Consider the following 128,978-nt stretch of genomic DNA (forward strand, 5'->3'; position numbering starts at 1 on the left):
AGCAAGTGTTTGGATGCTGCGAATATGATTTCGTTTGATGTTCTTATTGTTTTGAGTTTTACACTTGGGGCTTTTGACAGATATTTTGCTTGTCTCCCACTAGTTTAGGTGTGTGAAGAGAAAGGAACTTATTCAATGAACTCAACCTTTGCGGATTTCTTTGGTAATCTTCGCAAGTCACGGAGCTGTTGTTGCTTTCAATGAAACCCAAGTTTTCTCTACCAAGCTACTGTATGGTTTGCATGTATTGCAGTGACAGGAATGTGCTCTTTAGATTATGCTGTTATGTCCCCAGGCCCTCTAGTCTCTCTCCTAGATCAATTGCTTTTTTTAATCTAGGAATCAAGCTGTCTCTATGCTTTTGTCCCTAATTTTCCTTTCCTTTGTTTCTTTTGTTGGCGTTTCTTGGTTTTTTTTTTTAATAGGATAGTATTTCTTGGTTTTTTGGACTTGGCAATGTTGCTTTGTTTGAGCATTTCCTTTAATTTTATGATATTTCTTTTCTGAAAAAAAAATTACCCATACACATCATTAAAATTAATGACATAATTTGATAATAAAAACCTAGCGAAATGATAAAGCACTGTACAGAAATTAAATGTACACCACCAACAAATAGCTTGAAGACATGCCTTGATTTTGATGAACCTCAAAATCCAACTTACCTAAACTTTTTGTTATTAAAAAAAGAAGGAATTAAATTTATGCTAACAACTTGTTGCAAGTAGGAGTAAGGTTGTAAAAAAATGACTACCACTACTTTATCCCATATATATAAATATGATCGAATAAAAACGTTGTCTCATAACTAGACATGGATATCAGTCACATGTCTATATTTGACACTCCGACAAAGCCATAAACGTAGTACAAACACAATTACTCATCAAGAACAACCAGAGACACCCACTGCAAGGCCGATCCAAAACTCATCATCCAATTAAATGGGGTGCTGTATATTTAAGCCACATGATTATTTAAAATACATAATGAGTTCTATATATATGTACATACTCTCTTTATTTAAAAATATAAAGTATTTTTAATTAAATTTTACCCCCAATAAATTAGTTAATTATTTTCAAACTAATACCATTTTTTATATTTACTCTTGTGTGTGTGTGTATCTTAGATTGCTTGCTTGTTTAGAACGTTTGTTTCTTTATCTTGCTCGTACATATTCATTTAGATACATATGTTTGAACCACCTCATAACTCAGAAATTAATACGAATCTTTTTTTAAATTAATAATTAATAACTAATAATGTTTTTTCATTGTGTGAAATGGACCGCTGATCGATCTGAACTAATTCGGCCGAGGCACTTTAGATGTCCTTCTCAAAGTAGATGAGACAACTTTGTTTGTGTGAGACCCCAATCAACAAAAGGTAAAGGGGAAAAGGGCAAAAATAATCTTGACTCATAATCACCATAACTTTGAAAATAACATAGGATCTATTTAATTTGACAACACGTAATTAACTAAAAGCAAAAGGAAAACAAAAATCCTTTTGGATTGTACCCGAGAGAAAGTAATTAATAATAAGCTGCCCTTTATTTTCACTAAGCTTTTACTCCCCTTCAATTATTGTTATCCAAGACACATGTATGGCTACTTTCATCATTTTATTTTGGCTTTGATGCTCCAAGATTCTCTAATTTAAGGACGTGTTTGGCATCTGTTGTATTTTAACTACAAAACTTCAAGTAGAAGGAAAGAGACCAAGCTGGGACAAAAGGACGCATTGGCAGCAATCGATTCGTGGGGTAAGGAAAATTTTGAAATATGGGTTATACCTTTTGCTCAAGGTGAGGAGTGATTGATGATTGTGTTTGAGATTCGTGGCCATCCAGTCGATCATACACGTATATAATATACTCATTCCATTTCATTACACAGCTCTTTTATTGTATAAATATTTAAAAATGTAACATACTATATCAAATTTAATTTTCTCCTCATCTGATCGTGTTTGAAATAGGTGTAGGATGACAGAAGTTTTGAACTGTGTGTTAAATAAATTATTTAAAAATTGTTGGATTAAATAAAGATTAAACAATAAAAATTACTCACTCCGCTTAAAAATATATGTTATTTTTTTTAGAGGTTAGACATTTCAAAGTGTAATTGATATTTTTTTTTCAAAGCTATCCTTAACAATTAAACCATTTTATATTTATTTTTAAGTAAATCATGCTATTAAATAAAGATAAAGATAGAAAGATGATATTAGTTTAAACTAATTTATTGAACAGTGAAATTCGATTAAAAATAATACCTTATATTTTTTTAATGGACGGAGTACAAAACATTGTTTTGAAATTCTAAAAAGATTTATAATATACAATAAAAAAGTTTAAAAAAACTAATTAAGTAATATAATGAAAATGATGGAGTATAATCACTTTATATACTTTGTGAGTACTTAGCTAGGCTGAGACATGAGATGCATGCAACGAATAAGGTAGGTGTTGGTGTGGCTGAAGATTCTATTATATATATATATATATATATATAGAGAGAGAGAGAGAGAGAGAGAGAGAGAGAGAGGTGGGGAAAGCCGCAGGCAAGGGCACTCATGAGTGATGAGTCATATGCAAGCAAATCCACACGAATAACCTTTGAAAAGTACTTCCATTTACTCAAAAAGCATGTCAAAGATCTCATGTAGTTCAGCTTTGCAGGCACAAAATCATTAGCAACAACTATATAAATCTATATGTTTTTATATTCCTCTGTTCAACTTAAATCAAACAATTGAAAAAAGTTAATTAAACCAACACTATCCTTACTGAATCTCTCTCTGGCTATTGTTAACTCACCAAAATTAATATTGCAATTATCTGTCTCTGTCTGTCTTCCTCATGACCTTATTATTACTAATCCTGCGCCCTGCAGATTCTCCCGGGCAATGCCTTTCGTGTATTTTCCTGTTCCATTATGACTGCCCACAAATTTTACTTTTATTATTCGTAATCACAGTAAGTTTATTTTTTTAAAGAGAAGAATAGTATCTTTATTTATTTATATTTAATTTGATCAGCATGATTCATCAACTGAGGCTGCAACGTCTGACCTACGGTCGTCGAGTAGAGTACTTCAATTTTCAACACGCATAATTGATTTTGAAATTATGGGCGTTGAAACTTGAAAAATTCACAGCACCACGACGATACTCATGCGAAATAAATAATTAAAAAATGACAACCTATAATTTTTATTTCGATGTAATAGTTACCGAGAGCAAATATTTAGAGGAGAATTTTGTGTGAAGGAGTTAAGATGTGTGAACCCAAAAGGAAGCAATGATTGTAAATTTGAATAAACATGCAGGTTCGATCATATCGTCAAGGTTTGACTGACTTATGAAAGGGCATATTAATTCGCTGAAAGAATGATTTGGTGTGGGATAACTACGTACCTAGCACGCAGTGCTTAGGGCCCCTCCATTTCTAGTACTAACTCTGCCCCGCTTATAGGATTTTTTTTTTAGAGTAATTCGATGTGCCGATGTTTAAAAAACAAAATATATTTCATTGATGAAGTTTCCAAAACAATTTCTTACATATATTTCATTTTTAAATATATTCCTTTCTCTCATTAAATGAATGATATTTTTAAAAGTTTATGATGTAATTAAAATCTTTAACTGTATATAATTAATTTTATTGACATTCGCAATTTTGTTCCCAAAATATATATATATATATATATTTTACAATGCGGGGCAGAGGGAGTATTTGATGATTCCCATGATCATCACGTACATAATATATTTCCCAGAAAATATACCTCATTGAAGTTCAAAGAGCAAATCTTTTCCTTTCAAAAAGAGCACTTTCACCTTCTTCCTAGAAGGATCACATCCCTGCATGTTTTACCGTAAAACAAAAACAAAAAAGCAGAATTGAAAGTTCAAAAGCAAAATAAAGTAACGTTGCGCACTAACCCGCCAAAATAAAAGTCACTTTTCTTTCCATTTTTTACGTTGGGAAATATTCCAACTATACCTATGGTTTTGGACTATACGTTGGGAATAACATGTATAAAGAAACATGTCAAATCACAGAAATATTGGCAAAAGATCTTGTTAGTTTTGACGAATTCTCATATAAAGATGATTTTATTCCCGTATGTTAGCATGCTATATATAAGTGAAAATGTATACAGACTGATGAACTTTTAGGCTTACTCTCTTAATTTGATGTTCGTTAGGAGAGAATTTCACAAGCGTACGTCCAAACGAAATTCTTTTGGAGCACTAATTCCTTGAATTATTCAACGCCTGTTGATGTAAACCTTTTAAAAAAAAATTGGCATATTCAAGTATAATGCTACCTTTTGGCCCAAAAAAAAAAAGTATAATGCTATCTTAATGAACCTGCAAACCAAATCAAGTGATGCCGCCTTTGAAGAAATCGAGTGCGAGATGGCTGAAACTGAATGTCAATTGCTTAATGAAGGTGGCGGTTTTTAGTGATTCTGTTGAAGCTAGTTTAGACTTCTGTGCCTTATCATACATATGGAAATTTTAGAGATTATCTCATGAGAGATGAGCAAAAATTTTTTATGCATGACATGACATAGTTACGTAATGCTTAGTTGTGAGAGAAGCGAATGATTGTATTAATTAGCCAGTAAAGTCATCCAGCTCATTCAGTAAATACAGTGATTTATTAGTTATTGTTATAATTAATGAATCCCCATCAGGTTGTATAAGGTTGGGTGAGGCTCTCTCTGAACGTTTCCATGATAGCTTTGATTTTGAACTGTTGATAGTTTGGATGCAAGTTTTATGTGTTTCCAGTCTATCTTGCGGTTTTAATTAATTTAAATTATTTTGAGCAATCTTTGAACCGCGTTCTTCAGTTACAAGGAGAGAAATATAAATGAAATAATCAGACAAAGACTCTGCAGTCTGCTCTCTCTTTTGAAGAAACATAGACCCATCGTTGATAAGATGCCAAGACTAGACTGAGGGGTAACTGGTAAAAGGTGCGAAGACATAGAAATTCAAGGTTTAATCCCTCGTAATATTTAAAATAAATAAATAAAATTATTTCATTTAAAAATATTACTTAAAATAATATAAATGATGCGAAAATTTTCAAAAATAATAAAAAAATTACAGTATATCAACAAAGTTTGTACCACGTATAATACTAAGACGAGATATTGTAGTTCCTGATATAAAGCAATCGACAGTATGCCTTTTTCTTTTTACTGCGAACCCAATTCCTGTATGTCCTCTTCATTTCATTCCTCAGTCTCCTCTCAGTTGGCTAGCTGGCTTTCAGTGAAATCTCTGAATATTTCGATCTCACGGACAACAACTGCAGAACACGTGCTTAATATTGAAGTACAGATCCTAATTTTGGTTATTGGGTAACATCACATGAGGATCCAATCAAGATAGTACGTAAAACGCATCTTAATGTTAGGGTGTGCTTTAGGTAGAAGGAGTCATTTCGTCAGAATCTGGTGCCGTACGAAGAACCACATATTGTATTGAATGGGAGAGGCAAAGAAGAACGGATATATATACATATATATGGCATTTTCCCCTCAGGAGGGACCCTTGATTTAAGTGACTTCCACACACACCCACTCTTATTTACTGCAACCACAAAATCTTGTGTGTTGTGATCCTGACTTTCATTCATTCGTTCGTTCATTCTTTGAAAATCATGACGCCAATTAATTGCTACCTCAGATCGATCTACCTCTTTCAATCACTGGTTTTCAGTGCGTGCGTGCGTGACATGTCTGGGGAATTAACGTCCCCCACAATGAATGCAGATTCGGGAATTGTGGGATTTCTTTCCTCGTCGGGCCTGGCATTCTCGCTCTGGTTCCGTTTTGCTGTTTGTCTTTGCTCATCAAATCACACCCATTCCTTTCCTTCCCGTCTTCAAAACTTTGCCCCTCCATTTCTAGTTTTTGTACTTCTAGCTAATGTACTCGCTCCGATTCACAGCCAGAGAGAGAGGGAGATATTGCGATTTTTTTTTTATCTTATTAATAAGGCACATTATTAATTTTTATAGTAATTTTCTCTTTTTACCCTCTATTAAATATTAAGAGAGAGAATATGTTATTAAAGTATTTTTCCCAATTCTTTTCTTAAATCACATTTCAGAAGTTTTTTTGGTCAAATGTATAAGTCACTTTTCCTTGTCTTCGGTTACCTTTGATACACAATTCCAAAAATATCTTTTAACAGATTCTAAAAAGAAGTATAATATTTCAATTTTAAAAAAAACTCTTCTCACATACTCCCTTTATTAAAAGATGTAAGATATTTTTTGAGAGATTGAATGTTAAAAAATGTAAAAAAATTTTAGTATTTTAAAGTTTAATCATTGTCATTTTTCAAAAATATTGCTCCTAATGAATAAATCATTTCATATTTATTTTAGAGTGAAACATCCTATTAAATAGGCATTTTGTATTTATTTTATATAAGTAACTACTTTATTGGGAGGTGAGATTCGATTAAAAATATCTTCTATTTTCAAATGGAGGAAGTATCAAATCACCCTTTTTTTTTAATTTAGGGGTAAAATTGGAAAGTGAATAATTTTTTAAAAATTTTATTACTCTAACTCACTTATCTTGGTTTTGGTAAGTTAATTAGAAGTTACTTATGAAAAAGATTGAAGAAATATGTATGTTTAGACATGATTAACGGTAATTAGAGATAACTTATAAATAAACCTAGAAAGTATATATATCCTAAAAGAAGATATGTGAAAGTGGGTGAGGATATTTTTTATGAAAATTATCACTCATTTAATTTATATAAGCCATTTTTTAAAACAATATAGATAATTGCAGTGTCATTAATCATTTTTAATGGCCGAGGCTTTTAATTTTCCTGTTTTTATTGTTTTTTTAATTGATCTCTATGTCAAAGAAGTTATTGTAGTGGCATTAATTGATTGGCATGTTTGAAACACGCTGGTCGTAGCCAACCCATAGAAGAGTGTAAAGCTGCTGGGATTTGGGATTATATATTTTCTGACCACAAAAGATACATCTCATCTTGTTGAAAGATAACTAATAGTATTTTATCTCCCGCGAATTGATAAGAAGATAACCGCATCGTCATGACAAAACATTATCCAATGGCTTTAAAGATTAACGTATTAATTAGATTAAAGTTACTGATAATTAAAACGACTCCAACTGAGAGAGTCTTTTATCCAAAGTGTTGAAAAGAGGACATGTCAAAAATTAGAAGTCCTTGCATTTCCTAACAGGAGGGAGAAGGTTAATAATCGGAACATCAAAATTAGTGGGCCATTCATATTCGCCGTTGAGAGGACCAGTTCCCACTGATATGGTCTGAGATCACACCACTTGCATGTGCAATTTAATTGGGTCGAAAGAAGCTGTTCTGGGCCTTAGAAATTGGGCTACGTGGGCCCATCAACAAACATCAATGAGTGCTGCCCATGGTTCTATCACAGAATTGTATACAAAGCAAAACTTTAAATTTTTGTTAAAAAGAATGCTTACATTTAATATCTGATTGTATTTTAAATAAAATTATTTTTAACATAAGAACACATATAAGAAATAAAAAGGAAAGAATTGTATCGTTAATAATTTGTAAATAGTTGATTGGATTATAAATTGCATATTTAAGATTTATATTTTTTATATTAATATAAAAGGTAACAAGAATTGCCGTTGACTCCTATTAAAGTCTCATGCATTCTTTTTTTTTTTTTTCTCACAACACTCGTGTATTCTTATATATATACATATATATGAAGTTTAGATAAATTAGGTTACTCACCAATAAGATATTTATACTAGTAGCGAGATATGACTATAAAATTTTATAAATTATGAGTTAAATTCTTAAATTTGTGTGAAAATGAATTAACAATCAAAAAGCATATATTTAATTTCAGTAAAAAAGAGATGTATGGAGAGAAATTGAAGATGGCAATGGGCAAGGGAGTCGACGTCAGAAACCATTGATTGGTTTGGGGTGAAGAGCAAGAACAGTGCCTTTGCACACAAATAATTGAGTATGCCTTTACACACAAATAATTGAGTAGCCCTTAAACGTAGCAAAACCAAACACATTGGAACATTTCGTAAAAAACAACTCTCAATTGCCCACCCTTAAAACCACAGGCAACGTCTCCATTCTAAATTGGTCGAGTAACGAGACTGGGGAAAGAAAAGGTTCAGTTTTCTTCGTCACCAAAGAAGCGGGTTTCAGTCGCCATGAACATGAAGGTTTCTTGCGCCATTCTCATTGCTGCCGCCTCCTTGAGCACTGTGTTGTCCGATATTGTAGTTACTACTCCGGTCGCCGCCCCTGGCCTAAGCAGCTCAGCCCACGACAACTTGTCATTTGTAGGGTCCTTGCTTAGTGCCTCGGTCTTGTCTTTCCTTACCTTGTGTTTCCAGTAACCTCATCAAACATGGCAGACTCAAGTTGGGAACAAAAGTGCATGGCGAGGAGGACCGCATTCTATGGATTAAAGGAGAGATAAGAAAAACCATATAACTTTATTTCAGTGGTTACCATTGTCGGGTTTATTATATTTTGTTCTCATATTATTTGAATTTAATTCTCTTTCCTTTTCTATTATTTCATTGTATCTCTATTTCCTTCACCTTGTTTTAATTCTAAAAGTTAGCCTACTTGAAGAAAATTTAATTCATTGTTTTAGGGGAATCATAGTTTAAATATAACCTATGAGGCAGAAAAATAATCAATAAAATCTTATTTCCCCCCCCCCCTCCAATCATGCAACAATTTCAATAGAAAAAGCTCGCATTACTTCCGAAAATACACATCTCTTACATTGATGTATAAATTAATTAATGAAGATAAGGCCCTTTTGTTTTATCCTTTGAGTTGACTATAGGATACACTGGAAGAACGTTTGTTGACACATTACGACAGTAGAGAACATATAATCCCGAATACACCATTTAAAATGAAAGGCTTGTGATTACTCACTACAGACATACCATATAGAGAAAAAAAGAAAGATCACCCAAGCTAATATATTTAGAGAGAGAAAAAGAGACAACCAACATGGCTTTATTTGATCAATAAACAATAAAATACTAAATTAAATGATTAGTAAAGAATACATGCAAATCGATCTCATCATTTACTTGTTCGGCATGGTCACAGTAACACTAAAACTGAAGGTTGAAATTGTGTTTTTCTTCCTTGACAAACTCCTACAGTTAGGGGTGAATATCGGTCGGTTCGATTCGGTTCAGTCTCAAAATATGCAGAACCGATCGATCGAATAATACTGAAAATAAAAACTGAATCGAACCGAATAAGCCAATCGAATCGAACAAGGACCGAACCGAAATTTGATAATTCGGTTCAGTCAGTTAATTCGGTTTTTCAGTTTCATATTTGACTATTAAAATTGGGCCCATTTTTTAAATATTAAAACAAACAACACTATAAAATTAGGCTTTTTTTTCTATTCATTTTTTTCAATATGAGCTCATTCTAATTACACTCATATGATATAAAGTCCAAATATTATAAAGGCATGGATAATCAAATAAACAACCACAAATAAACACCGATGATCAAATAATGGCCCCATAATCCAGTCACAACACCTACTGATGAGGGTGATTGATTGAAAAAGTTTTTCAAGTGATGTTATTATTTTTTATTCTTTATTAAAATAAAAATAAAAATAAAAATAAAATAATTTATAAATTAAATATAATTTATAAATTAATAAATTATATGTAATTCGGTCGGTTCGGTCTATTCAATTTTAAATTTTACTAACCGAATCGAACCGATCAACCAAAATATGTAAAATAAAAAAACTGAATCGAACCGAAAAATCAAATAGACCGAATCAAATAGATAAAATTCGGTTCGGTTCGATTTTCAGTTTCGATTCGGTTTTGCTCACCCCTACCTACAGTCATAAACACTGAACACACTTAGAAGATTGAAGATGCAGCAATACAAGATGAGAGGATAACAATGAGTTCGCATTTTAGCTACAAAATGATCCTATCTAACTTACTTTTTCGAAGATGATCACAAGAACTCAACTCGTTGCCTCAATTGTGCAAAATTGGTTTCTCTTTTTTCATTCTTTCCTTTTGATTTAGCAAGGGCAAATGAATAACTTAATTTATTGAATTGTTCACGTCAAAGAATCAAGGGACTGTAGAATATTTTTTTCACTTGGTGGGACTTGGTTGTCTTTATATTTGCTTTATGAAACTTAGGTGTGATTTTTTTTTTTTGGGTTAGTCCTGGCTATTATTCCAAATCATTGACATTCTTTAAATTTCATTCAATACATAAAACACGCATTTAATTGTTTTAAAATGATTAAAAAGATACTGCTTCTGCCAATAAGAATTTTTATTTTTATTTTTTAATTTTGGACAAAAAAAAGACGGGTTTACTTGAAAACGAAAGCAGAAGACAGCAAGTTCACCCTTAAAAAAAAAAACAAAACAAAACAAAGGAAGAGAGGCGGCAAACCGGTAATTAAGAGGAATTAGAGGGGTGTTTTATCAATAATCACCGACTATGCACCTGCGGATAAGAGTTGATTCAAAACCCGACCCTTCTACTTTTCTCGCTCCGGCGCCTCTGCCTCTGCTCTGCTGCTGCGTTTCACCGGGGTTCTGGTGTTTCTGGTGTTCGATTTCTACAAGTATTACCATTCCCCTTAAAGGTATTTTGTGGTGTTTATCAAATTTCCCTTCTTATTCATCTGCTAGTTGTTGGAGACTTGATTACCTTGTCTGATTGTTTGGATCGTTAAAGCCTAGCAAATTGGTGAGAGTATCAGTTTCCATTTAATTTTTTCCCTTTCCCGATTTGCTGGTCTCTACCTCTCGGTAGTTTATATCAATTTTTGTTTACTGATTAAGTGGATTACTGGTGGAGGCTCTGAGTTGTTATTTCGGATTTCTTAATTCTGTTTTGGGCCTGGGTTAATTTTATGGAACTTCGGTTCTCGGGTATGCTCTGTAACGACAGAAAATCGATGTTATGGACGGCTTTTTCTTACTTCCCTTATTCGGTGGGAAATTTCTGCCGACCTGGTCGTATGCGTCGCTTGTGGAACTGAGGCTTGCTTATATTGCTTGTGGGTTAATAGGTTTAGTTGGCCCGTTTAAATTAAAAGCAAATATTTCTTGCTTGTTGAGTTCATAAGCAAATAGTGTGTCTCTGTGTGTGTATTTAACTGGACATTACTGCAACAACAACAAAAACAAAAACGTCTATTGTCTATATCCATCCATGTGAGATTCAACAAAGTTTTATATTGATTGCTGAGAGGCTAACACAACCTTCCTCCTTTACCCAGGCTTGGGACTGGCTATAAAATATAGGCAGAGTTTAACTTGACATTACTGCAATTCTCAAAATCGAATTTTATTTTGTGACAACGATTAGCAATTTAGCATTGAGCAAAGTGACAAATTGAGATGGAATTCTGCCAGTTTTTTCGCAGAATTTTTTTTTGGGGTTTTATTTTGTCGTTGCCCCCCCACCCCAAAAAAAAAAGTCCATGTTAAGTATGATAATATATTGAATATTAGTTTTTGTTGGGATGTTTATGTTAGCTTTATGCTGCTATCTTATTATTTGCAAGTGTATTTTGCTGTGTTCGTGTAAACCCTTGATGTGGAGTGCCAGTGCAAAGTTCTTTTTAATTGTTAATATCTTGTGAGGGAATACCTTTCTTTTCTTTTTGTCTGTCTTCTTTAAAGATCAGGTGCTTTGGTTGCAGGTGGTCATAAATAATGGAGTCTCACGATGAGACAGGATGCCAGGCACCAGATCGCACCATTCTTTGTGTCAACAATTGTGGCTTTTTTGGCAGAGCTGCTACCATGAATATGTGTTCCAAATGTTACAAGGACATGCTGTTGAAGCAGGATCAGGCCAAACTTGCAGCATCATCAGTTGAAAACATTGTGAATGGCAGCTCTAGCAGCAGCAGTGGGAAAGAGGCTATGATTGCATGTTCTACTGATGCGCAAATTGGGACTGTGGAGATAAAGACAATACATGCAGAAATTTGTCAGGATTCATCCTCTAGTGAGAATTTAGAGATGAAAGTCAAGACTGGTCCCAGTAGATGCACCGCTTGCCGGAAGCGTGTTGGATTAACTGGTTTTAGCTGCAAATGTGGGAACATTTTCTGTGCAGCGCATCGCTATTCTGACAAACACAACTGCCCTTTTGATTATCGGACAATTGGTCAGGATGCTATAGCTAAAGCCAATCCTGTAATTAAGGCAGAAAAGCTTGACAAAATCTAGGCATGCCCTAAACTGAAGTCGAATGGACGAGGATTGATGCTTCACTTTTTATCAACATGTCTTCATATATGTTTGCTTCATGACTTTTCAGGTGTCCTATAGTGTTTTCAATGATCTATGTCACAACAATAAGGACCTCATTAGGGAACATCTGCGTTATGTGTCAATTGGCAAAGATTCACTTGTTAGCTGCTGCTTGAATGTTTGTGCTAGTTGAAGGACACCTATCGGTCATTCTGTAAATGGTTTCCTTGTTTGTCTTGCATTATTTTGGTGCATGAATGCTATTTATTACGTATCTATGTATGTGTTTTTAACTTTGAGACTGTTTAAATGATACTTATTTTACCTTATTACGCACTATTATGTGTTCTTCCAAAGTTGGAGGCTATTGGTTGGACTCGTTTTTCTTTTTTATTAAATTAATATTTCTCACTTTATATTACGGTTGACATTTCTGGCATTCAAATTGTGTAGTTTTGGTTTAGCACGGGATCTTTGTCTGTAGTCTACCTTATATGAGCCTTAGGAATTCTTATATATATTTAACGATATGCGTCTTATTTAATCTGATTGCATGTTGCTGATATAGTTTTTGAGTGTTATTTCTTCATTGGCAAGGGATGTTCCCTTGCACTCATAACTATTTTCCCTGTATTTGGTATATGTTAGGGTTCTGAGTTCAGATACAAAATCCATTGAGTTGGCTGTCGGAGAAGATGCGTTTGTTTAATTTGATAGTTTTGGCCTTATAACGATATACGATATCATGGGTTTAATGCTGGTGGCTTTTTAAAAGGAGCCGAGGAGGGTGTTTTAAGTTAAATACATGAGGAAAACCTGGCTGAAGGAGGGCCTATCGCCAGCATTTTATTTTGTAATCTTGTCATGGATTTTGGTCGGTTAACGCCCTGCTGACAGGTAGTTGGCTACTGCTCTATTCTTTTCCTCCTTGGGGGTGAACTGTATCTGTTTCAGTCCAAGCAATTGAATTGCCACAGAGCATTATGTGACTTTGGTTTTAAGACTGATGCTATGTATTGGTGTTCAATGCGTGAAATTCTAAAATTTTAATGGGTTCCGATTTGAGAAGTCCGTAATAGGATGTCTATGTATAAGATCAGTGATCTGAATAGTTGGAGATGCGTGCACAGAGATATTGATTTAACAAATGATACCAGAGAGGCTGTTATCATTGTTCAATTTATACTTCAGGCTGCATCTGAAAACTAATTCGTTGATCATCTCCAAGCAGTTGCTTCAAAGTTGCTATTGGCATCTGGCCGTATATTTATCGAGTTTTCTTTTCGGTAGCAATCTCACCTGGAGGGACTGTTATTACCTGTCGTGTGTGAGCAAGAAGACGAAACGCGGCACACGCAGTTGAATGTTTCTTGTGGTGCGCTTAAGCGACGGTCGAAATTGTTATGCAGTAAGACGTATACGTCTTTTTCCAACGACCAAACCCGTGGTCTGAGCTCTCTTCGCGCCTGAACAACTGCATATCTCATTACTCGTTTCTTGATGAGAGAATAGCATACTCATAAAACTCATGTGCTCCAATCTTTACTCTGCCTGGTCGTCAAACTCCACGCTCTCCAATAAAATTGTGATTGCCGACTACATGTGCGGTTCTATTCTTAACATATGTCCGTCAAAACCTCCAATATCTGCATGTGTAATTCGACATCCTTTTATGTCGTAATTCTCTGCTACGCTTTATCCACGAGTTCTAAAGGGCTTTCTAATTAATTGTTTCAGTCTGCTCGTTTGTATCCCAATCCCACTGCTTTTTTAAAGTTACAGTCCTTGGCCCCGTGGCTGGCTTTGTTCCCGGGTTAGAGAGGCAAACTATAGCAGATTTTTCTCGTTTTTACTCTACAAATTCAAAGGTTGGATACATGTAATGTAATGCACTTTGCACAATTTCTATAAATATGGGCCAGATTAGAAAACATGAAGCCTAGACGACCCCACCCCTCCACCGTCCCCAGAAAGCGATGTTGGTATAACCAGAGATGATGAAGCAAAGCTATAGAATGAGTGATACAATTATTATTATTATGCACCCTGGTCCTCATGTCTTTCTTCAGAGTAATGAGTAATGTTTGATAATAAGCTTGCCCTTTGCTCACACCCATGACCTTATGTCCCGTTTCTGTATTAAAAGACAAAACACGTCGCCCTCATTACGTGGCTTCTCATCTCTCTTGTGTGATTTGGGGTCTAGAGAATATTTTTGCTAACAAAGAGAGCAGCACAGACACCCATGCTCTCTTTGTTTACAGAGTATCACAGCTCACAACGCATTGATACGCTCCTTCATAAATTACTAATTATTTTCGTGACATAAAATAATGCTGCGACTTTGTCCTTGGTATCTCTGTTCCTCTTGGATGCTCCAAAATTTGACCTTTTTGCTCATTACAAAGTTGACTCTTGAAAGTATTGGAATATGCTTTCTTCAGGTTTCCCCAATGGACAGTGTGAGATGTGCCAAAACCGCATATGCCCACACCGTTTCTTCAAAATTTTAATCACTCAGGAAATATACCCTATCTTTAACGGCATTTTACTCGGATTTTTCTCCGAAAAATTTCCATTCCTATCTAACTTTACGTAGATTATTCGTGAAGAGCTAACACTAACTACATAGATAGATTAGTGAGGCATTATTTAAAAAGAAAAAAAGAAAAAGAAAAGAAAAAAGATGGAAGCATAATCTAAGTGATAAAGGCACCTTTACTAGTCGGTGGCATTGAAAATCATGATTCTCCAAAGCGCACGCATCGCTTGATGCCTTTGACCGCCATGATCGATGAGCCATCAAGCTTTGTCTCATTGCATACAGCTAACCAATATATATTATTTTCCTCCTTGTACTTTCTCTACCTATTCTTCTGCACTCTTGATCAATCTTCATTAATATCTAAAACATGTTAATTTATTTACAAGATAAAACAAATAAATAAGGGTGTGACTTTCTTGAGTGGCCCTGACTGATCATGCCTCGCAAATTAGTAGTGATTATGCAGCAGCATCCCGTATCTTCCAGCTGATTACTCCTCGTTCCTTCGTGACGAGTACGTTTCAAGGCAAAGTCAAAGATGTTGATTAAATCTGCCAAACCCACCTATTATTGTTGATATATACAACCACTTGCCGTTAATCATACTTGACTCGCTTCACCGTCTCTCTTATTCATTCCTGTTTCGGGGTGCTCCAGAGCTCTTGTTCTCCACCAGAAGAATCTAAAAGATCTGACAGCGCAGGTCTCCAGATTTTTTTTCCCTTCTCTCTCTCTCTCTCTCTGTTTTTTTTTTTTTTTTTGCCTTTTTCATTTTCACCCTTTTTCCAGTGCCAGCAATAATAACTGTGGTCCTTCGCAACTTTTTACATCTTTACAGCTAAAGGTCAAAGATCACGTAAATAAAGTCAACTTTGTAGAAAATCCTCCCTTAATCACACTCAACAACCCTCTCATCTACGGTAATTAATAATTATTCCTGGGAGGCGTTGTTTTTTAGGTACGTGTTTGGATGGGAAAGTTCTGAAAAGGGAAACCAGCCTCGTGGCGTTGTACAGTTTGAAGTTGCTGGAAATCCTTGCAAAAAGGTTGTAATTTGAATCTAGTTGCACTTTGATGCATTTCCAGAAATTTTTTTACTCTCTCACGTCTTCTTTCGCTAAAGGAAGTTAAACCTAATTGATCCGATAACATGACAAAAGTCACACATTTAAATATTAAAAAATAAATTATAAATATATAAATTTAAAAGTATTAATTAAGTGGTTTAAATCATTTTAGTAGAATATACTATCTTTAAACATATTTAATATAAAAAATTTAATATAATATTATGAGCCATTCGATTAAAACAAAACAAAATGAAAGATAAAAAAAATAAAAATTAAAAAAAGCAAGGAGAAGGAGAAAAGAAAAAATTAAATAGACCTGAGACTTTTGAGATTGAAAAATATATATATTAAAACAAAAAACAATCACATCTAAAAATTAAAATATAAATTATAAATATATAAATTTAAAAATATCTAATTAAATAATTTAAACTATTTTGATGGAATATATTATTACTTAGACATCACTCTCTTCCTTCCTTCTTCTTTTTTTTGGTGATATTTTGGATATTTCATCATGAGGTGTTATTGATGATTATGGGCACACGCTAGTTGTCTTAGAAAAAGTTTTCACTAATGGCAACGTGGCTTTGTCGAACTTTCAATTGGAAAGAGATATGATCAAGATCAACTGCATAATTCCGTGTATTATGACAAAACAGACCACGCAAGTGAACTTAGGTGGTGAAAATTTTGGAGCTGAAAGAGGAAATAAAATGTGATCCGAAAAGACAGTGAATAAAATAATGTACGAGTCCGTGACGGCTGTATGTGTAAGGCACATTTCCAAATTTCCATTACTGTCGGTGTTGCTTTGCAGATGCTGATCCTGAACCGTAGCAATGCACAGCAGAGACGCCTCTCACTTCACTTGTGACCAAAGCCATTGACCTTTTGGTCTTTTGGTGCTAATAAATGAGGAAGATATCAGTATTATTATTATTATTATTATTATTATTATTATTATTATTATATTAATAATTGATGATTATAGTATTTTAGTATTATTCATAGTGATGTGTGTCGAGGCCATGGCTCGAGCGAAGGGGAGTTTTGTCGTGTAATACGATTGTCGTTTATGAAACTGCTCACGAGATGCTAAGCTTGCCTTTCACACCTTCCCATTCAATTTTCCACTGACTCTCCTTCCTTTTACAATCTCCATGCGCCTTTTCAATTCAGATTCCTTAAATTTCATGTCGTTTCGCATCACTGGTAAGAAAACGATACACACATTAACATTATGAATGCATATTTCTTTCTTTCTTTCTTTCTTCTCGGGGCCACTGATTACAATATATTTCAATTCTTCTATTTTATAAACAATTTTTTGGTCAAGTATTTTATAAAAAAGTCACGAATTTTTATTTCTCATGTTTAGTGTGAGAGGCTCAGGACTGTGGTTCACAAAACTTATTAGTGATTTATTGTCCAAAATCATATTATTGATGAAGACCTTTTTTTTTATACGTTAAAAGGATTTGAACCCTTGATCTATGCCCACATCCTTGACCAATTGATGATGTTCTCCTTAAAATATATTTTAAAAATTTCCATCAAAGTCCATTTCAATCCTTTTTTCAATCAGTTTGACAAAAATGGAAGAAATTATTACCACATCTTAAAAATTAAACAAATTAACCCGTACAATTTAATTTTTTAAAAAATAGGCGTCAAATATAAAACTATTTGCAAATTACTTTTTATACATTTCAATTTTTGTCTTTTATAATTGTTCTCGGACGAGATTTAGTCGGATAGAATTTTATAATCTAGTAAACGAGACTCAGAGGTGGAAACAAAAAGAAAGGAATCAATCGTGAAAAGAAATGGAGCAGGTAAAACATACCCATTGATTTATTTTTATATACACTTCGGACTATAATTTTCAAAGTGGGTAGATTTGTGTCTCCGGATTCTTAAACATTAAAAAATGTCATCTTGTTTAATATTTTAATGCCAAACAAAGGGGAGGTAAAGACATTCGATCCCATCCCTTACGTGGCTCTCGTTATGCCCAACTGATTAACAGATTAAACTGTTGATAAGAACAATATAAAATCAATTATTTAACCGGGTCTGGGTATCGGAGTTCGACAAGTTGAGTTCTTCGAGTATAACATCATGGGGCATCTGATGAGCGAGAAACTCCGCTCTCCAAATTTTAATCCACATATTCTTCCCTTGGATATTTATATTAATTATAATTTTTAATCCTTAACGGGAAATTCTTGGGGATGCAAGCCGTCTGATTTCTGACAGTCAATAAGGAGGACCCCACCTCAGGACAGAAGTTGACAAAATAACCATGTGACCTTAGCCATGGATTTTGCATTTTGGGGTCTCACCACCAAGCCAAGCACAATACATTACATGCCAAACATCATCAATCTTCAATTTAATGCTGAGGTACATTGAATTTATTTCCCTCCTCAATAAGGTTTCTGTTTGGATGGTGGAGTGTCAAATCCTGGACGAACCCTAGACTTTGTTTTTATCTTCTTAGGATTCTACTTTTAGCGTTGAAAAACTCACACACTCGATCTTCTTCTCTTCTGGGGTCAATGGGTAGATGGATTCTGTGCTGCTCATGCTGTGTTGGCTCTCTTTTGGAGAGATTTGGGAGAGGTAATTATTCATAAATTAAAGTGAAAACCAGAGCCAAAATCAATAAAGCAGTGGTGGGTAGTAAACTAGAAATGCAGAGAAGAAACTCAGCAGGAGCATCAATGCTTGTACTGAATTGCAGAAAGGTGAAAACACGAAGCAATATTATAGATAAAAAAAAAAAAAACGGCTTTCGATATTTTTACATGACAAAATTCCCAATGGCTATAATGGGCTATTGCACGTAAATCCTTTTCCTCTGGGTCCACCATCGACGTTAATTAATATCAACTCAATCACTCACGACTCACACTGATATATAGGAAGAAAAGCATTGAAAACAACACAAAGCAAGCTCTCTTGCTTCCAGACACCTAGCTAATGGCTGCATTCTGTATATACCTGTTCCTTCTCTCTGTGTCCTTCACAACGTTCAGTCTTGGTTCATCGTCTTCGTCAGAGGTAGATATCCTTCTCTCCTTCAAGGCCTCCATTGAAGACTCTAGGAAGGTTCTGTTAAGCTGGTCCAATACTTCGTCCACTCACTACTGTAACTGGACTGGAATCGCCTGCTCCGCCACTTCTCCTTCTCCCTCTGTCACTTCCATTAATCTTCAAAACCTAAACCTTTCTGGGGACCTCTCATCTTCCATATGCGATCTTCCAAATCTGTCGTACCTCAATCTGGCTGATAATACATTCAACCAGTCCATCCCTCTCCATCTTTCTCAGTGTAGTTCGTTGGAGACTTTGAATCTCAGTAATAATCTCATATGGGGAACCATCCCAATGCAGATTTCTCAGTTTGGTTCACTGAGAGTGCTTGATTTCAGCAGAAATCACATAGAAGGAAATATCCCAGAAAGCTTGGGCTTCCTCAAGAACCTCGAAGTCCTTAACATGGGAAGTAACCTACTATCAGGTGGTGTACCCGCAATCTTCACTAATTTAACTAAGCTTGCTGTTCTTGACTTGTCTGCAAATCCATACTTGGAAAGTGAGATTCCTGAGGGCATAGGCGGACTAGGAAGTCTCAGGCAACTTCTGTTGCAAAGTTCTGGTTTTCACGGTGAAATTCCGGATTCTTTTGCGAACCTGCGTAGTTTGACTCATTTAGACCTCTCTCAGAACAATCTAACCGGTGAGATTTCTCAGGGTCTGGTGTCTTCTCTCAAGAACCTGGTGTCTTTTGATGTTTCACAGAACAAGCTTTTGGGGTCATTTCCAAATGGCATTTGTAATGCGAAAGGTCTAATAAATCTCAGTCTCCATACAAATATTTTCAGTGGTTCAGTACCCAACAACATTGGCGAATGCAAGAATCTTGAGAGATTTCAAGTTCAGAATAACCAGTTAACTGGAGACTTCCCTGATTCATTATGGTCCTTACCTAAAGTTAAGCTCATTAGAGCTGAAAACAACAAGCTCTCAGGACAAATCCCTGAATCCATATCGGGCGCTGTTCAGTTGGAGCAAGTTCAGCTTGACAATAACAACTTTGCCGGTAAAATTCCTCAGAGTCTTGGGTCGGTCAAGAGCTTATACAGATTCTCTGCATCTCTCAATCGTTTCTACGGAGAACTTCCTGTAAATTTTTGTGATTCCCCTGTTATGAGCATTGTGAATCTCTCTCACAATTCCCTTTCTGGTCAAATCCCAGAGCTGAAAAAATGCAGGAAACTAGTTTCGTTGTCTTTAGCAGACAACAGTCTTACCGGACAAATCCCTCCTTCCCTTGCTGAGTTGCCAGTGCTAACTTATCTTGATCTTTCAGCTAACAATCTCACTGGTTCAATCCCGCTAGGACTTCAAAATTTAAAGCTTGCTCTTTTCAATGTGTCCTTCAATCAGCTATCTGGTAAGGTACCTTACTCCTTGATTTCTGGTCTCCCTGCCTCATTTTTGGAAGGAAACCCTGAACTTTGTGGCCCTGGATTACCCACTTCCTGTTCTGATGACCCTCCAAGACACCATTCTGGGAGTCTCACTGCCCTAGCATGTGCCCTTATCTCTGTAGCCTTCGTTGTAGGAACCGCGATGTTCGTTGGTGGATTTATTTTGTATAGGAAGTTTAGCAAAAGGAATCAAATAGGAGTTTGGCGTTCAGTGTTCTTCTATCCTCTTAGAATTACTGAGCATGATCTGCTTATAGTAATGGATGAGAAAAGCTTGATTGGGAATGGCGGGGTTTTTGGCAAAGTTTATGTTGTGAGTTTACCCAGCGGTGAACAAGTGGCTGTGAAGAAGCTAGTCAATTTTGGGAACCAGACATCAAAAAGTTTGAAAGCTGAGGTCAAGACATTGGCCAAGATTAGGCATAAGAATGTTGTTAAAATCCTGGGCTTTTGCCACTCCGATGAGTCAATCTTTCTTATTTATGAGTACTTGCAAGAAGGAAGCTTAGGGGACTTGATTTCCCATGAGGATTTTGAGTTGCAGTGGGAGGCAAGATTAAGGATTGCCATCAGGGTCGCTCAAGCACTAGCTTATCTTCACAATGACTATGTTCCTCACTTGCTTCACAGAAACGTCAAGTCCAAGAACATTCTGCTGGATGCAAACCTTGAGCCAAAACTCACAGATTTTGCTCTTGATCGAATTGTGGGAGAAGCCGCATTTCAGTCAACTGTTGCTTCTGAAGCAGCATCTTCCTGCTATAATGCTCCAGGTATGACAACTTACTCTTAAACCCTTATTAATTTCTTACAAAATTGGTTAGTTTTGGAAGGTAACCTCAAGGTTGTCTATTGCAGAATGTGGGTACAGTAAGAAAGCAACTGAAGAATTGGACATATACAGCTATGGTGTTGTATTGCTAGAGCTTGTGACTGGGAAGCAAGCGGAGCAAACAATATCAACGGAGTCTCTTGACATAGTGAAGTGGGTTCGAAGGAGAGTGAACATCACTGATGGGGTGTATCAAGTACTTGATCCCAAAATATCACATTCCAATCAGCAAGAAATGATTGGAGCTCTGGAAATTGCTCTTCGTTGCACTTCCGTGGTGCCTGAAAAAAGACCATCGATGGTAGAAGTTGTAAGAGCTCTTCAGTCGCTTGAGTGGCGAACCATCGTTGCAAATTCTCAGGATCCAAATGAGGAACCCTCGATTCCCGTGTGAACTCGTGACCCCGAGTGGCGATTTTTCGCTGAATCATTTGTATGTAAATGCTGTTTTATATTTGCAATCTGTTTTTGATATCTGATGTTGATTTGCAGTAACTGTATGTTAAGGTTGTTCCTGTTTGGCATCGGGTTCTGTTTTAAGGTTTTGACCGCAGATATATACACGACATCTTTCCGACGTCGAATGTAAATGATTGTCAGGCATCACCGACTTACCTGGCAGGCATTCACGATGATGTTGTTGCAGGCGAAGGTTGAGGGAGCCGAGGACTAGCTCTAGTTGTGAGTGTAGGGTGTTTGAAAAACAGAGCATCAACGCAAATCTCGTCCATTTCATGACACTGAAAAAAATTAAATTTAATAGATGAGTGAGAATTTGTAGCAGCATTACCGTCTCCAGGTTTTGATTATGATGATTCCTTCAAAATAAGATATTTTTTCATAGAACATTTCAAAGTAGCGTAGATTCCATGTGTTCTTTTATATTTGATATATTCTTTGAAATATGGAACCCAGCCTGTCGATTCAACTCGGTCGAATTTCGAATAGACTATTCCTTGAAGAAAAAGAAACCATTTTGAGTAATTGCTATGATTAAAATGGTATAACCAAGTTATCATTGCCATTGATATTTCTTTGGACGCAAATGAAAATTAGCATAGATAATTTGAGACATCATTGAAGTATCATAATGATGTTCATTTGATGTCTAATCAACTTGGATTACACTTCACCTACAGATCGCACAACAGCTAATCTGCCCAACGGTTGACGGAGTTGATCATGATACTCGATTAAAGTCATAATTACACTCCACATAAATGAACAATGAAGGTCTTTTAAAGATCTCTTCAAAAATTTTAATATAGTTTAAATATCATAAAAATGAAAGTACTTTCAAGAAACTTGCTATTTCATGATTTCATCCATTTATGACATTCTGGTTTAAAAAAAAAAAAAAACTGCATTACATGAAAATTTTCAATATATCTAATAATGCGCGGGATTTTTTTCTTCAAACCGACGCGAGCTAAATCCACAGGCCCCAACTAAAAAGCCAAGAAACAGTAACCCGAAAAGATTTCTGTGTACTGTTTTTCCAAAACAGACTTTTCAGAAACAGTAAAAATGATTCAATGCTACTCTACCAAGGACTTGATCTTCTGTACAGGGCTTGAGTCGGATTTTATTATTACTCGAGATCTTTCAATCATCTTGATTCTTTCTACTCCTTATCGTTTCTTTTTTCCCTATATCCTTTCCTCCACATTCATTTATGCTCTAATAAAAGAGCTCAGGTACACGTATAGAACTCTCAAAGTTCACAAGGACCAGACTTGACGAAGAAGCTGATATCTAGCATTGGTGCTGGCATGAGTGTACCGTTCTTTGGGCATGTCTTCTCCATGAGATGCTGGAAGTGAAGGCCGCTTATCAATGATGGATGTAAGAGGAGATTCCAGTTCCTCCAATTCCTCATCACTCGTATATCCTCTCCTCTGAACAGCTGAGGCATTTCTGGCCAAGTGAGACTTGCCTCCTGCGTCGCCAATTTTCTCTGCCACATTAGCCGAGGAAGGAGGGTTATACACAACCGGAGCAGCTGCATATGGGAAGCTTCTGGTTGAGTCTCCCGATAATCTTCTCTCCACAATCCACTAACACCAAATTAAACAACATTCAATAACTTAGTTTTTACAGTTTAACGGTGCGAGATAAATGCAGTGCTCTTACAAAAGTTACACGGGGCATTTGATTAAACTGCCATCAGTTATACAAATAAAAGTACATAACAAAATTCTCATAACATTGATTGTTCTTATGGATAAGTCATTGCTTATATGAACGTGTCCTTCTGTAAAAAAATACAGCCTAAACAGGAAATAAGTGCTGATCATACCTCAGCATTCAGTGCCTCTAACACAGCACCGGGAACAGGGTCTGGACAGAACTCATCCGGAGTGAAGTTGCAGAGTATCCGTTTAACCAATGGAAGGGTGATAGATGGACACACCTGCGAAGCATAAATATGAAATGAGGGAAGTGAGCTAGCAAGCAAAAGAAAAAGCTTAAGGCAATGTCCATGAATGGAAAGTAGAATTAGTTCATTAGAGATTAACCTCTTGTCTGACATGCCTATCCATAAGCATGTCTTTTGGGAGCATGAGGAGGTCACTCAGGTCGTTCAGGAGAGGAAAAGATTGAGGTTCACCATCTCCACCCCGCCGGTCATCCTTACAGTTCTCATCTTCAGGAGCACAGTCTTCAGCATCCATCCCAAACATGTCAGTAAGCCATCTAGACCAATTTCCTACCTGCATTTCAATTAGCTTTTCTTCAAACCTGAACTCTTATAAGTATAAATTCCGGATAAGAAATCCACTTAATACAAAACTAGATACATTTTTCCGTGCATTAAGCAATTTGAGGTGATTTGCATTGTTCATATTTTCATGACTTGTGAATAAATTTTATAGTTTATGTTAAGATTAATAATAGTTATATACATCAACTTGACGGTAGTACTATGACCCCAAATTTTGTTCTTTCACATAATTTCCCACTATGATTCAAGACAATGTTTAAATAATGTATGGAAAAATAAGTTGCAAGAAAAAGGAACGTACAGAATTTTTAAGCTGTGCACCAGACCCAAAGCTTAAATCTCCTGCTGGAATTGGCAGAACCTTTGAATCCACGATAGGGTCTGATACAGGATCAGTTGGAATCTCGTGGACAGACTCCCGCAGTAGAGCATTGAAAATTGCAACATCTAGTCTGCCTATGCACTGTTCCATTACCTGATAAAAGAATTTAAATTTAAATATTAATAAACCTTTCGAGCCAGACAAATGGAAATTTACATTATTTCTAAGAAATGATAAAGATAAAGTGATATTGAAAACACACCATTCTAGCCAGTACAGGCAAACACCCACACTCATGCCCTGCTGCTCGAACAGGACAAAGTAGTTGAAAAGCATCTTGAAAAGCGTTTCTCCAGAGATTGATGGAAAAGCTTCCTTGCTTTTGGTCACCCAAGGTAGGACCCAACAACCAACCAACGGATCTATTTGCAGAGGAAACCCCAACTGGAGGCTGCATGTATGGAGTCAAAGCCTGAAAATATACATGTTTCTCAGCTTAAAGAGACTAATAAGACCGCAAATCAACTTTGCATGGATTTCCATGAGACATAAAATGACTGTTTTATATTTGGGAGAACAGGATTCAACCAAGATCTCAGCATGTAACTTAACCATTGATAGATTATAAGATGGTTGAAGTAGAAAATATACTCATCCCATTTCACAGGCATTAAGAATAACTTAAAGAGAATAGACTAGAGTCATACCTGCCACCATACTGACTCCACTATCCGAGAGAACACCCAAGATTCAAATTTTTCTAATGCAGAAGTGAAGGTTCCCGTATCCTGCCAATATTCAGCAAACTGCAGAAGGCCATTCACGTGTTTACTATTGGAGCTACCTTTCCATTTTGGTGCAGTATGGTTCCCATTTGACTCAGCTAGCCGCCAAGGGGACTAGACTGACATGAATTCCCAAATGCTTGTGAAATTATTTCTCTCAGTACAATGGCATTTGACAACCAGAAGCTTAACCTAAATAAGACATCAAGAGCAGAAAAGTCATTGTTTATTGTTTCAAGTCAATAGAGGCATATGAGTATTTTAATGAACTATGTACCTTGAAACATCATTACCACAAGATTTGGCAACCAAAACAAGGCCAGAAACAGTATTTCTAGCAATTGTGGCCCGCCTGTCTTGGGTCCAATGCTTACAAGCATTAATATAGAGTCTAGAAAGGCGTCGGGCAGGTGTGTGCACCTTGTGTGCTGAGCTCCCGTGCTCTGGTACAACAGCATAAAGTGATATTTCAAGAGCAGCAACTTCTCTCAGCTCCTCCTCAAGTTTTTCAATTCTGGATTCCATTTCCTCAATTTTTGATTCCAAAGCTGCCACCTCCTCATGTTCATAATTTTCTTGAGCTTCGGTTTTTTCATCACTTTCATCTTCACTTGCTAAACTCTGCGTCCCATTTGAGGTTCCATCTAGGACATCAAGTTCCTTGATCCCATGGACAGTTTTTTCATCTACTCCATCAGAAGATTCTGACGAAGGTTTTGCAGGGAATTTTGCAGTCTTATTGTTCAAGGAGTTATTTTTGTTAGTAACTCCAGAAGGTCGTCTATTTGAGTTTCCAGGTTTCTTCTGATTGTTATTATTTGATGCTTTCATCTGCACTGTATTTGTCCTTCTATTAGTTCTCTCCCTTGATCCACGATTACCTTCTGAGGAAATCACTTTTGCCTTACTTTTAGGACCTCTTGAAATTCTTTCTATTTTTTCATCCTCAACTATGATACAGTCTCCTTGGGAAGATACCGAATCCTTTACCGTCTCAGTATCTGAAACCTCTTCATTTCCTTCCTTTTGCCCTTTCTCCATATCACTAGAATGATCATCAAGCACGTCATTCTTGTTTTCTTTTGGAACCATTTCGTTTACTTTCATCTCCACAGGTGCCTCGTCAGACCTGTTGACATCATCTACATAATGTATAACCAAGCTTTCATAAGTTTCAGAGGTCTCTGAAGTCGCGTTTGAATCACTTACAAAATTATGTACTGTTGGCTTAGTCTTTGATTCAGTTTCTTTTACATTCTCAGTTTTGGATGAATTATCTTGGTGCACTTTATTCTCTCTCCTTTCAGTTCTTCTAGAACTCTTTGCCTGACTATTCCTTGAAGCCTTTCTCTTATCAACTTCTTTCATGCCTTCAGATCACTTCAAAAATCAATTAATGAAGAAGCTGCGTGGAGGAAAAAAACATAGCATTAACTAATCTTAGCAAAGCCCTTGGAGCAGAAGGAAATTCTCAATTCCTGAAATATTTAAGTTCACTTACTTCCCAATTCTTACGAGGGTACTAGCACGTCCATTAAAGAACAGAAGAGAGAGAACCCCTTTCAGCTGCTTTTCCGGACATTGAAGAACCAGTAAGGTCTACCTGAACATAGAATGCCCTTGCCAATTGTTCAAGAGTTAAAGGCTAAGGGAAACAATTATATGTTAGAGAATTTGCTAAAAACATTAATGCAGTGACAAATAAATGGCAGAAATTGTAAAAGGGAAAACAATAAAGAGGAAGGTTGAAGTGAAAAAAAGACATAGGCAGGTTAAAGAATGAGACAACCATAGAGAACAATGCAATGGCTTCCAAAATAATGACTATATAAGCATGCTTTCTTAATGAATTGCAGGATCCAGTGCAAAGCAATACAAGAAATGAGAACAAGTGCTGGAAGTTCGAGTAGCATACAATTTAAAGCAGTTGAAGGAACATCGGATTGAATTCCGGGGGAAATTGTGCAATAAAATGAGACCTCATATAAAATTTACGAGAATAAAACAACAATACGTAAAAGACGAACTTGTAAGTAAATTACAGAAAAGGGAAAATGTTCCGCACAGATTGTTGAGACGCGTTGTTCTCCATCACAAGGAGGAACAAAAGGTGTCGGCAAAAGAATCATGCATTGGTGGATTCATTTATCAGTGGAAATCTGAATGTTCTCAACGAGATAAAGGAGAAAGAATGGCGTAGGTCGGGAAAACCATTTCTGTAAAAAACAAAAACCAAAAAAAAAAAAAAAACCCTCTAATCCAGATTCTACTAACCAGAGATTACAATAATGTAAGAACCAACTAATCATTAACACCAGTGGGTCAGCAATTTTGTCCTCTAGCTCGTGCCTTCGACTGAGGCAATAATGTTTGATAAACAAATCGGCGAACCAGGTATCAGGACTTGCTTAACATCCATTCCAAATTCGCGGATAAAAACAAACAGGGCTTGCGTGACAATAAGTAAAACAGGGTATGATGTCCATATGCAAACCCGAGGGAGCAACGCGTGCTTAAGAAGTTCAGAACAGAGAATGGATACTTCTTATAAACTAAGACTCAATGGAAAGCAAACACGACATTTTAAATTTCAGTCACAATGACTTGGAGTGGCATATCTTGCCGGAATTCAACTAGACCCGCTAGACAATGTTTTTTGAATCTTAAGTCTACCACCAAAACAAAAACCAGAGAGTTGTTGAGCGCTAATTGAATCTATATCAATACACAAGAGTAAGACGCTAACTGAATCCGAAGCGAAGCATTCCTTACCCAGAAGAAAAACGAACACGACCTTAGAAACAGCCGATTCCAGGATGAAGACACCACCGTATCGAACGCGAACAAATAGCATTCAAAGAATCATCAATCATGGATGGTGAAAAAGAGTGGAAGTAACTGGATCTAGATACCACGTAGGCAAGTACTTCCTCGAATCAAGACAGAAATTTCGACGGCAAGTGAACAACTGGAAGTTTGGAAGAGGGTTGTAGTCAAATCTAAATCTGAGTTTCTTGCCGTATCACGTGAAATGGACAGAAAAAGGACAAAGACAACCCGAGAACGCGAGAGCACACTTAGAAAGCCGTAATATACAAAGAACGGGAAAAGGTTAAAGTATATGGAACTTACAAACAGCTTTTATCTCTGCTTCCGCCTCTATACACAGTCTTCAAGAACTGCTAATAATGGCAGAAGGCCCTCGGGATTCACACATTTGCTTTTCTTTGAAGAATTACTTTCGCGGACATTGGGCTTCGTGCTTTTCCCCTGCCGGCATCTGTCTGGTCGTAGTTGAGAGAAGCGGATGAACGTGGCTGCATCAATGGCATGTAAGGAAGAAGAAGAGTGCGGGAACGTGACATTTAAAACGGAAGAGTGGTGAGTAAGTGAGTGGGATGGCGGGGACATGGTGGCTGTACGGAAGGGTGGGAAGGTGGAGAGATTTACCGGGAAAGGCTGTCGGTGGCGGAGAGCAACCGGGTATTGCCGGTGATTCTACGCGTTATGTGTAAGCTTATTTCCTTCTTTTTTTTTTTTAACCTGACTACAAAAAAGCTGTACCAAGTGATGAGATGAGTCATATCAATATATAAAAAAAATTTATAACTAAAAAGTGGGGCAGCAAAAATATGAATAAAATGATCATGAGTCAATCAATTCACATATTTATTAATTTTTTTCAATTCACGTATTTATTAATTTTTTTAAAGATGTGATTAAAAATGATGGTTTAATTTTTTATAAAAAAATTCTCTTATATTCTATTGAAAGTTGTGATTAGAGGGTTATTTATAAAAAAACTCACTGCCCATTAACGTGAGGTTTCAGTGGAGACGTGTGAGCTTATTTCGGCAAACCTAAACTGCCATCATGGTATTATTGAATTTACGGTCTCTTCTTTGACCATATCCTTGTCTCTTCTTTGACGTGTAAACTCACTTCTTGGAATTTGATACGTTTTTGTTTTCGCCCGTGCCTTAAATCAATTATCCTATCCATGGCACCGCTGACAAAGCTAGGATCCTGAATTGAGTGAGTGGGGAGAATCATTTACATGTTTATAATTTACAAAAAATAATAACAAAAATAATTTAATAATTATATATCTTATAAATTTTTTCCACATAATTTTATGTTTTGAAATAGTTAAATAATTAATTTATTATTAATATTTTTAAATACATCATTTTTTAATATAAATTATGAGACAATTATTTATTTATAAATTTCTGAGTGAGTGGAGAGAATCATTTACATATTTATAATTTTAAAAAATAATAATAACAAAAATTATTTAATAATCATATATCTTATAAATTTTTTCCACATAATTTCATGTTTTGAAATAGTTAAATAATCAATTTATTGTTAATATTTTTAAATACATCATTTTTTTAATATAAATTATGAGACAGTTATTTATTTATAAATTTCTCATTTAATTATATAATTAATTTTTCACAAACTTCATGACAGAAAATGTTCTTTCAATTATTGCTGTGATAACAGGTAATATAATTATTAATTTTAAGAGAAGGTAAATCAATAGATAAATAATATATCTTTTAATTTCAACTAATTTTTTTGCAAATCTCATTTGAGATTTCAAATGATGCGAGCAGATTATTTTTTTATTTTCTTAAAAGTTTAGCACATGTAAATTTTTTATAAAATAATATTAATATTTGAATATATTGAAATTATGGGTTAAAATTTATTGAACTTTTGAGTTAAGAAATTAATTTTAAATCTGAGTTAAAAAAAATATGAAGAGTTTAAAATGTAAAATATAAAAAAAAGGAATATAAAATATTAAAAAGAAAGGATACAAAATATAAATATTTATACTCTTATCTCATGTAAGCAATTTTTTTTTAAATATATGTGGCTCCGCCACTGCATGCCACTTTCACTGTGTCTGCTTTTTGTAAGATTCTAGCATTCTCACCGTGATCAATGAGAATAGTTATCTCACTATTTAAAAAAAAAATGAAACCCTTTCAAATTATATATATTGAGGGTTTGTTATTTGCTTTCTTTGGGAACGGATCCTCTAGTTTTAGCATGTATTCAAGAAATAATAAACCCGGAAGCTTCTGCAGAGATTTGAGAGATGATTAGCCAATGAAGCCCCAAAATTAAATACACGGGCACGGAGAAACTTGCTATATGACGAGCTAGAACGCATTTGGAAGATAAGCACTAAACCAAATCAAAAATCATCGTTCTTGCAACATTGTTCGGAACGACAGCGTTTTATCACCCTAACATCGGGATTGTGTTATGCATTCCGGATCCCGGGGGAATTGTGGGCTATAATTAAACAACAAACTTGTGCTCTAAATTTGGTGGATGCTTTCAACGGAAGGCCTAAACCTGCAACGAAAACGGCTTGATAATAATTAAGACAAGAGTTGGTTAATGTGTGGAATGTGGATTATCAAAGCCTTGTGGTTGCGTCGTCTTTGTCACAGGATGCGTCATGATCCACTTGCTATTGGTTCTTTACTCCTACACAACGATTTCTTGGGATGGAGTTTGGCCATGTTAGGTTGTAATTGTGAAAATGAAAATAAAATTGAGATAAAAATTTAAATAAAGTGATGTTTGGTAGATATGAATTATAATTTTGATAATCCTGATTTCATAAAAAGAGGTTGAATTAAATTATTTATTTAAAGCTATGGAATTGGGAGTAATTCTATAGAATTATAACATTTAAGATACTTTTACCCTCATACAAATTCTAGAAAGATAAATCTGCCCTCAAAAAAAATAAAACCCTCACCCCACTCCTAGTTCCTGATATTTTTGCTCATTATATATAAAACGTTATAATATATATAAGATAGTATTATATATAATATTTGTATATAATTTATATATTTATAATATTTTTGTAAAATATTTTACTGGATTTTTTATTATTTAAAAAGGAAAACTTTTGATTTTCTTGTATTTCCTTGCTACCTTTATTAAATTTTTTATTGGTATACAATTAAATTTTTATTATGTTTTATTTTAATTTTTGTATAGGAATATTTTTATCTTTTAAGTATAGTTTCCATTTTCATATCTTGCATACCAAAAAAAATAATGCAAGAATTTCATCTAATTTTTTTACATACCAAATATGTTTTTATAATTTAACTCTATTTTAATTTTATTAAAAATTATTAATCATACCAAACGAGCCTTAACGTTTCCAATTCTGGCGTTCTCCGTTGGATTTCCGGTTATTTTTCACTCGTCCTTCTTGGCTGGACAAAAGGATCCGTTTCAGAAAAATAAAAGTTAGATTTAAATCCAGATGTTGACCCGGATCCTTCTTGGTTTTGGTGTCTCCACCGTGCGCAAGAGCGCGTCGTAGCATCACATCCAATCTAAAAGCACTTCTATTACTTTTTGGAGTACTAATAATGGTTTTTTTTTTTTTTTTTAAGGAAGGAACAGCTAAGTGATGTTCACTTAGATGATTATTTTTCGCGCACTCGCTTGATCCTGCGAGTAGGATAGCATTGATTCATATGGGGATACGATAAAATGGAGAAGCCAAGCTTTCAAAGTGTACTGTCATGGTGCAAAACATTTTGGGCAGTTGAAAAATGAGAAACATGAAGTCATCTTTTTCGGTGGGCAATTGAAAGTAACTTTGATCCGTCCGCTGCAATGCTTATAACCAGAGTAGTCACCTGTACATTACATGTAAAATTTAATCTGTTTCTTATATAGAACAACTAAATGGTGACACCGTATGACCATAATATAACGTGCGAGCATATATAATGACCACGTCAACCGCCAGCTCAATTACATTAATCAAGAATCAGTTATTTTTATCAAGCACTCCCTTCAATTTCATTTTATAAGACACATTTTATAAAGTTCATTTAATTTATTTATAAATCACGAGTGCAGTTTTTTAAATAATATTTTAAAAATATTTTTTAAATTGTTCTTCATAAAATAAAAAAGGTAACATAATATTATTTTTTAAATTTGTTATATAAGAATATATTTAAAATTTTATATACTTTTATTTTATTTTTATTTTTTTGTACTGATTCGACGAGGCTGGTAAAAATAATTGAAAAAAAAAAAACCGGAGTATATGCATATGATGTCCTTTAACAAGAAAAAACAGAAAAAGAAAAAGACAAATCTGAAGGTTCATCAAAAGGGGAGGAGGAGGGGGAGGATCATATATATACATATATTTGCTTGGAAATATGCTGGGAATGTTCAATAAAAGGTGGAGTTCGAAACAGGGGGCTCACTGGACTTCTAGAAGGATTCATGTACGGTAAAATTATTCCCGAAAGTTAAATTCAAAAATTATTTATTCTTCAAAATTATTGATGATAAATACTCATAAGCTTGGCTTGTAATTTTTTACTGCTTAAGTGGACTTGTAAATCTAGTTGTCTCAACAGTAAAAACTTGTAATATGATTGATGAAATTGTTAGGCAATGATTTTGGACCTTGGGGAACATGAAACTTCTGTATGCAGTGTATGTACCATGCACTATATTGTGAATAATTTTCGCTTCATCCATTTGGCTGGGGCGACGGAATGATGCGGATCCCACCACTGAAAAAACAAGCACCTCAGGTGGGCCCTTAATAATAGCCTAACGACGGATAAGTGATGCCGACGGTCGGTGGGACTGATTGCAGCAGATTACAGATCTCATAAAAACCTTTTTTTTAATATTATTTATATTACAAGGTTATCACCCATCCGGAGAAAATGCATTGATGGGAGCCTCTATTGGGTTTCCGGTGCTAATGGATATGCCTCAATTGCCAGCCATGATAGTCCTGTCAATTTCTTTGTTTTATTTTTTGGGCCAAATAGTCTCGTCTATTCTCAAGTTTCATTGTTTTTTTTATTTGTCCTTATCATTTATGTGACATAAAATTTATATTCGATTTTTATATGTATTATTTTATTAGTGTTGGGATTGACCGATTAATTAAACAAAAGAAAAAGGGAAGGCTTCATCATTCATGCACACTGCACACACATTAATTTGGAATTGAAAAAACGTCCGAAAATTAAAAAAATAAAAAATTATACGAAACATCTGTTCAAATGTTCGTGTTCTTGTCATCCGAGGGACATGTCATGAACTGTTGGGTGTAAAGACATTTAAATATAACAATAATAAGACAGAGGAGGGACGCTGACGGATAAATAGTACTCCCTCCGGTCCATTAATAATTTCAATTTTAAAAGGTGTATTTGATCCCATTTATAAGTCATGGTGCGTCTTTTTAGGTAATATTTGAGAGATATTTTTAAAATTAGTCTTTATGAGAGAGAAAAAGTAACAGGACATTACTTTTTAGATTTATTATATAGGGACATATTTAAAATTTTACTTACTTTTATTCCTTATATTTTTATTGTATTAGTATTGATGAGTTGATAAAAATAATTTATAAATAGAATAGGAGGGAGTAGGATGTAAGAAGTCCCAAGTATGGTGAGGGTGGGAGCACCGACATGTGAGATTGATGGGACGTCGGGTGGGAGATGAGGCGCCACCGGCTGGTTTGCACAAGTGTGTGGGCGCGCGTGTTAGGGAGCCGTAGATTCCACAACGAAGGACTCAGCATAAGCCTTTTGTGGTGTGGGGCCATGGGTCGTAGCCAGTGTTTTTAAAACTGAACTGGATTGGTTTGATTATCAATCAATTTGAATTTTAATTTGATTTATATGAAAAAATTATTTTAAAAGTTGAGTCTTTTAAACTGATGATCGGATTGGGAACTTGATTCAATTTTTAAAAACCGAATGTTCAATTTTTTTTTAATTTTTATCAAATTTTTTAAACAAATAATTAATTTTTTTAATCATTTAATATTATATTATATCATATAACTTGTTAAGTCATGATAAACTTAAAATATTTGGCTTTTTAAGTTAAGTAGTAATTTCATATATATTTTTTATATTTAAATTATTATATACATATATAATTTTTTTAATTTAATTATTACGTTTGATCATTGATCCAATTTAATTAAATTATTTGAATCATGAATTGCTGTCTTTTTCAATTTAATATTCACTCTAGTTATGAAAACATTGGTCTTGGCTTCATCTTCTGATCTACCAGACTACCACAGCTCTACACGTCTCTGCATCTTCCCTATCATTCTTCCAAAGTGATCAAGCAGTTCAACTTTTTTATCCTATTCTGCTTCAGCGGTTCCGCCACCCAATTACCACAGCAATCTATTTTTTTAAAATGAAAATAGAGCTAACATCATAAAAAATTACAGCTTAAGCAAGATTATTAAACAATCTCCTTCCATCGTTCATCACTTTCAGTGGCAAAGCAACATGGTAGTGAAGGGGACAAATGTACTCTCTCATCTTGAAAAATATTACAAATATGATATATAAATTTTGCATCTTTTGCACCTTTTAGGCTGCATTTCAAATATTTAGGTTCAAAATTTTAGTAGAGACAAAATAGTTTAATGATTTACATAAAATATAAAGAGTATATTTACACAAAGAATTATATCAATTTGTTTAATATAATTCTAAGAAAAAAATGATAATCAATCCATTTTTTATGTTACTATGATCTTAGTCCTATAGATATAAAATCTTTATTTTGTTAATAAATTATCTCACACCCCCTAGCTTGGGTCTTGATTCTGCCACTAACCACCTTCATACAAAAAGTGAGAGTTGATCAAAAGTAACAAAATAAACAGCATCATTCAAAGCATGAGTAGCAATTAGCAAACATAACATGTATGCCTTTCTATACATAAGGTTTAAACTAACATTCCAATCTCTATACATCTAAGACCTAGCAACAACAATCTATTCTTCATAAAAGCTCCCCAGCTTTTTTTGCTGGCCTCATAAATTTTCTTAAAATATAGTATGATTTCAAATTAATACTGCAAAAAATAAAAAGAAAGAATGGCAACGAGAGCCTTCATTTTGAAGGTAAAAAAAACAGTAAAGGCCTTGAATAGTCGAAAGTACATCTATATATAACTAAAGTTTCGTCAACCGACTTGTGTGTAGACGAACTTTAAATTATTCAGAACATTCACTGTTTTTTTTCTCTCTCTTCTGGAAACTCACTAATATTCTCCCAAAAAAAAAAATCATTTGAAACTCTTAAATAAACCCGAGGAAGAAACACGTAACAAAGGATATTCTGCAAGGCAAGTGTCAAGCCATGTGGTTCTGGGTTTGCATCCCCTGCCTGAGATGGATGGTTTTCTTCATTTCGGGAGACAGCAAAAGATTTGGTTGGATTAATTAATAGTTTATGAGATTAATTGATGACAGGTTGTCGTTTTAGCAGCTGTATACCAACGCCAAGAAACGCATTTTCGTAGAAACAATGACGCATCTTCCTTTCACACTGCACATCCAACCCGACAAGGCAACAACTCGGATCTAGCTCAACATCTCTCTCTCTCTCTCTATAGACATGCTCCTTTATATAGAGAGATGCTCAAAGTGCTGCTTATTTTTTTTTGCAACTTCATCCATCCTGATTCACAGTCTTTCCGACTGCCAGTGGGCCACGATTTTACGCAAAATGTTGAGTCTTAACCTCGTTTGATTTTGGGCCGGGCAATGTGGAGGTAATCAGTCGTTGACCTAAAAAAAACAGGAAACGTCCCAACCCGTTGAGGTTCCTCGTCCACGCTGTATTTTCTCAGTTACATACAAGGGGTTCCATGGTCCGTAATTTTATTGATTAGTCGTCTTTCTTAATTATTAAATGCTTTTCATTTATTTATTTTTTTGCTACAAGGAAGAAGGACTGGCTCAAAATTACAATAAGTAAATAACTAAAAATGCTGGGATTGAGATCCCAGTCTCTCTCTGCGCACCTGGACCCTCAAAGAAATGAGGAGTCATGTCACGTCCTGCTGAATAGTTGAAACCTTCCTTGGCCATACCATCCGCCACTTTGTTTAGCTCACGTGGTATGTGCTGAACACGAACTCTCCATTGAGCACAGTCAAAACGTCTTTTATTTGAAGAAACACAAGACTGTAAATCTGCATGTTTGTATCCTTGTAACGTTTTCGACTAGAGTCTTTGAGTCAGACTCCAAAACTATGATCTGAAACCAAGCCACCAAGGTCCCAAGCAAGTGTGAGCCCCCTAAAGACCGGCCATTCTTCTGCTGCATAGGCACTGCATCTTCCTATGAAAAAAACCAGCTATCCAATCACCCTTATCATTCCTCAGAAATCCTCCAGAACTTGCTTCTTCATTTGTCATAAAAACCGCACCATCGCATCCATATCCATCCATGCAAAGGCGGCTTCCAAGTATCAGTACCTTGTTTAGCTATCTCAGTATGCTCAACCGTAGCATAAGTGAAATTTTTCTTCGAACCGATCATGGCCAAAGCGGAATCACAAGGCTTTTGAATAATTCATGCTTGAAGCTATAATTGTTTCTCCACAGCCATATTCCAAATTGCATCTTCCCACGTTTGACTCCAATCTGAGTTAGGAATATTATCCATGTTCCTTTTCAAGTTCAATGCAGCCCATTCCATCAAAGAGGCGTTAAAAAATCCAGGAAGGTACCTTTGTTTTACAAGTTGACTCCACATATCTCTAGCAGCAGTCTCTTAGGATGTGCATTATATCTTCCATGCCAGAATGGCATCACTCACGTTCCGCTGAACACTGAGACCATCTACTTCTCCATAAAATTGTTGGTAATCTATTATGGAAAACTAACCACATGAAAAATGGTATCCGTTCAGCTCCATTCCATTTCCAAATGGACTTATAAACAGCATTATATAGGAAAGCGGGTTCTGTTCCAACAAATAATAAGCACTTTCAATACTAAACATACCATTAGCATTTTCAGACCAGGGCATAACATCTTCGCCTGCCCTCCTGCTGTATAGGTTGGAGAGTTGTATTTAGTCTCTGAATGATTTCAATAGGAAGCAAACCATTCATTCTAGCTACTGAAATCCCACATTCCATGAGAAGCCCGCTGTGCAACCTTGCTATGTTGTTCATCTACCGTTAGAGGCCTGAGAATACATACTTTATCTTTTTACCGGGAGAAGCCAATGATCTTGAAAGTAAGTTAACACTCCTTCCTTTACGGACTAGCCACTTCACGCCTCCTTTAATAATTTCGCCTCGCTCACACATAAAATGCCAAAGTCGTGAATCTCTAGGTCTTGCCATCAAGAGATATTCTTCATTATGTAACATATACTTTTGTTGAAGAACCTGTCGATCGGCCTTTTGATCCAGTCATCCAGACAATAGCTTCCGTGCAAGCTTTACCCCGCAGGCGCTGTTGACTGAAGTTAGTCCTTTGAAGACCAATCCTGCATAGGCTTTAAGCCTTCCTTGTTATTTTGTGCTCCCCATATGAAATTTCTCTGAATTTTTTCAATTTCATTACAAATTTTGTACTTTTGCAACTTGCAAAGAATACAACGGGATGGTGCTCAAAAGAGACTTAGAGAAAGCTACTCTTCCTGTCGCAGTAAGGCAATTAGCTTTCCAATTGGCAAGGTTTGATTTAACACTATCCGGTGTATATTGAAACTTCTCCGTTGGCTTTCTCTTCTTTGAAAGTGGAAAACCCAGGTAGCTTCAAATATCATCTGAAACCTGCATACCCACAATATCCTTGATTCTCCCTCTCAGAGTAGCAGTCACATTTCTAGAGAAGAATATAGAAGAATTCTCCTTGTTAACTTTTTCCCCGGAAGCATGGCAGAAACTAGTCAAATAATCCATCATAGTGGCAGCTTGTAATTCTGAAGCTTCTCAAAAATAAAAGATCATCCGCAATTCAAGTTATTGAACTTGCTGCAAACTCTGAGGAAACTACACTACGTGTTGGATGAATGGCAAGGGATGAGATATGAAAAGGAAGGGAATAATAAATGAAGCTAAACATTGAATTATAAAGAAAGGATTCCACGAATCCTTCTCGTCATCAAAACTTGATTTGGGTGTTTTGAAAGGAATACACTGATCAACGGTGAGCAGTTACTGTTATATTTTCGTTAACCAGGAGGAAAAAGTTACTAGAATAAAAAATTTCTAGTTGCAAGAGTCAAAAAATAGTAATATCTTCGTTAATGACTATTTCTCTTCCCTTTTAAACTTCCGGACAATAAAAGTGTAGATGACTAGTCATTCTACTCCAGTACTTATCTTTCCATTCCATCCATTTTATTCCTTCATAAATTCCCAAATATAGCTTAAATACTATGTTCAATAAGTAATAGCTCTCAAATTAACGCCATCAGCCACCTAAACTACCTAAAGACGTAGAAGAACCGCTATGTACCAGACAGCAGAAACGCTTAAAAGCCATTTCCACAAACCTCTAGGTCATGTTATCTGAGTCAAGCTGAAGCTTTCCAAAGAAAGCAACAAAAACAGCAAATTGAACTCTCCCCAAAACTAGACATGAAAGATCTCATTTCCATGGTCCGTAACCTTCAAAAGGGGAAGCAAATGTTCTCTATAACCCACAGAATTTTACTCATCTTTTGGCTAAATGAAAATATAAGCGGCATGAAATTGCCATATCCTGTGGTAAATATTGTCACATCTCTAAGGCTAACTGTCCAAATGTGCTGGCAGATTTTATAGACATGTATCAGAAATTTGAGATAAATACTTGGTTCGATGAGTTTCTCGAAGAACAATAAGAAACAAAGATCATAGCAACTAAAAATATAATATCACTCGAGCCAAGAAAGCAGCGAGAATCTATAATGTTTTATCCACATTCAAAACATAAATGTTGAATTAACATGCCTATAAGCAGCTTCAAAAATAAACATGTTAAGCGTCAGAATTAACTAGGTATGCAGTAATCAGACTACACCAGGAGCCCAAATTCCACATTTATAGCCTTATTCAACTACAGATCAAACCCTAGAAGGGAACCGATCAAACCCGGAGGGCCATCAACCAAACACAAGAAACTCAACAAAAGGAGTGAATCCAAATATTGTCGTGCAGGCGGAGTTTCAATCCGATTCACTGGAGCCAGAATCAGAGAGGCCAAGGTTCTCCATCTTGAGGCGTTCGAGGGCCTTCTCATGTGCCCAACTTTCGATGGTCAAATCAGGCTTGGCGTTAAGGCCAACACCGAGGATCACGATGGTTATGAAACTGGTAATGTAGCAAGGAAGCTCCCAATCTTCCCATCTGCGGGACTGACCAGGGGGTGGAGGGGTTCGATTGAAGAGGTAACCCTTGGGGCGCTCCTCGTGGCCGGGGGCGGTCCAACGGCTCGGACCGGAGGCTCCGCCTCCACGAGTTCGGAGGGCGGGGAGGATCCGGTGACGGAGCATAGCAGAGGCGCTGCTTAGGGGTGCAGGGGCAGGCATGGCTAGCGTCTTGCCTTCTTCTCCTGACGTACTACGCTCCCTCACTGCCTTTGTGCTGCTTCTCTAGTTGACCCTCTCCCCGGGCTTGGTATGCGAACGGGCAACATAGTTGGATCAGGCCCAATAATTCCAAATTTAAAAACAACTGGCATGGGCGTTGAGTTTGTTTAACGCTTTCAAATTTTAACAAACAAAAGTGAAAGTTTAAATCTTCTACACTCCGAGGTTAAAAAAAAAAAAAAAAAGGTCATCTACACTCATTAAAAACCGTACATGGTGCAACTAGCGCTGTCTGTTTGAACTTTTTTTTTTGCATAAAAAATCAAATTTTTGGAAAAAAAATCTATTTTGTTAAATTTTATGATATTTGATTAAATCTTTAAAAATAATTATAATCTTAAAAGATAGATTTGTTATTATTTTGATAAGCTACTTTAATTAATTTTTGAAAATAATTTGATACAATATGGGAGATAATACCATAAAATGCGAACATACATGAAAATTGTAACATCCTCAAAATTTAAACTTAATTTATTAAACTTGATTAGAATAATTGAGTTTATTATGTGAGGTGTACAGCTAGAGAGGTTTAATGAGCGTGTTTGGTTGTAATTTCAATCTTAAATAAGGGTGCGAAGTAAAGTCGGGTCACCTGAATATAAAAGAAAAAGAAAAACCTGAAAGAGGTGGTTCTGTACCACAAGCCACAGCTTGTGATTTATTAGCCACAGTACAGTGAGATAAATAGTCGAGACAAGCCTCTCTATGTCATGCACTGCGGGGCATGATGTGTCCACCATGGCACATGGCCACTTTTTTGCAAAAAATAAGAGTATATCAAACATAAAAAAATTGAGAAGAAACGAAGGAGAAACGAAGGAAAAACGAAGAGTTTTACTAAGAATCAAGAGATTTGAGCATTTGAAGTGTTTTAGAGTTTCAAAACACTAAAGGTAAGTTCTTAAAGCTTGAATCTATTTTCCTCTTCCATTTTCTTAATGTTGGAAGTTAGGGTTTGATTGAGAATGATAATTTTTAGTACATAAAAGCTATGGGTCTAAATTTATTGATTTAAATAGAGTTAATGGGAGTTGATTAAGCTAATGAAACCTAGCAATTATGGCTCTATGCATTTTTTATTGTTGGAGGTCATAAATGAACAAAAATTCCACTATAAATATGGTAGCTAGGATAATGTGACTTCATTAATGATTATTTAAGAGTTCAATGAAATTAATGTAAGTTAGGGAAAACTAAGAGACTCTACAGGTACCCTTATATAGAAAGAGATTGAATCTTAAGAGTAAAAAACTGTTTAAGTTAATAGTAAAAATCATCCAAAAAGGAGTATTGATGAATCATATTATGATTAATTATAAAGTGAGCATATTGGCACCATTCAAGCTTTATGAAAATTTTAGGAGTGAATATTTAATGGGTGAAACCTTTAACCTCTCAAATGTTTAAGCTAATTGGGAGAATTCTTTCTCATGCTTTTATATATTAATTGATTTATTGAGTTATATTTGATAATTAAATTGTGCGAAATTGAATAAAATGCAAGTGTGGCATGATTTGCTTGAGAATACACTTTAATGGTCTTATAAAGTTCAATGACATGTTTCCCTTAAAGTTCAATGATGTGCTTTGTTAATAAAGTTCAATAATTTTGTGTTAAGTGGAGTTCAATAACTTGATATGTGAAAAGTTCTATGAAAATAGTGTTTTATAAAGTTCTATGATGTGATGGTTGAGAGATTCAATGAATGTATGCATGCAATGGTGGAGCCATGTCCATGTGGGGGGGCAAATGCACCCTCTCACATGGAAAAAATTGCATATGTAGTATGAGAAATTAACAATCTTGCACTCTATATTTTTAGCTTTTTGAACTCTTTAGACTCAATAAAAAATATTTGAAGGTCTAAATTTAAATTTCATATCAACCTTCTCAACATATTTTTGGTAAAAAAATCTTAATATAGTTTGCCCAAATAAAAATATGTATAACTTTACTTATGTTAATATATGTTTTGCCTAATGTCATAATTTTAATAAAATTAAAATATTATTTTTTTAATTATTTATTTTTAAATTGTATTGTCTTGCACCCCCTGACTCAAGGTCTTGGCTTTGCCACTGTGTGTATGATGAGAAGTTTAACAATTATGTGATATGTGAAGTTCAATGATTACTTGTAAATGGAGTTCAATGATTGTGTGTTTTAAAAAGTTTAATGATTATGCTTAATAAGAGTACAGTGAGATGATTGAACGTGTTTGAGTAGTGAATACTTGCATGCTATGAGCTATTGCATGTTTTATGCTTTGCATGATCTTGAGAGGTAGGAGTTTGCCTAGGAAGAGGAGTAGAGAATTTAAAATTCACATGGTAAGGCTTCTATTTGAGCTTGATGGCTTGCCTGCATTGTTTATATTATTGCCTTACTTGTTCAACAAGGGCCTAGAACATAGCTAGTTATTCACTTGTTCAATGAGGAAATTAATTTAGGAAAAATGACACCTCATAGTGTAAAAATGAGGAAAATCATGATTCACAAGTGAGTTCAAAAACTTTAATTGGGTAATCTCTTACTTGTGTTTGGCTAAGGTAATCTTAGTTCATAGACGATTTCAACGTGTTATAGCCTATGACTTCATGTCAAAGAAATAAGGTAAATATAAGGCTCGTGCAATCTCGCATATATTGATAAAAAGGTATATGATTGTCTGTATTGTGGCCCTAATAATGAATTAGTATTACATCCGTGTGAAAATATGATAATAGATCTTATGATTGGATATTGTTTCCATGCAAGCAATAATATTACTAAATCATTAACTCTTAAATATGTGCTTCTACGAATGAGAATTTATGAATTGCATACTTAAACATGTTTATTGTTTAGAAAATGTTATTCTTGCCACTTGTATTTAAATTAATTAACATGCATTAGCATGGATTAGATGGACCTTAATTACTGAGTAATTATAATCATCTCACTATCTTTAATATTACAAGAACTAGCTCAAGGAGACAAAACAGAGAAAAATAGTTAGAGGCATACGATTGTCATTCTATTAGTAGGCTTCCTTTATTTTTTAAGTATTTATATGTATAACTTGCATGATATTTTTGTAACAGCCCTCCGCTCACCCCGCCTCACTGAGGTCTTTTGCAGTGCTGGACACTCTCCCCTTAGGCCCCACAACAGGGCGACCCCACCCCTTACAGTGAGCATCAGGAGACACAGGCTTCCCCGCAGTAGTATGCAGATTATTCCCCTTGCGGAGAGCCTCCCCAAGTTCGATCCTCCAACCTCTCCTACATAACAAAGTTGAGGCTGAACCTGATACCAATGAGTCAGTTGACTCAATGGTACCAGGTTCGAGAGGTTGGAGGATCGAACCTGGGGAGGCTCTCCACAAGGGGAATAATCCGCATACTACTGCGGGGAAGCCTGTGTCTCTTGATGCTTACCGTAAGGGGTGGGGTCGCCCTGTTGTGGGGCCTGGGGGGAGAGTGTCCAGCGCCGCAAAAGACCTCGATGAGGCGGGGTGAGCGGAGGGCTGTTACATTAAAAAGGCGTCTTTTATGTAACAGCACGGCCTCACCACTGCCTCCCTAGGGTCTTTTGGCGGTGCTGGGACCCCTCCCCTTACGGGGCCCAGATCCAGCATTTCCTACTGGTGGTACAGTGGGTATTCCTCACCCCACCCTCACGGGGGTCTTTTGGAACCTCCCCAGACTCGATCCCGCAACCACTACGTCCTTAACATAGTTCAAGCTGAATCTGGTACCATTGAGTAAATTGTAACACACCAAATTTTTTTTAAATAATTTAACTCAACCATAGTTGGGTTACAGCCACCCAACATATTTTTATATCAATAATTTCAATATAAAATATTTTATAATTGGCTTCAACTTACACAATATAATATTTCAGATAAATTTTTACCTCCACATGCCACTAGGCTAAATCACATCTGTCCATCCTTACACTCTTAACAAGTAAAGTAAATCACATTTGTCCATCCTTATACTCCCAACAAGTAAAATAAACAATTTAGTCAATTTTCAACACAAGCCAATTATTTGGCCTCATAATCATGCCATTTTAACCAATCCAAAGTAAATCAAATATTAAAATTACAGTCATCCAAAGTATACCAAAAATAAAATAGTTTGAAAGGCATGATTACATTTATATATTCATATAATTGTCAATAAACAAAAAGCTCTAATATTGGCAATATAACACATTATAAATCATAAATCAAATACCCAAAAGAGACAGTGGATCTATGCCACTAAGCCTCTGGGACTCCTCCACGTGTCACTCGTGGCTCTTCTCCTGAAAATTGTTAACCACATAATGAGACTCAAAAGTCTCAGTAACCAAAGCCAATTTATGATGGTGTATACAAACAGTTAAGTGTGTGCTTACTAAGTGAGAATTAAAAATAATATAATTCCAACAAAATATAAAAAATATTACAATATACATAAACAATCATCCTTATATCCCTCCATTAACCTCGAGCCGTAGCCCTCACTCGGTGCTAAATTACCCGGTCAAAGGTAGATTAGCCCGAGCCCTTACAAACCACCTATTGAGCTCCAATAGGGGCGTACCACGTGGCACATAAAATACAACAACAATAGCAAGTCTCCCAACACGTCCCACAATAATCAAACAAATTCATAATAATATTGCACAATTATACAATATGACAAAATTTATAATTTTCTCAATAATCACCCAATTAACATGAAATAACACTAATCACAAATTAAAAGCATGGTTACCTTGTGGCTTTTTCAATAAATTATTCCTTACAATTTCTCTCCCACCACAATCTTCACCAATAATACAATCTACAAATAACATATTATTTATAAATATTAGTTTCAATTTTTGAAACTAATAAAATAATTCTAATAATAGAATTAAAAATATAACATAATTTCCTAATCTCAATCTTAATACAAATCTAGAGTTAATACTATTAAGTAAAATTTTTAACTCCTCTTTTAATTATCAATAAACATTAATAATCTAAAAATCAACTTCTAAACTAATTTCTATTATCAAAATTTTATTTTTATTTCATAAATTCGCACCTAAAATATCCAAAAATTAAAAATTGAGTCTCTAGCTTAGAATCATAATCCTATAGCCATAATTTCTCATCCCAAATAATCATCTAAACCTTAATAAATCAACATATATTTTCAGATAAAAAAAATCTAGTCTATGATTTGATCCATAAGCCATAAATTCAAAGATCATCAACAAATTTATACTCTAGAACATTTATTATACTACTAACAACCTCAAAAACTATATTTATTCAACATAAATTCATCCCTCTTTCAAATTTTAAATTTTTCACCATCACAAAATCAGAAACTAAAGGAGCTAGATGAATAAGAAAAATTTTCAAAACACTTATTTAATCTTGAAAAGCTTGAAATCTCACCCTAATTATCCTATTAGGAAGTCTCACCTTTAAAACTTAAACACGCTGCGTCGATGAACTCGCTCACAGTCGCTTGCTCTGTTTGTGCGCGAAGAGAAGTGAGAAGAGAAGGAAAATGAAAGGGAAGAGGACATTTGTTGTTTTTTTTTAAAAAACATGTGGGCCCCACATTTTTTTTTGCTTTCCTTTCCTTCTTTTTATATATCTATGTACATCGCACTTACGCCGAAAGCTCCATTCCTCCTCCTCTCTTTTTTATTATTATTATTTTATATGTATGATCATTGCATGCGGACGCACCGAAAGCTGGTCTCTTTTTCTTCTTTCTTTCCTTCCTCTTTCTCATACCTTTTCTTTTTTTTAATAATAATAATAATATAATTAATTTTTTTAATTAATTAATTATATTTTTTTATTTTAGAATTATATCCTAAGTTAGATTTATTAATCATCTCCTACTAATTTGCTTACCTCTAAACATATTTTTTATAAATTTCTATTAACCCAAATTAACTATTAAAATTTAAATTGGGATGTTACAATTCTCCCCTCCTTTTAAAAATTTTGTCCTCAAAATTTAAAGTTAGTAACTATTAACTACTTACTTAATCAAAAAGATGAGGATAATCACGTCGCATACTGTCCTCGGTCTCCCACGTAGCATCACCTGGAGCCGTGCCCTTCCAAATTACTTTAACCAATCTAATGGTCTTGTTTCTTAATTGCTTGTCCTTGTAATCCACAATCCTTTCTGGTTCAGCTTTGAATGTCAAATTCTCCCTGAGTTCAATTTCCTCGAGTTCAATTATATGGGAAGGATCTGGTTGATACTTTTTCAGTTATGACACATGGAATACGTTGTGTATTCCAGCAATTTAGGGTAGTAATGCTACTTGGTACGCTACTAGTCCAACTCATTTTAAGATCTCAAAAGGCCCCATAAACTTTGGTGCCAACTTCTTAGCCTTAATAGCTTTTCCAACACCAGTTACCGGAGAGATTTTTAAAAATACATGGTCACCTACTTCAAACTCAAGCGGTCTTCTCCTCTTATCCGCATAACTCTTTTGTCTACTTTGAGCTGTGAGTAATTTTTGCTTGATTAAAGCAATCTTTTAGGTAGTCTCATCAATAATGTTGGGCCCCAAAATAGTTCTCTCACTTAATTTTGTCCAACACATTAGCGATCTACATTTTCTTCCATACAATGCCTTATAAGGTGCCATCTGAATGCTAGAATAAAAACTATTATTGTAGGCAAATTCAGCTAATGGCAAGTGACTATCCCAATTACCTCTAAGCTCAATGGCACAAGCCCTTAACATTTCTTCAAGAGTCTATATGGTTCGTTCTGTCTGCCCATTAGTCTGGGGGTGGTAAGCGGTACTAAAACTCAGTCAAGTACCTATGGCTTCCTGTAATGACTTCCAAAAGTTTGATGTGAACCTCGGATCACGATCAGATACAATATTTATCGGCACTCCATGCAATCTCACCACTTCTCTTATGTAGATTTCAGTTAATTTTTTAAGAGAATACGTGATATTGGTAGCAAGAAAATGAGCTGATTTGGTGAGTCGATCTACGATTACCCATATAGTGTCACGACCAAAAGATATTCTAGGCAATCCTGTAATGAAGTGCATAGAAATGCTGTCCCATTTCATTCTGGAATATCAAGAGACTGTAGCATTCCGGCTGGTTTTTGATGCTCAATTTTGACTTTCTGGCAAGTCAAACAATGAGTTACATGTTCAATTACATCTCTCTTCATCCTTGGCCACCACCAACCACGTCTTAAGTCATGATACATCTTAGTTGCTCCTAGGTGAATGGTATATCTACTCTGATGAGCCTCCTCAAGTAGGATATTTTTCAATCGAGCATCATTAGGCACACACACTCTACCTTTATATCTTACGACATCATCATCAGTCACATTAAAATGTTTAGCCTTTCCAGCCCCAATCTCTACCCTAATCTTATTCAAATGATCGTCCTTCTGCTGCGCAATTCTAATTTCTTCCCAAAAATTACTCTCAAATTCAGTAATGTGTAGAGCAGCTAAACGATTCTCGACTACTTCTACATTTACTGCATGGAAACTACTCCATAATTCATGTTCTCTGACCATCATGTGAGCAGTATGTATAAGCTTCCTGCTCAGAGCGTCGGCAACTACATTAGCTTTCCCTGAATGATACTTCAACTCAAAATCATAATCCTTTAAAAACTCAATCCATCTGCGCTGTCTCATGTTGAGTTCCTTTTGATCAAACAAATATTTTAAACTTTTATGATCACTGAAAACTTCAAAGGAAGAACCATAAAGATAGTGCCTCCAAATCTTCAAGGCAAACACCATAGCAGCAAGCTCCAAGTCATGAGTAGGGTAATTTTCCTCATGAGGCTTCAACTGTGGAGAGGCATAAGCCACTACTCGATCCTCCTGCATTAATACACAACCTAAACCTTTCTTAGAAACATCAGTATACAAGGTATAAGAAGCAGTTGGAACAGGTAAGGTGAGCACCGGTGTGGTGGTCAACTTCTTTTTTAGCTCCTGGAAGGCAACTTCACACTTGTTCGTCCTAAAAAAATGGAGCATCTTTCCTGGTCAACTTAGTCAAGGGCATTGCAATTTGTGAAAAACCCTTAATGAAACGACGATAGTAGCCTGCAAGACCCAAGAAACTCCTAATCTCTGTCACACTTTGAGGTTGTTCCCATTTCATCACTGCATCTATCTTACTAGGGTCCACCGCTACCCCTTCTTCTGAAATAACATGGCCTAAGAATTTAACTTCTTTAAGCCAAAAATCACATTTGCTCAGCTTGGCATAGAGCTTGTGCTCTCTCAATATCTCCAAAACAATTTTAAGATGTCTAGCATGGTCCACCTCATCCTGAGAATAACTAAGTATGTCATCAATAAAGACTACAACAAATTTATCGAGATAAGGCCTGAAGATTCGATTCATATAATCCATGAAGACAGCTGGTGTAACATCCCAATTTAAATTTTAAATAGTTAATTTGGGTTAATAGAAATTTTGAAAAAATATTTAGAGGTAAGCAAATTAGTAGAAAATGATTATTAAATCTAATTTAGGATATAATTATAAATTAAAAAAAATTAAAAAAATTAATTAATTAAAAAAATAATAATAAAAAATATTATTAAATTATTATTATTATTATTATAAAAAAAGAAAAGAAAACGTGTAAAAACAAAAAGGAGAAGAACAAGGAAACTTTTGGCCGCCGCACATTAATAATGTATATAAAATAATAAAAAAATAAGAAGAAAAAGAAAGAAAAGGAAAGAAGAGAGAGGAAAGGGAAAAATAAAAAAAATTGTGGGACCTACATTCATTTTTAAAAACCACCGTTCTCTTCTCATTTTCCTTCATTTCCTTCTTCTTTCATGTGCGATTAGAGAGAGCATCTGTAAGCGTGAGTTGCCGGTGCGGAAGATCTGAATTTTTAAGGTAAGAGTTTTTAATAGAATATTTAGGGTGTGATTTTAAGCTTTTCAAGACTAAGTAAGTATTCTAAAAATTTTTCTTAGTCTTCCTTCTTCTTTGGTTTCTGAGTTTGTAGTGGTAGAAAATTTAAGATCTGGAAGAGGGATGAATTTATGTTGAATAAATATGGTTTTTGAGGTTGTCAGTAGTATAATAAATGTTCTAGAGTATAAATTTGTTGATGATCTTTGAATTTGTGGCTTATGGATCAAATTCTAAACTAGATCTGAAAATATATATTGATTTATTGAGGTTTAGATGATTATTTGGGATGAGAAATGAATTATTATGATTATAGGATTATGATTCTAAGCTAGAGACTTAATTTTTAATTTTTGAATATTTTAGGTACGAATTTATGAAATAAAAAGAAAATTTTGATAATAGAAATTAGTTTAGAAGTTGATTTTTAGATTATTAATATTTATTGATAATTAAAAGAGGAGTTAAAAATTTTACTTAATAGTATTAACTATAGATTTGTATTAAGATTGAGATTAGGAATTGTGTTATATTTTTAATTCTATTATTAGAATTATTTTATTAGTTTCAAAAATTGAAACTAATATTTATAAATAATATGTTATTTGTAGATTGTATTATTGGTGAAGATTGTGGTGAGAGAGAAATTTTAAGAAATAATTTATTGAAAAAGCCACAAGGTAACCATGCTTTTAATTTGTGATTAGTGTTACTTCATGTTAATTGGGTGATTATTGAAAAAATTATAAATTTTGTAATATTGTATAATTGTGCAATATTATTATGAATTTGTTTGATTATTGTGGGAGGTGTTGGGAGACTTGCTATTGTTGTTGTATTTATGTGCCACGTGGTACGCCCCTATTGAAGCTCAATAGGTGGTTTGTAAGGGCTCAGGCTAATCTACCTTTAGCCGGGTAATTTAGCACCGAGTGAGGGCTATGGCTTGAGGTTAATGGAGGGATATAGGGATGGTTGTTTGTGTTTATTGTAATATTTCTTATATTTGTTGGAATTATATTACTTTTTAATTCTCACTCAGTAAGCACACACTTAACTGTTTGTATACATTACCATAAATTGGCTTTGGTTACTGGGACTTTTGAGTCTCATTATGTGGTTAACAATTTTCAGGAGAAGAGCCACGAGTGACACGTGGAGGAGTCCCAGAGGTTTAGTGGTATAAATCCACTGTCTCTTTTGGGTATTTAATTTATGATTTATAATGTGTTATATTGCCAATATTAGGGCTTTTGTTTATTATCAATTATATGAATATATAAATGTAATCATGTCTTTCAAACTATTTCTATTTTTGGTACAATTTGGATGACTGTAATTTTAATATTTGGTTTACTTTAGATTGGTTAAAATGGCATGATTATAAGGCCAAATAACTGGCTTGTGTTGAAAATTGACTAAATTGCTTATTTTACTTGTTGGGAGTATAAGGATGGACAAATGTGATTTAGCCTAATGGCATGTGGGAGGTAAAAATTTATCTGAAATGTTATAGTGTGTGAGTTGAAGCCAATTATAAAATATTTTATATTGAAATTATTGATATAAAAATGTGTTGGGTGGCTGTAATCCAACTATGGTTGAGTTAAATTATTAAAAAAAAATTTGGTGTGTTACAGCTGGGGCATTTGTTAACCCAAACGGCATTACCAGGAACTCGTAGTGCCCATATCTAGTCCTAAAAGCAGTTTTAGGGATATCCTCTGCTCTAACCCTCAATTGATGATACTCTGATCTTAGATCAATCTTAAAAAAACACTGCTGAATTGACTAATTGGTCTAACAAATCATCAATTCAAGGTAAGGGGTACTTGTTCTTGATGGTTACCTTATTCAATTGTCTATAATCAATACACAATCTAAGGCTTCCATCTTTCTTTTTCACAAACAGTACTGGTGACCCCCATGGTGATACACTCGGTCTGATAAACCCCTTCTCTAATAACTCTTCAATTTGTCTCTTCAACTCAGCTAACTCTGATGGAGACATCCTATAGGGTGCCTTAGAAATAGGCCCCATACCAGGTACGAGCTCAATCGAGAACTCAACCTTTCGTTCTGGAGGCAAACCAATCACTTCAGTAGGAAAGACGTCAGGGAATTCTCTCACTACTTGAATATGATCTATACCTTCTTCAATCTCTGCCTTGATTGAGAAGAAAATCATAAAAGCTTGACACCCCTTTCTTATACACTGTTCTACTTGAGTAGTAGACAACAACATAGGACTTTGGGACTCTACAGGGGTTATAGTAAGAGCTGAGAGTGACACACTCTTTTTTTGACAATTAAGTACAGCTCCATTTGCAGACAACCAATCTATCCCCACAATAACATCAATTCCAGACAAAGACAAACAAATGAGGTCTATGGTGGTCTTTCGACCCTCATACTCAACCTCTATATTTAGACATGCCTTAGCAGTCTTTACAGTCAAACCAGCAGGAGTAGAAATCTTCACATCAAAAGGTAAGGTACACACAGACAATTTACATCTTTTCATACATTCATCAGACACAAAAGAGTGTGTAGCACCCGAATTAAACAAAGCACAAACATCATTATCAAGGATTCGAATTATACCTCGAATAGCATTAGGGTTATTAGCAGCCTCCGGCCCAGAGAGGGCATACACTCGTGCTGGCACTGTAGGTCTCTGATCATTACCCCTATTCTAATTTTGATAGCAAAATTGAGCAATATGACCAGGCTTCTGGCAGATGTAATAAACCCAACAATCACCAGAATGAAACTTCCCACACTTACTGCATGCTTGATTACTAGCAGCACCAGAAGTAGGAGTAGAGGTTGCTGGGCTCCTGTAAGACCCCTGACTCCCACTCTAATTCCCTCTGTAGCTTTGGCCCTTATGGTAGTAACCCTTCTTCTTCTGATTTCTAAAGCCTCCAAAGACTTGACTGCTCCTCTTCTCTACTCTACCAATGGGTCTGGTGTGGATAAGGGGCTTCCCATGAGGTTCTTTCCTCCTCTCTCTATCAGCTTCTAATCTAGCCTCTCTCTTCCTCCGAGAGACTATTCGAAGCTTATTGCACATCTCACTGAATGTCTTGATCTCAAAAGGGGCTAATTGTTCCCTTAGATCAGGCCTCGCCTTCTCTAGTAATCGTTCAGCCATCCACTCCGTGTCTTCATGTTTCTGAAGGTAAGTCGAGTATTTAGATAATTCTGAGAATTGTTCAATAAATTCATCCTCATCTAGATCACCCTGGCGGAATGCATGAAACTCGGCCTCCTTTTTTGCTCTTAGTGCAGTAGGAAAATAATTCTCGAACAATATGGCTTTAAAATCTTCCCAAGTAAGAGAGGAATCATCTTTCGGTCCTGATGTTTCCCACCACTTCTTAGCACTCTTCTGTAATAGGAATATTGCCAGTTGTACCTTCTAATTAGAAGTGCACACAACTATACGAAAAATACTTTCCAATTGATTTATCCATTCTTCAACCACCGCTGGCTTAAGATTTCCATCGAAAGTAGGAGGATTAAACTTGTAAAAAGTACTCCAGATCTTTGTGATCGTGGATGTCTGTTGCTCAGAGTGGAGACTCACATTCTTCGAACTAGTCTCATGGTGAGAATAGGAAGGTGAGCCTTCATCATCAGATTGGCTCGCATTGAATACCTTGGTATGGCTTCCTTCTTGTTGGCCATTTCCCTCTCGGTTGGCATTCTCCTTATATTGTCTTAAAGTGGCCAACTCTTCTTCTTGCCTCTTCATGCGATCATTAAGATTTTGCAGTAGATTCATCATTTGCCTCATGGTTGGCTCATCTTGCCTTAGTTGTGATTGTATGGGCTCGCCCTGCCCCATTTGTTACTGTGTGGGCTCTGGTTGTGACAGTGAAGGTATGTCATTTCCTATTGGCTCTATAGAATCACCGACAATTTCGTCACCTCTCCTAGTTTCGGACACCATCTCTCCCCTCCTAAAGGATGAAAGTCACATAATTAAGTGAACACTAATCTCAAGACAAGAAAAATAATGGAGAAGCATTATGATTTAATAATGTATATTGACAATAAATTAGGTTAATGTATAACGACTTCATAATTTATAAGAATCTGAAACATGTAGCTCTGATACCAAAATTGTAACACACCAAATTTTTTTTTAAATAATTTAACTCAACCATAGTTGGGTTACAGCCACCCAACATATTTTTATATCAATAATTTCAATATAAAATATTTTATAATTGGCTTCAACTTACATAATATAATATTTCAGATAAATTTTTACCTTCCCACATGCCACTAGGCTAAATCACATCTGTCCATCCTTACACTCTTAACAAGTAAACTAAATCACATTTGTCCATCCTTATACTCCCAACAAGTAAAATAAACAATTTAGTCAATTTTCAACACAAGCCAATTATTTGGCCTCATAATCATGCCATTTTAACCAATCCAAAGTAAATCAAATATTAAAATTACAGTCATCCAAAGTATACCAAAAATAAAAATAGTTTGAAAGGCATGATTACATTTATATATTCATATAATTGTCAATAAACAAAAAGCTCTAATATTGGCAATATAACACATTATAAATCATAAATCAAATACCCAAAAGAGACAGTGGATCTATGCCACTAAGCCTCTGGGACTCCTCCACGTGTCACTCGTGGCTCTTCTCCTGAAAATTGTTAACCACATAATGAGACTCAAAAGTCTCAGTAACCAAAGCCAATTTATGATGGTGTATACAAACAGTTAAGTGTGTGCTTACTAAGTGAGAATTAAAAATAATATAATTCCAACAAAATATAAAAAATATTACAATATACATAAACAATCATCCTTATATCCCTCCATTAACCTCGAGCCGTAGCCCTCACTCGGTGCTAAATTACCCGGTCAAAGGTAGATTAGCCCGAGCCCTTACAAACCACCTATTGAGCTCCAATAGGGGCGTACCACGTGGCACATAAAATACAACAACAATAGCAAGTCTCCCAACACGTCCCACAATAATCAAACAAATTCATAATAATATTGCACAATTATACAATATGACAAAATTTATAATTTTCTCAATAATCACCCAATTAACATGAAATAACACTAATCACAAATTAAAAGCATGGTTACCTTGTGGCTTTTTCAATAAATTATTCCTTACAATTTCTCTCCCACACAATCTTCACCAATAATACAATCTACAAATAACATATTATTTATAAATATTAGTTTCAATTTTTGAAACTAATAAAATAATTCTAATAATAGAATTAAAAATATAACATAATTCCTAATCTCAATCTTAATACAAATCTAGAGTTAATACTATTAAGTAAAATTTTTAACTCCTCTTTTAATTATCAATAAACATTAATAATCTAAAAATCAACTTCTAAACTAATTTCTATTATCAAAATTTTATTTTTATTTCATAAATTCGCACCTAAAATATCCAAAAATTAAAAATTGAGTCTCTAGCTTAGAATCATAATCCTATAGCCATAATTTCTCATCCCAAATAATCATCTAAACCTTAATAAATCAACATATATTTTCAGATAAAAAAAATCTAGTCTATGATTTGATCCATAAGCCATAAATTCAAAGATCATCAACAAATTTATACTCTAGAACATTTATTATACTACTAACAACCTCAAAAACTATATTTATTCAACATAAATTCATCCCTCTTTCAAATTTTAAATTTTTCACCATCACAAAATCAGAAACTAAAGGAGCTAGATGAATAAGAAAAATTTTCAAAACACTTATTTAATCTTGAAAAGCTTGAAATCTCACCCTAATTATCCTATTAGGAAGTCTCACCTTTAAAACTTAAACACGCTGCGTCGATGAACTCGCTCACAGTCGCTTGCTCTGTTTGTGCGCGGAAGAGAAGTGAGAAGAGAAGGAAAATGAAAGGGAAGAGGACATTTGTTGTTTTTTTTTTTAAAAAACATGTGGGCCCTACATTTTTTTTTTGCTTTCCTTTCCTTCTTTTTATATATCTATGTACATCGCACTTACGCCGAAAGCTCCATTCCTCCTCCTCTCTTTTTTTATTATTATTATTTTATATGTATGATCATTGCATGCGGACGCACCGAAAGCTGGTCTCTTTTTCTTCTTTCTTTCCTTCCTCTTTCTCATACCTTTTCTTTTTTTTTAATAATAATAATAATAATTTAATTAATTTTTTTAATTAATTAATTATATTTTTTTATTTTAGAATTATATCCTAAGTTAGATTTAATAATCATCTCCTACTAATTTGCTTACCTCTAAACATATTTTTTGTAAATTTTATTAACCCAAATTAACTATTAAAATTTAAATTGGGATGTTATAATTTTCAATTAGGAATAATTCAATTGTTACTTACTTGCATTACACATTTTGTTAAATTGTATAGTGTATTTTAGGCCTTACGGTGTATGTGTATGGATTATAAGATCTATAACAAGACCAAAATATTAGTGTAAGTAAGAGTCATGTATGACAGGTAAATTGTGTTGATTATTTGATGACATGTAAGATTAAAGCTCCTTCTTTTATTTTTGAGATCAAGGAATTGAGCAATAAAAATGTATTTTGTAAGTATTGTTAGTGATGTGGTGCGTTGCAATGGTCCTTTTAATCTATTGATTATAAGCTGAGTGTTGTTTTTGGCTTTTGGCTTTTTGTATGAGTTTTGAATACTTAAGTATTGTGTAAATGGTGAAAAAGATGAAAATTTAAAATGAGTGTTCAACTTTCTATTGAGAGATAATTTTATTGTGAAATCAAAGCCAATAGCTGAGTCAAAAGAAAACTCTCTGTAAACACTTAAATTATGTCAATCGATCATCAAAGGAGAAATGAAACATGTTAGAAGTTGCCTTGAGTGTTGTCAAATGACAGCAAATTTTGCCATTAAAAAGTGTGCAATGTGCTGTTACGTATGACATAAAAGCTCACAAGCTATGATACATGCCTTATATTCTGCACTATTTCACTATTTTTATATTTTAAGCAAATGTGTTGATTCTTTTTATGATCCCATGCTTCCACACATAAAATAAACTTTGATATTCAGTTTTAAAAATCCTTCAGGATGTTTTAAATTATTAAAAACATGAAATTCCATTTATAAATTTGACAAACTTAGTAATTGTTATCGGGTTTAGACCCTTGATTACCTTGTCTTTGGAATTAATGATAATTAGAGTAGGGAGATTACGAAAATATAATAAAAATTTTAAAAAAATCAATTTTGCAAATAAAAATCAATAAAAATAGTATAAATATAAAAAATAAATTGAAAAATATAAATAATTCCTGCTTTTTAAAAAATCTATACAAAATAAAACTTTTTCATAAAATTTTTAAAATATAGAAAAATTACTTATTTTTAATCTTAATTTTTTCTCACAAAAATCACTTATTTTTTTTAAAAAATACGTTTTTAAATTTTATGATATTTATTTAAAATTTTAAAGATAATAGTTTTCAAAAAATAAATTTGTGATTATTTTGATTAGTTTTTGAAAATAATTTGTTTTAGTCGATGGAAGAGAATCCTATAAAATGTGAATGTAAACCAAAATATCATAAAAATTTAAAAATTATTTTGTAAAAAAAATATACAAAAATATTATAAAATCTAAAGAATAACTAAATAATAAATTTTAAAAATACAAAATAATGCATTCTTTTTATAAAATATTTAGAAAATAAAACTCTTTTTTATAATATCTCTAAAATATATAAAAATTATTTATTTTTAATCTTAGGATTTTGTTCACGATAAAACACTTATCTTTTTTAAAAAATTATTTTTAAATTTTATACTATTTTTTTAAAATTTTAAAAATAATAGGAGTTTTCAAAAAAATAATTTTTTGATTATTTTGATAAAATATTTTGAAAATAATTTGACAATAAAAATGAGAAAAAACGCAAAAAATATTATAAAATTTAAAAATAATTAAATAATAAATTATTTTTTTTACAAAAAGAGAACCATGAAGATATCACAAATTTTAAAAATAGATAAATAATAATCAAATTTTATTATTGTAACCAAATATAAAATAATTTTTTTTTGTAAAATTTCTACAAAATAAATACTAAAAATCTTAACTTGTCCTATGTGAAACTAAGAAATATCTCCTAATTAATTTATTTACTTTTAAATAGTCTTTCAAATTTTTATTAACTCTAATTGGTTCTAAAAATTTAAATTAGGATGTTATAAGAGGCCAACCACAGAACTTTTTTTTTTTTTTTTGCGTCACTCTGTGAATATAAAATGAACAGACAAAGAGATACTCTCATTCACTTACATAATTAGTTGCAAGGATGGTGTTGATGATCTTCTGTTTAATTTGACAGTTTTTAACCCTTTGATGCTGTCATGCAAGAAGGATGTCGTGTCAATATTGTGAAAGAAAAATGACACAATAATTTGGAGGTAGCATTGTCAGAGAAATGAACTGCAGACAAATTGGCTTGAGTTCGAGATTATGATAACGAAGACAGTTGCTTATTGTGACAAGCTGCTTAAGCATTGCACTTTGTATCACTAGAAAATTGCAGGTGAAACTTGAAAGCACATCTCTGGTGAAAGTTTATGAAAAATCATGGCATACGTTTTAAAATATGCATGCATTATCATTTTGCATCAATGTGAACAAATTAAAAAGGGTAAATGTGCAATTTTGTTTCTTAAGTATTTTTCAAAAAGTACTCAACATTTTAAACCATTTAGTGTAACATTTTTATCTCTAAAATAATTAAAATATAACATTTTTCATCGTAACATTAAATATTCATAAACATCCATTGGACAGTCAAATTACTTTTTTTCAGATCATATTAACAATCATCACCCCAAAACTCAACTGAAGTCTCGGACTCGAAAAACACCACCAAACCAATCATTGCTCAAATGATGTTCAAATTTGATCTATAAAGGCGCCTGACGAACAATATTGCAAATATAAAGAGGTTGAATGTATTTGCCATACCGATCTTTCAACTTTTATATATCCAGAGCCTCAGAATGAAGCATACATCCACACGCGGTTCTAAAAATTTGAATGCATGCCTCATCAGAATCAAAGGCACTTGAATCTCACTTCTGTATGTAGTACGCAGGTCAAGTGTGTCCATAATAGTTCATACTCTTAAGGAGATACGTATCAAATAACATATATTATTTACACATAAGGAGTTGCAGTTGCCAAACTATTCAACGTTTCATAAATATCCTCTGTTTTAGGATGTGATATATCCCCAGAAATGAACCCTTGCATAACCCCTTTTACTTCAATGCAGCTCCAGCCTGGTTTCCTCTTCAGATTTTTTTCACTCATAACTCTCCTCAGTCCTTCAACTTCATCCCATCTTCCAGCGCTTGCTTTGACATTACTCAACAGAGTATAATAACCAGCGTTGTCAGGTTCTAATTCCAGAAGTTTCTGTGCTGCATATTCCCCAACTTTTTCGTTTCCATAAACTCTGGAGGCCGCTAGAAGGGCACCCCAAATCCTGCTATCAGGTAGGATAATCATTTTCAGTATGATGGATAAGGCTTCTTTAAGCAAACCATGTCGACCCAAAAGATCCACGAAGCAAGTGTGGTGATCTAAAGCTGGTTCAATACCGAAATCCCATTTCATGGAACCATAAATTTTGCAGCCTTCTCTCACAAGACCAGAGTGGCTGCAAGCAGATAATAAGCTTAAGAAGGTGACAGAGTTCGGCCGAACTCTTTGTTCGATCATTAATATGAAACAGTTGAGGGCTTCATAGCCAAAACCATGGGACCCAAATCCCTCAATCATAGTTGTCCATGCTACAACATCTTTGCTCGATAACCTATCAAAGTATGCTCTAGCTGAAGAAATGCTACCGCTTTTTACATACATGTTTAAAATGGAGTTTTCCAGTTGTGCAATGTCTTCCTCAATTCCATTAAACAAGTTCTTTAAAAGGTAACCATGAATTCCTTTGCCTAATTTCAGAGCACCAAGATTGGCGTATGCATCAACTAGATTTCTCCAAATTACAGGATCAGGATCAGGATCTGTAGCTTGCAAGTGCTGGAATAGAGTTATGGTCTCCATAAAATGACCGTTTTGAATAAAACCTGACATCATGGCACTCCAAGCAACGTTACTCTTATATTGAATTGCTCTAAACAATTCAACAGATCTTTTCAGTTTCCCGCATTTTGCGTAAAAATCGAGCAAAGAAGTTAGCAAAATATCATCAGATAGTCCTGTTTTAATAACTAAGCAATGGACGCTTTCACCCTCAGAAAGACTACAAGACTTTGCAATTGCTGACAAAACTAGGGTTAAAGTCTGAATGTTCCATGAAAACTCTTCACTGTGCATCTGTTTGAAAATGCAAGCTACTTCCGTGATATCTCCTTGCATTTCATGAAAGGAAATTAAAATGTTCGAGGAAACAACGTCTTTTCTGTGAATTTCACAGAAAACGATTTCCACGCAGTCAGTATTCCCTATGTTAGCATACATGCCCAAAACAGCATTTTGCACTGAAGAATCCACTGACAATCCGCTCTTTATGGCATACCCATGAATTTGACTTCCATCCTTCAGAGTTCTAGAGGTACAGCATGCTCGCAACATGACAAGTAGAGTCACAGAATTCGGTTCCAATTCCGTCCGCATTTTGTTGAACAAATCAGACGCGACACTAACATGTCTCTCGGAAATATATCCAGAAATCAGAGATGTCCAGGAAACCAAATCTCTATGAGACATAACATCAAACAAGTTACGTGCAGAAGCGACGCACCCGCATTTCACGTAAACTTCAATCATGGTATTGCAAAAATATAAATCCATATCCAGACCAAATTGAATTGCTTGACAGTGGATCATTTTTGCAAACACGACATCAATTCGGGTGGCAGATAAAGCCAGGTTTATTGTAGGAAAAGTAAACGCATCATGGAGAACCTCCGCTGCTCTCATCTTTTTGTACGATAAAAAAGCCGCATGGAAGAGTCCCAAATTAACCTGGGACTTAATGACCAAATTCCACATCTTTGTGCTTGGTTCTTCCCTTAGTGTTCCGAAAATCCCAAGGACACTGCCCAGATCATGGAACCGAGCATACAAGTTTACGAGCTGCGAAGCAACGGATTTAGATACCAATGCATCTGAGACAATAAGATAGGCGTGGACTTTCTTCACAGAGCAAAGATCCTCGCATGAATGAAATAGCAGATGAGGAAGACAGGCTGAAGCAGAGAAATAGTGATACCGGAGTTTCAGATTATGGATGGGAAGTAGAAGAGGAAATGCAGAGGAAACAGGAAAAAAGTGGAAACGCTGGAGGACATTAGGAAGGAGAGGAATATTGAAAGGAGTTAAAGCAGAGTGATTTGTTGTGAACTCTGGGGCAATTAAGTTGATTTGAACCTGAGACTTCGAAAGTAATGCAAGATATAGATTTGCCTGGCTCTAGTCAAATTCACCGAACGTGCCTCTGTGTCTTCCTCGTCTGGACTCGCATGCATGTTACTGTTACTTAAACAGTTAAACCGGTGGTGGACAAATCCCCGTCCCCTTGCCGAAATTCACAAATATTTTGAATATTTGCTCCTATCGCTTCTAGGAACTGGTTTCCTACTCTGTTTAAGAATGAGCACTTGGGATGAAGTCTACCCAGATTTTAATTCGAAGAGTGTAGATTTAAAATATTATTATATATTATTATATTATATTTATTACAATAAAAATTATAAAATAATTTTAATAAATTTTTTATTTTTAATCTAATTTATATTTAATTTAGACGATTCAATTTAACATTAAAATTTTTATAATTAATATATATTAATTATTCAGATGTACTTTGCACATAAAAATGGAGTCAAAAATTTTTATTAAAGGAGGCCGAGATGATAAAGTATACATGATAATTAAAAAAATTTAAAAAAAAATATATATATATATATAACACCAATATAATATAAATATTTTAACACGTGTATTTATATTCAATTACACTTATATATAACAAAATATATAAATTTTAAGTTTTGATATCAATTTTTTATGATATAAAAATAATTAGTTATTATGCTTATGATAAATGTTTTAACAATTTTTTTTTCAATATAAATTATCATTAAATTGATAAAAATTTTATCATCCCTATTAGCATTAAGTGGTTTAAATATATTATTAAAATTTAAAGTTTTATTCAATGTAATAAGCTTTGTTACTTGCTTATTAAATTTACTATTTAATTTTTTTAATTGATAATCATAGTAAATAAATATATTAACACATTAATAATGTTTAATTTTTATAAAATTTTTATATCAATGAGATCAAATTATATCAGAGTAAAAATCATTCGTATCATACATTTCAATAGCTTGATTATTTTTGAAAAAGTAATTTTTGTCTAGAAAAATATTTTCACCAAATCTCTTAACTTTTGGATAAGTGATTTTATGATAAAGATCAAGCACATAGCATTTAAGATAACTTAAAATTTTTGTTGCAATGTTAACAAAGTTTGTTAATAATAATTCTTATAATTTCTTTCATTAAATTAAAATGAAAACAAAATAAAATGATGTCAATGTTTTAAGAGCACGTGTAGCATTATTTTGTTAAAAATAAGTAAATCCTATAATAATCGTATCTTTAAATTAAAAAAATAGTTGATCTATACATATGTAAAAGATTATATATAGAATTAAAATAAAAATTTCATTTAGTGTTTCATAACTTCTATAATATACCAATTCATGAAAGCTGAAAATATATAACCTCTATATTTTACTAAAAAAAAATTAAAAAGTTAGGAGAACTATGGCCCTTGCTGGTCTCCCCTCTCTCCACTCCTGATTGCACAGTCCAAATAAAATACACATCAATTATAAAAATCTAGACAGTGTAGAATACATTGGGATAATTAATATACATCAATTATATAAATTTTAATATTAAATTGAAATCTCTAAATTTAAATCTAGATCAAATTAAAAATAAAAAATTTATTATGACTATTTTATAATTTTTATTTTAATAAATCTGAATTGTTTAGATCAAAATATGGATGGTCCAAATTTCATTTCAAATAATGAATGAGCGGAAACCGATCCCCGGCTTCTATAATTTTGAGTCCTCTTGAATCATTTTCAAATTTTTCCTATAATTTTTACACTTCATACATTTTATGTCCCACTGGCCTGGGATCTTGCGTCCGGCGACTGTGCATGTATATGAATTAAATTATTTATTAGTAAAAGATCTGGACGCAAAAGCTACGTGGTATTCAAATACTATCCTGTGGAGTTTATTTCAGCATTGGAAGAATTTATATGGAAATATAAAAGATGAGATGGTGTGGAAGGGCAGTTTCTTCCCACTTCCGAGTGAAACCAAAACGAAGGAATTTAAAATTGTCCTTTTTTTTATATTATTGAAACTGCATCAGCTGCTTGAATTTATCATCATAAATGTTTGCACAAGATTAACATTGTATTTGTGTTAGAGTATTTGAATTTAAATTTTAAGTAAAATTCATTATTTTAGATAAATAAAATTCATGGATTCAAATTAAATTTAAATCCAAGTAAATTTTATAACCACAAGTCTTTAGAATTTTAAATATATACTCTAACTTAATTTTTTCAAATGTAAGCAAACTCATGAAATTCACAGTCAATCTTTCTCATTACTTTCAGCTTGTGTTGTCCCAAGCTATTAAAAATTAAATTAATCATTAAACTGGTTAAAATTAGGGGTTAGGGTTAAAGGTTTAATCAAAGTTGAATCAGGAGTCAAACCAAATATAATCAAATAAAATGATTTAAATGAAAACATATTAATTTTTAAAATATCATTCAAGACTTTTTTTGGCCAAAGGAATATTATTCAAGACTTAATTTATTATATAAGGCACCGTCAATATTTATATGAAAGTTAAATATTTTAAAAAGTAATATATATAATTATATTTATATGAAAATTAAATATTTATTTAAACATCAGCTACCTATCACTGACATTAAATAGAGTGAGTGACTGTTGCTTATATGCTCACAGTGCTTGGGGTACGTTAATATTTGTGCAAAAGAAGGAATCAAATCATCACCCACACAACACAAATGTATCCATTGGGTTTTGCAACTTCAAATCATTACTCGACCTTCTTGAGTTCTTTTCTCGTTACATCTTCTTCATGAAGGCATTTTACAGGCAAATAGAGGTCACTTTTCAAAGCGAGACCCATGATGCTCGAAAACAGCTTGCTGGTCAGGGACGACGGACGAGAAGTGGTGCGATGGTCACTTGTTAAGGATGAGTGGATGATGGATGACGAATTGAGAGGCAAGAACGCCGCACAAGAAGAGGAAGATCAAATAACTGGAGAGGAACATCGAAGCAAAATTGAAAAGGTTTAAAAAGTATGCATTTCAATTTTTTTTTTTTTATTCAGCCCGTCCAACCCGCTTTAGTCTTGAATTTGGGCAGATTAATTCAGGTTAATCTCGAGTCATTTAAGTATGCTGGGTCAAACACGCAGCTGGGTCGTCGATTCACCGGTCCAACCACTAGTCCTGTTTGGTTTTAAAATCAATAGTTGCCCCCATCCCTGTCTTTAAAATATTATAATTAGAAAAATTAAGTTCAAATTAAATATATAAATTTAAAATTTAAAATTTAAATTCAAATCTATCTAAAACCATTCTAATGTATTTGGCTTTTGGAATAATTGTATCAGTTAAAAAGTCAAACGCCATGTATGAAACAAGGATCAATCCCAGCGCAATAGAAGCACAGAAGAGCAATTCAAAATTAAATGCGGTGCAGCAAGCCCTGCCCAACAAATAGCGACATTTGATCTTCACTGGGATAGAAACAGGAAAAATGGGAAAGACAATATTCAACACGTTATTCAAAATTAAAGTAGTTTGTTTCACGCACCTCTACAGCAAGGACAATCATCTAAATAACAGTCAAAAGACAAAGCAACAATCTCCCATGAAAGTTCAGTAACAGTTCACTCTATGGTCTTACAATCTGAATCAATCAATCACCTCATAGATGAAGCATTGGATTGAATGACCCCTATAGTTAGTATAAATAGTAGTAATAATATTAATATTTCTTTTAATAAGAATAGCTTGCCAATTCTTCTTCCTGGTTGAGGAAATTCCCAGTTTCCGACTGACAAATAGAAGACACGGAAACCCTCCTGAATGTGGATGCTTCTCAAATCACCGCTAACTGCTAATTCTATACTTTGTATATACACTACTTTTTCTACCAGCTACTAGTACAACTTCTATGCGGCCTTCAGAGCTCCATCTTCAACTGATTTGAGTGTAGAGATGCTGTATCACAATATAAATTTTCTGTTTAAAAGATGTCCTTCTCAATATGTTTCTGACATGTTTAGTTAAAATTAAATTGCTCTTGTATTGTTCATGATTACAAAATAAGTCCTTCCCAGCAATTTATAGCTTCATACAATAATTTAAGTGAAGACAGCAAATGGTTCCAATTTCTGTAGATTTGTATTAGCTCAATGCCAATGGCAATAAGAAAGATGAAGTTAGAACTAGAAAAGCTTCTGTGGATTGTCTTTAAGACGGCCGCATATGCAGTAAAAGCTTCAACCAAGAACTTAAGACATACCTGAATTTGCTGATGAGTCATAACTCAGAAAAGAGTTATCCGGAGTGATAAAATTATGGTTTGCTTCCTCTCTTCCCCATAGTGGTTGGTGGAATGCATCAACTTGCCACTGTTGTTGATATTGCTGCCTGTTTCCATTGACTGGGATTTCTGGCCACATCAGAGGTGCAACCGTGCTGGGGAAGTTACAGTCCATGAGAGATGCACCCTATTACGAAGGAGAATTGTCAACCAGTGTAAAATTAATTAAATTTCAGGATCAACTGACCCTATTTAAAGGTACAGGCACAATGACTTTAGTCAGAGTTACGAAGGATTTGTAAACAGGTCAGATTCAGGAAATGGAGAGCAACCTCTCTGTGTGTGTGACTGCAGAGCAAGCTTTAATCTGCTCGGTTGACACTTACATTTATGAAACACTCAATTTCTTTGTAGGTCTAGCACATCTTACAGAGTGAATAGAATCACAATATTTAACTACAAACATTTTCTTTCATTTACACCACAGCACGTCACCATTCGAAAATTTTGAACAAGAAAGCATATAAAACATAAATACAATTAGATAGGACAATCATCACATAAAAGTTAATTTTTTTGCTTTGGTTAAAATCACATTTTGATTTCTCTTTCCAGGGGAGGGGAAGAAAATCAGCTAAGAATGCAAGATCTTCTGATTCCATTCCACTTACTTCATATTCCTTCCGTTTTTTATTGTTAGAAAAACTATTATTTTTTACTTGTATTTTTTTATAAGCAAAATCACCGATTTGAATAAACATTTATTACACATTTCCTAAATCACCCCTCATAAATTACATTTATGAAAAATGATTAATGTATACTTATGTTGATTAATACAGGGCATTTTAGTCTAACTATTTTATTTTCAAATATAATTAGTATAGTTAATCAATTTCTTAAACTATATGATACAATTTTTTTCCCTTATATATAGAAATGGAGGGAGTAAAGCGAAAAAGATAAATTAAAAATAGCACCACATGACTTCACTAAACAAAAACAATTTAACGTAATTCCTAAAATCGAAAAGGTCGTAGAGGAAATGAGGTAAATTATTACTTACTTCTGTAGCCAATATGCTGTCAAGGTTGAAGTCAATTCTTGGATTAACCGCAGCCAATTTCATTGATAAGAACTGAAATCAGAGAGCGACTCAATCAGCAGGAGATCACGTTGATATTAGAAAACTTAAATTTCACTAAATTGCATCATCAACACCAACATCCTCATTCTTCCCAATCTTCTACTATTTATTACACGTTCGGTATCAGTTCAGTTTCCATGCAAATTCAGCCTGACAAAATGATGTTTCAAGAAAACATTTTCGGCAATTTTTCTGCCATTTTATATCTTCATGTATCAACACTGAACTGAGCAATGCACAATTCTAGGAGTCTGCCATTTCAAGCCACAAGTCCACAATGCAGGACTTGCTATTGAATGAAACTCACTTTCATTTCCTTTGAAGAAAATAATTCAAGGCAGATGGTAAATCATTAAGTCAAAGAAGAATAAAACCGGGACTGCTTAAAGATTTAGGGCTTATAGGTAAGTAATATTTCCGTGTGTTTTCATTGAGTGGGTCAGGACCACCAAAATATTCCAAAGCCTCATAGAAGCTACACAAACTGTCGATTTTGAGAGCTCAGAAGAAAAGGACACGACGTAACCCTTATCCACTGCTATATTCAGTACCAACTAATGACAACCTTAGCCTTCGGAAGCTTTCTTAAACAATTTTAGAAAAGGTCGAGGGTGTCTAACCTCCACTTGCCGTTGCAGAGACTGCACGTGGTTGATGATTTCATCCAGAACCAATGCAGTTCCTGATATCTGCAAAGCAAATTTTTTTCAAGTAAGATATTTAGTTACTTACTAGATTAACTACTATAGGAAAACATTAACACAATTGAAATGATGCTCCGCAGATCTCTGTCATGTAATTAAAGACTTTATAATCCAATGTAAACAATGTGAAAGTTATGACTTCACGGAAAAAAGTGCGAGTTATAAAACCAGGCAACTAGCCAATTAAAATAAATGTGATAGAACGTAGGGACACAGTCATTAGGCCACAATGAAGACGTTTCAAGCTATGAAAAAAGGCCCCATGCGGATTACTGTTTCCCTTTTATTCTGAAACGTCTACAGACTTAGCTGCTCAAATAGCAGTTAATATCTTCAGAAAAAAGTGTGCGCCAAATTTATGCTGTAAAGTCACCATTGTCCATTAATGTATCCCATTTTTACAACTCCCTAAAACCAGATCCCTTTTCATTTCAAAATATTATGGAGGATGAAAACTGGAAACCTAAATTCAGGAGATATTCTTGTAGACTCGTGGATTAAATCAAAGACCGACATTAATTCAAGTCAATTTGGTGTCTTGAAGTTGAAGTCTGTGTTGCGTACAACACTTGAATTATCATGAATTATCATCCCCCCTGGATAAACTCCAGGAGTAATTCTTAAAAGCATGTACGAAGCAACAACAAATATCAGAGGCTGGACGCTGATAAATCATGTAGCACCCAAGCACCAAGTCAACCTCATACCCCAACAGGATGCCCCCCCCCCCCCCAACCCCACCACCTAGATGACATTCATTTAACATGTTCAATGTTCAAGCCAGTTGGGTCAGCCGTTAGGTAGATGCACCAAAACAATACACTGTTTTCTCATATTCTTTTTCGTCATCTCATAATGATGCATACCGAACTCGGGGATAATGGCACCATCGCAAGATGAGATTAAAACCTCAATTATAAGGGGGACCCACGGATACGAGTTTCAAGTTTCAACATGCCAACAATATGCGTCTCCCAAACGTTAAAGCCAGAATAACTCCAAGGAAAAGCCCCTCCACCATCCCACACGCCCACCTTCCTGTCTCTTCAAAATGCCAAGAAGACGGAGAAAGGCAAGAAAGGGATTGCCTCTTCCAGCATATCACATGACGTTTTTTTTTTTTTGGTCATATTGGAAGAATAATCACAAGTTCGTTTAAAAAATTGACTGACATTCGCGATATTCTTGATGTCAATTATGATACAAGTTTATCCAAAAAATGACAAACATGCAATATTCCTTCCTTATGTAAATTTTTCTACAGGCTATGAACAGCTAGTTTCAGATTCACGTCCAAACTTGGAACCTCAAAGTTAGAGAAACCTGTCAATGGAGACACTTTACTACCTCCTACAGCAATACCACCCGGTGAGACCTTGGATAAAATGACCACGGGCCCAACACTTGAGGACCTCAAAAATAAAAAGGCTATTAAAACTATTTTTATTTTATTGTTTTGAAAACTAATATTTTATAAAACATATTTTGAAAACAAAAAAATTAAAAATAAGTATTTTTTCATTCTCCGTTATTTTTCAGAACAATAATCCAACACCTAAAAGTTATTTTCATTTTTTTTTTTTTTCAAAAAATAATATTTTGTTTTTTTTTTTAAAATATATTTTGAATTGTTACCAAACAAAGTTTTTTTTTTTTTTGTCTTGAAGAACAGAAAATTGTTTCCAAGTTGTCAAGTAAGCCCAAAATGACTACTTTAACCTCAGAAAGGACTTGTAACCAATCTCCCAAAATGCAATCCCAGGGAGTACGCGAAATTACATAAATGCCATGTTCAGACCCACTAGCAAGAAGTGGGCACTTTTCTTAATGTAAAAGCAAGCATTTTTTTTGGGTGAAAAGGTGACAATGACAAGAACCGTTGTTTAAGACATAATTGCACTTTTGGGAGACAAATTAGTCAGATAATAATGGGCATTACGGAAAATTAATAAAGCTTAATTAATTATTCCTGGGAACCGAGGATTAGTGATACTGAAGGGACCGACCTTATTGCAGCCAGGGACCAGCTCTTGCAAAAGCTTCATCCGAGCATTTATCTTCTCTCTCCTAGCCTACATAATTTGATAATAAAATTAGTTCATTAAGGAAATTTACTTTGGTGAAAATAAATTTTGACAAAAAAAAAAATAATGAATGTGATTAAATTATTGATTAGTGGTTAATGAAGAGATTAGTCAGATTACCCTTTCTGCTAAGCTATGGTTGTCTGTAGCTTGACCTCGACGAGCTCGGACATGAACGTAGGGAAGCTTTTCAGCTTCCCCGGAAGCCTCGTCGGCGGCTCCCTTACTCTTCTTTGAGGAACCTTTAACCTGTTTTTACAGACTCCAAAATTACTCCATGTTTTCAGCACTAAACTCACTCAAATTACCAAAAACAGAAACCCTAACTCTCGATTTATAGCAATTAAGGTACCTTCTTCTCCCGTTCCTTCCTCTTTGCGGCCCTCTGGTTCTGGTTCTCAACGGTGGGATCAGAAACACAGCCCTGCATTGAACAAGGATTCGAATCGGTTTCTGGGGGCTCATTCTTCACTTTATCCAAATTGGCACCCGAATTAGGTCCAACCAAGCTGGAATCCTCAGGGTGGGAGTTTTCCCCGGCAAATACAGAGAATTTAGCAGCGCGCTCGATCAAAGTGGCGTTAGCAGGAAAAGTTAAATTGCCACTGAACGAGTGGAAAAGATAGGGTTTCTGATTGTTGATTTGGCACAGGGACTTCGCAGACGCGCTGCCGGGAGCGGCGGTTCCACAGTCCGGCGAGTGAAGGAGCTCCACAGCTTGCGGTGGCGGGAGTTCGAGAAGTGCAGTGAAGGAGCTCGCGTTTTCAGGGGGCGGGGCCATGATTCTCTGAATTTCTTGGTTAAATTGGATGGATTCGAGCGCGGTCTTATTGTGCTCACGAACAGCAAGACCGGATCCGGGCAGGCCTCCTGTAGTTTGCTCCATTATTGCTCGCTAATGATCCAAATTGTAAGGAACAGAAGTTAATTCACCTCGAAATCTTCAGAAAGTCAAACAGCCGGATGATTAATTTGACTAACTATCAAATCTTATAATGTCAAACCAAAACATTCACTCCACGCATTGAGGGAATGGCGGCATTGAGCAGTGAGCGGGAGTGATGAAAGAGAGGAGGGGAAGGAGAAATGTGGAGGGAGATATAAAAAGAAGAGCTTCAATGGCAGGCCAATGTGGTGGTGGTGGTGCAGCGGGTGTGTCCCAGATTCTGTCTCGGAGATTGCTTCTGAGGCATTTGAAGTATTGGCTACGCTACGGTGGAGTATGGTGTGTTGAATTATACGGGACGGGGTATCTCCAATTCATACAAGTGGACGAGTATGCGAGTGATGGCAACTCTCCCCGTACGGTTCTGACGATACAATTCGTCGAGCAAAATCAAAAAAAAATTATCGGGGGACCACAAATTCACTGCCCTGCTCTGGTTTTCAACTTTCACGTTCAACGCCTCCGTTTTCATTTCTTTATATTATTCCGCTGCTTCGATCCCGTAAGATCCAGCCCCTTGCATGTCTCCATTAAATAATCCCCTTTGCCCTCTTTGACCTCATCATTAACCATTAATTAATTATTAATCCTGTTACTTCCTTCCATGCAATCGTAACCTCGCCATGAATTATTTATATGAAGAATCTAAATTTATAAAATTATAAACCTTTCTTCTGTGATCTCCCGCGCTTGATTTTAATTTAATCCCGGATGCCATTATCAAAATTAAGTTTATTGAAAATAAAATCTCAGAAGTAATCTAATGAGTCGAATGTTAAGTGAATAACAGGCGATGCTGAATGGGTAAATAGATAATGAGAACAATTATGAGATGACCGTCCGTGGATAAATGACTGCTAGAGAGGCCAGGAAAAAAAGAAACATAGTATTTGAACCGATGTTGTTAAAACACATAATTAAAAAAAAAAAAAGAAAGTGTAAGTAAGAGAAGTGGATTGGACTGTGTGAGAGCGAAGATTGGGCCGTAAAACAGTGGTTCGGTCCCATAGGTTGGGGACCGGACGCAAACGAAGGCCCGACAGAGTTGTTAATCGTAGGAGATGACCCGTCCTTTTCTCGCATTTATACGCATTCCCTTCTTCCTCTTCTACTGCTATTATTGTTCTTTCTCTTCATTTATTTTCCTTTTTTTAATTTATTTTTTAAAGTTTGCTCGATTGCTCTGTCAACGTCCAAGTGACCCCCAACTTGAATTACTTATTTGCCCCTTGTACATTTTGGATTAAGAAAAGAAAAGATGGCACGGCAGGAACGGGGTTCGAAAAAAAAAAAAAATGGTTTTTCCCAAAATGGGATGTTCTCAGCTTTTGCCTCAATTGGTATATTTCATCGACCACCCTTGGCAGCCCGGTCGCCATCTCTGCTTCGCATTTTCCTCTTCTTTTGATTTTTTTTTTTTTTTTGCTTTTCACCCTCCTATGTCCGTAGAATTGGGCAGGGGATTATGTGATAAACTGATAGTAGCAATTGTGCTGACAACTATTAGGACCACGAATTGCTAGTTTCACTTGTTATTCCTTCCGCACATCTTAGGTTTCCTTCTTTTATTCCGAACTATGTTCCCCAGCATTTTGGAATATCCCTCCTTATTAGAAAAACACCTCTGCTCTTACAATGCCTTGCATAATTGATGGCTCAATTATACTCTCCTGGAGTTATGTCATACCACTTTCATTTCTTTTCCCCCTATTGTTCTAAACATGTTCGCTTGCACTTTTGACGTTTAGACTTATAATTTCTCCATCTTTGACTTTTTTTTCTTTTACAATTTCAGCTGACTTTTTTCTTTTTTTCTTTTTTTAAGAGAATGTAATTGGTCGGAAAATAGAATTATAACCAAGTCATGCACTGATGGTATTGTTGTGATTACATACATATCTTGTATGGTGGAGTTAGAAAGAAAGCGCGGGGAGTGACTTTGAATTCTGCTCACTACTGCCTCTCCTCTTTTTCTTCTCATTATGGGCATTTTATATTATTAAGGCGAGGTTCGGACAGTTCTCCAATTGAATAAAAGCATTATTGAATCTGGTGCTTCCTCTGATGACCAATTCATCCTGCTCTGAAGTCTACACTACACACTACACCCCTCCTTCCATTTTGTACCTTCCCTACTCATTCACTTTCATTCATTTCTCTTTACCTAATTGCTTCCTCTTTTATCCTCCACTTACCTCTTCACTCTCATCCATCCCCTACTTCATATACACTTCCAATCAAACCACTCACAATTATACATACATACATATTGTGGTGTGAGCGCAATACAGCGTGAGCATCTGAATCAGGCATCAGGTATAATCTTTTTGTACCATGCTTTAGACATCAAAGTGAAGGACTTGTGGGGAGATGGAGTTAACACATTCAAGGGGTGGCAGAGAAAGGTGGGGTTGGAGTTGCTCCAGATACGCCTCAAGCGGTACTGCTCCCATAACATGCTAATCAATAATCAATAATAAGTGGTCCTGTGCCTCTTCACCATTTAAAAGCACCATGACTCATCAGGGCTATTAATTATTAATAACAAGCAGTAACCACTGTGTCTTGAGGGAAAAAGTATGCAGGCTTGCAAAGTTACAATACAGCTCCCTGTTTCAGTGCTGTCATTGCCCACCCAACCAACAACCCTCCCCTGCACGTACGTCTCTTAGGTCCGTTCCCATCCACAACCACTTCAACCAACAATCCTCTCTTACTCTTCTTAATCACGGCAGTGCAATAGGATTTATAAAATTAAGCCATAAAAACAGTATCACTATGAGAAAGTACTAGCATTTCATTCGACGTTCGAAATGATGTCTCATAACTTGTTAGTATTCCTGTAAAAACTAATAAAATTCGGGGTCACTCAAAAATCCTTCTGTCATGACAAAACAAAAGGGGGTGAACTCTTTTATCATATTTAAATTCGCGGAAAAAAGCAAGGGAGGTAAAAGTGGAAGGAAAAGGATGGGAGATGCATTAAAATTAGGTGGGGATGGGTGAAGTTTGTTAGGGGAGGTGATGGAAGACAGCATCCAGACAGGAGCTGACAAGGGGGATTGGGCCTGTTTCTGGAAGGAGACAAGGCCCATTAGGCCTGCAAAGGGCCTAACGTTGAGATGTGGGTCCACTCCTACGAGCTGAGCTGTAATGGACTTGTGTGTCTTCAATTTGTGCTGGAGATTCCCGTTCACTGCATGATATGATGGGAGACAGACGGAGGAGGTTGGTTGCTTCGTACTGGATTCATATGTTTGTGCTTCCACACTGATTGACAACCTTATAGGCCACTCCTATCCTATTCATCCAGTTTCACGGTTCACACCCCTCTGTAGAATGACCGACTTTCTTGTCTTCCCAATCTTCCACTCACAGCTTCTATAACTACTTCTCTCTCTCTCTCTCTTTCTCTTTTCGGGACTATACCCAAAAAATTGTGCAGTGATAGATATAAAAATGTGACATTCATGCTCACTTACTCTCGCTGGTGTAATTTCAAATTATGTTCACACGCAAGCTTCATCGTGCGCGCGTGCCGATTTCCTTCTTATTGTTGTTATAGTGTTTGCTTCGGCATATACTGACAACATTCTCATATTCTTCATCCGTTTTTTTAAGGTGGGGGGACTACAACACAAAGGCAGAACCACCAATAATGGATGATTGCGTGCGAGTAATGAACATTTCTTTCTTTTAATTTTTTTTTTTTTACAATCGTATTCTATTCCTTATCCTCATCACATGTTTATTTGATTGTTAATAGCTTCAATACGGTGAAGCGGCGAAAAAAGAAGACGCAGGAGAGTCAAGGCATAGATGAATAAGTAAGAGAAGCGATAGTGGAGAAAGAGATAAGTGGATAGGGTGATGAAGTTGACCAAATTCGCAACAGTTCTTCTTCCGGGGAGTTTTGGACCACAAAAGATCTCCTCATAAATTAGAATCCACCCCCACCCCTCTCTCTGCCCCCCCGGCTTCTTTTCTGTTTTTCTTTTTAATGCAGAAATTGAAGGAGAGAATGTCCTCTTCAGTGGGCCTGAAGGATTGTGCGGCCCACGTGAAGAAGGCCCATTATATCTCCGGAGGCAGTGAACTCACCGTACTAGTAAAGCGAAAGATAATGATAAATAGAAGACGATAATTTTACGCACCGGAAATCGTAGATTAAAAAGTTTTTCAAGACCATTAAGGAATGGGGAATCATTTGGGGGTGGAGAACAGTGGTGCGGGCAATTTGAGGAGGTGAGTGTAACAGACATGTTAGGCAACAAGCACCTGTAAAATAGGTAACAGACCACAGTACATATTCATCAAACCCAATCAAATCAAAGCGAAAGAGGCATTGATTCCATTCCGTGATAGGCATTGATTTCCCGGGTTGCAGCCTATTTATTGGTCATATTTTTTTATCAACGAAAAAGAGAATGGACAGAGGAACTTGGAGGGGGTAGTTTAGGGAAGAGAGAAAGACAGCTAGAAGCGGGGAGGATATTACAGAAAAGGACTCAAAAGGAGGACAGAGGGGGTGGGCCCCGGTGAAAAGGGCGCGGGGGGCAGGGCACATCAGGCCTTGATGATAATGGGCCCACAAGGGAGGACAAGGCCCAGAGACAGAAAAGGACCCAACATGGAAGAGGACGTCACTGAAGCAAATTGGGTAGGGCCGCCCACAACATCAGCCTTAATCAGCCATCATGAGACGAATGGGGCCCACCATCAATTATCAATTATTAATTATTGATTATTAAATTGTGAAAGTGGACGCACTGGGTAATAGCATTTCCACGCCGATGGAGGGAGAAAGTGTTGGGTCCTACTTCTCATGCCCTCCTCCCTGTTCCCCTCCTCATTTCACCCCCTCCCCCAAACTGTCATTTCCTCATACCTTAATGAATCTGAGGGGTTCACTTCACCTAACCTACACACATGATAACACCACTACGCTCGACATAATAAAAACATATTAAATAAATCATAATCAGTAACATGATCTGATCTTTAAACCATTATCTTTATCAATTCATGATCAATCTGGTTTTTTAAAATACTTCCCTATAAGAAACAACAAAGATTTTATTTCCATGTTGCCTTGAACATTTTTTAATACCAATAATGCCACAAACATTTTATGAACATAGTTTGCTTCAACATTCATGAAGAACCTTTAGGATATCATATACTCGTTTTCGCTTTTTAAATTAATTCACAATAATGATTTCCTGTAAGTTTTATATTATATATAGATAAAGAAGATTGTGTAGTAACAAATCATACATACTGTACATAGTCCACCTATTTCTAAATATACGTTTAGTATCATCCGGATCCGCTTCAACACTCAATTAACGATGGCTTGCCCCGCCTAAATAAGCTGTAACAGCAAAACGAGATGACATCGACTGGGAAACCACCCTCAGCCGGGTGCTTCGGGAAATGGCTCCTCACCTAACTCATCAAGTTCCTTCAGCGAGCGACGCCTATTTGGGCCTTTACGGTTTTTAAAAAGAGCCTAAGAAAAAAACGAAGTCCTATCTCAAGGAGGCCCAACCAACCCAACTTAATCAACTTCAAGTAAATGCCTCTTGGACGGAGGTATTGCGAGTCTATCCTCGGGCTTGTACATATCACCCATTGCGGCCTATGGTTTCCCAGGTCCCTTCGAAGCGAACCTGTTCCAGTAATAGAAAGCGTTTTAGGATTGCCATTCTCTCCCCTTTTAAAACTAAAATAAGACTGGCAGATTTGATCTTCATGGTAAGCCCACAAAGGCTTAAATTGGAGGTCCCGAGTACAAATACCAAGCACAAGTCCACGAGAGAGAGAGAGAGAGAGAGAGCTTTTCCAAGCTCGTCAAACCATAGCTGGACGTGACACACCTCTTCCTGGGAATTGCGATTCCGCGCCACCCAAAAAGCCAAACAAGCATCAGGAGCAAAGGTTAAGCGAGGCTTAAGAAGATCAACTTTTTTGGTCTGTGGGTTCCAAGAAAAGATCAACTATTTTTAACTGTGTAGCAGAAGTTCATGCATAGAGGTGTTTACAACATGTAACATTCTAAGGAATGTGACTCAGACAAAAGTACATATGCTGATATGCTTTATCTCTCCTTTATGGCTAACCATGAAAATCAGATGGCATGCTATTACGAACAAGGCAGCTTAATATTCATTCAAATGATGGCTGTATCCCGAGTTGCCAGTTCATTCAAGCCATCGACTAACAAATCCTTTTCTATGCGCAGTTGACTTCAACAAATAGTACAGATTGAATTCAAAATATCCACAAAAAAGGGACCAAGAAAAGGGTTAAGAAAAACAAGCAACTTACGGAGTGGTTGCTATATTGCTCAAGGAATGGTTACATGAAGATTCATCAGTCATCATCAAGGTCTAAATAGTATACAATAAATAACGTAAGCCTGCAAGGAAAAAGTGGCAGAAAATTTTTCCTTTAGATTCCTTGGGGGTGATATATATAGCCAGACATGAAGACCGTAGAATTAACCAGATACCAAAGAGTTATCCCCCAGAAAAGCAGCAAATGCTAGAAGAGGACCACAGGAGAAGGAAGGAAAACAGATCAAAATTGAATGGCAAAAGATAAAGCTACAGAATAAATGTCATCTATAGCATTCAAATATTCCATATTCAGAAATGGCTTATTAGAAAAAAGTTGTTCACATGCTATCCTTCACCAACCCTCAACACCCCCTCCCAACCCAAATATTCACAATCTTGAGATACCAACAACTGTAATGAATATGGCAGAAAATCTCACAAATATGTTCAAGGATCCATATGCCTACCAACCTGTCCCAAGATGGCAGGTCTTGAGAAGGCCTAGTCAGTGAGGTCTGAGTATGAAAATTTGTGTATTCAGTGATTCACATACTTTTTGACGTCATAATTAAGTTTGACATCAAGGGCAAGACCCAACTAAAAGCAGGGGTAGACAAGATGATTCAAGTTTTGCTGTCCTAGAGAAGCAACTAGAAAACTAAATGAATCACATTCTGATTTGGTGAAGTACAAACTGTTCTTTCACGAAGCCCCTGCTAAGTTCAGTCCCCCTTCACTACCACGCTATGTTTTAACTAAACCAATGGTCAGGCCAGGTCAGACCCCATGTAAATAACAAGATGACTAATAAAACTGCACTGAAACAAGATGACGCAGAAAAGGATGTGGCTAGATTAACTTTAATTTTGATGTTGTAGGTTGACATCACAGCCGATCCTAAAGGCAAGGTTGGGTGCACATTCTACACGTTTAATACCACCGCAACATGTAACTCTTCTTTCTTACATGCCATTAGTGACATCTGCATACACTATTACAAACTCATCAATTGTTTTGCATCCTGTATCCCATCCCTTAAGCATCATTTCTGCTCTCAATCAGCAAATTCTCTCTCTCACATCAAGATTATATCCACTAGTCTGAGAAAGAAGAAATCATATGCTTTCGGTTATCCTGTCTGATCTAGAATGCAGATTCTTAAAGATAATCAAGTTGGTTCGTACCAGAAAACCTTAGTTAAAAAAAAAAAAAAACACTTGAGAGTATGCAGGGAGAAATCACAAGTCGAAGTACAAAAGACCAGCGCGTGTAATTTCAAGAACATGACAAACCTGAATACAGTGATGAGAAGGAGAGATAAGTAGAAAGCAAGCTTAGCAATCCGATATTTCTTCTCAGAATTAAGTACCCTAAACACTTCAGTGACATCAAGGAGATGCTGCCTTTTCACGTACCTATGTCATTGAAATAAAATAATCATGACAAGGGAACATATGAATCCTACGACTAAACCCATATGAAGTGCCAGACAAAAAAAAAAAAAAAAAACACACACACACACGTAGCAATTCATTTCTAACTCAAATACTCAGCATTGTAAGTTCCTTTAAAGATTTCAGTGTTATTCAACCCAAATATAGTCAACATTTTTTTTATAGATTTCCAGGTAAACAAATTGAAACAGGAAGCTAGATGGCACGTTGAGCACAGCATCTTCCAGAAGCATCCAACCATCAAATAATAAAATGAGAAAAAACGAAAAAAAAATAATAACAATAACAAGAGAGGGAAAAAAAGACTTGGAAGCACAACAAGAAAAAAAGATAATCCTCCTAAAATAAAAAATCAAACTTACAGCATCACATGATAGCAAGTAAGGGGAACGGTCAACAAAAACATGAACCAGTGCCCTGTGAAGAGGAAGAGAGCACACAGTAGCCCCTGCCCAATAAACTCAGGAAGGACGAAGTAATTAATCCGAGATGAAGCATCATATGGGTTGACGTAATCAGCTTCCAAGTCCGTCAAGATCAAAAGCTAGAGCCAAAAGGAAAACGAAAAGAATTAACGTGAATCGTGTCTTGCAATCACACTGGCAACAAAATTCATCCTTTAGGGGGCAAAAAGAAGGAAATGGGGAGGAAGAGAAGAAGTTGGTAAAGTAAACAATACCTGGTAGAAAGTAGAGGCGAGGAGGGCAATGTTGAGAGGGAAACAGAATAGAAGCCAAAAGAGCAAAGTCCAACCCATCAAAAGAGAAGGAGCAGAACAGAAGCACGCAGATACCGAGTAACTAGGGTTTCTTAGAGGGAGACGTTGCAGACTGCAAGAATCCCAAATTCAAAACATTGAGGTTTTGGTACCCATTCAGTGGTTGACCCGAGATCTTGGTACCGTTCACCGGCCGCACTCTCCCCCTTCTTTTCTTTTTTTCTTCGTGAAAATTAGGAGAAAGGAAAAGACCTCATCAATAATTTAATCAGATGAAGGGGTCATATTCAAAATCTGCAAATTTTCTTCTACAGCCTGGAGTTTATCTTCAATGATTCTGCATTTTTTCTTCATTATTCTGCAATTTCAGTCCTTTCTTCCAATTAATTTGGTGATTAGATTCTTTTCCCTCTTTTTTCCTTTTTTTTTCAATTTATAAATTTCAAGGAATTATTTTTCTATAAAACTATTATTATTTAATATTATTTGATCAAATTTAAATATGGATAAATTGGCCCATTAATTTAAAAAAAAATTTATGTTCATAAAATATCAATTAAAATTTTAAAAATTTAAAAATATAATTGATTTACATTGATATGTAAAAAAATTATTATTAATATATGACAGTATATTATTAATAAATATAATAAATAAGTTATAATGTAAAATATAATAAATATTAAAAATTATATCTGCAAAAGCAATTTAGGATTCTAATCAAGATGGTTTTCTCAATATAATTTTCTTCTCATCTACAATATATATTTGAACTCTAAATCCTTTCCTATTAATCCAATTATTATCAACTTTTTTTTATTGATTCTGATATGGAAAACGCGAAAGGTCGGCTCATATAAGCTTTTCTTCTTTCTTTTCCGAACAACAGGTTGGCATAAACTTTTTGAAGTTAGAAGAGGAGTCCATCAATTTAAGAGTCATCGTTCATACGTGAAATTAGAACATGATACTAGTGCAGAATTACGGTCATAAAAAACGAGAGGACTTTGATTTTTTTTTTTCAATGATATGTTATCTCAGTTTATCTGAATTTGACCGAGGCTGGGATCATTATTTTGCTAAACAGGGATAGTTCATTAGTTTGGGTCGAAACACATTGCATGTTTTAGCTAGACGAGATATTTCTCCAGATTAAGAAATATGCTGCTCTATTCATGTGGAGAGAAGCCACACATGCGGGGTTTGAGACTCTGAGGTTCCATTTAGTGCGTCCCACTCACACACATGGTGTATTTGTGCCTTTTTGGAGCCCATCTTTCAAGACTGAATTTGAAGATGACAGGATCAACGCCTTCTTCGTTAGTTTTTCCTGGCCCCTTGCATCGACCAGACAGTGATTTCTATCTAGGTTCCTTAATTTTTGTTGGGTTTCAGCCACACGAGTTTATCAACAAGTGGACAGAAAGGTGAGTTAATCCTTAGTTGGATGTTATCATATTGTTGACGCTGTCATGATTTCATCACATGGGGTGGCGTTTTATTTTTTTTTTGGTTGATGACAGGTATATTTCAATCATGTTGTCTCTCTTGGCCGCGCTCCATGTACATATATAGTTTATATTTAAATAGAAACAGCAGCTTGGTAATCGTACCTGCAAATTTGTCAGGAGTGATTTAAAAAAAAATGTATGTTTGATAATGTAAGGTTGCTGCAAGTCACCCGCCAGATTTGTATCCTTTCAAGTGCAGCGTGAGCCCCTGAAATGCAGATTACTGGTGGGTGGGGAGTTGACCGATAAAAATGCCACGTTGGACTTTTATTGGACCTTATAAGTTGTAAATAAGGCCAGAGTCCACGAACCTAAGAACAGACGGGAAGTCTCATCACGTAAGCACGGGTCAACCAAGATACGAAGGCAAGCTGGCATGCCATTGAAAGAGAAGCTATCTCTACTATTTTATTACAGCCTATTTAAGTACACTGTACATGCTAGATATAAACATTTCTTCTAACAAAAATTTAAACTGAGTTTGTCACATTGTAAAAGATTAAACCCAATCCCTCTTAGCCTGTCTTTTTCTGTTTGTTTTTTTTTTGTGTGATGTTCTCATTTTCAAGATCATTGGATATAGTTAGTGTTTAGTTTGGGTCTTGAGGAATCTCATACGTGTGAAATTTACTAGGTTTTTTCTTGCTTGTTAGGCCTTAAAATAACCATCTTTAGGTTACTTTTGACAATTAAAAGAACTACGTGTTATTCTTAGCATATCTGTTTGAGGCCCAAAATTGTGCATTTATTTCTCAAGAAATTCAATTTATCTTCTTCGCCATAGTCCTTTTCCTACAAATACTCATGACCCATCAAAGCAGAGTGGCACCTTGCCTCAACCAAACCCATTTACACATAAAAGAAGCCTAATCAATGCTGCGGGCTTTCTGATGTCCCTCGTTCAAAATTAATAAAAATGTAAAAGCTATAAGGTAAATTTAAATAAAAATGAGAATAGCAGGTGTGAAAATCGCTAAGGATACAGGGCATTATCTAGGATTTCCTATATCTAATTCTGGTAAACTTGCTAAAAGGTTTAAGTATGCTGTTGATAGAGTGGAAGCTAAGTTGGCCAATTGGAAGGTAAATTGCCTTTCTATTGCAAGAAGGATTACCCTTGCTAAATCAATTATGAGTATTATTCCACTTTATCTTATGCAATTGGCAAATTTATCGATTTCGGTCTGTAATGCTACGAAGAAATTGCAGAAAATTTTATATGGGGTAGTAATCAAAGGCATAAGATTTATCATCTCATTAATTGGAAGATAGTCAAGAAGCCAAAATAGCTGGGTGGATTGGGTTTTCAAAATCTAATTTCCTTGAATAAGGCATCAGGTAATAAATTAGCATGGAACCTTCTCTCTAGTTCAAAGGGTCTTTGATATGAGGATTTGCAACATAAATACATGCTGACTAATGAGCATGATCTTTTGACTGCCGAGAAGGGGATCCTCTCCTTTGGCATTTCATTTGTGAGCAAAAAGAATTTGTGAAAAAAGGAACGAGATGGCAAGTTCAGAATTGGCATTCTGTTAATTTCTTTGTTGACATTTGGTTGATGGAAAATATAAAAAAAAAATCGACAATTTCTGTACTAAACCCTTATCAAACACGAGGATGCTAGTAAAGTGGTTGAGTGTGTGAAGTATGGTATGTGGGATTTCTCTAGACTTGAAGAGGTGGTGGATAATTCTGTTATTCAACACTTAATAGCATCCTTTCTGCCTGCACACTATCGACGTGAAGATATAATGTCTTGGGGTGCTAGTCCTACAAGTACTTTCACTCTTGAAGTGCGTGTGATTTAATTGAAGGATATAACGAAGCTTTGTATAATCCCCTATACAAGAGGATTTAAAGGTGGAGAGGAGCTGACAGGATTCATTTTTTTCTTTTAGAAGCTTTCTTAATAAGTTACCAACCAATGTCCGAAGGCATCATTGGGTTAATACTTCTCCACTTTATGACTGGGGTAAAAATGAGGAGGAAAATACCCTGCATATCCTTAGAGATTGTCACTATGCAGATCAGTTATGGCGCAAACTTGTAAACCTAATGTACCATTTATAATTCTTTTTTTTCATTTCTTGAGAATTGGTTTGATATGAATATGAAAAGACAGCCGGGTCTTATCCTTGCTACTAATTGGGATCTAGCATGGGGTGTTGCTATTTGGAAGTTATGGATTTAGAGGAATGACTTCATATTTAAACATAATTTTTGTAAATCCTCTGATCCTTCCACTATCATAAGCTATATTTGGAAACATTTTGTTCTTTAGGCTGAACATTGTGATGTGGGTATTTGGACCTCTCCTCCAAATCAATGATTTAAATTCAACGTGGATGGGGCAGTGTCGAGGTTTGGCAATAGAGCATCCTCTAGAGGTTTATTACGTGATGAAAAGGGTAACTAGGTTACAGGTTTCTCCCACCACATTGGGTCTTATTCGGCTATGGAGGCAGAGCAATGGGCCTTACTGAAGGGGCTGCTTTTAGCATCTGATTTGGGCTTCTCTAAGGTAATCTTTGAGTCTGATTCTAAGACCCTGGTGGAATCTTTCCATGTGGAGGATAATTCCAAGTCAAGGGAAGCATCATGTACATGGAAATTAGAGATTTTTTAAGAGCTCGGGAGGATTTTCATTTAAGCTTCATTCCAAGGGAAGCCAATGGTTCTACAGATATGTTAGCTAAACATGATTTGTCAATTTCTAGAATTTTTGATTTTGCCCCTATTTTCTCATGGGCTGTGATTCAGCATGATGTCATGGGATTAAATTCCCAACCTCTTTGATTTTTAACTTTGGGCTAGTTCCCTCCTTTGTTATTAAAAAAAAAAAGAGTTGAGTTTAATGAAAAGTATTATGTGATAAACTAATGATTTAAATCCTCATTGAAAGAGGCACACGCATTTAGTACCTAATTGTATTTCGAATAGGATTATCTCTAATAGCATACATGTGGAAAACCCAAAAAAAAAAAAAACAATAAAGCTTCAGAAAAAATAAAATTTACGGTAGACTATAGACTTGTTTGATTTCTGTTTTTATTTTTTATTTTTAAAAAATTTTTTATAATACAATTTTTAAAATTGTTTTTAAAACAAAATGAAATAAAAATCCGTTTGATTATGTTAATTTAAAAATAATTTTAAAATTAAAAAAAGACTGATAGTGATGGTTATAGGTAATTAATAATAGTAATTTATAATAGAAATTAGTCAAGATAACTATAACTTTTAATAATTAAATTTAGTACATTTTTAAAAAACAAGAAAAATAAATGAAAACAATTTGAAATTGTTTCTATTTTTTAAAAATAAAAATAATTTTAAAAATAATTAAAAGGAAAAACACTTATCCAACAAGCTTTTAAATTTTTCTGTTTTCAAACATAAAAAAAATTTTTAAAAATAGAAAACAAACAAGACCTATATCACTACAAATCTATAGCTGGAAGAGAGTATATTAAAGGCTTTTACAATTCATGGCTGTACTGTTCACAAATTATGATTAATACTTCCCATTTCCCAAACTTCATATAAGAGAAAAAAAATAAAAATAATTTTAAAAACAATTAAAAGAAAAAACACTTATCCAACAAGCTTTTAAATTTTTCTGTTTTCAAACATAAACAAAAGTTTTTAAAAATAGAAAACAAACAAGGCCTATATCACTACAAATCTATACCTGGAAGAGAGTATATTAAAGGCTTTTACAATTCATGGCTGTACTGTTCACAATTATGACTAATACTTCCCATTTCCCAAACTCCATACAAGAGCGCGAATGAATTTTCCAGGGTACATGAAAATTAACAAGATGATATAAATAAAAAAAATGAATCGATTATGCTGATATCACTTAATTTTTCATTTAATTTTAAAATGCAGATAAATTTAAAAGATGCAAAAAATGAGCAAAATTTTCAATATATGAAAACTCTACTCAAGTGATGTGCGATTTGCACTGAAATCAACTCCCACGATGTCCCTGTTTTTGGACTGTCGGGTGAGGGTTTAACATGGGGCAAGGGACGTTTGGGCTGATGGAATTGTTGGATCGAGGGCCTGATTTTTCACTCATACTAAAAAAGGTACCAAAAAAAAAATGTTACACGTGGACATGTTTGCATTCGCAGAAAACAACCTTCTGCAACAGACTCCAGTGGGGGCATCGAATTTAGGTCCACTCTCTTGAGTCTCGTCTATCAACAATGTTGTCCCCGTTTTACTTTCTTCTTCCTTCACAGGGACCCCCCCACTACCAGTGATCATCACGGGACCACTTCCTCACTCTATTTCTCCTTTTTAATTATTTTCCCTTGTCTTCAACTTATCATCATACATCCTTTTCCCTGAAGGAAGAACTCACAATGAGATGGTGGAACTTGGATTCCATCCAATAATTAAAAGCTGCAATAATGTCATCATTCTTTTATTCACCAGATCATTTGATCTTCAGAATAACTTGTTATCAATGTCTCCAGAATATAGAATGTCGCATTATTCTATTCCCTCCCTCACCGTTCTTACTTCTTAGTATTCCCCCGCCCATTTTACCTCCAAAGCGACGCCATTCTCGTTATCCTTGTCGACGAGGATGTAATTATGCGACACGTGTGAGGATGAGCTTTTCAGCGAAGCAGTACGAGTAGTTTTGTGAATAACACGGATGTTTGACGGCTTGGATCCCCTGCGGTCAAATAATAAAAAACTCCGACGCCGGATTCATCGGCCAGTCTCTGGCGAGTGGCGGGAGACATGATGATATGATTTTTGCATTTTTATTTTTAGTTAGAAAAACAATTTTCAGACAGAAAATTAACAAAATTAAAGATGTTACATAAGTTTTTGCAAACGGGCCTTCAAGGCTTTAGTTCATCGTCAGGCTGATCCCACACACACACACACGTGTATGAATAACCTCCATGCATGACCTCCCCTCTACTTGTTTTCTTGGCTCCGGGGAGTTTGATTCTAGAAATTAATTAATTTCTAGCTTCTGCTTTGTATGCAGTGAATCTAAAAACTAGTCGTGCATATCTAGCCTAAATATTTTTTTTTTTGTTATGTACATGTTTTCTCTTACATGAAGAGATTTTATTCGAGACCTGGTTAGAAAACAAATATAAACACCTCTTTTGATAAAAAATTGAATTTTGGCTCATTATTTGTGAGAGACAAGTTCCTTTTGTTATTCAGAGTCACGTTAATTAGTCAGGAAGAATTTTAATTGCACATTCATCCACACACTAGATACTGTGCCCTCATCTTGGACGAAATTTGATTCTGCACTTCTCCCTTTCATCCACTTAAAAGAAAAGAAGGGGCTTGTTATTATTTTATTTGGTTAATTTCTATTTCGAAGGAGTCTATGCGGGACAAGGAATCCAAATGGCCGAGAACGGGTCCACTAAATGAAGAAACATTGAAACGGTGTTACATTCAAGTTCAAGTCAACTTCTCTAATCATTGTTTGGGCAATTTTTGGTCGAGAGCCAGAATTAAATATGAAACGCACAACGCAAATTAAAGGAGGGGAGAGGATGAGGGATTTTATTTTTGGAAAGACGGAGCTCTGAGAAAGGCAAGTGAAAGCGACGAGGGCGCCAAAGAGTGGAGAAAAGACGCAAACGGTGACGTCAATGGATTTCTCCGCCCGCTCTCCTTGTTTACCGGTCACCGCCTTACTCTGTTACATGTTCAAAGTTGGGATTCGTCGTCCACAATGAGAACAGGTTTTGGGATTCCAATCCAACCATCTGGGATACATGATCTCCTCCTGAATGTTAGCTTGAAGGCGTGCAAAAATCATAACTTCATACAAGTGAGAGTGCAACTAGTTCTTCAGAGGCTTTTCACAATGGTGGTGGTCCTGATCGTCCTCTAAGGACTTTTGTGTTGATGCAATTTCATACGCCAATTTTGAACTGAAATCGACTCTATACAGATATGTGATGGAACCTCCGTGGGAATGTTTAGACAGGGTCCGTTTGATTTATATTCTCATGTTTTATTTTTAAAAACTGGTTTACAATATAATTTTTAAAATAAAATAAAATACTCTTTTAGTTGCTTTAATTTAGAAACAGTTTCATAATTAAAAAATTTGCTAAAAACAATGGTCATCAGCAGTTAATTGCAATGACTTATGATAATCATTTGTCATAATAACTATAATTTTCAATAATTAAATATAAATTATTTTGAAAATAAAAAACTGAAATGAAAGCAGATTTAAGATGTTTTTATTTTTAAAAAAAAGAAAAATGAAAACAATTAGATTCAAAATATTTACCTAAATAATTTTTTTATTTTTAAAAACAAGAACTGTTTTTGAAAGCAGAAACCAAATAAATTCATAATTTCCCCAAATTTTGGTTGCTGGGCTGATGCATGTAATAATTTATTTCAACTTCTCAAGCGAGCCTCGCCGCTCTAATTATGGCACACAGAAAGAGAGATAGATATATATATATATAGAGAGAGAGAGAGAGAGAGAGAGAGACAGAGAGAGAGAGGTTTGGGGGTTAGTACTGTTGATTTAATTACCTCAAAACCGGGGGTTTGTATTACACTATTACTCGTCACAAGTTTGCACCCAGTATATTATATCAAATCCATTATACAGTATTAGTTATTAATTATTCAAAGATTCTTACGATGCCCGGTTTCTCGCCACTGAATTGCTGATTATAATACAATCAATTTAATCATAATTGTACTTACTAGTAATTGACTAATTGTCACCTGCCCACAGCCTTGAGCACCATGAGTTTAATATTTGGAAAAATGACATCTGGATCTTATAAAAAAATTTATTATCAAAAAATTTCATAAAATTTATAAAATACTTTTAAATTTTAAATCCTCTATATTTATAATTTGATTAAAAATATTAATAATTAAATAATAATTATAAATTATAAATATGTAAGATTTGAGATTTAAATTTTTTTTAAAATTTTATTAAATCTCTTAATAATAAATTTGTTCACGTGGGATTTAGATATAATTTTTTTTAATATTTTCTTAACATAACATAAGATTTGCTTGGCCGTCAGCAAAGACCTGGTCATCACTGCATGCGTGGGTATCTGCACAATTTAGGCTTTGCGCAGTCTCAGCTAGAAAACAAAACACTTGAATTTAATAAAGCCACTTTCCGCAACATCTCTGTTCATGATGAAATCATCTTTTATTTTTTTATGTCATGGTGAAACAAATATTGAAATTCATGGTCAAAAAAGAAATAAATATTGAAATTACTTCACTTGATTATGCAATTATATATGGCTTTTGGCTTTTATGGGTGTTAAACGTGGAAAAAAAAAATCCTAAAATCCGTTCGTGGTTAAACCATGTGTACGGTGTACCTTTAAATGGCTGAAATTCTAAAATCTCGTTTGATGTGATAGAAAATTTTTTAAGAAAATTGAAATTAAAATTAAAATTAAAATCAGAATCCAAATAGAATTAAATTTTAAAAGTGTATTTGATATAAAAATAAAATTTTAATATAATATTAATTTGTATATGTATTTAAAATAAGAAAAGACCAAATTATCCTTTTTTTCAAAATTAAAAAGACCTACCTTATTATAAATGGACAAAAAAGATGAAGATAGTGGAGTCCACAAATTGAATTCAAGAAAATTGAATCAATTTTATGGTCAATATGATGGAATTAGATTCTAATATTTTTGATGGAATTAAAATTTTTAAAAATTATAATTCTTACATATCAATTATATTTAAATTAAAATTTTATTAACATGGCCTAAAAGCTGAAAGGTCGTGACTTGCCAACCTCTGCATGTATAATTATTTTTTCTGACATGATATTGTTTTTATAATTCATGAGGCTAAATTCAGTTCATATTTATTTCTCTATTAAAAGCACCAAATAAAATTATTATTTTTTTATGGATGAGTTAAGAGTTTGCGACATCTCTCATACAGATACCTAGACCTAGCAAAGCTATGCACAGCAAAAACCTCTGTTCGAATCACAGAGACTAATACATTATAGGATTAATTTAATACTTACAATTTCATATTGAAATTAGTTATAATAATAAATGAAGTTGTTTTTTTTTTAAATTTCAATTGTATTTGCAGGATGCAAGCAAATAAATAACGCGAGATGTTGTTTGATTTGAGCGAATAAAATACTAAATTGCTGTACAAAAATTGAGATATAATATAAAATCAATACCGACAATAATGATTTACATTTTTTTATTTCAAAATTTATTCAAGCAGTATATATATATATATATATATATTTCATTTGGGCAGGCTTAATATTTATTATTTGAAATTGCAGAACTATGAATCTTCAGGTTTTGATGAAATACAAATTAAATTAAAGTAAGAAAATATAGGAAAAAATGACAGAGGTTCAAAAAGATCAGTTAATTTAAATTAGGTCTTAAATGTTAAATTTTAAAAAATTTATAACTCAATCTCTTTAATTTACAACTCTATTGTAATAAATTTGTAACTCGTATTTTAAATTTTAAGAAGAAAATATTTTTTTATTCTTTGATCATATTAAAATTTTAAAAATAAATTACAAATTTATTATAATGTAGTTATAAAATTGAGAAATGAATTTGTAAATTTTTTAAGTTTGACACTTAAAATGTAACTTGAATTAGTTAATCCTTTCGAGACTTCTTTGTTATTCTTCCAGAATATAATTCGTGACACCGATATGACATGGCCCTATAAATAGAAATTGATATATTCAAGATTGAGATGACCAATGGCCATCAACATCAGGGTCCTCAACTGCTCTTGATGTCAAAATCAAACATCTCAATGCAATTCACTACTTCGTTATGAATTATATAGTGCATGTTTGGTTTACATCCTAACCTTAGTTAGAGTAAGCCAAGCTAAGGTTAGGATATAAAAAGGTTAAAAAATGATGTTTGGATTGACAAAATGTATCAACCTTAGTTAGAGCTAAATGAGCGTTAATTCAGAACCTATTAGCGTTGGATTTTTTCTCTTGTGTTTCGTTGATTAATGGCCATTAGAAGCATTGATTAGCTTTTAAATTTTTTTTTTTTGCTTTCTCCCTCCTCTCATTTATCTATCCCACGAGGCACGAACTTTGCTTTTTATCCCACTGTGTGTGTTTTCTTCTCCCGTGACCTAGCAAGTTGAACTAAACCAAATCGCAACCTCACCTTCATTACTCATGTAAGTGGCGGCATCTAAGCTGATATCCACTGTGTTGAAGCAAGTAACCTGTGGTCAGTCTCTAGCTTGCTATCGTCTCTTCTTGTGTCCCTGCTCGGAAGTGGTCTTTCTCCTTATCACCTCTTGATCCTCGCCATGGTCCACTAGATCTGCACTTCCAGTCATCAGATCTACTCCCCATCGCTTGTCTTTGCCAAGTAAGCTTCTTCTTTTTGTCTCCTTCCTTGCCTTCCTTGTTTCCTTTTTCGTTCATGGACTCTTTTCGCATCTCTAATCCATCCTTGTTCTTTCTCATCTTAGATACTAATGATATATAAACCTCAGATCCCGACACTTCTCTTTATAGTTTACTAATAACAAGTTAATCCCTATTACAGTTAGAGTGTTATATCATCTCTGTTTATTGATAGACGCTTTCTTTATAGTTTTCCAGTAACGAGTTAAACCATATGTTAAACATTCATGGTTTCTTTTTGCATCTCTGGTCCATCCCAAACCTTCATCTCTTTTGCCTTTTTCATTGCCTGCTTCTTGTTAACTGAAATAAGGGTCATTTTTTGGTGCGGCAGTCTCTAGTCTGTTGTATTTTCTAGTCTCTTGCATTATGCATGAGTTAATGGATGACTGTGCTCGTCTCCTTGTTTATTATTTTTTGGTCTCTTGCCTTTTTCAAATGCATTTTCTGGTCTCTTACCTTATATTCGCATTTTTTAGTTTATTGTCTTTTTTGAAAGCTTGGTGATGACCCTTGGAGGAAGTTTTTGATCATCCTTGGCAAAAAGAGAAGCTTATGGCTTCTATTTTTATTTTCAACCTGTTCTTTTTTTTTACGCCTGTTCTATGTTTCTAATGATCCCTAGTGATTCTTATTTTTTTTCCTTAGCTGAATGCTTGGTGCGCATCTTGTAACTGAATGCTTGGTATTGCTTCATTTTCATGTATGCTCAATAATGCTTGGTGATTCTTCCTATTTTTGTATGAGTTATTCTAGAGAAAAAAAATTTGGCAAATTGATACACATATGTGAATATATTTATTGATTTTGTATGTTTGTGATGCCTCACTAGTTTATAGAACAATGAACAGTGATAAAGAAAAAGTTTTGTGGAATTCAACTTTGACAGAAATTTTCATTAAGAAATATTTAGATCAAGTATACAAGAAATAAAGAAAAGGAACTACTTTCAACAAAGATGGTTGCAAGCAATAATCAAGGGATTTGAGGCAAAAAAGGGAAAAAGGTATGAACGAAAGCAACTAAAAAATAAGCTGGACAACATAAAGAAAGAATGAAGCGTATGATATAAGTTGTTTTCTAGTGAAACCAACTTAAGATGGGATAGTGTCAAGAATACTGTCGATGCTCCAAATGAGTGGTGATAGCGAAAAATTTCAGTATGGATTAGTTATTAAGTATTTTTTAGATTAGAATTTAATTTGAGAATATTAATTATTGGTTATTTAAATTCTTGTAGGAAAATCCCCTTTATGAAAAATTTAGACATAAAGGGCTAATGTTTACAAGGGAATTAGCCTTGATATTTAGGGGTGTCTTGACAATTGGGGAGACACTGTTTATACCATTTGCTATGTAGACCCAAATAGAGGATGACGATGACGATAAGGATGTATACCACCCCAGCATTGACCTTCAAGAAAGATTCGATGATAGTGAAGAGGAGTTAAATTTATCTGACACTGTAGTACTTATAGGGATTACTGATGAGCTATTGGGCTTGAATGTCATCACAAATATTAGTGGAATTAGTGGTGATGGAAATCAAGGCAAGAGAAAGAGGGTTGGAGGAGTTGATAGAAGAAAAAAGCAAAAAGTCCTTACCTCAATGAAAATAGCAGATACAATGAGTAAAATAGCTAAGGAAAATAAAGCTATAATAGAGACAGTGAATAAGATTTTGACAAATGATGTAGGAGTTTTTAAGGTTGTGGCTCACCTAAATAGACTTCTATAAGTTTTTGGTGATAAATATTTGCATTGAAAATATGTCAATCTTGTTCCGTAAAAGCCTATGCGAGATGCTTATTAGCAACTTAAAAATCATTTTGATCACTTAGTCAATTAGTTGAAGCACCAAGTCTACCATCCATTAGATTTTATTTTAAAGAATACATCTGGATGAATTTTTATATAGGTTTATGATGACTTAACATGTGTTTGACTTGTAGTTGCTTTATTTTGACTTGTAGTTTACTATGCTTATGATGACTTGGTTTGTAGTAAATATTTAACTCTTATCTAATGCTTATCTTAGGCTTTATTTTTTATGTTGTTGAACGATAGTTATATACTATTTATTTTATGTTATATACAAATAATATTTACAAACTATTTTACTTGAGGTTGAAAAATCATGAAAGATTCAAATGAATATATGTTAGGTTGGAATGAAGGTTGGGATATAGATGTAGCTCATCAACTACTTCCCTTGTTACAGTAAAATATAACTAAGCAAGAAGAAATATGTCAATTAGTTAGTGAATATAGGATTCCATGTGTGGAAAGAGTTATAGAGAACTAACAGGCAAACAGGGCAAATGTGGGTCAATGAGATTTTATAAGGTCATACTGATTGTTGTTATAAAATATTTTGAATGAAAAAACATTTGTTTAGGTAACTGTGCACAACACTAGTTGATATTGGTCTCAAGAAATCTAAAAAATGGGAGTTGAAGAAATGGTTAAAATGTTTTTAAATACAATTTTAGATATGGAGTTGGTAATAGAATGATATAGGAACAATTTTAACATTCAGGAGAAATTATCCATAGAAATTTTCATAAAGTATTAGTTGCCTGCCTTAACCTTTTCAAGGCAAACATAAAGCTACCTGATCTTTTATTTCAATGATGTCATTCAAAAATTTAAAATGACCCATGATACTGGCTATTCTTTAATGATGTTATAGGAGCAATTGATGGCACTCATGTGCCATGCATGGTTAGTGTTGCTGATCAGGTCAAATTTATTGGAAGAAAGGGATATGCAATGCAGAATGTCATGACTATATGCGATTGGGACATGTGTTTTACTCTTGTCATTATGAGATGGGAAGGTATGGCTCATGATGCCCGAGTGTTTGATAATGCCACATCAACTCCTTTAATGCATTTTCTACATCCAATTTTAGGTATATTTTATTAAAGTCACTATAATTATTATTGCATTGATTTAATGTTGGTCAAATGTATAATACTTCCTTTTATTTAATAGGTAAATATTATTAGGTTGATTCTAGTTATCTAACATTAAATGGGTATCTTGGTCCATATCATTGCGAATGTTATCACCTTCTAGACCATAGGCGAGTTGTAGGATTTATAAATAATAATGAGATCTTCAATTATTATCATTCAAGTTTGAGATGTATTATAAAAATAACTTTTGAAATGTGGAAGAATAAGTGTGCAATTATATGAAAAATGTCCAAATTTAGATATAAAACATAAGTTCAAATTGCTTGTGCAATAATAGCAATACATAACTTGATCAAGAGAAATTTAATAACTGATGAGCAATTCATACAAGCTTAAGATGAAAGTGTAGATATTCATAAGGAAGATATTGATATTAGTGAGACATCCTTGTCAAATCTACCCAAATCATCAAGACAAATGTAGCGTGTTTGTGATATAATTAGAGATTAACTTGTAAATCATATCAATTAAATATTAATTTATTTTAGGTTTTTATGATTGAATATTTAAGATATTTTACTTATTAGTTGTGATTTTAAGTCTAATATTTTTTACTTATTAGTTAGTAAAAAATACAAACATTCTTATTTAAGATTTAATATTTAGGGTAAAAAAATTCATGTTTATTTTTGCTATTAAACATCTCAACTGACTTTGAATCAAATCATCCAAACAAATTTCAGTTTATCTAACTGACTTTAAAAAAAAAGGTATCCAAATATAAATCACGTTACATTAACTAAATTTTTTTCTAATCTCAATTTGCTAACCTCAGTTGAATTCTAATTTTAGTTGTAAATTTTTTAATCTAAACACACTCATAGTCTTCTCCTTCCCTATATAAATCATTTTTATCAACCTTGCCAATGCTAATATAAAAAAAATGAGGAAATAAATTTTTAAAATTTTAAATATGGTTCTATATAATAAATATAAAAAAATAATATTATGTTACTTTTTCTCTCTCATGAAGGGCAATTTTAAAAATATTTTTAAATATTATATAAAAAATTAAAATCGTGACTTATAAATGAAACCAAGTGAATTTTCTAGAACGTATCTTATAAATAAGACTAAAGGAGTATTATTTAAATAAATTATATTAAACATAAATTATAAAAAATGAAGTCTATTTTTTAACCATATACAATATACGAAACTCATACTAACTTTACATGAAAGCCAACATGTGATAAATACTGTAATGGCTCATTTGATTAATTAGAAGTGAGGCCATGAAAGTAGAAGCAGAAGTGAAGATCTAAAATTAATATATTTGATAGGTGGGATTCTAATTCTTCAAGGAAGCCATTTCTATCAAAATTGATAGAACACCATCAAGACTCCCATGGAACAAAATTCCATCATATTCATTTCCATCTCTACCCTTTAAGCTCTCACATTCTCTCCTCTTCCTCAATGATATTGATGACCCACTTCCTTCTTTGGTAGCTCCAATCCGCAATGGCAACAAAGCTCAACTAAGTTCAAAATGATCAGGAACCCATCACCACCATCAACCCTTTGTTCTTCAACATGGTGCAGTAGATTTCGTTGTTTCGATGATATCGTAGATATAAAAGAGAGGGAGCAACCTCAGGGTGGTTACTTGACCCACCATTTTCGATTCAAGTTCAAAGAGGGGGAAGCAGAGGACAACAGCAGATGATAATAACTCTGATAAGGACAATAGCAAATTGTGAAGACTCCTGACTGATAGACGACAATGTCTAGTTCGATTTCCTCTTTGATCTATGTATTTAGTTACTCTATTTCATCTTAAAGTTGATTTCTAGTCAGTCTCCCTTGGCAACGAGCTATGCCGTGAAGAACATGAACGGAAAAAAAGTCGAAGATCCAATACAGTTTGATTTACAAAATAAGGTGATCCATTGCATCCTTCCATTTGTTCTTGGTCCATCTCATTACAGTTCGGCTTCTTTGATTCAAGCTTTTTTTTTTTTTTTGGTTTCTTCCAAGTGAATTCAATGACCTTTTAGTTTCAATTTTCTTTAATTCTGAGATTAGATGGAATTGGGTGGCTGCAGCGGATGGGAAGAGATTTTTCAATCAAGGGCATTCAAGTCCTTTTACATTATAAATGGATATATTAAATAAAATTTATATCTCACTTTCATCAACTTATGAAACATACTTTTAAATCCAATTTTAATTTAAACTCTACTTCTAATTTCATTTTTAACTCTATTTCTAATTCCATTTTCTCTTCTTTTAAAAACTTTTCTGCCATGCTAAACCAGACATAATTTACATTAACCAACTGATTAACCTGTTGGAAAAAATTAATCTTCATCAATAGAATATAAAATGGATATGTATATAATGTAACAGCCAAGGCTAGTGGTGGCTTGCTCCATGTCCAATTATTTCAAGTATTTCAGGCAACGATGTACATTAAAATTTGCTATTGTTGGGAAAGTTGACCCCGAAGCTTATGAAGCGAAGAGAGGATGTGGTGGGGCCGGAGGGCGTATTTGTATTTATGAATATTAAAATGAAATAATGAATGGATCACTGTAAGTCTCTGACTCTAAAGAGAGGCACTCGGGAATGGGACATCAATGGATGTCTTTCTGTACTTTGTTATTGGTTGAACTTGCATACAGCGCCAGCGCCAATATATAGCCTTCGTCTCTTCTCGATCTCTCCTTCTTCACTTTCTTCATTCTCTCTAGCTCCGTGTCTCTGTGCTCTTCATTCACGTGCTTTTACCTGCTTCCAAAGCAATTCTAAAGCTGCAGTTAATCATCTCTATACAATATAGTCGGCCTGTCCTCCTCACTGCATCTTTGTATCCATTCTGCCACAAATCAGCTTTCTGCTTTCTCGCCTGAGCTATCTAGGGTTTTGTTCCCTTTGGATGCTTCTTTTACAAGATCTTATCCCGCCCTGCTTAGAAAGTAAGCTGAAAATTCCTCCCAGAAAGTTAAAAGGAGGAAGAAGACAACAAAAATTCTCAGAATTTTACTGGATAAAGCGGCGGGTCTTTTAGATAATGATTCTCGGGTTTGTGATATCCGGGTGACTCTTACCTTTGCGAAAAGCTATCATAACCAGGAACAGGGCGAACAACGGAAGCATTTATGGATTTGAATTCGCATCAGACTTATCAGCACCAACAGCATCAATCCAATTCCGGATTGGCTCGGTTCCGCTCTGCCCCCAGCTCGCTTCTTGCTAATTTCAGACAAGCTCTCGAATCTGCTGAGTCCGAGAGACGAATTTCGAGATTCGCAAACAACAGTAATAAGAACGATACGGCGTCGCCAAGCTTTCAAGAATTTGAATCCGAACACAAACCCTCTAAATCTCCATCAGAGGCTGCTCTGAACCGTATGAATTCCCAGCAAGGCTATAGTGGCGGCGGGCTACCACCTCACTATCCAAGGCATAGTTCTTCCATGGATAGCTCCTTCGGACTGATGGGTTCAATGGGAATGGATCACGAAACTCGGCCAAAAGGCTTCGCTTTGCCTCTTCTTAGGCAAAGCAGCTCCCCTGCCGGTCTTTTCTCGAACATCTCCTTTCCAAATGGTACAGTGTTTCTTCTGCTTCCCTTGCAGGCTGCTTTTTAGCAAATTTTTATCTTTTTGTGCGTTCTTGCAATTATTTTATTAATTAAGAAACAGAAATTGCAGAGGCAACATATCATATTGCATTGAACTTTGATTTCACAATTTGATAGTGTGATCGATCGAGCTTTGGAAGCACATGGAATTTAGCTTCAGGAATTGAACAAATTTTGTTACTGGTGTAGACCAGTTATTCTGTTTTATGATTATTTGGCATCTGGTGATCGAATAGCATATGCCTCTGCGGTTGCTATTTTTATAATCCAGCTCAACTCTCTCTCATTTCTTAACGCATATCACTTTCCATGGCTGTCATGTACTCATAAACGTAAGGTTGGGAATTTTAAAAATAAATTTGGCACACAATGGTCGCAATTTCATTGAGATCCATGAAGCGAGGATAGATACCTGACCCTGTTTCTTTCCTGATACTATTGAAGGAAAATATCTTTGATTTTCGTGGCCTTTTAAGATAGCAAGAGGTTATTCGTAAATTGCAGGGTATGGCCCCATGAAAGGGGTGAGAAACTATGGTGGGGTGAACGGCAGTAGTGATGGTGGACTTACTCCATCTATCAATGGATTGAAGAATGAGATTAGCTTCTCATCAAGAAGTACCTCCCTGGGAGCCCTGTCCCAGATCTCTGAAATAGAATGTGAGGGTATTGGAGCAACTAGCCCAGATAATGGGAGGGTGGGAACTAACAGTGGTGATACTCGGTATTATGGCCCTGGCTTCCCTTATACTTCCTGGAATGATACATCACATGTCTCAGAAAATCTCACTGGTTTTAAACGACATCAAACTAGTAATGAAAAGTTGTATTCTGATGGTCAGGTATGTATATCGGCTGCTCAATTCTTCACGGCCCCTGGTTTTATATATATATATATATATATATTTTCTCCCAGTTTTGTTTATTCGGTTTCCCTCTTCTTGATACAAACAAGTTGATGTGTTCAGAATGCTGAGCCTGGAAGTCGGGTTAATGTATTATCGCATAACTTGAGTTTGCCAAAAACCCCATCACGTATGGCTTCCGTGGAGAAGTTTCTTCAATTCCCAGATTCTGTTCCTTGTAAAATAAGGGCAAAGCGGGGCTGTGCCACTCATCCACGAAGCATTGCAGAAAGGGTAGGATTTTTTTTTCCCCCGACTAAAGCCAGTTAAATATGGCAGTACTTGTTTGTATCAAGCAGAATGAAGTTGTTATTAGTCCTTTGCTAAAAATATGAGAAATACATAAAGTTTAGATTAGTTGATTCTGAGAACAAGTTCTGACTTCTGATACAGGTTAGAAGAACTCGTATCAGTGAACGAATGAAAAAGTTACAAGATCTCGTCCCGAACATGGACAAGGTAAGATTCATGTTCCGCCGTTTATTATCTGTATGTGGAATGGAAAGTTTGTCATTGCATGAATTTTGTTCTTGGCAGCAAACAAACACGGCAGACATGTTGGACTTGGCTGTTATGTATATTAAAGATCTTCAGAAACAGTTCATGGTAACTAAAGAGAAATTAAGTTTGCCCAGAATTATGACGGTCTAATTGATGAGTTTGTTTCCGCCTGAACTGACATGATAAATAAAATTCTGCAGACTCTGAGCGAGAAACGGGCAAACTGCAAATGTACAAGCACGCAGAAAGCAGATGCAAACTGAGTGGTTTCACTGACAAAAACAGAGCATGCGAAGAAGGATTTTGTGTGCTGAAAAGTAAGTAGAAAGCAACCACAGATATATGTTTTTATGTTCCTTGGATGATACAGAAAGGTTGTAACACTTAACCACCGCATTTAGGTTCCCTGAATTTTGTACAGCATAATTCTGATGATGTATGCCTGTCAAGTCATGTGATAGTATCTCTTTCTCTCGGTGCGTCTCTTTAGGTGAAATCTAGATGGGTTAAATATTGATATTGTTGTTTGCTCAAAAAAAAAAAATATTGATATTGTTGAGTACTAGTATTTTTCTTTTGGAATTGGGTAATAGTTGTTTCACGGGTACATTTGACTTGACTTTGTTAGTCATTTAATTTTCGAGGCGGTTGGACCAAGTAAGAGCTCTGTGGATGGGGAAGCATATTCTTTTTGTCCAGGATGAATGAATGCATAGATGGGCCCGCCGAATAAAAAAAGAAATGAAGAAATAAAGAAATGGACAGAGAGCATTGGTATGAAGATTTAAATAGTGAAGGTATTGATGGAACGGGGGTTGCTAATTGGGGCAAGGACACAGTTGCATGGTTGATGGACGATGGAGACTTGAGAGCATAAAACAAGGGGAAATATCGGCGCCCACCTTATCGAGCTGAAGAATCTGGACCCTCTTGTAGCTTTTATAGGGCTCAACACAACCTCTTCAATACGTTCGCATTAGATTAACAAATTTTAAAGTCCAGCTTTCTACATGCTTATCCATTTTCATAAAATTTATGAAGAGATGGACGATGATAAAAATGTGCGAATAACCTGTATTTCCGAGAAGTCAAAGTTAAAAGCTCATGTAAAATTCACTTTTTTAGTTATGTAGCTTAATCAAGGTCAACCAGTCAATATTAAATAGACGTATAAAACTCAATAAATATTTCTAAATGATAAGTAGTATGGCTTTTCTCCTGTATTTGAGGGGATGTTTGTTCTGATGTTTATTTTCCTTTGAAATATTTCCCCATTCTCAGAATTAAAATAATTATGACTATAATTAATTTGACGTGCGTGCTGCACTTAGAACAAAGGGAGAATCTCACTGCAGGTCCTAAATCAGCAAAAAATTTTACTGTGGATCTAATACATTGTGATATTGCACTATAAGCTCAAGGACTCTTGTTACAAATTTTATTAAAAGCGAAAGTAAAATTTTGTTCTTATATTATTTGAAAACTCAAATAATGTATAACATGATATTTATGAATGCACAATACAATATTTATAGATGTACAACATAATATTAATTTATTTGCATTTATAATGTAATATTTATAAATACATAACACGATATTCATTGATACACAACACAATATATACATATGAACATTGTTATGAGAATTTATGAATATTGTTTGTATATCCATGGACGTTGTATTATATATCATGTGCATTATTTGTACATTTTATTAAATTTATTGATTAATTAAACATGCATGGATATTGTGTTCTACATCGATGAACATTGACTTGTGCATGATCTGAATTTTTAAATCATACAAGGACAAAATCATGCTCTCAAGAACAATTGCAAGAAAAGCCTTTTGTCTTGCAATGTAATAACAAAATTTATTAGGCTTCCAATGCAATTTTTGCCTCTTTGGAGGCCTGTAGTGCAATTTCCCTAAAACAAATAGAATCTACGAGGTACAATTTCTGAATAAAAGGTAAGTTTTGACTTTGAATTAGTGAAAGAAAAAGTCTCGTGAAAAGAAGCCGGAACTTACAAAACGAAAAAGATGAAATAGCATAATTATCAAGAGGAAGCAGTGTGGACAAGTGTAATGTATGAGGGGAAACAAGGCCTGAAAAAGGAGGTCTCGCTGTTCAACTTCAAATCAATTGAAGTTCTTACAAAGTCGAACTACAAGTACATGGTTGGTTGTCTGCCAAGGGACGTCGTCAAAATGCAAATATTTAATGTGTAGAATTAAATAAATATGAGAGAATATATTATACTACATGAGTAAAAATTGGGTTTTAAAAATATTTTGGATTAAAATTTATTTTTTTTCTAAATTATATTTTCAAGACTACTCAGTATCTTGTACTTCTTTTTGGGTTCAGTCATTTACTTAAACTTTTAACATTGAATCACCCAGCATCAAGCCACGGACGTTAAGTGATTTGCAGGTGTCATGTGAGGTGTCTTTTCTTGCCTCCATCTTTGCTTATGCGGTCCTTTCATTTCTCTCTTCCATCTTCCTCTCCCATGTTCTCTCATCCGCAGCCGAGCTTGAAGCCCCTTCCCCTCCAACCCATCTGCCTCCTCCAGCAGCGCAGATCGTCCGCCTACCCAGGACCCATCTCTTCAAGCGTGCAGCGTCGTAAACCGTCAAGAGCCCCCCACCATAAACCCATCTCCTCCGGCTTGTAGCGTCGCAGACTGTCGAGAGCCCCCACCCCAAACCTATCACCTGCAGCTCGAATGCGTCATTCTAGATCTGTAAAACTAGTTCTAGGTCAGCCGAGCACGAAGTACCGTTCACCAAGTATAGGAGTCGCCGTCGCTGAGGAGTCGAGTACCTGTTCGTCGCCACGTCCTGCGGAGTCACTATCGCCGTTCGAAGAGTCCAAGAATTAAAAAAAAAACATAGGGTTCGGATTTTCTAGATTTTTTGCTTCCATCTTCCTCCTTCCTCTTGTCTGTGATTTGTGTTTTCTGATGGTGGTGACTGGTTGTTGCTCCTGCCTTTTATTTTTCCTTGCTTTTGACTGTGACTGGGTTTATTTTGATTGCCTTTTATTTTGGTTCAATGATCGAGTTTTGGGTTCGATTTCTGATTGCTTATAACTGTGAGTTTTCGGTTCGATTTCTGCTTGCTTTTTCTGGGTTGAATTTTTGGATATTTTGGCCAGAAGGAGAGGGAGTAATTTTTTTCCTTAAAAAAGATCTGACTCATTTGCCAAGTGGGGGATGTGAGTGATATACACATGGGCAAAAATAGTCCACACACATACACTTGACGGTCAACGTTCAACAATTTAATAGAAGGATGCTGGCTGATCTGTTTTTGAAAGGTTAAGGGGTTGATTGGACCAAAAAAGTAAAGAGGACACTGGATGATTACAAGGGCGCGGTTTAGGGACAAAAATAAACTTTAATCTGAATATTTTTAACTATTGAAGTAATTAAGGAAGACTGTAGTAACTGCTACTAGGTAGCTCGTGTTTGATTTTTGCATTTTTCATCAAACACACACACATGCACTGTCAATAAGTTACTGAAATATTTTGAAAAATAAATCAATTTTTCAAGTTATTTTTTATCAAATGCACTATCTTTAAAAACATTTAATATATATATATATATATATATTTGTGTGTGTGAAGGAACATTATAAATAAATAATATTCAAAAAAATAGAGTCAGGTTAGAGTCATGTCGGATTTGGACATGATAGAATTTATCCGATAAAAAAAATAGAGGCAGAGGAAGAATGAATACTAATTGAGGATAAGTTCTTTCTTTGACTATCCGCATCTATTTATTGTGTGAGAAGGGGACATTGACTCCCCTTTTAGTAGTGGGAATAAATTGATTGAAATAATAACATTAATTGCAAAAGAATCATTTCCTATTTTGGAATTAATCAACAATTAATCTATCATTAACTTATGATTTTCGTCAACTCTCATAATTCTGGAATACATCACCATTGATTGTCCTAACATAATGACCCAATTCCCCGTCAAGGATAGATCGGTAAATTCCAACAATATATATGTATATGTGTGTGTATATATATATATATATAATATCTTACCTTATAAGAAATTGTAAAATGATAAGATTAAAAAAAAGTGAATAATAGTCCATCTTTTTTCACAAAACAATTATTTTTTTAAAAAAATTACCCGTTTGATGACTTGTATATAGAAGGAGAGGGGGAAAGTAATAACTATATACTCTTTCTAGACTAAAATATATGACATTGATAATTAATTTAAAGTAAATTAGTCCAATGGCAATGAAAAATACAGTTCTTATAAATTATGGATGAAATTTTTAAATATTTTAAAATATAGCTTATTCACAAAATTTATTAGAGATTATTTTCTCTTTTTATCCATAGAAAAAACATATTATTAAAACTTTTTGCATAAATTAATTCACGAATATATCTCTTATAACTAATTAAATGATTTTAACTTTTAACTAACTGAATCAAATATTTGCACACATGTCCATCATATTTATTCTCCTTTCATAATAATTCTTTCCTTTTTGTGGTGGACTGAGTAAGGAATCAAGATGATATTCAGTTATTCACATATTGTTTTCTTGTTGTCCTAATAAGTGAATTCTTCTACAAAAGATGTCCAAGATGAGTAGTTCAATTTTGTGTCTTTGTAAATGAGTCTCATTGCTAAGCTTCCTTACACGAAGATGAATGCACCTCAAACTTTTATTGTAGATGGATATTTAATTCTTCGTGATAAGCTAAGATATTCAAAAAATTTATAACCTATATTTAATTTTTTTTGAGCAAATGATTGTGCTTTTTTTTCGTGTTTCTGATCCATGATATTATATCAGTAATATACTATATCAATGAAAACTTATCAACACCGTTTTATCTTATAAATATGGAAATGCTTAATCTTTTTATTTTGTATGATGAAACATGAGATTTATTACTTTCGTTATTTAATTCTCTATATTAAGCTAAGATGTCTATAATTTTTTATGGACTGTATTTGATCTGTTTTGGACAAATTGTTATATATTTTTTTTGTTTTTGATTTACAATAGTGTATCAATGATATACAATTGTATATGATTGATAAACCATATCAGTGAAAACTTATTAATACCATTTAATTTTATAGATACGAGGATGCTTAATCTCATCATTTATTTTTTTTCCCCTAAAAGAGGGTCAAATGATGCTATCTTCCATTTTTGAGTATTTGAAAGAAAGTTTTTGTCTAAACAAAAGTATTTGAAAGAAAGTTATATTATTTGCAAAGAGGATATTTTTGTCATTTAAAGCTAAAATAAATATTAAAAAATAATACAAAATATAATAAATGTTAGGCTGTTTATTGAATTTGGTTTTATAAAATGGACTATATATCCAAAAGCCCATAATTTACGAGTCTTAAAAAATATTAGTTGAGAAATTATTTTTTAAAAAAAAATTACATCTTTTTAATTTTACTGTCATTAAATATTTTATATAAATACTTTAATAATGATAATTAAAATTTTAATGTATTATTTTTGCAAAAAAATAATAAATGAAGTAGAGATATAATTAAAAAAATAAATATAAAAGTTATCTAACATTTTATATTTTAAATCAAGTAAAATTTTTAAAAAATATTTTATATTATAATTCAGAAAGTATATCATATGTCTGGACACCCTGCTCGTTAACGGGCAAAAAATCAGTAGGATGACTAGCCCTACCCCAGCACTCATTAACGTGGAGACGTCCCTGGACCTCAGCCCTAAACATGTTCTCTGTTCGAGTCATCATATCTAATATCTATCTGTTTTTTTAATTGCAGTCTCCATCTTCCTTTAATTTGCATTCCATTCCGCAATCGCGTTGCCGAGAACTAAACAGAACACATGCTTAAAAATAGATGCATGCATAATACTTGTAAAAATATTATTTAATAAAACCAAATTACTTACTAGACCGAGACAGATAACGATGATCAAATCTGATTCATGCAAAAATGGACAGATCTATATTAGAACTTGAAACTATACAATTCAACATACTTGACCGGCGGCAGTATATGATGACCATCAATTTTAAATATATACCTATTCTCCAAGAAGCTAGTTTCTGTGCCGAGTGCCTAGAAGGACAAACCAGGACAATGTTGATCTCAGCTTCCTGCTTTTTTGCTGAATTTAGTAAAACGGATCTTGATATAAGAATTTATTTAAAATTAAAATTACCATATACAATATTAAATGTATTTTTAAGACCAATCAAACGTGAACGTAAATAAATAGACAACAATGACCCTTTTAAGTTGGGCATCAGATAATGAGCTAGAAAACATAACGGTGAACGTCATAATTAAGCTGGCAAGAATAATATTAAAAAGGCATATGAAAGCGATGGACAGTAATGTGTACTCATCACCTTGTGAAGGTGCTTTGCAGAGCGAGAAGTGCCCTAGATTTCATGTTGGAATTTACGTTAAATTCAAGATCAGAACTAAACACTAAAGAGGGAACCAAAGGACCCAGGGGGCCGGGTGAAATTAAACCAAGAAGGTATTAATATTACGTTGTGTCAGGTTAAGCTATATATAAGTATAGATGATAGTTTTGGTAGTTTCTAACATAGAAGCAAACTTGTTTAATTTTTAGTTCCGTGCACTAACAGACAAATGTAATCGGAATCATATTACTTTATGCAGCAGAACAGAAATCCTCGGGATTAAAAGTTGCTACACAACATCCACCCATAACTCATAGACATAAAAACTTCTGCCGAATCCACACGACCAGCCATAAGCATCTACACCGTCCATGAAAAATAAGACGTGTGATCAATGTTGCACATAGTCAAGTCCCCACAACTTGTGCCAACTTCATCACCTTCAACATGTTATAAGGAGAGAATCCTAGATCAGTTACCTACGACGCAACTGATCTAGGATTCTCTCCTTATAGACCCTACTGGAAGTTCGTGAAGAAGCTCTGCATGTTGGAGGTTCTTAACGGTCGGATGCTGGATCAACTCTCTCCGATCCGGCAAGAGGGGATAAGCCAGTTCTTGCAGATGATGAAGAGGAAAGGTGAAGCAAGCGAGGGCGTGAACGTCGGAGCTGAGGCCTTACAGCTAACGAATAGTATTATAATGAGAATGTTTATAGGCAAGAGTTGCTTTCAAACAGAGGAAGAAGCGCTCGAGGTATAGAGTAGGTGAAATCCGGGTTCGAGCTGTCTTAAATGTTTAATTTGTCTGATTATTTTTGGTTCTGCAAGAATCTGGATCTCCTAGGCATTGGGAAGAACCTCAAGGAGGCTCGTGATCAGTTGACATCATACTGGAGAGAATCATCAAGGAGCATGAGCAGGCCAGAAATAAATCTACCTCACAAGATAGTGAGATACAGTGAAGGATATATTAGATGTTCTCCTGAGAATATCAGAAGATGAAAGCTCCGAGGTTAAAATAACCAGATACTATGTGTGTGTTTGGTTTTCAGTTTGACAAAAGTCGGTTTAATGAATGTTCATTTGATAAAAGTCAGTTTGGTGAAAGTCAGTTGCTGTAATAAAATTTATATTTGAATACATTTTTTCAAAAATCAATTTGACAAATTGAAAATTGTTTGGATTAATAAAAATTTATTCTTTTAAAATGTACTTTTTAATATATAATGACCAAAAAGGACATTAAAGAATGATAATTTATAATTTTTATTGTACAAATATAATATATTAGCAATGTTTCAAAAATGTAAAAAAAATTTTAAAATAACATAAAATTTAAAATGTTAAATAATAAGAAAAAATATAAAATTTAATTTTGGATAAATTTATGTAATAAATAGTTAAACATTCATTAATATTGAATAGTTACATGATTAATGGTTCGATCTATAATATATAATTTGATCTCTAATAGAATCTCGAACCCTTTTCATCTCTCTATCAGAAGCTACATTTAAAATTGCACTTGAAATTGTTGATGAAAATACATGCTCATCATTATCATCGTTAGTATTAACCATATTTTCATTCTCAAAATGCCTAAAGTCAGAATCAGTTGCAGATTTTCTTCTAATAAAATTATGTATAGCCATTGTTGCACTAACGATACGAACTTGCGTCACAAATGAATAGCTAGGCATGTGTCATAAGATTGCGAATCTACTTTTTTAAACCCCAAAAGTCCTTTCAATCGTAGTCCTTAAGCTTGAATGATAATAATTGAAAACTTCATTATTATTTGCAAATCCAAATAAACGCCTGAAATTTGGGAGGTGGTATCTATGAGATCTATAAGGACCTAAATATCCACGTGGCGTTGGATAGCCGGTATCTAACAAATAATATTTACCTACCAATAAAAAAATAAAGATTATAAGATCCCAAAAAATATTGAGTAAATTATTTTAAATTAGATAAATATAAAATATACCTTAAGGTGGATGTGAAAATTTCATGTCCAACCTTATGAGTGCATAGTCAAACAAACGAGTGACCATTATATTTTGTGTTGGAATATATTTCCTTCCAATATATTTCCCTTGCTCTTCAACACTAACCACGCACGGGATATGTGTTCTATCAATTGCTCCTATGGCATCTTTAAAGAATGGCCAATATCACGGATCACCTAAAATTTTTAGATGAATATCTTGAAAAGTGTGATTTTTTGGTTGGATATATTCCTTTGCCAGCTTCTCCCAAGCACGCAATACATTTTTGAAATGTCTGTAAACAGTCTCTGCTAAATGTTGAAATTATTCTTGTGCCATCCTATTCCCCACCCCATGTCCAACAATATTTAAGAACATACTGACCATTTCATGAATCCCTATTCTTCTAGTTGGACACAAACCATGTTGCACCAGTTCATCACAAAGTTGAAAAAAAAAAATCTTTTTCCATGCAAAACATGTCATAATAATGCTGAGGATGCCTTTGTAAAATTTCTTGCACCCATGCCTGACCTAATTATGAACTGATTCTACAAGGCTCTTTCAATAAAGTTGTTGAGTAATTAGATATTATTGCAGTAATAGCCTCAATCTCATCATCTTTCACATGTACAACTAATTGTACTAAGCGAGATTGCGTATTATCATCCATGAAAACTGCATAACATAATTAAACAATCATTACACTATTATCCATGACTTAACATAAGAAACACATAACACAACAGTCAAATAACACAGTCAGTTTCAAAACAAAGTTAACAACATAAATGGCACTAGCTAAATTTAAAATATTGAGAAGGCAAGTTAAGATTGATCTAATCTACTTTTTTGCCTAAGCACTTCAAATAGGCCACTAATGCTCTTCTGTTGTCCCTAAACCCAACATACATGTCCCTTGCAGTCTTATCTAACAAAGCCACAGCACACTATCCAAGATGCGCCTCATTACAAGCAATCTCCTAAATTTTATAAAGTTCCTTTGCAACATCTACCACATTTTGATCAACTGGTTTTGTCCCACCCTCTATGAAATTAAGAATTAACTTCAGTGTTGAAACCCTATTCTCTTATGCGGACACTAATCGACTCACTGAATCAACCATCACAGTTGCAAGATGTTTTCCCTTCTTGTTTTGACCACTTTCACCTCTCTTTCTCTTGTTCCTTGAATTAGTACCATCATTGTATGCATTGTTCAAGTTGACCTGCCTAATTTCTGGGAGAGCTCCTCCACTAATATTTCTCACATCATCACTGTCTCCTTATCCTTTGGTCAAATTCAGTTGAGGCCTATACATATCTTGTGGGTCATCAGCCACAGGTGTCCACATATAAGTACCTCATGCTGCAACTGGCTGGAACAACTGTGTTAATTCTTATACATATAGAAGTGGTCTATGTCTGAATTTTCTATACTCAGGATTCTCCTACACATTATAAGAACTGAGTTCAATATATTTACAAAATAAAGCATCAAATATATAGCATGCCGTATATAATTCTATACCTTAATTTTTTGATTCCACCACTCATCCAGTGCTGATACAGTATTCTTTTCGCTATCCCATCCCAAGTTGGTCTCTTTGTTTAGCAATTTGTCCCATATATTCCAGTCTTTTCTCAAATTGTCCCATTTGTTCTTTAACTGCTTCTTATCATAGCTTCTAGAGCTCAAAGTATTGAACTGTTGCATTAACGCTTCCCAACCTTCCTTTGATAAGGTAAAGCTCTTGCACTCATTTTTTCTAACTTGTTGGAGAGCTAATTTGATGAACAGTTCGATCTCTTTGATAGTCCACAATGCCTTCTCCTTACTCATATTTACTATCGAAATATTATATTCTCAATAATTAATTAACATAAATTAGACCTATTTGTCAACCCACATTTGCTAGGAAACAAATCAACTAATAATTAATTAAGTAAAATCATCCAATGTTCATTTATGAAACCATACCAAAACCCATAATTCAACATTAGTTTGAACAAAAGAAAACTTGAAAATACGCACATAAACACACATAAATCTAGAATAATTCACTAGTAATTGAGTATAAAAAAATTTTAAAACACACACATTCTCAGGAAAAGAAATCAAAACCCTGGAATCAGTCATTGATTATAAGAAAATTTACAAACATATACAAAGAGCAGAACTAATTTTGAACTTAAATAATTCAAGATCTGAAAACAGAACTAAGCCACTAATATTCAAATTTCCACCATTTCAGTTCCTATTCATTCAGCATAAGAAAAGTTTAAACCATACACGTAGAGCAGAACTACGTTCAAATTCACAACATTCCGGTTCATTGAGTATGAGAAAAGTTTGAACCAGACCTCTTCTTCAACATTTAGATTCCCAACATCCAGAAGCTCTCAAGTTTTGGATTACCAATTCAAGTGGAAGAAATGGTCAAACAAAGAGTACCTTCAATCAAAAAAAACAGAGCATAAGCGATCTAGAGAAAAAATCAGAGGACCACCAAGCGTCCAAGACTGAAAAGAAGCTCTAACAGTCCAAGCGTCCGAGTATCTGAGTTCAATTCAGGCCTCAAGTGTTTTTACTTCTACAAGCTTCACAATGCCGTCCAAGACTTAAAAGAAGCTCAATCCATGAGCTACAAATGAAAAATGGCGACTGGAATGGTGGGGAAGGACGACAAAATGAGACCATGAGCTCGATGAAGGAAGAAGTCAAATCTGTGACTAGAGATGGCAAGGGAGAGATGGAGGAGAGAAGGATGAGAGTCACTGGAGATATATAGGACAGAGGCAGATTGATGGCGGATGAGAGCAGAGAACAGAGAAGAGAGAACAAAGAAGTCAAATTTGTAACTAGAGATGGCAAGGGAGAGACGGAGGAGAGAATGACGAGAGTCACCGGAGATATGACAAAGGCAGACTGACGGCGGATGAGGTAGACAAGAGCAGAGCACAGAGAAGAGAGAATGAAGAAAGGTGAGTTTTGAAGAACGAAGACCAGTTCGGGCAAGAGGAAAAGATAAATATGAAGCTAGGGGTATCATGGTCATTTTAAATAATAGGTATCACATCTTTCCTCAACTGACTTTTTAAAAGCTCCAAATATCAGTTTCTAATTTTTGTTGTTCAGCCAGGTTCGAAAAGCACATTCAAAAAGTTAATTTTACACCTTAAATAATCTCCAAACACCATTTAATTTTCTCAAAGTAAAAAACAACTTTTTGAATGTGAAAAGCTGGTTTCCCAAATGCACTCAACATCAAAGGCTTTTTGATGGTATGGTATATCTTTTCACTTTATATAGAGACAAACAAACACAGATCCGTACAAAATTAACGTGCCTTGCAATATAATTAACATTGTCGGGATCTATTAACGGGTGGGACGGATACAAGTGCAATTACCACGGAGTGGGCGCTGGCGGAAGTGATAAGCCAGCCAGATGTGATGGAGAAGGCAAGGAAGGATATTGATTCTGTGATTGGGAAAAAGAGACTGGTGAAGGAGCTGGACATCGCAGATCTTCCTTATCTGGAAACGGTGGCGAAGGAGACGCTGAGGCTCCACCCTCCATCTCCGTTGATTATGAGAGAGACAGTTGAAAACTGCAGCATTGGTGGCTATGACATCCCACCAGCATACCGGGGGTGTTGATAAATGTGTGGGCTATTGGAAGGAACCACGAGTACTGGAATAATCCGCTTCAGTTCAGCCCATAAAGGTTTCTGATCAGCAAAGACGGAAGTGGGAAGAAGGGCAATTTGGAAGTGAGGGGACAGAACTACCAATTTTTGCCGTTTGGAAGTGGAGGAAGGGGGTGTGTTGGAGTTTCATTGGCACTACATGTTGCTCAGACCACTCTCGCCGCCATGATTCAGTGCTTTGAATGGAAGGAAGGGGATAATGGGAATGGCTGCGTTGACATGACTTTCGGGCCTGCCATAATTCTTTCAAGAGCTCAGCCCCTTACGCGCGTCCCAATTCCTAGGTTCAATCCCTTTCCTTCTTGTAATTCTCATCTACAGCCAAGAATTAACAGAGCATGAGCGAATAAACTTAAAAAAATAAAACAAGTACCGACGAAGAGGCTAAAACTACCACATATATCGTTAATTAAGAATGCTACACAGATTCTTCTCGTTTGCCAGTGTGTGTGTGTGTGTAACCCTTGTTCTGTCATCTGTGTGACTAGTGTTCATCTGGACCAGTAAGCCATTTGCAATTTTAAACATCATTTTATTGATCCTCTGTATAGCTCTTGGCATTTTGTTCGTTTAAAGGTTTAAGGAAGATTAACCTGACCTCCCCTAACAAAGTTTAAAACGCGGTGTTCTAATTGCCAGCCTCGAATTGCATGGCAAACTCAACCTTATAAGGAGATTGCAGTTCATTCGTGGCAATGCAAGAAAATTGCATTGCAACTAATGGCCGAGAACTAATTAATAAAACCGGTGCTGAAAAGAAATTCAGTGCACTCATCGCTATTGCAGACCATAACACTACCAAAAAAAAAAAAAACAGAGAGAGAGAGAGAGAGAAGTTCTGCTAGTGGTTTTGGAGCTGCTGATCTAGGTTTATTTTGTGGGCTACGTAGTTGATCATCACATTAACGTCTAAATTTTTTTTGCTAAAATGATATAGTTTACTGTGATTATATCGTAGTTTTATGCATTATTTTTGGCACCTGATCCAATTGGCTAGTTTAACTGGAAAATGGACAGCAGGATCTGTTGGAAACTTTATTGAATAAGTCATATTGAGGATCAGGGGGAAAAGTCAAAAATCGGCTATCGATCATTGGTTCCGCCTATTCAAGCTTTTCTTTTTCCAAAAAACCAAAAAAAACTTATTAGTGCAAAATGGCTTTACTAATATAAGGATTTTTTAATTTTTTTCAAATAAATGATAAGCGAAAATTTAACATAAATTTATTATTATATTTTATCCATTTCTTTGGTTATTTTGATATAAATTAGAAGAACAGAATATAAAAATTCTCACTTAAAGAATTTAAGGTGTTTTCAAGAAAATGAAAAAAAAAAAGGGACAAGAGGCTTAAAATAATAAAATCAAGGTCGAGGCCTAACCATCAGGGCTAAAGGTCAATCTTCGCCCATGGACAAGAAAAAACTTAGTCTTCTTCACGCATAGACATGGGAAGGGCGAAGATCTACACTGAGCTAGCCACGTCCGCTCACGGACATGTGAAGAAGCCCACATCTCCATAGGCGTAGGCAACGTAACTGGCACAGAGAAAGCCACCGTCTGGAAGCTCGAATGCGCACGGAACAAGCAAGAGGAAAATTTTCCTAAGCGAGGACATTCAAAGCCTTAATGTTCCACCATGTGTGGTGGTGATGGCTTCTAATATTTTAATAAATTTATTAAAATTTTTAATGAAATTAAAAATTATTTTGTGAAAGTAATTAATAAATATATTGTTAATTGGATAATTATTTGTAAGATAAAAGGTGAATAAAGTTTAAGACATATTGTAAAAGTTATTGGATCAATTGTGGCATTAAATTTGAGTTTTATTCAAATAAAATGGCCCAATTTATGGGCCCAAAATTGGCAATTTTGAAACTCACAACAAATTAAATTCTGTCCAATGATGTTGCAGTATTAAATTTGAATGTCGCGATATCAAATTAATTTCCAGCAAAACGCACAGCTTCACTTAATTTTGGTTTTAAGGGTTTTTAAAGACCATTTTTCATTTCGATTTGTCTTCAACCAACAGCTGCACGTCCAAGGAGCATTCTAAAATGGAGAAAAAGTTGGAGAAGCTTGAGAAACTCTTGGTCTTGCAATTTGTGACAAAAATCATCCCTACTAAACTTTCTTCTTCTTTTTCTCTTTATTTGGATGTATGTTCTATTGAGTTTTGATATTTTCATGGCTATTAGTGGCTAATTTTATTTGACCTAGAGTAATTATAAACTTATTGATAGATTAGAGCTTGTTTTTAATTATTGGTTATGCTTAATATTGATTTTAGTTTCTCAATCTTACATTTAATTGCCTATTTAATGTTTAGCCACTGTTAAATATGAATTAGGGTATTTGGACTTTTTCTTGACAAAAGAAAATCTCATTTGAATCTTTAGATTGAGTAATATAGAATTAGATTATTATCTAATTTGCAATTAGGATAAAAATATATCTAAGTATCCCGTATAATTAAATTAGAGTGAGTTGGAATTGAATTTACCTCTTGAATAATTTTATTAGAAATAACATAATTAATTTAAGAGAGAGTTATTTGATGTTTGAAAGGCCTTTATAGCCACCAATGCTCTAGATTAACAAAATTAGCGTTAAAATTAATTAATTGGCTAAAAGCAAGATTTATGAAGCTAGCAAGGAATTAAAGACTTTCGGTTACCTGAGATATTCGTAGTTGTTAGATTGCGAATCTCATTATATTTTTATTTATTTCAATTTTAAATTTTGGTTAATAAATTTATTTTAATCAATTTTGTTTTACGTGAATAAAAGTAAGAACTTTATTATTTAATGACTATCGTGCTTGATTCCAGATCAATCTCAATGCATTAATATATTACATAGTGACATGCACACTTACGGGGAAACATTTTGTGTGCATCAGGAGGATCTTATGGAGATTACTCTTTCATAGTTTGATTGTGTGCAGACATAGGGAAGAAGGATATGACTGCTCGTGGACGTGAAGAAAAACACGTGGTAGAATTTTAATTGAATTCAAAGGAAAAATTAAACAATATTTTATAAAATAAAATGATATAAGACATAAATTAGAGGCCAAAGAGATGCAAAAAAGTTATAAATAATGCCCTTGTTGATTTCTAAAGGTATCTAAGTTGATATCTGGAACTGGAAAAGCAATTTTGAAGCATTAACTAAGGTTTGAGAAGTGTTATTGAAAATTAAAGAAACAACTGAACGGTTTTTAAATAAATATCATGGAGTTTTCCTATTCTTCTCTATGATTTTTAATCTATGTTAAATTTAAATTATTTTACATATTTAAAGTTATGAGTAGATAGTTTTCATTTGTCTTTAGGGGTTCTTTGAACCTTTAATGTTTGTAGATATATTTCTTTTTGGTTATCAATTTTAATGAATGCTTTAATGCTTAATGTGATTTATTTTTGTCCTCATGATATTGGTGGCCGATTTTAGTGTGTGTTTTTGGATATTGGTTTTTGTCTTTGACAGAAGGGAGTTTCAAATAGATCTTGTATCAAGCAACTTAAGATTGTATTTAATGTAACATGTGCTTCAGATGAATATATATTTAAGAGCCCTAGATAATTTTTTAAGGCTTGTGTACAATTAGATCAAAACTTTCTTAAGACATTATAATATAGTTAGATCATGTGTTTTGTAATCAATGAATACATAATTTAATTTAGATACTTGATTTTAAAGAAAGCACGATAACAAAAAAAAATTACATTGCAAAATTAAAAAGGAGATTTACGTAATATTTCAATTTAAATTTTAATAATTAATTTGAATTAATAAAAATTTTTAAAAAATTTAAAAGTAAGTAAATTAGTAGGAGAAAATTATTATATTTAATTTGAGATATAATTTTAAATTAAAATTTTTAAAAATTATTATTATTATTAGAAAAAAAGAGATAAAAAATGTGAGAGAGAGGTTAATAAAGTAAATAGAAAAAAAAAAAGGGGTGGTGGAGGAAACGGAAAAATATCCGTTGTGTGTGTGAGTAATGAGTATGTAGATATATAAACATATAAAAAAAAAAAAAAGAGGAGAAGGGAGCCACAGACCACAGAGAATAGATATTAATATATATATATATATATATATATATATATAATGAAAGAGGAAAAAGGCTGTGAGACCTATACTTTTATTTTTAAAAAATATCACCCACCCGTTTCCTTTTTTACAGTCCCTTCCAGTTTCCATTCTCGTTCTTCACGAACAGAGAACAGCGCAAAAGATAAACAGAGTGCACGAGAGACCGAGGGCAATCTGATTCGGACCAGAGAAGCCTCCTCTGTCCTTTAAAGTAAGGCTTAATCTAAATCGTTTAAATTTAATTTGAATAATTTAAATTTAATATTTTTATTTTTTTATATTTTTATTTATAAAAAATATATAAAAAAATTTTATAAATATACTTATCAATCTGACAGTCTAAATTTAATATAAATAATTTAAAATTAATATTATATTTTTTAATAAATTTACTGTTCTGTTCAGAATATACTTATACTGTCTAAAATAAATTTAAAAAGTTAATATAAATTTTTTATATTAAATTTGGATCATTTATACTAAATCTAGACTGTCAAATTGATAAGTATATTTATTAATTTTTTTTATAGTTTTTATATATTTTTTATTTTAAAAATATAAATAAAAAATAGAACTATTAAATCTGGATAGTCCAAATTTTCCTCTGCATTAAAGGAGAGGCAAAGGAAGCTTCTTTCAAAAGAGAGAGACTGACTCCCTCTGATTCAAGCTTCATAATAGAATATTTTAGGTGAGGTTTTAAGCTTTTTAAAATTATGTAAGTGTTTTAAAAAAATTTCTTAGTGATCCAGCTCCTTTAGTTTCTAATTTTGTAATGGTAAAAAATTTAGGATTTAAAAAATAAATGAATTTATGATAAATAAATATGATTGTAGATGTTGTTAATAATATAATAAATCTTTTAAAGTATTAAATTGTTAATGTGATTTAAATTTGAGAGTTATGAGTTAAACCTTAGACTTTCATGAGTGGATTTTTGTTAAATCTAACAATATACGTTGATTTAGAGATTTAGATAATTATTTAAAATGAGAAATAAATTATTATGGTTATAGAATTATGATTCTAGGCTTAAGATTAAATTTAAATTTTTTAGCTATCTTTATGTGCAAATTTATAAAATAAAGAGAAAAATTTTGATAATAGAAATTAATTTAGAAGTTAATTTTAATTTATTAGTGTTTATTGATGACTAAAGAGAGTTAGGAAATTTTCTTGAGGGTACTAACTTTACATTTGTATAAATAATGAGATCAGTAATTATGTTATATTTCTAATTCTATTATTAGATTTATTTTATTAGTTTTAATAATTAAAACTAATATTTATAAATAATATATTATTTGAGAATTATATTGTTGGTGAAGATTGTGGTGAAGAAAAATTATAAATAATAATTTATTAAAAAAGTCAAGAGGTAATCATGCTTTAATTTGTGATTAATGTTACCTATTGTTATTTGTGTGATTATTTGAGAAAATATGTTGAAATGTTTGTTGAGAAATTTTGTGGATGTGTTTATTAAAAAATTTAAATATGTATTTTGAAATATTTTTATCAAGTGGGATGCTATATTATAATGTTGTTGGAAATAAAAAAAATTATAAAATTGTCATATTGTACATTTGTGCATTATTGATCTTTAAATTTTATTGACTATTTGTGGGAGGTATTGTAAAATTTGTTATTATATTTTTGTGCTATGCGGTACGTTTTTATTAGAGGCCCAATAAGTGGTTTGTAAGGACTTGAGTTAATGTAGCTTTGGCCAAGTAATCTTGCATCGAGTGAGGGTTACGGCTCGAGATTAATGTAAAGAGATAAAAATGGTTATTTGTCATGCATACAGTATCTCTTGTATTTTTATTTGAATTATATAATTATTGTTTTTCTATTTAGCAAGCACACATATAACTGTTTGCATACATTATCATAAGTTGACATTAGTTATTGAGACTTTTAAATCTTTTTATACAATTAACATTTTTCAGGAAAGGAGTCAAGTTTGGGTCATAGAGGAGCCCTTAAGGCTTAGAGGTGTGGATCCACTACCTCTCTCAATCTCTTGGATTTTTGATTTATAATTTTAATGATGTTATATTGCCAATGCTTGTGTTTTTTATTTATTGATAATTGTAAGAATGTAATAATTATGAAGCCTCATGTTTGGCTTGTTTTGAAAATTAAATGAATTATTTATTTTAATTATTGGTTTATGGTTTGCACTTGTTGGAAGCATATATAAGGTTGGAAAAATATGTTTTGGCTTAATAGTATGTGGGAGGTTAAAGTTTATTTGTAATATTGTGTTGTGCAAACCCAAACCAAATATTAGACATTTCTTCATTAACTTCATTGATATAAATTGTGTTGGGTGGCTGTAACTCAATTATAAAAAAATATTTTTATGTTATTGAAAAGTTTGCTAGGTGATTATAATATTTTTAAATGTATATGTACTTCTAATTTTTCATTCCATTTTATTGTATTTTAATTTTTTAAATGGAATCATATGCACATTTCACACTTAATGTCATTTAATGTTTGGAGTCCAAAATTTTATAAATGACAGTTTAAAGTGTTTAATTATATTTACTACAATAGTATTTATTTATTTAGTTTAATTCCTTCTATCATGGTAAAACCTTTGTTATTGAGGTAGTTATTTTAAAAGATAAAATATTTTATAAAATTATGGTTTATCCTTTTCCACTCTGGTATTTCAAGTTAAATAATTGTTTTTTAAAAAAAATTACTTTGTTTCTCATGGTAGATACTTTTTTATCATGATTGGGATAATTGTTTGGGAAATTTTTTTTAGGGTGTTGCAATTTGAATTCCTAAGGTACTCCTTAATTGTTAATCTTAACTTAGATTTATTTTCTGGTTTTAATTTCATTTCACTCGTATTTTTAGTTTAATAAGAAAATCTGCTTTTGGTTGGATAATTCTATTGAAATGAAAATAATTTTCGTTTGTGCCAATTTCTTTAAATTAGCTTTTTGTGATGTTAAATCTGTACACTTGTGGTATATTTTAAAATTTTGTACGCATCAATAATCCAATGATATGTTTGAATTGATGGAAATTTGTATTTAGACTATATCTCTCATTTGAATGCACACGAATTTATGAATTAAAATTAATTTAAATTTATTTTTTATTTATAATTTTTTTATAATTTTAAATTTTCTTTATATCATAATCACTTAAAATTTTAATTAACTTCAAGTATCTCGTTCTCTTCTTATTTATATTATTAATACTTTTATGATTTGTATTTTTTTTCATATCTCATTTTTATTTTTTATCAATTAGAAAATAAAAATAAATTTATCATTTTAAATTCTCAGTTTTTATTTCGAATATTAGCTCACCCTCTTTACTGGAAATGTTCTAAATCAGCTAAACAAAAAAAAAATTAAATATATAAATTTAAAATATGAAATTTAAAATGTGAAATTTTAAACTTAAAATTTAAATTCAAATCTATCAATCCTAACGCTACCTAATATCATACAAGTATTATTCACGTACATGATTATTAATAATTATGAATCTACTAATTGCCCAAGCACGATCAATTTGATGAACGACTACTAGTTCGATTTTAACGACAAATCAAATCGGGTGTTTTCATTAACATCCTTGTCGCCGTAACTTTAACTAATAGGGGTAGGCCATGTGAAAAATTTGGTGAACAATGTGGAGTGTGGACAAACCATTTCTTGCTCGTATAAAGCACGACTCATGGCTACCTCCCATTGATTAATTAATTCCTCTGTATTGACAAATGTGGCGCGTTTTCCTTTGTGGGCTCCCTAATCCCAATCCCCCATTCAACTTTAATCCGCGAAATTCTCTGCAAGCTAAGATTAAAACGGCACGGGACGGTAACATCTTCATTGTCATTTGACCAAAATGGATACACTGTTTACCCTTGAAAAACAAGAGTTTTCATTTATTCGCACCATTACCGATCCCTACTAATTAAATGATAAGATAAAACATTATCGGAGGTTGGAATAAATTAATATTTTAACGCCAATTAATAAGCATTAGCTGAAAGGTCAAACCATTGTTACCCTTTTTTATAACCCAACACGGCACTCTCAATCTGGAAAACGCCATCGACGTTTTTCTCTCATGGCTTCGCTCCAAGTCTGCGTCCAACTTATCCTGATGTGGCTAGTCTCCACCGTTCTGATTCGAGCCCTGCTCGCCAGATATCTCACCAAGACTCGTCTTCCACCAGGCCCGCCCTCGCTCCCTCTCATCGGACACTTCCACCTTCTTCTACCTTTACCGCATCGAGCTCTTCATCGCCTCTCCGCCCGTTATGGACCCCTCATCCATCTCTTCCTCGGCTCCGTCCCCTGTGTTGTTGCTTCCACTCCTGAAATGGCCAAACACTTCCTTAAAACCCATGAATCTTATTTCTCCAACAGGATCGTAAATACTGCCGTCCACCACTTATCATATGGATCCAAAGGCTTCCTGTTTGCAGCTTACGGACCCTACTGGAAGTTCGTGAAGAAGCTATGCATGTCCCAGCTTCTCGGTGGCCGCACCCTCGAAATCCTCCTTCCGGTGAGGCAGGCGGAGACCATGAGGTTTCTCGGAGTATTGCTCAGAAAAGGGTTGGCTGGTGAGGCCGTTGATGTTGGTCACGAGCTCATGACATTAGCCAATAGTATCATATCAAGAATGATCATGAGTAGATGTTCTTCTGGAAACGATGGTGAAGCCAGGGAAATTAGGAAGTTGGTGACGGACACGGTTGAGCTCGCCGGGGAGTTCAATCTATCTGATTTTATTTGGTTGTTTAAGACCCTCAACTTGCAGGGTCGACTGAACAAAAGGCTGAAAGAAGTCCGAGACAGGTTTGACTCGTTGATGGAGGAGGTGATAAAGGAGCATGAAGACGAAAGGAGGAAAAGGAAGGAGCTTCATGAAGATGGTCAAATAAGGGATTTGCTTGATATTTTACTGGACATACATGAAGATGAGGCTTCTGAGATAGAACTTTCCATGGAGAACATCAAGGCTTTCGTCTTGGTCAGTAAGTTCAGTTTTAAGCCTGGTTTGGATGGATAGCAAAGTGAATAAGAAAATAAGGGAAGAGAATTAAGAGAAGAAAATCTTAAAAATAGTAAATTTCTTTGTTGTTTTTAAATATTTTCTCTCATAAATTCCTTTCCTTTTTATTATTCTCTCCATCCAAATGAAGGGTAGTAGCTCCAATTCCCCTTTTTCTTCACCATCTTTGATATCTCTTTATATTTAGGGAGAATGACATATTATATTCTAAAAAAATGAACTAATGATACTTAGGCTCTTAATTTTTTTAAACAATAAATCATAAATATCGGCTCAACATATTTGTAAATATGAATTCTAATTATATAAATTGGAAGCTACCTTTTAAACTTAAAATGATAAGAATCTTGAATTTGCAAGTATGTATCAATTAATATTTGAAATTCTTCTACTCCCTTGTGTTCAACAAAAAAAAATATTTTAAAAAACATTTAAGAAAAACTTAATTGTTATTACTTCAAATATTTTGGACTTTATTTTCATTCTCTCTTGTATCTCAAGCTATGAATTTCTAAAGCAATCCACGTCACTTTGAATATTTTAAATGTTGTCATAAATAAATATGAGGAGTGGATAGACGTCTATAATTTCACAGCCTTTTAAAATTTTATCTCATATGATTAATGTCATTATATCCTAAAAATAATAGATAGGGATGTATTGTAATATTTTCCCCCGATTGGAAATATGTTGCAATTTGGCTAAGGAGGACCTTGCCCTTTTTTTTTTTTTTTTTGGGCTAACCAGAAATATTGCAAGTTCTAGAAAGGTAATTTTTTAAAGCCCCACGAGTCGCCGACTTCATAATCACACACACGCACACGAACGCGCGTGTAAATATTCATGCGATCTCTTCCAGTTGCGTGAGCTGAGGGTTTTTTTAATTCTAAAACCTCTTTGCTTAATTTAATGGAACAAGCTATCGTATTTGAAACATTTAATTGTTGATATCACCATCACATGCATCATATTCACTATTCAGAATATGACTGCTTCTAATTACGCATATCATTCTTATCCATGTTAAAGTGCTTCGTGCCAAGAAAGAATTGGCAGCGCTTTCAATTTATTATAAATGAAACTAATATATTAAATTAAATATCGTAGGACTTGTTCATGGCTGGAACTGACACATCTGCCCTAACCATGGAATGGGCACTAGCAGAACTCATGAATCACCCTGAGGTGATGGAGAAGGCAAGACAAGAGATCGATTCGGTCGTGGGAACAGCCAGAATAGTAGAGGAATCTGACATAGCCAATCTACCTTATTTGCAGGCCATATTTAAAGAGACTCTAAGAATTCATCCCACAGTACCATTGTTAGGGAGACTATCATCTGAGAGCTGCAATGTTGGTGGCTATGAGATTCCAGCAAAGACGTTGCTGTTTGTTAATTTGTGGTCACTTGGGAGGGACCCAGAGGTTTGGGAGGACCCACTGGAGTTCAGGCCAGAGAGATTTATGGGCATGGAAGCAAGAGGGAAGGAGAATTTGGGTGTTAGAGGACAACACTTTGAGCTGATTCCTTTTGGGAGTGGAAGAAGAAGCTGTCCGGGAGCCTCACTGGCACAACAGGTTGTGAAAACAAACATAGCTGCCATGATTCAGTGTTTTGAGTGGAAGGGGAATGGAGGCAATGGAACTGTTGATATGGAGGAGAAGCCATCTCTGACCCTTCCAAGGGCTCATCCCTTAATATGTGTCCCCGTGCCTCGTGCTAACCTCATTCCTTCTATCATGCAGGTCGTTGGGCAGGCATAGCAAAATAAGAAAAATCAAGGGACATATATATACATGTATTGACTATAATTATATTCAATATTCTCTGTATAATGTTTCAGTCCATTTTATTTTTGGACCCTATTTTAGCCCTTTAGAACGCAACAAATATAAAATTGCTGCAAAATCTGACTTTAAATGTTGGAACTGATTTATTCGGTATCATTTCAAGAAACTATTTGGATAAATATTATTATAACAGGTGATAACAGTTTTCGCCCCCGATAAGTAAGGGTGGGAGTAAGCCAAGTTTTTATCAAGTAGCTTGCAATCTGGGTTGGTTGGAGCCTAATCCAACCTGTTTATAAATAAGCCATATCGAAGATTTGTTTAGAGTCCTATATATTTCAACAGATTAGCCTAAATTTTTAAAGCTGGGCCTATTTAGTATGTTTATATATTTATACATTATATTTGAATTTACATATTTGTAATATATTATATTATATTTAATTAAATAGGTTTTAATGACTAAGCCTATTTAATATCTCAAATATATAGGCTATAAAGGCTACAAAAAGATGTAGCTTTGATAGGCTGGAAGCCTACTCAAATAATTTGAGACTTAAATTTAAAAACTTTTTTAAAAGCCTACATATGAAGTAAATTTTTAAAAAGATTTTAAGTCAGGCTATGCTTATCGCAAACTTAGACTTCAACCTTGAAAAATATCTATATTTAAGTTCAAGCCCAAGTTCAGGCTTGAGGCCTAACTTACATGTTCAGACACGTTTAATCTGAGCCTACCTTAATTTATTCCCACCCTTATGTGTAGGTGTTCGTAAAAAACAATTAATCAGAGGCATGGTGCCGCAAGGTGTGCTAAAGGCGCGGGGTCTCAAGAGGATGGAAGAACCTGACTTCTAATCAAACGCGGGGAACCTGGGCTCCCTTACCACAGTTCACTCGAATGTGAGAATGCGAAGTGAAGAACACTAATGTAAATGTAGAAAAGTAGAGATGCATTAATTAAAGAAAAAGGATGGCGGGCTATGCCGGCTGTACAACGAAAAATAAAAACTAAAGCTACATGATAAAAAGAAAAATAAAGTAACAAATGCAGAGTCTGAGATTGGTAATTTGTTGATGCTGATGATGATCTGATGATACCATTATTGAGAGAGAGCTCCTCTATTTATAGATGATCCTGGCTTGGTGCCCAAGCCCCATAATTGCCACTTTCCTTGAATTTAGGAAGAATTTCCTCCATCATGTTCACTCATTATGGGTGATGGTCTTGACTTAATGACTAAGACTTCATAAATATTTTTTTATATAATTATTTTAAAGCCAATTAAGTTGAGTTGGGTTTGGGCCTCTAAATTTACAATTTGGGTGCAAACAATGCCCCCACATACAAATTGGCTGGAGCCTTTGTAGGCCAATTTTGTATGGATATGTCTTAGAGGATCGGCTCATTCTCGTTTTGATTGATAGTTGATTTGGTACTTTTCTTGAAGGACCATGTGGTCTAGCTTAGAATCAAGTTTCTCAAGGTTTAGGACCTTAAGAGCTAGTTTTGGAATTGGCCCTTTGAGTTTTTAAGGATTGGTTCTGTAAGATCTAGCTATTATGGGGCCCCTGTGGAGAGAACCCTTTAAGAGAGAACTCTCGTAAAAAGGACATTTACAAAACTTGCCTTTCTGATTTTTAACTCCCGTGGTGCCAGCCCTTATGGCTGTGGTCCCTGTAGTACTGCTGTCCCTGATGGCTCTAGCCCTTATGACTGCGGCCCCTCTAGTGCTGGCTGTAACACACTAAATTTTTTTTTAAATAATTTAACTCAACCATAGTTGGGTTACAGCCACCCAATACATTTTTATATCAATAATTTTGATATAAAATATTTTATAATTGGCTTCAACTCACACACTATAACATTTCAGATAAATTTTTACCTCCCACATGCCATTAGGCTAAATCACATTTGTCCATCCTTATACTCCCAACAAGTAAATTAAATTATATTTATCCATCCTTATACTCCCAACAAATAAAATAAGCAATTTAGTCAATTTTCAACACAAGCCAGTTATTTGGCCTTATAATCATGCCATTTTAACCAATCCAAAGTAAACCAAATATTAAAATTACAGTCATACAAATTGTACCAAAAATAGAAATAGTTTGAAAGACATGATTACATTTATATATTCATATAATTGACAATAAACAAAAAGCCCTAATATTAACAATATAACACATTATAAATCATAAATTAAATACCCAAAAGAGACAGTGGATCTATACCACTAAGCCTCTGGGACTCCTCCACGTGTCACCCGTGGCTCTTCTCCTGAAAATTGTTAACCACATAATGAGACTCAAAAGTCCCAGTAACCAAAGCCAATTTATGATAGTGTATACAAACAGTTAAGTGTGTGCTTACTAAGTGAGAATTAAAAATAATATAATTCCAACAAATATATGAAATATTACAATACACACAAATAACCATCCTTATATCCCTCCATTAACCTCGAGCCGTAGCCCTCACTCGGTGCTAAATTACCCGGCCAAAGGTAGATTAGCCCGAGCCCTTACAAGCCACCTATTGAGCTCCAATAGGGGCGTACCACGTGGCACATAAATATAACAACAATAACAAGTCTCCCAACACCTCCCACAATAATCAAATAAATTCATAATAATATTGCACAATTATATAATATTACAAAATTTATAATTTTCTCAATAATCACCCAATTAACATGAAGTAACACAAATCACAAATTAAAAGCATGGTTACCTTGTGGCTTTTTCAATAAATTATTCTTTAAAATTTCTCTCTCACCACAATCTTCACCAGTAATACAATCTACAAATAACATATTATTTATAAATATTAGTTTCAATTTTTGAAACTAATAAAATAATTCTAATAATAGAATTAAAAATATAACATAATTCCTAATCTCAATCTTAATACAAATCTATAGTTAATACTATTAAGTATAATTTTTAACTCCTCTTTTAATTATCAATAAACATTAATAATCTAAAAATCAACTTCTAAACTAATTTCTATTATCAAAATTTTCTTTTTATTTCATAAATTCGTACCTAAAATACTCAAAAATTAAAAATTGAGTTTCTAGCTTAGAATCATAATCCTATAACCATAATAATTCATTTCTCATCCCAAATAATCATCTAAACCTCAATAAATCAACATATATTTTCAGATCTAGTTTAGAATTTAATCCATAAGCCATAAATTCAAAGATCATTAACAAATTTATACTCTATAACATTTATTATACTACTGACAACCTCAAAAATTATATTTATTCAACATAAATTCATCCCTCTTCCAGATCTTAAATTTTTTACCACTACAAACTCAGAAACCAAAGAAGAAGGATGACTAAGAAAAATTTTTAGAACACTTACTTAGTCTTGAAAAGCTTAAAATCACACCCTAAATATCCTATTAAAAACTCTTACCTTAAAAATTTAGATATTTTGCATCGACGACTTGCTTCTCTCTGCCTCAGCTCGCGCGCAGGAAAAGAAGGAATGAAGAAATGAAGGAACAGGTGAGTTTTTATAAAAATTCAGTGGGTCCCACATATTTTTTTTATTCTTTTCTCTCTCTTCTTTCTCTCTTTCTTTATTATTATTATTTTACTATTGTTACTATTGAGGTGGCCGCACTTTTTCTTCCTTCTTCTTCTTCTTCTTGTTTTTTTTTTTTGCAAACCTTTTTCTTTCTTTTCTTTTTTTTTTATTATAATAATAATTTAATAATATTTTTTTTTAATTTTTTAAATTATTTTTTTAAATTTTTTTTTAAATTTTTTTAAGAATTATATCCTAAGTTAGATTTAATAATCACCTCTTACTAATTTTCTTACCTCTAAATATTATTTTTTTAATCCAAATTAACTATTAAAATTTAAATTGGGATGTTACACTGGCCCCAATGGCTTCGACTCTAATGGTACTAGCCCTGATAATTTCGACCCTTTTGGCTCCAGCCTCTCAATGCTGGCCCCAATGGCTTCAACTTCGATGGTACTGGGCCCGATGACTTCGACCCTTATAGCTCCAGCCTCTTTGGTGCTAGCCTCGATGACTTCGGTCCTTATGGCTTTGGCCCCTCTGGTGCTGGCCCTAATGACCTCGGCCTCTATGGTGCTGACTTTAATGACTTTGGCCCTTGTGGGTCCGGCTCGTCTGGTGCTAGCCCCAATGACTTCAGGCTAGATGGTGCTAGCCCTAATGACTTCGACCCTTTTGGTGTTGGCCCTGATGGCTTTGGCCCTTGTGGCCAAACGGGCCTGCTATTGAATTAGACTTGCCATTTATCTTTTGAAGGATGTTATAGCGGTTCTCGTCATTGATCTTTTGGTCGAAGGTTACTCTAGGAGATTGCCCCCTGAGTCCATCTATTCTCTGAAGGTGTGAGCTAATCGGAGCTTGCTCCTACAACGATCTAGACAGCATAACAGAGATGTTCCTTAGCCCCTTCTTTAGAGTTTGCAACAGAGCTCTTGCCTCTCGTTAGCTCGTACTTCACGTTCTGTGTGTGCAGCCACGTTCTCTGAGTCGTAAGACTCAAGTCTATTCTTTCCAACAATATATTAATCTTTATGTGTCCTAAGCATTTCTTTCACATGAGTCCCACCAAACGTGCCAAAAATTGTTCGTAAAAAACAATCAATCAAAGGCGTGGTCCAACCAGGCGTACCACAAATTGTTCGTGGTTGAACAATAAATGCCAGGCGTGCTAGAGACGCTAAGTCTCAATAGATAATGAAAAGGGCCCCGAGTTTCTTTACCATAGTTCGCTTAGATGTAAAAAAATAGAAAGCTTTGGTAGAATAAGTGTGTAATTTGATTGAAGTGAAAAAATTATAAACTAAAACTAAGAACTGAAAAAAGGACTAATGGATGTAAAGTATGCGAGTCTTGATCGAGTGTTGACTGGATTTCTCTATTTTTCTTCTTTCTATTTATAGTGTTCGATAGTAAAAGCCTTTTCTTTGAGATTTGGCACGTTCTACCGAAGAATTAGGAATCTCGCGAAACTTATGGCACGATTTCTCCATTTTGATAAGCAGCTCATTTCACCAAACTACTTGGGCGTAGGTTTCGGCATTACTTAGAATCGTGTTTTCGTGCTAACGGTCTGATATTTGAAGTTGACGGGATTTTGGCATGTTTATTTGTTGTGAACTTTATTGAGCTTCGAGGCCAGCCTCTTTTGTTTATATTAGGCCTGATGTTTCGATTACTCAGTCCAACTAACTTCGTGACCTATTTAAGTGACGTTTCATATTTAACTCAAACAGTAGGCAAATAAGAATGGTTCTTATAATGTGCGTGGACAAGGCAAAGGGATGAAAGAATCGTAATTGTTCCAAAAAAAAAAAGACCACTGATACCATAAATGACCTACTCCCTCTAGATCAAAATATTGGATATTGATAATTAATTCACCACGTTCAAAAAAAATATTAGTTAAAGTCTTAATTAAAAAATAATATTCTTATTAAATATCTTATATAAAAGCCTTGATAATAGTAATTGAAATTTCAATACATTATTTTTTTAAAGAAGTAATAAATAAATTAGGGGTATAGTTAAAAAAATAATTATAAAAGTTACTCAATACCCTGTATTTTGGATTTAGTAAGGCTTACTCCCTTTGTCTTTATATATAAAAAGTCTTACGGAATTTTTTTTGGTCCCTAAATATAAAGGATTGTTAGCATTTTTTTTTAATGAATGAACCATTATATCCTTATTAAATTGAAAAGAGAAAATAAATATTCTCACTAATGTACTTTGAAAAAAGAGATTTATTTTTTATTTATAATAATTAGGAGTAAAATTAAAATATTGTTGTACTTTTAATTAGACAATCAATTTTTATTAATTTACATGATTCAATTAAAAATATCTTATATATAAAGATGGAGAGATGAAGCATAAAAGATATCTTATATTATAGTTATGAGGGAGTATATTTTGGAGCCATACCATTATTGACCTGTATTTTGGGACACACGTGTCTCCTCTATAGTGACCCACAATAGTATGTGGCGCACTTGAATCAGTGACCCGTATAGTGACTGCATTAATGCATTGTGAACTATGATTAATTGTTAGTTATTAATCTTGATTTATTATTATCCGAAATCAGGCTAGACGTTTCAATAAGAAAATTTACTATAATCCCTCATGATTTCTCCTCATAGTTTGGGATTTGATTAGTTAGAGCTTGTATCTCTTGTTTAGTGATTTTATATGAGCATGTTGCTCTTGATTGCATGAATATTGTTTCTCTCTTTACTTCAACAGACTGTGACTTGATTTACTCATCTTGTATTTATTTTTTTTCTCTGATTCTATTTATAAAGTAAAAAAAAATTAATTATATTTATAAATCACGTTATTAAATTTTTATCATAATTTTTTTTTACACTCTATTAAATGTTGGAGAGAGAATATATGTTTTTGAAATATATATATTTAATAAGAATAAAATTGATAACTTATTAAATTTTAAAACAAAATTAATAAATTTTAAGATTTTTTTATATTACTGAAATATATTAAAAGTAATTTATAAATAAAATAAGAGGAGTATGATATAATGAAGTTATGTCAATAATAATAATAATCAACTTTTTAAATAGCCGTCTTCTAAAATGCGTGAGGGCAAAAACCGGAGTGGAGCAGCTGCGGCTTAGAAAGTAGGGGCTTTGGATATGGATACGTTATACTTATCCAGAAGAAGATGAAAACATTACATGAGACCAAACAACAACAACAAAAATCGACCAGCCACCCCAAATTATCTAAGGAATGGGGTATCCCGCTAAAATCATTGGACAATCTATGTTGGTTTTGTCCAATCCTATTAGTTCATTAGACCTCTCCCTTGAATAAAAGATTCCCAAGTGAACTGTGCATTAACAAAAATAAAAAAAAATTCAACTATACCTAGTATTCTAAATTTTTGTGTGTGGGATACAATTTTACTCTTCAACATTTAAAAATAATGTATTGAGCATTTAATCATTAAAAAAAATTAATTTTAACTTTGTTTGATAACAAAAATTAAAAAAAAAACTTAAAAAATTATAGAAAATGACCCATAAAATTGCAAACAAGTACCCTATAATAATATTTTCATTTTATTATTTATATATAATTTAGGAGTCTTGGATGATATTAATTTTCTTATAAAATACTTATGTAATATTTTACCAGTCATTTTTTTTATAATTTAAGGTCATTGTCTACATTTTTTAAGTCAATTAATGGTTAAAATTGATTTTTTAATGGCATGATATTCGATGCATCATTTTCAAATGTTAAATGGCGAAATTGTAACATACACAAGTTTAGTATTAGATACTCTGAGTGAATAGTTGAAGGGCAAAAATTCTATTTAATCTTTTTAAAAAATGGTTAAATATAACAAATTTATCACAATATCATGCTTTCAAGAAATCAAGTATCCAATAAAATGTTACAACAATACTGTTTTGACTACCTTTCATTATAATTAACTGGATTTCTTTTTGAGTTGTGGAATTGCAATTTCCTATGTGATTTTCTTCGACAATATTGAATTACCAACTCTATTGCCAAGCTCAGATAGAGTGAACATTTTATCTAAAAAAATGAAATAGGTAATTAGAGTACTAGAAATGTCCCTTAGAGCATCCTATTTGGGTACATTTGTTGGGATATATGAACTACTAGATGTAATAGGCTTTTCAAGTCTAAAGATATTGTTAGTAACATGTCTCCTTTGAACAATGTTTTAAGAGCTACTATGGATATGATGTTGCTTAACTCTCACTCTCTCAATCTCACTAGAAGGAATATTTCACCTAAATGGGTTCCTCTTGTTAATGGCTTTGTTAAACTTAATATGGATGCTTCTGTACTAATAGGCAAGAGGAGTGTATGTGGGGTAATAATTAGGAATGTTGATGGTAAATGAATTATAGGGTTTTGTGCCCGTTTAAACCCTTCCCCTTCATCATTGAGAAAGGCAAATGGATAATTAAATGGCTGAAAATCTATTAAAATCTCGACTATAAATAAGTTAAAATTGATTGAAATTCTAACTTAATTTTTAGATATTCCATTGTTGATCGTCCTTTTTAAAATGTTATTTTGAAAGTTGGAGAGTTTATTTAGAGAGATTGAATATTTGTTTTTAAGTTTACTTTTATAAATGCTAACGAGGTAGTGAATATTTTAGTTAATTTTTAAACTTTTGATTATCTCTCACCTTATTGTTGTAAATTAGTGAATGATAAAAGGGTGACTAGATTTGTTTGAATCGTGGCTCTGTTTTTAGTGTATTCCCTTGAATGTATTATATCTGCTATTTAGTTATATATAGAGATATGTGCTTGTTTGTGCAAAAAAACTTCATCTAGAAAATGGTCAAATAGCTTACATGCATTGAAGGTTTATAACTTTGACCAGAACATGCTGCTTTGGTAGGAGAAATTTTCTAGCATACAATGACGTGCGTCGTATTTCACAGTGCATCGTCACTTGCCTTGGAGCTTTAACCCCCCCCCCCCCCCTTTTTTTTCCAAAAAAAACTTGGGGTTGCCGATGACTTATTTTTAGTCATTTTAGATAAATTTTAATATTATTATTTTATATATATATATATATATATATAACAGGCTTACTACCGTGGATATATTTTGACAACTAGTCTGATATTCTTTATCTATATAGTCAAAGCATGTTGCATACGCCACCATGACCGGGAGCACATCTATAAATTCACGGATTTATTCTGAACTATTTTAAATTTAATCAGTATAAGAAGTTAAAAAATTTAAATTTAAACAGTACAAACTAAATCTGTATAATCAATTTATAAAAAATTATAAAAAAATTAATAAAAGTTTGACTCATCTGATTAAGTATCAATAATATATGTTAATAATAAATATATTTATTTAAAGTTTTATAAATTTTTATTTTAAAAAATTAAAAAAATAAAAAAGTATTTAAATCTGGACCGTCCAGATAAAAATCTGGACGGTCCAGATTCTTTCAGGAGTGATGAGCACGCGGTGCTCATCACCCCTGATGAGCACCGAATGTGCTCCCCACCATGACCAGGGCGGACTTGGGATGTCTCCACTTCCCAACTCTCCATTTCTTCTCCATTTCTTTAAGACAGCACCGATTTGACTGTGAAAAAATTAAAAAAAATTGAAACCAACTAAACACTCTCACTGAGACCCCAACTTCTCTCCTCCAATCATTTCCTGCACATTGTTTAAAATATTTTAAACATATCATTTATAAAATATTTATTTT

At 34.1% G+C, this 128,978-nt stretch overlaps 10 protein-coding genes across 17 annotated transcripts; 5 read left to right on the forward strand and 5 right to left on the reverse strand.

Annotated features, from left to right (window-relative positions):
• Positions 1-10,638: 10,638 nt before the first annotated feature.
• LOC129306118 (zinc finger A20 and AN1 domain-containing stress-associated protein 8-like) lies at positions 10,639-12,674 on the forward strand. Of its 2 annotated transcripts, none has more exons than XM_054946494.1 (2): positions 10,639-10,714; positions 11,780-12,674. In XM_054946494.1, the coding sequence occupies exon 2, from the start codon at positions 11,793-11,795 to the stop codon at positions 12,312-12,314; it is 522 nt and encodes a 173-aa protein (XP_054802469.1). In that variant the 5' UTR covers positions 10,639-10,714; positions 11,780-11,792; the 3' UTR covers positions 12,315-12,674. The 2 variants fall into 2 exon arrangements, with proteins under 2 accessions (XP_054802469.1, XP_054802470.1); XM_054946495.1 differs by lacking the exon at positions 10,639-10,714 and having other exon boundaries at positions 11,780-12,314; positions 12,406-12,674.
• Positions 12,675-18,759: 6,085 nt separating this feature from the next.
• On the forward strand, positions 18,760-22,135 carry LOC129306525 (probably inactive leucine-rich repeat receptor-like protein kinase At5g06940). Of its 2 annotated transcripts, XM_054947165.1 has the most exons (3): positions 18,760-21,228; positions 21,314-21,720; positions 21,829-22,135. In XM_054947165.1, exons 1-2 carry the CDS (start codon positions 18,942-18,944, stop codon positions 21,679-21,681), a joined length of 2,655 nt encoding a protein of 884 aa, XP_054803140.1. In that variant the 5' UTR covers positions 18,760-18,941; the 3' UTR covers positions 21,682-21,720; positions 21,829-22,135. The 2 variants fall into 2 exon arrangements, with proteins under 2 accessions (XP_054803140.1, XP_054803139.1); XM_054947164.1 differs by having other exon boundaries at positions 18,761-21,228; positions 21,314-22,135.
• Positions 22,136-22,578: 443 nt separating this feature from the next.
• On the reverse strand, positions 22,579-28,487 carry LOC129306306 (uncharacterized). Its single transcript, XM_054946825.1, is given in 10 exon segments — positions 22,579-23,344; positions 23,587-23,700; positions 23,807-24,001; positions 24,314-24,487; positions 24,597-24,806; positions 25,042-25,226; positions 25,229-25,311; positions 25,397-26,524; positions 26,621-26,722; positions 28,252-28,487. Coding segments are annotated over 8 exon segments (2,388 nt in total). The 5' UTR covers positions 26,488-26,524; positions 26,621-26,722; positions 28,252-28,487; the 3' UTR covers positions 22,579-23,008.
• Positions 28,488-38,839: 10,352 nt separating this feature from the next.
• LOC129304698 (uncharacterized) lies at positions 38,840-39,600 on the reverse strand. Its single transcript, XM_054944450.1, has one exon. The coding sequence runs from the start codon at positions 39,514-39,516 to the stop codon at positions 39,154-39,156; it is 363 nt and encodes a 120-aa protein (XP_054800425.1). The 5' UTR covers positions 39,517-39,600; the 3' UTR covers positions 38,840-39,153.
• An 18,123-nt stretch (positions 39,601-57,723) lies between these two features.
• Positions 57,724-60,059, reverse strand: LOC129305593 (pentatricopeptide repeat-containing protein At4g19191, mitochondrial-like). Its single transcript, XM_054945583.1, has 2 exons — positions 60,018-60,059; positions 57,724-59,967 (listed from the first exon to the last, which is right to left on the reverse strand). Exons 1-2 carry the CDS (start codon positions 60,057-60,059, stop codon positions 57,724-57,726), a joined length of 2,286 nt encoding a protein of 761 aa, XP_054801558.1.
• Positions 60,060-63,433: 3,374 nt separating this feature from the next.
• On the reverse strand, positions 63,434-69,558 carry LOC129307106 (transcription factor bHLH48-like). Its single transcript, XM_054947974.1, has 7 exons — positions 68,512-69,558; positions 68,280-68,408; positions 68,082-68,147; positions 65,992-66,060; positions 65,291-65,362; positions 64,204-64,411; positions 63,434-63,899 (listed from the first exon to the last, which is right to left on the reverse strand). The coding sequence occupies exons 1-7, from the start codon at positions 69,043-69,045 to the stop codon at positions 63,862-63,864; spliced, it is 1,116 nt and encodes a 371-aa protein (XP_054803949.1). The 5' UTR covers positions 69,046-69,558; the 3' UTR covers positions 63,434-63,861.
• A 4,733-nt stretch (positions 69,559-74,291) lies between these two features.
• Positions 74,292-77,916, reverse strand: LOC129304951 (protein cornichon homolog 1-like). 4 transcript variants are annotated; one of them, XM_054944804.1, is made up of 5 exons: positions 77,580-77,908; positions 77,263-77,444; positions 76,739-76,861; positions 75,436-75,526; positions 74,292-74,777 (listed from the first exon to the last, which is right to left on the reverse strand). In XM_054944804.1, exons 1-4 carry the CDS (start codon positions 77,655-77,657, stop codon positions 75,481-75,483), a joined length of 429 nt encoding a protein of 142 aa, XP_054800779.1. In that variant the 5' UTR covers positions 77,658-77,908; the 3' UTR covers positions 74,292-74,777; positions 75,436-75,480. The 4 variants fall into 4 exon arrangements, with proteins under 4 accessions (XP_054800779.1, XP_054800782.1, XP_054800780.1 ...); XM_054944805.1 differs by lacking the exon at positions 74,292-74,777 and adding an exon at positions 74,794-74,990 and having other exon boundaries at positions 77,580-77,910; XM_054944807.1 differs by lacking the exon at positions 75,436-75,526 and having other exon boundaries at positions 77,580-77,916.
• Positions 77,917-94,105: 16,189 nt separating this feature from the next.
• On the forward strand, positions 94,106-97,782 carry LOC129304454 (transcription factor bHLH130-like). Of its 3 annotated transcripts, none has more exons than XR_008591691.1 (7): positions 94,106-95,119; positions 95,658-95,995; positions 96,122-96,292; positions 96,452-96,517; positions 96,596-96,664; positions 96,760-96,876; positions 97,188-97,782. XR_008591691.1 is itself a non-coding variant. In XM_054944121.1 (6 exons), exons 1-6 carry the CDS (start codon positions 94,669-94,671, stop codon positions 96,820-96,822), a joined length of 1,158 nt encoding a protein of 385 aa, XP_054800096.1. In that variant the 5' UTR covers positions 94,107-94,668; the 3' UTR covers positions 96,823-97,149. The 3 variants fall into 3 exon arrangements, 1 of the variants encoding a protein (XP_054800096.1); XR_008591690.1 differs by having other exon boundaries at positions 97,204-97,782; XM_054944121.1 differs by lacking the exon at positions 97,188-97,782 and having other exon boundaries at positions 94,107-95,119; positions 96,760-97,149.
• Positions 97,783-102,849: 5,067 nt separating this feature from the next.
• On the forward strand, positions 102,850-109,244 carry LOC129305594 (beta-amyrin 24-hydroxylase-like). The gene is given in 5 exon segments (XM_054945584.1): positions 102,850-102,985; positions 103,455-103,753; positions 103,828-103,919; positions 108,395-108,644; positions 108,647-109,244. Coding segments are annotated over 5 exon segments (1,176 nt in total). The 3' UTR covers positions 109,046-109,244.
• A 7,620-nt stretch (positions 109,245-116,864) lies between these two features.
• LOC129304861 (3,9-dihydroxypterocarpan 6A-monooxygenase-like) lies at positions 116,865-119,714 on the forward strand. The gene is made up of 2 exons (XM_054944690.1): positions 116,865-117,836; positions 118,986-119,714. Exons 1-2 carry the CDS (start codon positions 116,925-116,927, stop codon positions 119,640-119,642), a joined length of 1,569 nt encoding a protein of 522 aa, XP_054800665.1. The 5' UTR covers positions 116,865-116,924; the 3' UTR covers positions 119,643-119,714.
• The last annotated feature ends 9,264 nt before the right edge of the window (positions 119,715-128,978 follow it).

Source organism: Prosopis cineraria, unplaced genomic scaffold (genome assembly GCF_029017545.1).
Source record: "Prosopis cineraria cultivar Desert tree isolate PC_DT_omini unplaced genomic scaffold, ASM2901754v1 PC3, whole genome shotgun sequence".
In the NCBI taxonomy this organism is placed as follows: Eukaryota; Viridiplantae; Streptophyta; class Magnoliopsida; order Fabales; family Fabaceae; genus Prosopis; species Prosopis cineraria.

What these genes read in the sequence shown, in the direction of transcription:
- LOC129306118 (XM_054946494.1), top strand. Translation starts at nt 11,793, where the DNA reads ATGGAGTCTCACGATGAGACAGGATGCCAGGCACCAGATCGCACCATT.
- LOC129306525 (XM_054947165.1), top strand. Translation starts at nt 18,942, where the DNA reads ATGGCTGCATTCTGTATATACCTGTTCCTTCTCTCTGTGTCCTTCACA. An exon ending in TTCCTGCTATAATGCTCCAG is followed by an intron (nt 21,229 to 21,313) that starts GTATGACAACTT and finishes TGTCTATTGCAG; the next exon opens with AATGTGGGTACAGTAAGAAA.
- LOC129304698 (XM_054944450.1), bottom strand. Translation starts at nt 39,516, where the DNA reads ATGCCTGCCCCTGCACCCCTAAGCAGCGCCTCTGCTATGCTCCGTCAC.
- LOC129305593 (XM_054945583.1), bottom strand. Translation starts at nt 60,059, where the DNA reads ATGCATGCGAGTCCAGACGAGGAAGACACAGAGGCACGTTCG. An exon ending in AAGACACAGAGGCACGTTCG is followed by an intron (nt 59,968 to 60,017) that starts GTGAATTTGACT and finishes TTACTTTCGAAG; the next exon opens with TCTCAGGTTCAAATCAACTT.
- LOC129307106 (XM_054947974.1), bottom strand. Translation starts at nt 69,045, where the DNA reads ATGGAGCAAACTACAGGAGGCCTGCCCGGATCCGGTCTTGCTGTTCGT. An exon ending in CTCTGCAACGGCAAGTGGAG is followed by an intron (nt 65,363 to 65,991) that starts GTTAGACACCCT and finishes CTCTGATTTCAG; the next exon opens with TTCTTATCAATGAAATTGGC. An exon ending in ACAGCATATTGGCTACAGAA is followed by an intron (nt 64,412 to 65,290) that starts GTAAGTAATAAT and finishes CCTTCGTAATAG; the next exon opens with GGTGCATCTCTCATGGACTG.
- LOC129304951 (XM_054944804.1), bottom strand. Translation starts at nt 77,657, where the DNA reads ATGGGTTGGACTTTGCTCTTTTGGCTTCTATTCTGTTTCCCTCTCAAC. An exon ending in TCGCCTCTACTTTCTACCAG is followed by an intron (nt 77,445 to 77,579) that starts GTATTGTTTACT and finishes TTTTGGCTCTAG; the next exon opens with CTTTTGATCTTGACGGACTT. An exon ending in ACTTGCTATCATGTGATGCT is followed by an intron (nt 76,862 to 77,262) that starts GTAAGTTTGATT and finishes TCAATGACATAG; the next exon opens with GTACGTGAAAAGGCAGCATC.
- LOC129304454 (XM_054944121.1), top strand. Translation starts at nt 94,669, where the DNA reads ATGGATTTGAATTCGCATCAGACTTATCAGCACCAACAGCATCAATCC. An exon ending in GAACATCTCCTTTCCAAATG is followed by an intron (nt 95,120 to 95,657) that starts GTACAGTGTTTC and finishes CGTAAATTGCAG; the next exon opens with GGTATGGCCCCATGAAAGGG. An exon ending in CACGAAGCATTGCAGAAAGG is followed by an intron (nt 96,293 to 96,451) that starts GTAGGATTTTTT and finishes CTTCTGATACAG; the next exon opens with GTTAGAAGAACTCGTATCAG.
- LOC129304861 (XM_054944690.1), top strand. Translation starts at nt 116,925, where the DNA reads ATGGCTTCGCTCCAAGTCTGCGTCCAACTTATCCTGATGTGGCTAGTC. An exon ending in ACATCAAGGCTTTCGTCTTG is followed by an intron (nt 117,837 to 118,985) that starts GTCAGTAAGTTC and finishes TAAATATCGTAG; the next exon opens with GACTTGTTCATGGCTGGAAC.